Source organism: Macaca mulatta, chromosome 1, assembly GCF_049350105.2.
Source record: "Macaca mulatta isolate MMU2019108-1 chromosome 1, T2T-MMU8v2.0, whole genome shotgun sequence".
NCBI lineage: Eukaryota > Metazoa > Chordata > Mammalia > Primates > Cercopithecidae > Macaca > Macaca mulatta.
The window spans coordinates 110,109,124-110,246,803 of record NC_133406.1 but is presented as its reverse complement, the minus strand read 5'-3'; the positions used below and the strand labels follow the sequence as shown (position 1 = coordinate 110,246,803).

Below are 137,680 nucleotides of genomic sequence, written 5' to 3'. Positions count from 1 at the left end.
CATGTTGGCCAGGTTGGTTTGAACTGCTGACCTCAGGTGATCCACCCACCTTGGCCTCCCAAAGTGCTGGGATTACAGGCGTGAGCCACCGCACCTGACCTCCTTCTCTCTTTCACTTTCTGTCTGGGAGAAGAGGGATGCTAAATGTTTGAGATCCCCTGGGATTCTTGGGGGAGTCCCCTAAAGAGGTAGGGTGGCATTGGGCTGGGGGTTCCTCTCTGAACCCCTCACCCTCACCCAGAAGGCAGACATTTGAAACTGTGTCTCATGCAAAGAGCAGATGACTTTTGCACTTTCTAACTGAATGACCTTGGACAAATCACATAATTTCTCTAAGTGAGCCTGAGTTTAACTATTTGGTAAAGCAGGTTAATACCCACCTATCTCTATAAGTTTGTTCTGATAATCAAATAAGACGGTGTATGGGGAAGTCTTTGTATAAAGCTTTTTTTGAGGACCGTCACAATGAAAGCTATTAAGCTGAAGGAAACCTCCTCTCGTGAATCACTCTTGGTGAGTTTTAGGAATTACGGGGAATAGAGATGGTTAAGAATTCTGGGGAAGAGTGTGGTGTTGATTTTCCTAAAACAGGAGATGGTAGGCTCCAGCATTCACAGCCTAGAGGATCTGATGTCAGTGCTTACCAGATTCTAAGCAGATACCCAATATTCGAGGCACTTAGAGAAATAAGGCGCTCCCTAGAGAAACTTAGGCCCGCCCTCCCTTCCTCTCTTTCCCTGGTGACTGCATTTGGTTACTGGGATGTTTGTGGGGCCATTGGCTGTACCTTTTATTGGGTCTCTGGACCCAGGACATATGAGCTATGTGGTACTACAGCCAGTGGATACAAAGTCAGCTGAGCAGTCATCCCCAGAGATGGCCACGAGCAAGCCTAGGGGAGGCTCTGTGTGCTGCCCAGAGGGAATTCTGTCCTTGGTCCTGACAATTAAAAGTTTTAATTAAAGACTTGAATGAAAACATGGAAGCCATGTTTATCAGATCTACAGACTATGCAAGAACTGAGAGTTATATTTTAACAAAATAGAAAAAAAAAAAAAACAGACTGGGCACGGTGGCTCACTCCTATAATCCCAGCACTTTGGGAGGCCGAGGTGGGCAGATCACCTGAGGTCGGGAGTTCAAAACCAACCTGACCTACAAGGAGAAACCCCATCTCTACTAAAAATATAAAATTAGCCGGGCATGGTGGCGCATGCCTGTAATCCCAGCTACTCGGGAGACTGAGGCAAGAGAATCACTTGAACCAGGGAGGCGGAGGTTGTGGTGAGCTGAGATTGCACCATTGCACTCCAGCCTGGGCAACAAGAGTGAAACCCCATCCAAAAAAAAAAAAAAAAAAAAAAAAGACATTTAATAGGGATAAGTGTAAAATTCTGCTTTTGGTTTCAAAAAATCAACAGCATAAGAAGAGAAGAATAAAGACCAGTTGAAGAGTAGGGCACGTCTAGCGAAGAAGAAAGAGCTGGGGGTTTTAGAAGACTACAAGCTTGTTAGGAAGAAACCAATACTAAGTGGCTGTCTAAAAAAGTGAAAAGGATATAAGTGACTATAGATGTGAGGTGTCCAGATGAGCAGTGGCAACATTCCCATCGTCCTCCACATCTGGAGTGTTGTACTGGACACTATATTTCAAGAGGAACCTTGATGGATTGGAGTTAATCCCAGAAGAAGATGACCAGATGGTAAGGGATCTTGGAATAATGTTTTTGTATTCTTAATTTTTAAATTTTTTAAATTTTATTTATTTATTTTGGAGACAGTCTCACTCCATCATCCAGGCTGGAGTGTAGTGGTGTGATCTCGGCTCACTGCAACCTCTGCCTCCCTGGTTCAAGCGATTCTCAGTCTCCCGAGTAGCTGGCACTACAGGCTTGTGCCACCATGCCCAGCTAATTTTTTTTTTTTTTTTTTTTTTTAGTAGAGATCGGGTTTTCACCATGTTAGCCAGGCTGATCTCAAACTCCTGGCCTCAAGTGATTCACCTGCCTCAGCCTCCCAAAGTGCTGGGATTACAGGCGTGAGCCACCGCGCCCGTCCTGGAATAATGTTTGATGAAGACTTTCTGAATGAACTTGTGTCTAAGCTCTGAAACCAAAAATAATGGCCTCTGAGTAGCACACACACAGCCCAAAGGAAATTGCCAGCCTCCATCCTGAAGGCCTTCTCCCCACCCAAGTCTGCATTAGAGAAGGCAGGTGGAATGTGAGGAGGCCGTGACCAGCAGCACTGGAGTATGGAATGACCAGCTCGGGATGGCAGGCTGTGGCTTTCCCTCCTCTGCTCAGAGGGCAAGGATGATGCCTACCAAGGAGAGTGCGTGCAGCCTCCCCAAGGAAGGACTCCTCAAGGCAGGGCCTGCTGAAGGACACACTGGCATCCCGCTCCAGGCCAGCTGTCTTTCAGGGTGGAGGACTTGCTCATCCACTCTCTTGGCCTCACCAAACAAGAGACACAGAGCCTGGAGAGAGATGAATGGGGAAAGGAGAGGGGCACAGGAGGAGACAGGTGAGGTTCTGTGGGCCAAGAGGACCCCAAAAAGGAGCCCCCATGGTGCAGCCGGTTCGGGTGTCACCACACCCAAGGGAGGCTCACATCTGAGGGAGGTTGACTGTAACACTAGGTAAGTGGCACCTACCCTGTGTCTTCCTCTCCTACAGAGGGGAAATAAGCCTCAGAGGGGGCTACAGGGGTGGGGGTGGGCGCAAAGAGCAGAGCATTCCTCTCCCCAGTGCCGGTCTTTGGACCTGGGGTCAAGCCTTGGCTAGCAAGTAATGAAGAGTGTTTTAATGGGATAGGTAATTGAAGTTTAAAACTGGGTCAATTGAACTATGTAGGACTTGTATAGCCCAAAGTGCCCAGAAAGCTCTGGAATCTGCCAAAAAGTCATTACAGGACAGGAGGGGGAGATACAACAAAACACTGCAGGCAGTGGTCAGACAGATCTAAAACTCTTTCATTTTTGTCACCTCCCCTACCCCAACCTTCTTTGCCTCACAATGCATGGGCTAGGGCAGGGGCCAGGAAGTCGCTCTTGCCCTCATCCCTAATTTAGCCCCTCCTCTGCTCTCCCTTCTTCTCCCTTTCCCTCCATTTCCCAGCTAGACAGGTCCCACTGGATGTGTGTGGCAAGGATAAGGTCAGCAATGAGTCTTAGAAAAGAGATGGGGAAAGGGAAACAAACAGGATGGAGACCAGGTGGCAGGGGATCAACTTTGAGAAGCTCTGTACCAAGGCACCTGAGAAGCAGGGAAAGGGAACGGCCTCTTCTGGGCAGCCCGGCTGGGACCTGGGAGCTCTGCACCCAGGCTGGCCTCTGCCTTTCTGTCCTGCTTTTCCCCAGCCACAGAAGGGAGGCTTGGACACCAGGAGGTGGGAATGTTCCTTCTCACTCCATTTTCTCCTTTCCCTACGGGAGGGATGATGGGACTGGCTTTCCTGCCCTCTCTTTCCCTTCATGTCCACAGCAGGAAAGGTGGCCTTCCCATTCTCTGTCGTGGGGGTAGAAACTAAGGAGCAGCCCAGTGGAGTGAAAAAAACATTGAACGAGGAGTCCTGTGTTACTATGGGATATCTGAACTAATCAAGTCACCCCTCTGGGTCTTGGTTTTCTTACTGATTTATTTCTTTTAATTTTACTTCCTTTTATTTTTTGAGACAGGATCTCACTGTGTCACCCAGGCTAGAGTGCAGTAATGCAATCACGGCTCACTGCAGCCTTAACCTCCCAGGCTCAAGCGATCCTCCTATTTCAACCTCCCAAGTAGCTGGGACTACAGGTACGTGCCACCACACCCAGCTAGTCTTTTGTTTTTTATTTTTGTAGAGAAGAGGTCTCACTATGTTGCCCTGGCTGGTCTCAAACTCCTGAACTCCAGCAATCCTCCCACCTGGGCCTCCCAAAGTGCTAGGATTACAGGTATGAGCCACCGAGCCCAGCTTTTTTTCTTTTTGAGACAGGGCCTCACTCGGTCCCTCAGGCTGGAGTGTAGTGGTGCTGTCAAGGCTCACTGCAGCCTTGACCTCCCGGGCCCAAGTGATCCTTCCACCTCAGCCTCCCGAGTAGCTGGGACCACAGGTGCATGCCACTATACCCAGCTAATTTTGTTTATTTTTTGTAGAGATGGGGTTTCCCTATGTTGCCCAGGCTGGTCTTGAACTTCTGGGCTGAAGTGATCCACCCACCTCGGCCTCCCAAAGTGTTAGGATTACAGGTGTGAGCCACCTCACCCGGCCAAACAATATTTATTAAGCACCTGTTGAATACCAGGTAGGCACGGTAGGCACCTAATAAATGTTGCAAAGGAATCAATGATGAGCGATATGGAGCCCTTCCCCAAGGAGCCTATGGGTGTGTTAGAGGACAGGCCTGGGAGCCAGGGAGTGTGTTCCTTGTAGACAAGCAAGCATGAGCAAGGGAACCCAGAGGAGGGGGCAGGCATGGTGAAGGGAGGAACATGGGCCTTTGTCCTCTAGGCAGCAAGGAGCCATGAAGGGTTTTAACCTCAACCAAAGGGTAGCCTGGTCATATTTGCATCTTAGAAAGATCATCTTGGGCCGGGCGCGGTGGCTCACGCCTGTAATCCCAGCACTTTGGGAGGCCGAGGCGGGCGGATCACAAGGTCAGGAGATCGAGACCACGGTGAAACCCCGTCTCTACTAAAAATACAAAAAAAAATTAGCCGGGCGCGGTTGTGGGCGCCTGTAGTCCCAGCTACTCGGGAGGCTGAGGCAGGAGAATGGCGTGAACCCGGGAGGCGGAGCTTGCAGTGAGCCGAGATCGCGCCACTGCACTCCAGCCTGGGCTGGGCGACAGAGCGAGACTCCGTCTCAAAAAAAAAAAAAAAAAAAAAAAAGAAAGATCATCTTGGAGGGTTGGGGTAGGGTGTCGAGTTAGAAGGCAGTTGCCACCAGCAAGGTTGGATGAGACCTGAGCCTAGGGGTAGAGAGGAGGAAAGAGACATGAGAATTTCTAGGCTGTGTGTGTTCCAGGATGAGTTAGATGTGGGGATGGAGGGAGGGGACAGGGAAGACTCCCAGGTATGTGGTTAAGCCCTGGGGAAGGGGAGATATAGTGGCATGGGGGAGATACAGCAGCTTCCAGATGTGCAGCTCTAGGGTTGAGGGCTGGGATAGAGATTTAGAAGGGTGATGCCTGGTTAGGGTGGATAAAGGGCCACTATAAGCATGGATGAGGTCGCAGAGGGTAAGGGTAAGGGTACAAAACAACAAGCTGTTCCCATCTAACCCTAACTCTCTGGGTCTGTGGGGTTTTTTGTTTGTTTTGTTTTTGTTTTTGTTTTTGAGATGGAGTCTCACTCTGTCACCCAGGCTGGAGTGCAGTGGCGCAATCTTGGCTCACTGCAACCTCCGCCTCCTGGGTTCAAACAATTCTCCTGCCTCAGCCTCCCAACTAGCTGGGATTACAGGTGCGTACCACCATGCCTGGCTAATTTTTGTATTTTTAGTAGAAACGGGGTTTCACCATGTTGATCAGACTGGTCTCGAAGTCCTGACCTCAGGTGATCTGCCTGCCTTGACCTCCCAAAAGTGCTGGGATTACAGGTATGAGCCACCACTCCCAACCTGGGTCTGTGGTTTTGATGAGCAACTTCAGAGAGGCAACCTGCCCACTTCCTCACTCAGCGCAGGTCTCTGTTCGGCAGAAGGTAGTGGGGTCTGCTGGGGCATGGCCACCAGGGGCCATTATTGCCTCAAGAAAAGCTACATTCCCTGGGAAACAATTTTTGAAAACCTTAAGATTTGCATAGTGAGACAGGTAATACCATCATCATTATCATCCAGTTTTCTACCTGAGGAAACAACTCAGAGAGATTGAGTAACCTATCCAGAATCACACAGCCAGAACTTGAACTTCACTTCTGACTCAGCCTGTACCTCCCCCTTTCTGGGAAAGAAGGCGATGTTGGGGGATCAGAGGATGAATCAGAGAGGAACTAGTAGGGAGCCTTCAGTATCTTTGCCATCCCTCATGCTCCTCCTACCATCTCACTCAGGGCCAGCTTAGCCCCGCTGGAGCCAGGAAATGACCAGCTCTGGATTCAAAACCCTCTCCCTAGGTTAAAATCTAGTCTTCCTATTCCATCACCACCCACCTACCTAGTTTTTGGGAGAAGGAAATAGAGAACTAAAGGCCAGGTGGGGCTGGGTTGGAGCTGAGATTAGGGGACTAGGGTTAGGCTGGGCTGGGCCGGGCCACCAGGAGAGGCTGAAGCTGAGGTCTATGTTTGACAGTACCTCAGTGCCCTCCCACACTAAGCTCCCATTAGGGATAGGGAGCTGACTGAATGTCCACCCTTATGCTAGCTTGATCACATCTCCAGGGCTGAGTGTGGCTCTGAACACCCCGCTGAAGGAGGGCACAGATACCACAGTGTGCCGACGAGTGAAAGATGCATTATCCAGAAGCAGTGCGGCAAAGCTATTAAGAGTACAGGCGCTCACCAGGAGCGGTGGCTCACGCCTGTAATCCCAGCATTTTGGAAGGCCGAGGTGGGCAGATTACCTGAAGTGATACCAGTCTGGCCTATATAGCGAAACCCCGTCTCTACTAAAAATACAAAAAATTAGCCGGGTGTAGTGGTGGGCGCCTGTAATCCCAGCACTTTGGGAGGCCGAGGCAGGAGAATCGCTTGAACCTGGGAGGCAGAGGTTGCAGTGAGCCGAGATCGAGCTGTTGCATGCTAGTCTGGGCAACAAGAACAAAACTCTGCCTTAAAAAAAAATAGAAGTGAGCACAGGTGCTGGAGGCAAACCTGAGTTTGAGTTCTGGTGAGGCACATAATCTTTCTGAGTCTCGGCTTCCTTATCTATAAAATGGGACAATAATACCCACCTCATCTGAGCAGAGAGCAATCACCTCTGTAAAGGACTGTGTCTATCTTATTCAAATTCCCCATGCCTGATCCTCCACAGGTACTCCATGTATGCTTGTGAAATGAATAAATGAATGAATAAAGGGGTGTCTGGGTTGTTACCAACTGTGCTGCTGTGAACGCTCCTGCCCATGCTCCTGGGCACATGCACATGCCCATTTCTCAGGTGCGACCTGGGAGGGAATTGCTGGTCATAGGGAAAGCACATCTTCAGCTTCACCTGATAATGCCACATTGATTTGTGTTTGTTTGTTTGAGATGGAGTCTCGCTCTGTCACCCAGGCTGGAGGGCTGTGGTGCAATCTTGGCTACTGTAACCTCCGCCTCCTGGGTTCAGGTGATTCTCCTGCCTCAGCCTCCTGAGCAGCTGGGACTACAGGCCCACACCACCACACACGGCTAATATTTTGCATTTTTTTTTTTTTTTTTTTGAGACAGTCTGGCTCTGTCGCCCAGGCTGGAGTGCAGTGGTGCAATCTCGGCTCACTGCAAGCTCTGCCTCCCAGGTTCACGCCATTCTCCTGCCTCAGCCTCCCAAGTAGCTGGGACTACAGGTGCCCACCACCACGCCTGGCTAATTTTTTGTATTTTTTTTAGTAGAGACGGGGTTTCACTGTGTTGGCCAGGATGGTCTCGATCTCCTCACCTCGTGATCCACCCGCCTCAGCCTCCCAAAGTGCTGGGATTACAGGCATGAGCCACTGTGCCTGGCCAATTTTTTTTTATTTTTAATAGAGATGGAGTTTCACCATGTTGGCCAGGCTGGTCTCAAACTCCTGGCCTCAAGTGATCCACATGCCTTGGTCTCCCAGAGTGCTGGGGTTACAGACATGAGCCACTGCACCTGGCCGTCACATTGTTGTATTTATTTATTTATTTATTTGAAGACAGAGTTTCGTTCTGTCATCCAGGCTGGAGTGCAGTGGCTCGATCTTGGCTCACTGCAACTTCCACCTCCCGGGTTCAAGCAATTCTCCTGCCTCAGCCTCCCAAGTAGCTGGGATTACAGGCGCTTACCATGACGCCCAGCTAATTTTCTTGTATTTTTAGTAGAGATGGGGTTTCACCATGTTGGCCAGGCTGCTTTTGAAATCCTGACCTCAAGTGATCCACCCGCCTCGGCCTCCCAAAGTGCTAGGATTACAGGTGTGAGTCACCACGCCCAGCCCACATTGCTTTAAAAAGTGCTCATACCAGTGGCCGGGCACGGTATATTTTACTGCAGTATATTTTTGCAGTATATTTTTGCAGTATTTTACTACAGTATATATTTGCAGTATATTTTACTGCAAGCTGCAGTAAAATATGCACAGTGGATGCCACTTATTTAAACTTCTAAAACCCTGCCAAACCAAACAATATGTTATTTATAGATACTTACATATGTAGTCTATATATATATATATATTTTAGACACGGTCTTGCTTTGTCTCTCAGGCTGTAATGCAGTGGCAAGATCACAGCAGCCTTGCCTTCCTGGGCTCAAATGATCCTCCCACCTCAGCACCTGCCGAGTAGCAGGGACTACAGGGGCACACCACCACACCCAGCTAATTTTTGTATTTTTTTAGAGATGGGGTCTCACTATATTGCCCAGGTTTGTCTAGAACTCCTGGGGTCAAATAACCTGCCCACCTTGGTCTCCCAAAGTGCTGGGATTACAGGCGTGAGCCAGCACACCTGGCGGCAAAATATTTTTTAAAATTATTTTTTATTTTTAAAATTATTTCTAATTTTTTTTTTTTTGAGATGGAGTCTCATTCTGTTGCCCAGGCTGGAGTACAATGGCACGATCTTGGCTCACTACAACCTCCACCACCTGGGTTCCAGTGATTCTCCTGCCTCAGCCTTCTAAGTAGCTGACAATACAGGCCCCTGCCACCATGCCCAGCTAATTTTTGTATTTTTTAGTAGAGACAGGGTTTCACCATATTGGCTAGGCTGATCTCGAACTCCTGACCTCAGGTGATCCACCCGCCTCGGCCTCTCAAAGTGCTGGAATTACAGGCGTGAGCCATCATGCCTGGCCTTAAAATGTTTTTTGTTTCTTTGTTCTTGAGATGGAGTTTCACTCTTGTTGCCCAGACTGGAATGCAATGGCGCAATCTTGGCTCACTGCAACCTCCACCTCCCAGGTTCAAGTGATTCTCCTACCTCAGCCTCCCAAGTAGCTGGGATTACAGGCGTGTACCACCATGCCCAACTAATTTTTGTATTTTTAGTAGAGACGGGGTTTCACCATGTTGGTCAGGCTGGTCTTAAACTCCGGACCTCAGGTGATCCGCCTGCCTCAGCCTCCCAAAGTGCTGGGATTGCAGGCATGAGACACCACACCCAGCTTAAAATGTTTTTAAAAATAGGGATAGGTCTTGCCACTATGTTACCCAGGCTGGTCTCAAATTCCTGGACTCAAGTGATCTTCTCTCCTCAGTCTCCTACAGTGCTGGGATTACAGGTATGAGCCACCATGCCCAACATGCAAAAATATTTTCAAAAGGCAAAATAACAATAAAGAGAATGGAGAGGACAGTGGCTCTGACTTGGGAGGAAGAAAGAGATGCCAGCAGGGGCCAGGTGTGGTGGCTCACACCTGTAATCCCATCACTTTGGGAGGCCAAAGCGATCAGATCACTTGAGGTCAGGAGTTCAAGACCAGCCTGGCCAACATGGTGAAACCCCATTTCTACAAAAAATACAAAAATTAGCTGGGCGTGATGGCAGGCGCCTTTGCCTGTAGTTCCAGTTACTTGGGAGGCTGAGGCAGGAGAATCATGTGAACCCAGGAGGCAGATGTTGCAGTAAGCCGAGATCGTGCCACTGCACTCCAGTCTGGACCACAGAACGAGACTCCATCACAATAATAATAATAATAATGATAATAATAATAATAATAATGATAATGATGATGATGATGATAATAATAATAATAATAATAATAATAATAATAATAATGAAAAGAGAGAGAGAAGCCAGCAGGGAATTGATGCTTGGGAGCTGTGGGGGCTTGAGAGGCACACCACCATCTGGAATGTGATTATTGATCGAGTACATGAACTATTTCAAAATAAATAAAACCTAGAGTGGGGCCATCTTAAGTGTCTAAAAGGCTCTTGGGTAAAAGAGTTCAGACTTTTCTTATATGGTTCCAGGAGGCAGAACCAGGTCTGAAGGGTGGAAGCTACAGGCACCAATCTCAGCCCAAAGGAGCCAGTCACAATACTTGTCTCTGTTCTGGAACAAACTGCCACCAGAGGGAGTGAGTACCCTGTTCCTGGGTGTTCAAGCACAGACCAGATAACCACTCTTGGGGGATTCATTTTGAGATCTGTTCTGGAGGCCTGCTGGCTTCTTGAATCCCAGGAATTCTAACAAGCCGGGAATGAACAACAGTCCATCTTGATCTCCGGGCTCCCCTTCTGTCCTCTCTGGAGAGCTGCAGTTCCTGCCCTTAACTATTTCCAGAGGCCTGGAAATGAATTCCAAGAACCTCCCTGGATTGTGGGATCTAACAGAATGGTGTGGAATCACAGAGAGGAAGAGGCAGTGGGCTCTAGACCACCAACCCCTCGCCTGGCCAAGTGGGAGAGGGGTCTCAGGGCCCAGACTCAACCTGGAGGCTCAGCCACCAGCAGAAGCAACTTCTGTGCAGCATCTCTTCTCGGCAGTGTTCTGAAGTCCTGCCCCAGCCGGGTGGCATCAAGGCTAGGCTCCCGCTAGACCCCTTGGCTAGGCATGGTGTCTTGAGAAGCCACTAGGTGGAGCCAAGACACTGAGGCTCTCCTCCCATCCCTTTTCTGAGATTGGGGGTCAAGCTGGCTTGCTGCAGGGAGTCCAGGGTCTAGAGGGATCCACTAGGAGAGAATGTGAGCAGAAGACGTTCGGGTGAGTCAACTCTGAGGTGAGTGGATGAACAGTAGGAGAGGGAGTGAATTGGGAAGGGATGTGTTACTCTGCCCAGGACAGCTGGGGGGAGGGGGAGGTATATTTATCTCCTGAGCTGGTGGCATTAAAAATAACCAGGGGCCTGGGTAACCCAAGCTCCTCAGCCTCTTATGCTGGGTGGGGGCCATCAATGGGGACTGGAAAGGCAGAGTGAGAAGGAGGCAGAAGATGGGGCAGGAAAGGTCTTGCATGCTGCCCTGCCCCCCAGCCGGGGCTATTGCATGCCAGGGACTGGGCTGGCTGGAGGGGGGAGCACAGAGAGAGGGAGTGGGGGAGAGGGGAGCCAGGCAGGAACAATGCTGGCTCCCAGCCAGCTGCTGAGAGTTGAGTGGGAGACTAAAGAGAGAGGAGGGAAGGGGAGAGAAGGAGGTGTAGAGAAGAGAGAAAAGAAAGCTGAGAGAGGTGGAGAAAGTTTTCCCACTTATGCACCCGCAGCACTCCCCACCCCAGTCCCTGAGCCCCTTGAGAAAAGAAGCCTATCTTCTGGGTTTCATCCCCTTGAGAAGTTAAAGTGACAGCAGGAGGCACTTAAGTTAGCCTCCAGGAAGGACTTCCCTGGAGGAATATGGGCAAACCCTGGGGAGAAGTGAACCAAAGAAGGTTGTGGGAGGGTGGACTCTCTCTTTCTGAGACTCAGCTGGGGTATGGAACGTGTTCTGGCCCTGAGACCGGGTGCTCGACGGGATGACCTCACCTTTCTGCCTCTGTGTTTCCACAGCTCCTTGGTTGGTTTCTGCGTCAGGGGCTGTGATGACAGAAGGACAATTGCAGGAAAGCTTCGATGAAAGATTGAGCCTTTATTTGCAGCTGTGAGGATGGGTACTGGGGCTGAGACCCAGGCAGCCTTCAGGCAGCAGAGGTTGGTGATGGCCGAAGTGGGTTCTTCTGGACACCCGTCCCACAGTGCTTGCTCTGGAGGTCCCGTTCTGGCTCCAGAACTTGCGGGGAGGTGCGGGAGTGGATGCGCTTGGCAGACAGTAGGAGCTCGGAAAATACTCCTCAATGGATGGAAGGCTGAATGAAAGCTCTGGAGTGGGAGAGTGCGTAGGTCCCACTCACTAGTGTCTGACATGTAGCTGATGCTCAGCAAATGTTTGTCAAGGGACTACATGCTGCCAGCCTGCCCAAGGCCAGGCTAACAGGCCTGGGTCCTTCTTTGTACGCACCCCAAGTGAATATGAAAACAGTTGTGACACCTGTGCCTGTGTCTTGGGTCTCCTTCTACTCAGGCACGTCCTGGGATGGGCTGGGATGGATTTAGGGGCTGGTTGGGCGGCTGAGGAATCTTCTGGGTCCCCCCTTCCGGCTGCAACCTGCATCAGGCAAGGTGTCTCCTCCTCCCCATGCAGCTCTCGCTGAGACCTGGGTGCCCTGCTCTCAGGCTCCTCCTGAAACCTTAGTTCATAACCCCTCACCTGAGCCTAGAGGGCCCCACACCTGTTCTGGCCTCATCATCTGCAACAGGGAAGGACAGGAGAGAGGCCTAGCGCGGGGGCAGGGGCTTGCCCACTCCAGGATGAGAGGCGGGAATGTAGGCTGTAGGAAAGACTGACATTTCTTTCCACACTGAAGAACCCAGGCCCCTCGCTGGAGAGGAAGAGGGTGCGGAGGGGTCTAGCTGACACCAGTTGGGACCAAGCTGGTTTGTACTGAACCCAAGCAGCCCCTCTTCTGTGACGAATGATTTCCCTGACACCTGGGTGACCCCCAAGCTGGCCGTGCACCTTTGTGGCCCTCCAGTTCGTTTCCTCTAACACAGAGGAGAGGCAGGATCCCTGAGGTCCCTTCCTTCTGGGACTCTGCTCTCTGGTTCTAGAATTCCCAGCTTCTAAGGTTCCACCTTGGGGCGGCGGAAGGGAGGACTCCTTGCTGAGGACCGTGCAGCTGTCAGGTTTGAGTCACCAGCTTGAGTCCCTGCCTGGCCTGACACACCCGCTCACCTCAAGCAGCGGGGGTGGGAGCTGAGGCTCAAGTCTAGACTCCTCCAGACGCCCCCAGATCTGCCCTGACGGCTTCCAGAATTGCCCTCCTCTCCGCCTCTGCCATTGGGTCTCCCCACCACCCCCTGCGAGCGGCTGGATGCATGAGGAAGCTGGAGAGGCTGACCAGCGCTGCAGTGGGCCAGGACAGGAACAAGGAGCAGCCCGCTGTTTCTGGGGTGCAGGGCAGGGACAGAGGGCAGCAGACACGTGATGAGGGAGGAGAAGAACAGAGGAGATGACCTTTTAAAATCCCTTCCCGTTGGAGGAGCGGGGGCTGCATCTCTAAAGGATGAAAAAGGAACCAAATGTCATGGGAAATGAATGATGGGCCAAGAGGAGACCTGGTGCTGGGGTTAAGTGGGGTCAACCCTGTCTCACCCGATGCCAGTGACCCTGCCGTTGAGAGCGATTGATGAGAGCAGCTGCAGGGAGCCTGTGGGGAGTGGGAGGGGGCTCAGGAAGGGGAAGTAGAGGGAAAGGAGCAGCCTGGCTTCTGGGACACCCAAGGAAAAAGCAGGGAGGGACCCTGACTCCTACAAGGGTGTTCTGAGGAGCTCTTCTGTTTGAGTGTAAATGGGGATGGGCAAGGCGCTCTAGAGAGCCAAGTGTCATGGGAAGAGAAGGAAGTTACACAGGAGAGGAGGGGAGGGCGCTCCTAGGTCCCATCCTTCCATAAAGAGCCATGGGTCTGACCCTGATGCAGGGGAAACCAAGTGCAGGCAGCAAGGATGTGTCCGCGGGGCTGCAGGAAAGTGGCACTGGCCCCTGGGAAAGATGGCGGGAAGGGGCCGCCTGCAGCTGGGGTGGGCCTGCAATGGGGAGATCTGGCCCTGGCTGGGGGCGGGGGTGCTGTCTTCCTGCCAGGTTTCTGCCGCTGCCTGGGAAAAGCCCAGCCCAGAGATTCTTATCCAGGGCAGGAACAGAACTGGTTTCTCGACTGGCAGCGCCAAGGGGGACAGGGCAGGAGGAAGCCAAAAGGTCGGGAGGGCAGTGCCAGGCCCAAAGGAGAGAGGTGGGATGCCCTGGCCAGGGGACCTCTTATGGTCACTAGAACAACAGCTTCGACCCCCTCTGCTGGGGCCCCATCGACCTGGCCCATCCAACTTATTTGCCTGTGACTGATTCACTTTCTACAAAGACTCAGGGAGCCCCTCCCAGGCCCCCCACAGCCCCTCAGCCCTGTCCCCCTTTTTCCTCAGGTGCGACTGGCCCAGCCTGGAGAAACACCTGGTTGGACTCAGCTCCTCCCCTCCCCACCTCCCACCACACTTGAAGGCTCGGGAGGTCACTGGGGGAGGGGCAGGGGAGCCTCAGCGGTGGGGAGCTCTGAAGACTGTCCTCAGAGCCTGCTGCCTTTCATCCCCCGCCACAAAGGGGCCAGCGGCCACATGCCCATCCATCTTGCGCCTGTGGCTGTCCTTAAGCAGCTTTTTGTTGGGACTTGGGGTCAGAGGTCCTGGCCAGTATGCCCTGTCTCCTGGGACCACCGCCCCTGGGGCCCTTTCTTCCCCCTCCTCCCCTCCTCCCGAGTGTCTCAGGATCTCCCCACTTTCTCCTGTGTCACCTCTCCAGTCTCCTCCCTTTCCTCTCCTCCCACCCAGTCTCTCTCTCTTTTTTTTTTTTTTTGCCTCTCTCTTCTCTTATTTTCTCTCTGTGTGTCTCACTCTGTCTGTGTCTCTCATTCTGCCTCTCTTTGTCTCTGTCAGGGCTTCCATCTCTGGTTCTGCGTCCCTCCTTTGGGGACCCCTGTAACTCGGCCCTTCCTGCCACACGTAGGCATGAAGCTGTCCTCTGGTGCTGGGGTCTCAGAGGCCCCACTGGGCCCTGGGCTCCTTCTGGGCTTTGTCCTCTCTGGTCTCAGCTGTGCCCTGAGCATCACTGGGTTTTGACATCACTGGGCCTTTCTCTCAGCTCCATACTCCCGTCTCTTGTGGGGGAAGAAGAGGGATCGGCCCTGCCTCAGTTTCCCTAAGATGTAGGTGCAGACTCTCCCAGTGCCTGTCAGGATCTGCCATGTATGTCAGCCTCCCAACCCCAAGGGGGAGTCATTCTCTTCCTGTACCCTGCTCCCCTCCCCGCTTGCCTTGCCCTTCCACCCTCTCTGGGGCCCCTTGCTCCAGCTGTGGCAGGACTGGAACCATGTTTTGGCCTCTCCTGTGGTTGGGCTCTGAGAAGCTTGGACTTCAGAGGAAAGAAGCCTCTCTGCCCACAAAGCTCTCACAGAATTTGGGGGCACAGGCAGGAGGTGAGAGCCGCTGTGCCTTTTCTCCCAAACGCATTGCTGAGTAACAAAGGCCCAGGTAACGACTGAGGAGCCCAAGAGGGCCTGGGGTGGGAGGGGAAGCTGGAGGGACTTTCTCATGGATGGGGCCAGGCTGGGCCAGCAGGGTGAGGCAGCCCCTCCCTGATCCAATCTCCCAGTCCATAACTGTAACTGTAACTTGTAACTTCCCTGTCATCTCAGGCTGGCAGGCAGGAAAGTAACTGGAGAAGCAGAGCCAGGAAAGGGAGCAGTGCCCGCTCTGCACTCAGGGAGTCTCCTCATCTCAGGGATGAGACACAGCCTCTGCCTTCAGGGAGCCCCCAGTCTGAGGAATGAGCCCCAGCTCCTGCTCTCAGGGATCTCCTGGGAAAAAGAAAGAGGGCCCCTCTCTCTGCCTTTCTCAATAACTTTGTTCTAGAAAGAGACAAACTAGGGAGAGAAATAAGAGCACGTGCTCCAGACAAACAGAAAGACAGAGCTTCAGCCACCAGAGCCTAAGGACGTGGGGAGTAGGGAGCCAAGCTGAGGTGGGAAGGGGTAGGGGGAGCTGGGTGACCTGGATGTTGATGAGATGGGGCAAAGAATCTGGAAGGAGGTGAGATGGGAGGCGGTGATGCAGAAAGGAGGAGAGGAAACAAACAAACAGGCCGGGGCCCGGTGGCCGACGCCTGGAATCCCAGCACTTTGGGAGGCTGAGGTGGGCAGATCACTTGAGGCCAGGAATTTACCAGCCTGGCCAACATGGCAAAACCCCGGTCTCTACTAAAAATACAAAAATTAACTGGGCGTGGTGGTGCACGCTTATATTCCCAGCTACTCAGGAGGCTGAGGCAGGAGAATCGCTTGAACCCGGGAGGCGGAGGTTGCAGTGAGCCCAGATAGCGCCCCTGCACTCCAATCTGGGCAACAGAGGGAGATGCTATCTAGCTATCTAACTTTTTCTTTTTTGAAATGGAGTCTTGCTCTGTCTCCCAGCTGCAGTGCAGTGGCGCGATCTTGGCTCACGGCAACCTCCACCTCCACCTCCCAGTTTCAAGCAATTCTGCTACCTCAGCCTCCTGAGTAGCTAGGATTATAGGCGTGCGCCACCACGCCCAGCTTATTTTTTATTTTTTTATTTTTTTGAGATGGAGTCCCACTTTGTTGCCCAGGCTGGAGTGCAATGGTGCGATCTTGGCTCACCACAACCTCCGCCTCCCAGGTTCAAGCAACTCTCCTGCTTCAGCCTCCCAAGTAGCTGGGACTACAGGCACGTGCCAACATGCCCACCTAATCTTTATATTTTTAGTAGAGGCAGGGTTTCACTGTTAGCCAGGCTGGTCTCGAACTCCTGACCTCGTGATGCTCCCGCCTTGGCCTCCCAAAGTGCTGGGGTTCCAGGCGTGAGCCACCGCGCCTGGCATTTTTTTGTATTTTTAGTAGAGACAGGGTTTTCCCATGTTGGCCAGGCTGGTCTCGAACTCCTGGCCTCAGGTGATCCGCCCACCTCATCCTCCCAAAGTGCTGAGATTACAGGTGTGAGCCACCATACCCAGCCCACTTTTTTTTTTTAGATGGAGTCTCTCTCTGTCTGCCAGGCTGGAGTGCAATGGTGTGATCTCGGCTCACTGAAACCTCCACCTCCCGGGTTCAAACGATTCTCCTGCCTCAGACTCCGAGTAGCTGGGATTACAGGAGTGTGCCACCACACCCGGCTAATTTTTTTTTTTTTTTTCTTTTGAGACGGTGTCTCGCTCTGTCCACCCAGGCTAGAGTGCAATGGCACGATCTTGGCTCATTGCAACCTCTGCCTCCCAGGTAAAGTGAGTCTCCTGCCTCAGCCTCCAGAGTATCTGGGACTACAGGCACCCGCCATCACACCCAGCCCATTTTTTGTATTTTTAGTAGAGATGGGGCTTTACCATGCTAACCAGGATGGTCTCGATCTCTGGACCTCGTGATCCACCCGCCTTGGCCTCACAAGGTGCTGGGATTACGGGCGTGAGCGACCGCACCCGGTCCTTTTTTCATATTTTTAGTAGAGAGGATTTCACCATGTTGTCCAGGCTGGTCTCGAACTCCTGACCTCAAGTGATCCTCCCGTCTTGGCCTCCCAAAGTGCCAGGATTACAGTTGTGAGTGCCCAGCCCGGGAGAGTCTATCTAAAAACAAACACACACAAACAAACAAACAAAAAGCAGGCATCCAGAAAGACTCTCAGCAGCCAGCCCAGCGGGCTTCATTTTTTCATTTCTGAAAACAGCACCGCCAGCCACTCAGCGACCAAAACCAGAAGCCGCAGAACCATTCTTCGTACCTCTCTTTCTTTCTCTCATCCTCTCACCTCCCGGCTACACATCACTGTGCCCTGCACCGGACTCTTTCCACCTTCTGCCTGTACACTTCACCAGCCTCCTGCTGGCTCTTCCTTCACCCATTTCTCTGGTCCCTCTCCACCTCGATGCCAGAGGGAACTCCTAAAAACACACATGCAATGCTACCCCCTTCAAAAATCCTTTGATGGCTTCTCATTGCTCTTAGAATAAATAAGTACTTGGCGTGGCCTTCAGGTTCTGCTGGCCACCCCTCCAGCCTCCCTGCACTCCAGTCAAGCCTCCGATGCTTGGCTGCCTCCAGGCTTTTAGCCTGTGGTTTCTGCTCCCCAGAGCACCTTCCCCTCTACTTTTACTCCTCTACACACCTCCTCTCTTGCCGCCTCTGCCCATACCCGGTCTACCTGAGGTCTGCTTTATTATTCTCTCCCTCGTCCCGCTTTTTCTTATAGCCCTTACCACAATATGCAATTATGTATTTATTGGTACACTTATTTTTAAATTATCTTTCCCGACTAAAGCTCTGTTTTCCCCTACATGCCCCATGAGGGTGGAGAGCTTGTCTGTTTGATTCGTTTCCATGTTCCTAGTACCTAGCAGGGTGCCCAGCTCCTAGGAGGCTCTCAGGAAACAATATTAGATGAGTACATGAAAAAACCCCTCACCTCCCCCATCCCACGGTCAGAGTGGGGACTCACTTCCCCAAGGGCTCTGGACACTGTCTCCCTACTCCCTGACCTGGCCGTCTGCCCTCAGCGGTAGTGTGTGGCTTCTCATGGGGCGGGAGTGGGAGGCCCTGGCCCCAGGGCACCCTGGTACTGCAGGGAGAGGAGGCTCCTAGGCTATGAAGCGTGACCACTGACTGTTAGCACTGATGGAGAGAGAGGCTGCTTAGGGCTACACAAGGAGCTAAGCGTTGGAGAAGCGCTGGGTGCCAATGGGCAGAGGACGACAAACCATGCAGTGGGTCCTTCTCAGAGGAGCAGATGTGGCAAGGGGAGGGGCCATGGCTTAAAGAGCCTCCAGTACTGCTTTGGATTTTATTCTGGGCAAAAGAAAGGGCTGCAGTTAAGGTGAGTTTTTATTTGGTTGTTTTTTAAACAGGGCACTGACATAATGAAAGTTTTGTTGTAGAAGAATCCCCTGGCAGCCGGGCGCGGTGGCTCACGCCTGTAATCCCAGCACTTTGGGAGGCCGAGGCGGGCGGATCACAAGGTCAGGAGATCGAGACCACGGTGAAACCCCGTCTCTACTAAAAATACAAAAAATTAGCCGGGTGCGGTTGTGGGCGCCTGTAGTCCCAGCTACTCGGGAGGCTGAGGCAGGAGAATGGCGTGAACCCGGGAGGCGGAGCTTGCAGTGAGCCGAGATCGCGCCACTGCACTCCAGCCTGGGCTGGCCGACAGAGCGAGACTCCGTCTCAAAAAAAAAAAAAAAAAAAAAAAAAAAAAAAAAAAAAAAAAAAAAGAAGAATCCCCTGGCAGAACTGTAGAGGGTGGGTGACAGACAGGACCATCGCCCTCTGAGGGCTTCCTGTGGCTAAGTGCTATGTGCTGAATGTGACTTATTTTACTTAACTCTTGTAACAACCCAGTGAGGTATTACTTAGAATTGCTATGATATGGATTAGAAACCTGAGACTCATGGTGACCCTCTTCACTGGAAAACTGTCCCTTCCCATTCCTTAGGATTGAGGGATTGTCACAGTGCCCCACCTGTCCCAACAGCACCTAGTCCAAAGGATGGTCATGTGACCAAAGCAGAACAGAGTTGAGTCTTGGAATGTAGAAGATAGGGACCTGGGTCTCTCTCTCTCTTTTTTTTTTTTTTTTTGGATCTCAAACTGTAACTATGTAAGCTTAGGGCATCTGAAGGCAATTTCCCATGACTCGGAGAAAACCATGTGACAGGATTGAATGTGACTGATACACAAAAGAAACAGATGAGGTCGGGCGCGGTGGCTCACGCGTGTAATCCCAGCACTTTGGGAGGCCGAGGCGGGTGGATCACCTGAGGTCAAGAGTTCAAGACCAGCCTGACCAACATGGTGAAACCTTGTCTCTACTAAAAATACAAAAATTAGTTGGATGTGGTGGTTCGTGCCTGTAATCCCAGCCACTTGGGAGGCTGAGGCAGAAGAATCACTTGAACCTGGGAGGCAGAGGTTGCAGTGAGCCAAGATTGCACCATTGCACTCCAGCCTGGGTGACAGAGTGAGACTCCATTTCAAAAAAAAAAAAAGGCCGGGTGCAGTGGCTCACACCTGTAATCCCAGCACTTTGGGAGACCGAGGCAGGTGGAGCACGAGGTCAGGAAATCGAGACCATCCTGGCTAACAAAGTGAAACCCCGTCTCTACTAAAAATACAAAAAGTAGCTGGGTGTGGTGGCGGGCACCTGTAGTCTCAGCTACTCAGGAGGCTGAGTCAGGAGAATGGCGTGAACCTGGGACGCGGAGCTTGCAGTGAGCCGAGATTCCACCACTGCACTCCAGCCTGGGCAACAGAGAGAGACTCCGTCTCAAAAAAAAAAAAAAAAAAAAAGAGAGAGAGAGAGAGAGAAACAGATGAGCAGGATGTATGGACAGGGAGAGGTTGATGACCATCATTGAAACTATGGATCCAACCATACCTGAAGCCAGACCCAGCTGGAGCTTCCTAGTACATAAGCCATTAAATTACATTATTTTGTGTTTTAAAAACACAGAACAACTGGCTGAGTACGGTGGCTTGCAATCCAACCATTTTGAGAGGTTGAGGCAGGAGGATCGCTTGAGCCCAGGAGTTTGAGATCTGGTGTAGACCTGAGTGTGGAGGCTCAGGGAGAGGCTTGGAGGAGGATCCAAGGGACCTGGAAGATTTAGAAGCCAGAGGCAGAAGGGCATGTGGGAGATTGAGGCAGGGAGGAAGGATGGTAGCAGAGATGGCTTGTCTCGGACACAAAGGGCTGACAGGCAGGATGAGACCTCTCACCCAGAGGCCCAGGCAGCTGCAAGGCCAGCTTGTGGGTGTTGATGAGCTCATCTGGAACCATGTGGGAGGCCAAGGCCAGGCCTGGGGTCATCTATGGGCTGAAATTGGAGAGGCAAGCAACAGTTGGAGGAGGCGGCGGAAACTGTCACCATAATGGAAAACATGGGACAAGGCGGGAGTCAGCTCCTCAGAGCCCAGTGCCCCAGCTGAGAGGTCAGGAGGAGGAGACCCTGGTGACCTTGGAGGCCAGAGCAGGACACCAACGAGGGACCTTGGAGGAGGGAATGCAGAGGTGAGGCTGGTGGATTCAGCAGCAAATGAAGGGGTGGTGGTTAGCAGGGTGACCAGAAGGACTGTTCCCTCCTGTCGTGTAACTCAGTTCCATGCTGTAGAAACACAAGTCTTTCCCACACTACATTTCAGAGGCAAGGTTGAACTCAGGTGACTTATCTACCCCCTGCCCAATGAGCCAGAGACAAGTTTTATTTTTTTAAAACATTTTAATAAAATTAACAAATAAATATTCTAAACTGTATAGGCTACGGGGACAAAGGGTAGAAGCCAGAGGGCCAGTCTTTCCTGCTCAGGCCCTCAGGTCTCCTTTAGAGAGACCCTGCTCTGGCCTGGTTTGGGGCTAGGACTGCTGACTTGGGGAGGCAGGGAGTGAACCCGGAATGGGTGATCTGGGCTCTTGCAAGCCATTCCTCTTTGTTGGTGTATATGGGAGGAGAGAAGAGGTCAAAGAAAGCAAGACCTTGCAAGAGGCATCCCAGTGACCCCTAGAAGTGACTGGGGTAAGGGGAGCACTATCCTAGAAGAAGGGAGTGGGAGGGAGGGGGCAGTGAAGCAGGGCGGTGAGCCTGGCCAGTGGTGGGCTCTGGCCGCCATTCTACCCGTGGTCACTCACTCTCGGACGTAGACCCTGGTGCACACAACATCATCTGCCGTCATGGTCTGGAAGGACAGAAGTAGTTGTTAGCCTGAGAGGCCCCTGGGGTCCTGTGGCTTTGGAGGGGAGGGTTGAATGGAGGTACTCTGCTTGGCCTCCAGGTCCAAACCTGCTTCTTGGCTCAAGACCAATAGATAGGAGCTGGTCCCAGAATACCCAGGTATCACTGGAGGGAGGACGGCAATAGAGCCCCCAGGGCCTGTCCTCCTCCTCAAGCCAGGAAGATCTCCCTGGAGAACTGCTGGGACGCCCCAGTACATGCCCTTTGCTTTGCATAAAAGGAACAACAACCATTTCTAATTCACACAGGGCACTGTATGGCATAGGGACACTTTAGTTCTGTCCAAGCAGTCCCATCAGGAGGGTGTGGAGTCAAGCCATGGTTGTTCTTGAGTCTCCCGCACCCTGGGGTCTCCCAGAGAATCTCGGAATTTATCTAGGGCTGGGTTTGCTATTAGTGGGGAGGAGCCAGGACTTACCAGGATCAGCTCCCCATCATTGGTCAGTTCTCTGGTCCACGAGGTCTTGGGGCCCTCTCCCTTCAGGAGCTTCTGCTCACAGACCATTTTATTCTCGCTCTCCCATTTCACCAGGCTCTGCAAGAGACAGGTGGCCAAGTAAGCTGGGCCCATAGCAGGCACAATGCAGTGACAGGGATAAGGGAGAGAGAGCCCCTTTCTAGCCCCCACCACTACTTAAGGATTTTCCCTAGTGGGAACAGAGAGAAGCTAGGAGTTAACTGCTAGCCTGGAAAATGGTAGGTTGAGAGGCAGGGCAATGATGCCATGACCCTGGAGCCCCTCTTGGCACTCACCTTACAGGGCCTCCCATCCACAGTCTGCTCCTCAAACTCCTCCCCAACCTTGAAGTTAATCTCTGTGGTGCGCACGGTGGTGGAGGTTTTGATGTAGAAAGTGTCTCCCTCCTGTTTGATCTCCACTGCTGGCTTGGACGCTGCAGCCACAGCAATCTTCCTCAGCATCACATTCACCCCTGTGGGGAGAGTGGAGAGGCTCACCTTTTGGGGGGCTTTGGGCACCTCTCTCACACCCTCCCCATGAGACAGTTGGAGCAGACTGATTTGTGACTTGCTTGGGGTGGGTGTGTTGGGGGGTGCATCTGCCTGGTGCCTGGGTGTCTAGGAAAGTGCCTTGAAGGAGATGGCAGGCAGTGCAGCCCTGAAAGATGAGGGGGTTTAGGGAGGAGAGGGAGAGAGGCAGTGGCCTGCCCCTGGGGGTCCTGTTCCCAGCTGTGGCCCCACCTTATTGAGTTAGCAGGCCTGGATTTGGCTCCCCATGTCTCAGCTCTTCAGTCCTGGAATGTCCAGGGGCAGCTTCTCCCCAGCCCCCTGCCCAAGAAACATCCTGCTACCGGCTCTGGTTGTCTCTGTTTACTTCACTTTTGGCCTTTTGTCTACCCTGTTGACGGCTCATCGGAGTCACTGGGTCTGTACCCCTGGCCAAGCACAGGCCAGGCCCCATCACTCATGTCCTGGGAAGTAGGAGCCATTTCCCTCTCTGCCCTATCTACCCACCCTATCTAGTGCTAGATAGGTCTTCATTTGCCCAATTTCTGTCCCATTCAAAAATGAGGAGCGGAGATTCCCAGCAACGAAAGAGGGCGGGGCAGCCACTTCCCTCTACAGAATGGTCAGCAGCCGGGGAAGACAGAGGCTTTGGAGTAAGGTCATTAGGCTGTGATTTCCTCCTGGCTCAGCCCCCTTACAGGCTGGGTGACCCTGAGCAAATGGCTTAACCACCCTGAGCCTTAGATTCCTCAATTGTAAAATGAAAATAACAGCTTCTTAAAAAGCCAATCAAGGTTGGGTACAGTGGCTCACACCTATAATCCCAGCAGTTTTCGAGGCCAAGGCAGGTGGATTGTTTGAGCGTTGTAGTGAACCGAGATCATGCCACTGCACTCCAGCCTGGGAGACAGAGTAAGACTCTGCCTCAAAAACAAAACAAAACAAAAAATGTCCAGGAGCAGTGGCTCACGCCTGTAACCCCAACACTTTGGGAGGCCGAGGTGGGTGGATCATCTGAGATTGGGAGTTTGAGACCAGCCTAACCAATGTGGAGAAACCCCATCTCTACTAAAAACACAAAATTAGCTGGGCATGGAGGCACATGCCTGTAATCCCAGCTACTCATGAGGCTGAGGCAAGAGAATCACTTGAATCTAGAGGCAGAGGTTGTGGTGAGTCAAGATCGTGCCATTGCACTCCAGCCTGGGCAAAAAGAGCAAAACTCTGTCTCAAAAAAAAAAAAAAAAAAGCCAATCGGAATGGTATGTGTTTAGGACTCAGCACACACAGTGCCAGGCATATGCTTAAGTTTTCAGGAAACAGTAGCTATTATTGTTGGTATTATTTTTACTGATAAAAGGAAGGCAAAGGGTCAGGTGCCATGGCTCATGCCTGTTATCCCAGCACTTTGGGAGGCCAAGGCAGGAGGATTGCTTAAGCCTAGAAGTTTGAGACCAGACTGAGCAACATAGTGAGATCCCACCAGTAAAAAAAAAAAAAAAAAAAAAAAAAGGAAAACAAAAAGCTGGGGTTCAGACAAAGCTCCCTTCATTAGGCACCGTGCTCATCTGCCCTTCTGGAAGACTCCCATATCCCTGTCCCCTCAAGGGAACCCCCTCTGCCGTGAGAAGAAGGGATAGAAAAGGAGCCTGCCCTCCCCGCTCTGTGTGATGTGTCCCCTACTTCAGGACCCCCCACTCCCCTCACAGGGTCTGGCTATCTCATTCAGCCTCTGTGAATTCAGACTCTCTGTGCACCTCCATATCCCAGCCCAGATTGGACCCCTTCTCTCTGCTCCCCAGTTGTTAACCAAAGTGGGGGAGATAGGAGACAGCACCCCTCTGAAAGGAAGATGTGCAGAGCAGGGGGCCTCTCTGGATGGGCTCCAGGTCTAAGCTCCACACACCCACCTCACCTGGCCTGATCTGCCGCCCTGTCCTGGAGTACAGCCAGGGATGCACTAGGTGGGGGTGAAAGGGCCCTCCGCCAGGCAGCAGGATTTCCCTGCCCCTGATCCGGCCAACTCCCTGGCCCTCCTCCAGACCTGGGTTCCTAGAGAAACAAATCCTCTTTCCCCTCAGCGCCAAAGCATAGCTACCCTACTCCAAACAGAAGAGAGAGGGAGAGAGGAAGTCTTGTCCCTGGGGAGCCCAGGACCCCATGGTTGGCTGCTGAACTCTTGGGTCTAGGGAGACATGACTGAGGTCCCCAAGTCTTATTGAGATGGACCCTTGACTAGAGCTAAGAGGGCTGTGCCAGGACCGAAGTTCCTGCAGAAGTAAGGCTGAGTTCAGAGGAGACATCCCTTCAGCAAGCCCCTGGTGCCTGTGGAGCTGGGGGCCCAGCTCAGCCGGCCTTGACTGGCTCAGGACTGTGTTTGTCTAATGGATCTGTTTTTAATCTCCCCCCTGCAGGGCCTGAGGAGGGCACGTGGCTCAGAGAGACCCTGCAGAGAGGACAAACAGACTGAAGACAGACAGCAGGATTGGGGCCTTGAATCTTACTCTTCAGCTGGGACCTGGGGGTGCGCCAGGCCACCACCTCATCCACTGGGGACAGGAGCCAGAATCCAGAGAAGATGAGGAGGGAGTGGCATGTAGGCTTTCCAAAGAGAAAACTTCTATCTTTTCGTCTTTAAGTTCAGCAAGGACAGAGCGAGAAAGACTGATATGACTCCAAGAAGTATTGTGGTTAGATCGCAGGAAGAACCAACAGCAAGGAATGATGGAGATTCCTGCTCTCTCTGCAACATTCCAGACCCTTCTTAGATCCAGTCTCACTCCTATAGTCCAGGGTGCCCTCCCTCCCTACCCCCTTGCCCAGCCCAGCCCAACTACCCTCTCTCTGTTCAGTGCAGGAATTGAAGGCAGCAGGCCTGTCCTTACGCTCCCAGTGACTGGGGTCCTTAACTATCGTCCATCTCTCCCCCAGAGCCCCAGATGTCTAGCCCAGTTGGCCCAGAGAGCACACAGAAAGTGGGCTGGGAAAGTGGGAAGGGCAGTCTGGATTGACTTTGTTTTCCCCACCTTTGACCAACACACCCAGTTGGGCTGCAGCTGATCTATGGTGTGTGGAGGGAGGTGGGAACCTAGATTTTTGGAAATGTGGGATTGGGGTTTCACACGAAACCATTTGTTGAAATCCAAGAAAGTGATAATTATCCCTAGCGATTTTAGAACTCTGGAGCTGCTCGTTGTAGTAAAATACTTGTCTCACAGATGGGGGGTAGGGAGAGTAGAGTGGAAAGTGCACACGGGAAGGAAAGGGGAGCTCAGGGGGCGCTGGGGCGGCAGATCACCTGGTAGGCAGAGCTGGGCGCCTAGGGGTAATGAGCCTGCTCCGGGGATTGGGTTACCGAGGGGGGCACCGGGAAGGAGATTGGAATGTGTCCGAGCGGCTGGGCAGGTTAGGGAACCGGGCTCCCAGTCTGGATGCAGGGTTCGTGGCTCCACCAGCCTGCAGCTTCTGAACTGCGGACAGCCAGGTGCCTCGGCTCACCGAGTCCGGCCGCTGAGGCCAGCCTCCCCTTCCCCCAGAGGCCAACCTCGCGCTTCTGGTTTCTACGTGATTCACAGGCTGTGAGTCACCGCAGTGCTGGCACCGGTGGGCCCCCGCAGGAGAAAGCGGGATTTAGGCGTCGTGCCCAGCGCCACGGGACCCGGACGCCTGGCACATTTTTCAGTGATGCAGGCGCCCAGTGTCTCACGCCCTGTGGTCCCGCTTTCTTTTTCATCCCCACCTTCGAGGACTCCAGAGCCCCCCTTGCCCCACCTGGGCCCTCGAACATTTCCTTACCCAGCACTTTGAGCAAATCCTCGAAGTTTTCCGATCGGATGATTTTCCAATTGCCAGAGAAGTTGGGCATGGTGGCGGCGCGGGTGGTGGTCCCCTTAGACCCCTAGGCTGGAGCACTGGACACTGTCTTTTAGTCAAAAGAGACGTCGCCGTCGCCGAGTCGTGAGGTTCAGGAACCAAGATACGACCAGGGACAACCCCAAAGCTGGCCTGGGCTCCCGCGCGGACAGCTTTTATACCCTGTGCGGAACCTCCCCTGCCCAGGATTGAAGTGGCCCCGCCTTCCGCTCCGCCCCCTCCCCCACTTGGGGGGGCCCTGCCACCAACCTCTGGATCTAGCCGGTGTGTGGGTCCAGGCTTCTCTGGGGACCGAGATAGCCTTCTCCTGCTCTAGGGAGTGGATGGGGAAGCGGATGCAAAGCCTGCACTTGAATTGCGCTGTCCGCCTAGGCGCGGGGAGCCAGCTGCGGGCGCAGATGCTCAGGGCTCGTGTATGGCTGTCCCCCACCAGAGTTCCTCACGTCTCGCCTGTTCGCCACCCATCCCCAACCTGACTCGGTGCATTCAACTCCTTGGCGCTGGACACCTGGCGACCCCACCCGCGGGCGGATCCCAGATCTTGAGCCGTAGCTGACCGGGGGAAATAGGCAACTGAGCCCTGGCTCCACTGAAGCCTGAACTGGATCCAGTGGGACCACTTCGAACTCAGAGAGGGGCAGGGGAGCTCCGGGGTTCTGCGGGATTAGGGATCTAAGTGAGGCAACGGCGCCCCCTGCTGGAACAACTCGGAGAGGCTGGGCGGGGGTGGCACGTCCCCCCACCCCTCTATCCTGCTTCGGGCTCACGTAGTGCCTGGGGACTCTGGAAGTAGTCGCCAGGCGACTCGCTCCCCTTAATGGGCTGGGCGGACACTGAAGGGTTAAGCAGGAGCCCAGGGCGCGAGGCTGGGAGGGCAGAGGTCACAGCCAATCACTTGACGCGAGGTCTTTATTAAAGCGCTTTCTCTGTCGCTTCACTCCCCAGACCCCGAGGGGGTCTCCGTAGGCGGAAGGGAGGGAGGCGGGGACAGAAGCGCGGAGCCCTGGCGAGCTGCGCCGCCACCAAGATAGAAGGGAGGATGGGTGCCCGGGGAGAAGGCGGAGCAGGGTCTCAGGTGTCACCATCCTGAGCTGTAAAACGGGCGGAAGGAGCTACCTCCCCTCCCTTGGCGAGCGGCTTTGAAACGGGAGATCAAAGAGGGTGGGAGGAGGGCAAGGCTTCCTGCAGAGACCCGAGTGGGAGTGGGCGAGACCCCAGTGGAGATGGCAGGGAGACGGAGAAACAGAAACTGAGGTCAGGCAGGGAGCCTCGGAGACAGGCCTGGGACCTGAGGCCGGAAACCGCAGAGGAGCGGAGCCTGGCGGGATGCAGTGATTGGAGCCAAAGGAACCGTCCCGGCGTGTCCAACGCGGGGGGCCCTTCGGACCGGTGGCCCTGGGCGAACCGACGCTGCATCCCATCCCCCACCCTCCCCGGACTCTCCCTCCCAGCTCCTTCTGAGGCGGGAAGAAAAACCCCACATCTGGTCCCAGCCCTGGGTCCCTGCCCCGGCCCCTCCTCGCCAGCGTGGCCAAGGGTGGAGCAGGCAGTCTCTCTCAGATCTCTGAGCCCTTATGCTTAGAACCTAGGAGGGATCTAGGGAGTTCTGGGCTTTGGTGGGAGCTGGGGAGGAGTCCGGAGGAAGATGACCAAAGGAGAGGGGCCAGAGTGACCTCAGCATTGAGAACTGAAGGCTGGAGAATGTACTGGGGGGTCGGGCCTCCGGGTTGCAGAGAGGGAAATCTGCAGAAATGGGTGGGTGAGAAAATAAAGCAGCTGGGCTGACTGGGCAGCAGGAGGGATGGAGATTCCACTGCAGAAAGGACTTCTCTGTGGGGCCCCGCCTGCAGTAGCCAACAGAGATTTGAAGAAGGGAGCTGAATACTTCAGCCTGGGTTTAGGGGTCCAGGTTTGTGTGGGAGAGCTTATTTGGGGGTGTTTGGGGGGCCTGCGCTTCTGGAAGGAAGAGGGCAGCAGGTCAAGGAGCTCTCTGAGGAAGGACAGACAAAAGCAGAGGTGGTGGAAGGAAGTGGGGTTGGGGGGGTCCCTGGGAAGTGCTTAGGGCCTGGGGTTGCAGGCACAGCCTGAGCTCCTCCCCCATCCTCCCTGCTCAGCAATGCTGTAGGTAAAGGAGGGGGATTAGGCTCTGACAGTGAAATCCGGCTCCTGGCCAAAGGGATGAGGAGAGGCTAGAGGAGGGAACGTGGTGGAAACCAGACTCCTGCTGCTCCTCCTTCCCTTCACTGCCCCCTGCCTCCCCCACCCAGGTCATTATGTCCATCTCCACACCACCAGCCCTCTGCAGCCCCCAGCCAGAAGTGCCCAGCCTCCTGCTCAATAGGCATCCCTCCTCCCGCATGACAAAAGGACCAGTGCACTGTCCCCCACAGCCTTGTTGGTGACTAAGGATGTTAAAACCTCGCCCAAAAGATGGTCACCAGGATTCAGGAACAGAGTTCATAGGAGGGGATGATTGGCCCCTCGATGCTAGAGCAGGGGAGCACAGACTGAATGGCTTGGCCGAGGCTGCTGGGGAGGCTAGAGCCAGGGAGTGGGGCTCCCTGGGGTGGGGGCAGGGAGACCTGGGCCCACTCTCCTCTCCTTACTTTCCCACTTCCCCCACCAGCCCACCGGCCATGATTTCCAAAGAGACAGAAGTAAGACAAAGGGAAGTCGGGCTGGGAGAGGAATTCTTTCCAGATGTTAGCATTTGCGGTTTGGCAGCTCTGGGCCTGAGCTCCAGCTCCAGCCCTAGCATCCCAACCCTGGCTGAGGGAGGTGGGTAGGGGGTCTAAGCAGGGTGCTGAATAGCTGAGGCTGAGGTCTCACCCTCTAGCAGCCCTGTTACCCCAGGGAGCAGCAGGCACGGAGGGTGCTTAGGAAAGATGCTGGGGAAGGGAACTCGGGGAGGCTGAGGGGTGGGAGATGAGAGAGTGGAGGGGCTTGGGGGAGGGGACTAACTGAGGAGGATGGAGATGCCTAGAGGCAAGGAGCAGGGGCTAGGACCCTGGAAGCAAGCAATGGGGAGGAGCTGCAGCCCTCATCAGCCACTCAGTCACAAACAACTGGCTTTAATTTCCCGCTGGGATCAATAAGGAGAAGGAATTTCCCAGTGCCTCTGGCCTTTTAATTATGACCAAATCTGCTACAGATCTGCCCAGGGTGACCCTTTGCAGGAGCTTTAGTCATAACCCTCTTGGGCCCCCCCAGGAATTTGGAGACTCAGTGAGGGGAGGGTGCAAAGTTGATGAGAAAAGCTGGGGGCGGGGGCAGAGGTGGGATAGGTAGGGGTGGAGTGAGGAGGAAACAAGCTTAGAGACTTAGGAGAGCAACATTCTGGGGCTTTGTTCCATGGTGGTGTGGCTAAAAGGAAGGTGGCTGGTCTTACACCTGAAAGAATAGAGATGGACAGGAGAGGGCTCCTGGATGGTGAAGAGTGTGAGTGGGTGTAGATGTGTGTATAACTCAGGGGTCTAGGACTTGGGGAAAGGAGACCCCCCTCCCCTCTCCATTACTTCCTTGAGGCTAGCAGGGAGAAGGAGTGACCACCCAGCCCAGCCGCCGGAGAGGGAAGGGTTGACTGGGGATGGGAAGTGTGGGAGAGTGATTAAGCCCCCACCCTCACCCCCAACCGGGGCCATGAAGATTCTCTAGCCAAATTCAGCATTTGGAGAAGAACCTCACCCTGGGCAGTGTTATTTCATCTGCTGGGTCAGAGAGTTTGTTGGCTGGAACGCATGTAGAAATTAAACCCAGGTGGGGCTAGACACCTGGGTCTCTGCTACTCAGCGTAGGGGCAGCAATGAATTCAGGACTTCTACAGAATGCAGGGAAGTCTGAGAGCAGGAGAGAGGGGCCGGGAGCAGCTGGGGCAAGAGAGTTCTGTCTCCTGGCCACCCTGAGCCCTCAGGATTCCACTTAGCACAGAGCACAGACTTAGGCAGGCTGCCTCCCAGTCTGGCCTGATCCTTGGTACAGAGCAGAGTGCTGCTTTCTGATCTCTCTGGGTTCAGGAGCTCAGCCCTTTTCAAGTCTGAGAAGGCCAGGCTCTGATTTGCCCCAAATGAAATTGTCCTCGCAGCAGGATACATAGGAGTTAGGCCTGAAAAAAGTTTCCAGCAAACTGAAGTGCAAGCAGGGAGAAGGGTCAGAAATCTAGAAAGGAGGCAACTCATTTCCCAGAAACATTTGGATGCAGGAGAGAAATCATGAAAACTAGGGATGGTTAGGGTAGAGAATCCTGAGTGACCTGGGGAAAGGGGTAACTGGACCCAAAGGCAGGGGATGACAGTAACCTCCAGGGCCAGCCCTGAGGCCTGGCAAAGAGAGGCAGATGTGGCCAGGTAGGGTCAGGACCATAGACTGGGAGGAGGGGGCTGACCAGGATTACAGTCTGATAAGGAGAGGGTCTGCGCAGCACCAGGTGGCCAGGTGGTGCCTCTGACTTTGACAAGAGGCATTGTGGGCAGACCAGGGAGGATCTGCACAGCGCCCAGGCGGTGCCTCTGTTGTTCTTGGCTCTGCCACCTCATTCCCAGCTCTAGCTGCCAACGCTCTTCTCAGGGCTGGGCTGGGCTGCTGAGCCGCGGGAAGGGAGAGGGAGGAGGTGGGGATGCACTGGTTGAGGGCTTGTCCAGACTGGGTTTCAGTTCCCTGGATGGAGAAGTCAGTCCGCGCAGTGACTTGACCTGCAGTTAAACTCCTCTTGGCTTTTAAGATCCAGTTTCTAGGGCTGGACCCCTCCACCACTCCCACCCTTCACCCTGCACTGGCCTCTTAACCCCTGGCAGCCCAGGGCAGGAGGCCAAAGGTGTAGCCATGGCAAGTTTGGCAAGCTGAACACATGGGTTCGCGTGGCACCTAGAAGTGGCCAGCCCTAGACAAGGTGCACAACCAGCTTGCAGCCTTCGACCTTGCCAGGGCGCTAGACCTGGGGAACACAGGCCACGTCTCAGATGCCTCCTCTCCTACCCTCTGAGGATGGGAAATAGAAGATCCAGGGTCTGGGCACCTTCACCCTGCCCCCACCCCCTGGCACTGAGATGATCTGGAGTTTCTGGAGGAAGAAGGAAAAGGTTGGGTGGGGAGTGTGCTGCAAGCAGGGTGGGCACTGGGCCAGATAACTGGATTCTGGGATTCAAGAGGAAAGAGGCAAGAGGAGAGGAGAAAGGCAAGGTCCCAGAGAAGAGAAGACTGAGAGGGGTGCAGGTCTGGGTTTTGAGGTTCTGTGTGGGGACAGAAAGAGGATATTGGACTCACTGTCCCTAGGAGGCAGGGTAGGAGGAGCTAATGGCTCAGTTTTAGGAAGGTGGTCAGCCAGCTTGTGCAGAACTCCTCTCCAAGGCTCCTTGGGGCTCCCATTTCCCTCCTCTCAAGTCCCCAAATGCAGCTCTTGTCTCCAGACAGTGGGACCCAGCAGCCATCCCCCAGCCTACTTCCCAGGGACCTGTGGAAACCAGCTTTCCTAGGGGTTCCAGGGAGGAGGCTGGGGTCCCAGAAGCTGGGAAATAAGGACCAGCTTCCCCAACCTCTGGGCCCTTCCTGCTGCAGACCAGACCCAGGACTGGCAGCCAGGCAGGCCCTTTCCTTAGGGCCAGTGAGTCAGACTCCCGGGAGATAGTCAGAGGTGTTGGGAGATTTGAGCAGAATAAAGGAGGGCCCCAGGAGCCCAGACTCCTGGTCTCCGCCCCCACCCTCCCATCTTGAACTGGCAGGGAATTAAGAAGGGATACAAGAGTTCAGAGTCTGGCCTCTTAGCCAGGCTAGGGCCTTGTCCTTCCAATGACCCCCCACCCCCACCCCTCCTTATAACAGGGCTGAGAGATGGGCGGGCGGGGGAGACCCCAGACTGACCTAGCCCTAATGGTTTTCTCTGGGCAGCATGAACAAAATGGGAAAAAGATGTGTGAGGTGGGAAGCTCTGATTTCCTTTCCCCTGCAGGCGCCAGCTCTGGAAAATGTTAGCTGTCAAAGAAAGAGAGACTGAACAGTCTCCCACCTCCCCCTGCCCAGTACTCCTACCCCATCCCATCCGCCAGGGTCCTGCCTGGATTCCCAAAGGGCACTGAGCTAAGGCCTGTGAATGTCAGAGTTAGCCAGGCTGAGGATGCAAACCCCCCTCAGGAAGCCCCCAACCTCTCCCTGCCTGTGATTCCTCTAACAACCTGGAGCTAGGCATCCAAGTGGGTGCTTTGGAACTTGAGGATCCGCAGGGACACGTCCCTGGGGGATCAAAGGAGCCAGCAGCTCCTGAATTTCACAGCTGCCAAACTCCTGCCACAGTCTCAGCCTCCTAAATCCCAGAGCTCAGGGACTGTCAGTGCCAGGTTTCCAGGTTTCCAGATGATCTGGGTATTTGTTTGTTTGTTTATTTTTTTGAAACAATCTCACTCTGTTGCCCAGGTTGGAATGCAGTGGCACAATCGTAGCTCACTGCAGCCTCGAACTCCTAGGCTCAAGGGATCCTCCCACCTTAGCCTCCTGAGTAGTTGGGACTACAGGCATGCACCACCACGTCCAGCTAACTTAACAATTTTGGTTTTTTGTAGAGATGGGGGTCTCGCTATGTTGCCCAGGCTGGTCTCAAACTCCTGGCCTCAAGCAATCCTCCCACTTCGGCCTCTCAAACCGTTGAGATTACAGGCAGACATGAGCCACTGCACCTGGCCTGATCTGGCTATTTGGTGGATCAGTCTTCCCACTGAGCCCACAGTAACTAACCTAGAGAGGGAGCCCGCCAGATCCAGGACACTCACGGGGTGCACCTTTCTCGTTACTTGAGGGCACTTATGGTCTCTGTGGGCCAAATCTCCTCATAAGCTCTCTGATCCTCAGGTGCTGGTCTCCCAGGAGTCCCAGGGAATTTATTCCAAAGCTGGGAAGGGGCAGTCCCTTCGGTAGAAGGGGGGGGGCAGGGGGGAGAGAGAGAGAGAGAGAGAGAGCATGCTTGTGCACATGTGGCTGAGGAAGCCACCAGAATACTCTGCCCTTACCCCAGTCCTGGCCCCTTCATTCTCACCTGAACTCCACCCTCCTACATTCAGGAAACCTCCCCAAGAACTACCCATTCTGCCAGTCCAACTGGGAGAGCCAGCCACAGCCTTGGGTCTAGAACTGCAGGCTGGATTGTCTGCCTCTGCCTCCCTATCGGCCCCGGTGTGGGCTCCCTCTCCCTCCCCAGCTCCCAGGGCAGGGACAATCAGTTGCCTTCTTCCTCCTTCAGTTATGGTTTGGATCCCTTTCATGAAATCTTTCCAAAGAAGCGACCAAGCAAGATTCCACCGGCTGCAAGGGAGTAAAGGACCTGACTTTTAAGGAAGCTGCCTCTGGCCTCGGGGAACCAGATGATTGATGATTTACATTTCTGGTGCTGCTATGTGCTCTGGCAGGCGGGGTCAGGGTCACAGACTCGGGCCTGGGAAATGAGTGGCACTTACTCTGGGCCCAGCACTGTGCAAGAGTTTCCATGTGGTGTCCTGGGTGTGTCTGATTCCAAAGTTTTGCTTTTAAACACTTCAGAATGGATTTTGGTTGAGCCTGGAAGAGGATTAAGGTGTGCTTGTCTTTCCATGCCAAATTCTTAAAAACACCTTCTCTCTCCACACTTCCCCACCTCTCCAAATCCTATGCATTATATGTACCCTTTGAAAGAAAGCATAGAGGCTGCGCAAGGTGGCTCACGCCTGTAACCCCAGCACTCTGGGAGGCCGAAGGGGGTGGATCATCTGAGGTCGGGAGTTCGAGACCAGCCTGAGCAACATGGAGAAACCCCGTCTCTACTAAAAAATACAAAATTAGTTGGGCATGGTGGCACTTGCCTATAATCCCAGCTACTTGGGAGGCGGAGGCAAAAGAATTGTTTGAACCCAGGAGGTGGAGGTTGCAGTGAGCCCAGATTGCGCCACTGTACTCCAGCCTAGGTGACAGAGTAAGACTCTATCTCAAAATAAATAAATAAGTACCTAAAATAAAATAAAATAAAAATTAAAAGGAGAGGCCGGCTAGGTGCGTTGACTCACGCCTGTAATCCCAGCACTTTTTGAAGCTGAGGTGGGTGAATCACTAGGTCAGGAGTTCAAGACCCGGCTGGCCAACATGGTGAAACCCCGTCTCTACTAAAAATACAAAAATTAGCTGAGTGTGGTGGTGCGTGCCTGTAATTCCAGCGACTCGGGAGGCTGAGGCAGGGGAATCGCTTGAATCTGGGAGGCAGAGGTTGCAGTGAGCCAAGATTGCACCACTGCACTCCAGCCTGGGCAACAAGAGTGAAACTCTGTCTCAAAAAAAAAAAAAAAAAAAAAAAGCCGTTGTGCGGTAGCTCCCGCCTGTAATCCCAGCACTTTGGGAAGCTGGGGCAGCCCGGCAGATCACCTGAGGTCGGGAGTCTGAGATCAGCCTGGCCAACATAGTGAAACCCTGTCTCTACTAAAAATGCAAAAATTAGCTGGGCGTGGTAGCGGATGCGTGTAATCTCAGCTATTTGGGAGGCTGAAAGCAGAAGAATCACTTGAACCTGGGAGGCTGAGGTTGCAGTGAGCAGAGATCATGCCACTGCACTCTAGCCTGGGTGACAGAGCAAGACTCTGTATCAGAAATAAATAAATAAATAAATAAATAAGAGAGTGACACAGCCCTGGTTGAGGCAATTATCTCTGGCTGGGGGAGCTCAGAACTCTTTAGTCTTCTCAATTCTTCCTATACCTCGGTTGTCCTCTTAGAAATCCCTCCCCAAAATTCCATTTTTTGTTTTTTTTTTTGAGATGGAGTCTGACTCTGTTGCCTAGACTGGAGTGCAGTGGTGTGATCTTGGCTCACTGCAACCTCCGCCTCCTGTGGTCAAGCGAATCTCCTGCCTCAACTTCCCAAGTAGCTGAGATCACAGGAGTGTGCCACCATGACTGGCTAATTTTTGTATTTTTTTTTTTTTTTTTTGAGACGGAGTCTCGCTCTGTCACCCAGGCTGGAGTGCAGTGGCCGGATCTCAGCTCACTGCTAGCTCCGCCTCCCGGGTTCACGTCATTCTCCAGCCTCAGCCTCCCGAGTAGCTGGGACTACAGGCACCCGCCACCTCGCCCGGCTGGTGTTTTGTGTTTTTTAGTAGAGATGGGGTTTCACCGTGTTAGCCAGGATGGTCTCGATCTCCTGACCTCGTGATCCGCCCGTCTCGGCCTCCCAAAGTGCTGGGATTACAGGCTTGAGCCACCGCGCCCGGCCTTAATTTTTGTATTTTTAATAGAGACAGGGTTTTGACCTGTTGGCCAGGCTGGTCTCAAACTCCCAACCTCAGGCGATCCACCCGCCTCGGCCTCCCAAAGTTATTGGATTACAGGCAGGAGCCACCAGGCCCGGCCACCTCCCCCAGATTATTTTTTATTTTTTATTTTTTTTGAGATGGAGTCTCACTCCCGTCGCCCAGACTGGAGTACAGTGGCGCGATCTCAGCTCACTGCAACCTCCGCCTCCCAGGTTCAAGCGATTCTCCTGCCTCAGCCTCCCGAGTAGCTGGGATTACAGGCACGCACCACCACACCCAGCTAATTTTTATTTTTATTTATTTATTTGTATTTATTTATTTATATTATTTATTTTTTGAGACGGAGTCTCACTCTGTCGGCCAGGCTGGAGTGCAGTGGCGTGATCTCTGCTCACTGCAAGCTCCACTGCCTCCCGAGTTCACGCCATTCTCCTGCCTCAGCCTCCCAAGAAGCTGGGACTACAGGTGCCCGCCACCATGCCCGGCTAATATTTTTGTATTTTTAGTAGAGATGGGGTTTCACTGTGTTAGCTAGGATGATCTCGATCTCCTGACCTTGTGATCTGCCTGCCTCGGCCTCCCAAAGTACTGGGATTACAGGCGTGAGCCACTGTGCCCGGCCTCCCCCAAATTCTTTAAGGGTCATGGCCATGTGCTCATTGTGTCTTCTCCTTTGCTGCATCTGCGCAGCTCAGGTCACTGCGTGTCTACCTCAGCTCCCAATCTTTCTCTGCTTCTAATCCTGCAGCCACCAATGGACCTTCAATGCTTACTCAATATGGATGTCAACTACTTTGTCTCCATCCTGTTTGACGCTGGCCTCTGGACCCACACCCCGTCCTTCCATTATAGCCTACATAGCCCAACCATATAAACTCTCCCTTTCTACATCTGGGCTGCCAAGTGATGCTTTAAAAAAAATCACGATCAACTTGCAGTGCCCCTGCAAATTCAGTTTCTGACAAATCAGGAATTCAATATTGTTCGGCAGCCTTTCCTTAAGTTCTTGGTCAGCTCACTCTCCTGTTCTTGAAGCCCTCTCCAAGCTGTCTTTATTCTTCTCAGTTCATGACCCATTGGCTTTCTCCTCACTCAGCAGACCACTCTGCCTCCAACTGAATGAGGTCAAGGTCACTAGGTGATAATCACTTTATTCCACCACCACCCAGAAATATATTTATCTGCCCTTACCCTTTCCTCTTTCCTTTCTTTCCTAGAAGATAAGGTGTCCTTACTGCTGGCCAAGGCTAAGCCTGGGATTCCTCCTGTCTACCCTTTCAGGATCTACTGTAGTATTCATTCACCTGCCCCTTGCCCAGCCACATTATGATCCACTGGCTCCATCCCTAAGTATCTTCAGGCCTCTGCTCCTATAGCGACCCTCACCTGCTTCCTTCCAGAACCAAGAAAGGGCAGTCCACACCCACTTCTCTCCTTCCCCACTTCCAGTTTATCCTCCAACCCACTGCAATTGACCTTTTGCTACCTTCCCAACTCCCACCCCAGACATTGTACAGAGGAGGGGCTACAACAGACCCCTTTGTTTGTTCTTACCTTACCTTACTGACTTCTCCATGAAGTCTGATCTCCTTCTTCCTGGAAAGTCTCCTTGGTTGTCCTCTTACCTGTCTGCTAGCTCTCTCTTAGGCCTCTCTACCTCCAGAAGCTTGTAAGTCCAGGTGTTCCCCAAAACTCTGATTTTGACCTTCTGCCCTTTTTTTTTTTTTTTTTTTTTTTTTTGAGGCGGACGGAGTCTCGCTCTGTCACCCACGCTGGAGTTCAATGGTGCCATCTCAGTTCACTGCAACATCTGCCCCCCGGGTTCAAGTGATCCTTCTGCCTCAGCCTCCTGAATAGCTGGTATTACAGGTGTGCACCACCATGCCCAGCTTATTTGTGTTTTTAGTGGAGACCATGTTAGCCAGGCTGGTCTCGAACTCTTGACTTCAAGTGATCTGCTTGCCTCAGCCTCCCAAAGTGCTGGGATTACAGGTGTAAGCTACTGCACCGGGCCAACCTTCTGGCCTTCTTTATATACCTTTCCTGGAAGTCTTCATCCCAATCCAAGTCTTCCATCCCCCTGCTACCCTGTTGTCTTTGAGCCTTAGTTTCTAGCCCCAGATCTCTTTGCTATGCTAAGCTCCAGTCTAGTTATCCAGCTGCTGACTGGATATCTTCAGACAGCTTAAAGTCAACCTAGTAGAATACCCAACACATCTTCAAAATCTGCAGTTCTCTCCAGCATATTCTCTATGTTGGTGAATGGCACCACTACTGTCTACTCACCCTCATTCAGAACTATCAAGTCAACTTTTTTTTTTTTTTTTTTTTTTTGAGACGGAGTTGTGCTCTTGTTGCCCAGGCTGGAGTGCAATGATGTGATCTCCACTCACTGCATCCTCCACCTCCCGGATTCAAGTGATTATCCTGCCTCAGCCTCCTGGGTAGCTGAGATTACAGGCATGCGCCACCATGCCCAGCTAATTTTGTATTTTTAGTAGACATGGGGTTTCTCCATGTTGGTCAGGCTGGTCTTGAACTTCCAACCTCAGGTGATCCACCCGCCTTGGTCTCCCAAAGTGCTGGGAGACCATGAGCCACCGTGCTCGGCTCAAGTCAACCTTTTATCTCTTGCCTTGATCTCTGTCTTATTTTTTATTTTTATTTTTTTTTGAGACGGAGTCTCGCTCTGTCACCCAGGCTGGAGTGCAGTGGCGGGATCTTGGCTCACTGGAAGCTCCACCTCCCGGGTTCCCGCCATTCTCCTGCCTCAGTCTCCTGAGTAGCTGGGACTACAGGCGCCCGCCACCACACCTGGCTAATTTTTTGTAGTTTTTAGTAGAGCCGGGGATTCACCGTGTTAGCCAGGATGGTCCTGATCTCCTGACCTTGTGATCCACCCACCTCGGCCTCCGAAAGTGCTGGGATTACAGGTGTGAGCCATCGTGCCCGGCCGATCTCTGTCTTATTGATTCTACCTCCTCAGTGATGCTCAGATGCATCCTCCCGCTTTATTGATTGAGGCCTCCATCATTGCTCATACAAATTATCCCAACAGAATTCATCTCCCGGGCCTTCCTCAATCCAGCTTCCATTTGGTTGCCAGCATCATCTTCCAAAAAAAACCACACAGATCTGATCAGATCACTGCCCTGCTTGAAATCCTTCAAAGACTTGGGATGGCACTTGCCACACTGCACTGAAAATAGTTTACTGGTTTCTCTTCTTCAGGTTGCTGTAAGCAACTCAGGGGCAAAGACAATGCCCATTTCCCTAGTGCCTAGCACAATGCCTAACACATAGCAGGTGCTTAATAAATATTTCAGTGGCAAGATTCCAAGTCTTGTGTTAACAGAAGAGCAGGGCAGTGGTTAAAAGCAGAGACTTCAGATTGGCAGACCTGGGAAGTCTGAGTGCCAGCATTGCCAACCTCCAGCTATTTGGCCTGGGAAAGATTTCTTATCTTTTGTCAACCTGTTTCCTCAAAGGTTAAATTACAATACCACCTACTTTACGGAGACTGAGATAATGCATCTTTTTATTTATTATTTTTTTTGAGACATTCTTGCTCTGTCGCCCAGGCTGGAGTACAGTGGCGTGATCTCGGCTCACTAAGCCTTCACCTCCCGGGTTCAAGTGATTCTCGTGTCTCAGCCTCTCAAGTAGCTGGGTTACAGCATGCATCACCACACCTGACTAATTTTTTTGTATTTTTAGTAGAGATCGGTTTCTCCATGTTGGCCAGGCTGGTCTTGAACTCCTGGTCTCAACCATCCACCTGTCTTGGCCTCTCAAAGTGCTGGGATTACATGTGTGAGCCACCGCACTGGACCGAGATATTGTATCTAAAGGGGTTGGCACAGTGGCTGGCACAGAGAAGCACTCAATAAATGGTTGCCATTATTATTATTATTGATGATAGCAACCATCAGTTAAATAACAAGGTTAGAAAAAAATCCCAGGATTTTGGCACTAGAACAATTAAGACTCCAAAAATCAAAGTGACTTACTCATGTCACAAATTTAGTAAGTGGCAAAATCAAGTTTGGAACCCATTATCAATGCAAAGTAACTTCTTTAAGCTGTCAGCTCTTTGGTGAAAGTGCTTTGTGATCTACATTACACCCAGACTGTGGATTCAGGATATTCATAGAGGTACCTGGCACATTGCATTCTTAGGTGTTTGTCTCTCTAAACTTGAACTTGGGCTAATGTGCCTTGGGGCAAGTTCATAATTACAGTACTATTGATCTTTCCTATTGTTGTTCACTGTAATTATCTATTAAACTAGTAATCAAATGATTCCTCCTTGGAGCCTTCCCTAGATAACTTTTTCTTTTTTTTGAGATGGAGGTTGCCCAGGGAAGAGTGCAGTGGCACGATCTCGGCTCACTGCAACCTTCGCCTCCTGAGTTCAGGCAATTCTCCTGCCTCAGCCTCCCGAGTAGCTGGGATTACAGGCGGGTGCCACCATGCCTGGCTAATTTTTGTATTTTTTAGTAGAGACGGGGTTTCACCACGCTGGCCAGGCTGGTCTTGAACTCCTGACCTTGTGATCCGCCGGCCTCAGCCTCCCAAAGTGCTAGGATTACAGGCGTGAGCCACCGCACCTGGCCTTTTTTTTTTTTTTTTTTTTTGAGACGGAGTCTCACTCTGTTGCCCAGGCTGGAGTGCAGTGGCTCAATCTTGGGTCACCGAAAGGCAATTCTCCTGCCTCAGCCTCCTGAGTAGCTGGGACTACAGGCGCCTGCCACCACGCCTGGCTAATTTTTTGTTTTTCTAGTAAAGACCGTGTTTCACTATGTTGGCCAGGCTGGTCTCAAACTTGAGACCTTGAGATCCACCTGCCTTGGCCTCCCAAAGTACTGGGACTACAGGCGTGAGCCACTGTGCCTGGCCGGTCACTGGTTCTTAAGGGTAGAGAGATGAGTAGTGCTAATGCCTAAAATCTCAAAATAATGCTCCCTTCCCCGTTTGAGAACTGCTTTGTTAAGTGAAGTTTTAGACAATCACAAGTATGTTCAGCAGGATATGTTCTTACACTCTTGTCTTTTCCTATTCTTACTTGTAGCAGAGGGTCTTTTAGTATTAGAAAACTTCATTATGCCATGAAAATAATATTACTAGCAAAAGCTTACATGCTGTCATGCATTTGCTCCACGCTGAAAGACCTTAGATTTGTTTTAATTACTTTTTTTTGAGATGGAGTCCTCACTCTGTCACCCAGGCTGCAGTGGAGTGGAGTTCAGTGGCATGATCTTGGCTCACAGCAACCTCTGCCTCCTGGGTTCAAGCTATCCTCCTGCCTCAGCATCCCGAGTAGCTGGGAATACAGGCATGCGCCCCATGTGCCGGGGATTTTTTTGTAGTTTTGTATTTTTAGTAGAGATGGGGTTTCATGTTGTCCAGTCTGGTCTCAATCTCCTGATCTCAAGTGATCTGCCTGTTTTGGTCTCTCAGCATTGGGATTAGGGGTGTGAGCCACTGCATCCAACAAGACCTTAGATTTAAGGTAAAACAGGCCTTGCTGACTGGGGTTCAGGCAGCAATCTACAATAGGGTTTGTCCACTATCAACTGAAGTCAGGACAGAGACAGAACAGAAAGGGGATTGAGGTACAGGGGATTCCAGGCACCCTTGCTAGGTAAGCTGGGCTCTGACAAGGAAGTGTGGTGAGGGTAGACAGTTAAGGAGTTGCCTGCAAGGTCTTCTGGTCTCCCGGGTTTCTCTTGGTGAGCAAAAGTAAGAATGAGTTCTTTTCTTTTTTTTTTTTTTTTGAGATGGAGTCTCGCTCTGTCGCCCAGGCTGGAGTGCAGTGGCACAATCTCAGCTCACTGCAAGCTCCGCCTCTCAGGGTTGACGCCATTCTCCTGCCTTAGCCTCCCGAGTAGCTGGGAGTACAGGTGCCCACCACCACGCCTGGCTAATTTTTTGTATTTTTTTAGTAGAGACGGGGTTTCACCATGTTAGCCAGGATGGTCTTGATCTCCTGACGTCATGATCTGCCTGCCTCAGCTTCCCAAAGTGCTGGGATTACAGGCGTGAGCCACCGCGCCTGGCAGAATGAGCTCTTTTCAACATTAGACTGAGATCAGGTACTTTTGTTTTGAGGCTGTAGCAGTCATGTGCCTTTTTAGACATGGGGTGTTGGGGTAGGTGGATCATAAAAGCCAGTTGCTACTTCACCAAGACACATATAAAGCCAGGTTTTTTTTTTGTGTTTTTTTTTTGGTAGAGATGGGTCTCACTATGTTGCCCAGGCTGGTCTCAAACTCCTGGGCTCAAGCCGTCCCCCTGCCTCAGCCTCCCCAAAGTGCTGGGATTACAGGTGTGAGCCACCACACCCAGCCTGACAAAGCTAGTTTTGTTTCAGCTAAGAAGTACCCTAATGAGAATATCATAGTTATCTTCATTTACTGATTACAATGTAGTTAAGAATCGCTTCCATGTGTGTATTCCTACCAGTTTCTGTTGTGGCCTCCTTGCACTATTCTCACTTCTTGCTGTGCAAGGGTACCTGGCACCCCTTTGTGAAGTCATGGACATTAAATATGTTGGGCCCCACAGGAACCAATTTGCTCAGAGCATAATGGCTGTCTGTGCAACAGACCCCACAGTGCAGGCCACAACAAAACCATGTCTGGGTCTGGTCTGGTTGCAGGAAATTCCCTTCTATAGGCAGCTGTGACTGTGACTCTGGCCCCTGGAACCAGACCAGCCACTCAAGAATGCAAAAGTCCTGGTGCAGACATGGAGTCTGCATTCTCTCAAGAAAGTACAGATAATGATCCTGGACACAAGGTCAGACTGGCGACTCTTTTCCAATATGAGATGTGTACCACCAAGAGCTGGCAGCAGGACCAGGCTGTCATCACCAAGCACCCTTTCTCCCCTGCTCTGCCCCTCCTTCATGCCCACTCTCTCTACCTCACTCTCCTGGTCACATACCCTGTGTGTGTGGGACCAGGAGTTGCATGGCTTGGGGTGTCATTCTAGGTGTGCTTGTTAATTTTTTTTTTTTTTTTTTGAGACAGAGTCTCGCTCTGTGGCCCAGGCTGGAGTGCAGTGGCCAGATCTCAGCTCACTGCAAGCTCCGCCTCCCGAGTTCATGCCATTCCCTTGCCTCAGCCTCCCGAGTAGCTGGGACTACAGGCGCCCGCCACCTCGCCCGGCTAGTTTTTTGTATTTTTTAGTAGAGACGGGGTTTCGCCATGTTAGCCAGGATGGTCTCGATCTCCTGACCTCGTGATCCACCCGTTTCGGCCTCCCAAAGTGCTGGGATTACAGGCGTGAGCCACCGCGCCCGGCCCCTAATTTTTTAAAAAATTGAGATGGGGTCTATTTTGCCTAGACTGGATTTAAATTCCTGGGCTCAAGAAATCCTCATGCCTCAGCCTGCAGGGGAGCTGGGATTACAGGTGTGAGCTGCCATGCCCAGCTCTGATGTGTGGTAGGGATGAGGACAAGGCACCGTATGTGTCACGTGTTACGCACAAAGGCTTGGTCAGTTCTTCTCAATGACTTCCAGGAAGGGCCCCAGTTAGTGTCATCCAGTGACCCTGGAAATCCCCTAAGAAAACTACAGCCCCACGATACTTTGTGATAGAGATATTTAACATAAAGAAGAAACCATACATAACTGCTTTTCCATTATAAAAGTTTATCAAGGGAATAATTTGAGTTTTTAGAGGCTTGGTTTAGCAAGGTAAAAAAGACAACCAAATTATTAAAACACTTTATAAATTATTTTAAAACCTACCAATTGGGGCCTAAATGAAATAAACCCCCATTACCTTAGGAAAGAGACAGCTTTCCTAAATCACAAAAGTTGATTTCCAAGCTACACTCTTACTTTTAATGCCGTGGAACCCTAAGGAGAACTAAAGCTCACCAGCAATGGCTGCTCTGGAAGTCAAGGTGGGAAGAACAGGCAATATCCTGACACAGGCTAGATACAGACTCTGAGCCAAAAGCAGAGTCTGTGACATGGAAAGGGACCACACATTTTTTTTTTGAGATGGAGTCTTGCTCTGTGGACCAGGCTGGAGTGCAGCGGCACAATCTCAGCTCACTGCAAGCTCCGCCTCCTGGGTTCACGCCATTTTCCTGCCCCAGCCTCCCGAGTAGCTGCAACTACAGGAGCCTGCCACCACGCCTGGCTAATTTTTTGTATTTTTAGTAGAGACGGGGTTTCACTGTGTTAGCGAGGATGGTCTCGATCTCCTGACCTCGTGATCTGCCCACCTCGGCCTCCCAAAGTGCTGGGATTACAGGTGTGAGCCACCGTGCCCAGCAGGGACCACACAATTTATTAGCCAACCAGGACACTTTTTTGTTTTTCTTCGAGAAAGTCTCACTCTTGTCACCCAGGCTGGAGTGCAGTGACGCGATCTCGGCTCGCTGCAATCTCCGCCTCCTGGGCTCAAGCAATTCTGCCTCAGCCTCCTGAGTAGCTAGGATTACAGGCGCCTGCCACCACGCCCCACTAATTTTTTGTATTTTTAGTAGAGAACGGGATTTTGCCATGTTGGCCAGGCTGGGCTTGAACTCCTGACCTCAGGTGATCCGCCTGCCTTGGCCTCCCTAAGTGTTGGGATTACAGGCGTGAGCCACCACGCCTGGCCCCAACCAGAACACTTCTGAGTGTGGAAGAGGATGCTATTAATTACTCAAACCAAAAGGCATAAAAGGAGACATATGTCCACCCAAGTGATAAGGCAGTATGGGAAACTACATTTCCCAGTATGCCCTGCCCCTTGAAAGTTAAAAATCTTAACTGGCACAGAGCACGCTGGGACACCTGTGGTTAGCACCATTTAAGAAGTAAACGGTATAGGGCTGGGTTCTGACGTGAAGGCCTCCCCATTCCATGGGACACTTAACCAGACATAGGACACAACACCTAAGGTGAAATTTCAATGGGTATTAAGTCTGGGGTAGAGTTTTTCTCTCCCCACAAATCTAGCTTCCAAAGATGTGGAGCTGGTGGAGCTGTCCATTGGTCCGCTGCCCTGTTTCTCCTGGGCGCTGCCTCTGCCTCCCCATATCACCAGCATCCCCACTGTCACTAGTCTTTAGGGGGATTCTGGGCTAGGTGCTCTTCCCACTCGACTTCAACCAACTTGTACAGCTCCATGGTGGCCTGGGCATCTTCCACAGAGGAATGTCCGCTCTTCCCAACCTGAGCAAGCAAGGAAGACAAGAGCATGAAGCAACAAGAAACCGTTTCTTCCTTTCCAGTAGACTCTGCACTCCTCTTTCCCCTGCCTCCGCTACACAGTTTCTTCTGCAGTCAGCAGGCTACAAAGACAGAACTCTGGTGGGGCCCTACTCCTTATGTAATTTCAGGGGTTCAACTCCTAGGAAGTCTTTGCCACTGTCTACTTCAGTCCTTTCTGTGGCAGCATGTATAAACCATATTAGGTTCTGTAGAGCCAGAACATACCAGGTCAAAGACAGGTCTTCTGAGTCTTCCACTTTCCCTAGTTCCTTAACTGCTCTATATGTGATCTATGTCCACACCTTCCTGCCAGATGGGCCACCTTTTGCTAAATGATAGCATGTAAAATATGAGCGGTCCTTGCATCCACTACATGGTCTCTTAGACCACCACTGCTACCTGCTTTCTTCCTTACTTAGGGTTTTATATCTACTTATGACTTTTTCCCTTTTCCAAAGCACACTTAGAAACATTCTATGAGGTAGACAACAGGAATTATTATCCTGTGTACAGATGGAGAGACACTACTGGGCCCTTCATCCAAAGCTCTTCCCATCATAGCAGCCCATCTGGAGCTCTACAACTACAGGACTTCTGGGATCAGAGTCTGGCTAGGGGCATCAACGAGAGCCATGTCCAAGATGGGGGAGGGGGATGTGGGGAGATGCTACCTGGATATCCCGGTTTAGCAGCTTCTTGGTGAGATGCTTCAGAGACATGGTGGCGTTCTCCGGGCAGTCAGCCTTCCGGTTGAGGGGGGGGATATGGGAGGTGTCACGGGTGAGGGACTTGGGGTGAAAGTACTGAAGGGCTTTGAAGTCGTTGTGGATGGCATGTCCCACCACTATCTTCCCTGTGAGTATCTTCAAGATCTGGAACAAGTGTGGAAGAGAGTGGTGAGAAGCAAGACTGCGGTGGAACCCCTGCATTGTGAAAGCCCAACATGACCATCAAACCCTTCTGGATTCTTTCACCAACTGCCCACCTCTCCATCCTCGAAATGCTTCCTCCCACAAGTTTTCTTTCTTCTGCAATCCACTTCCTCTTCCGCAGGTGATTTCCATGGTGTACCCTGTTTGGACTCATACTGCCAGTGGCTCTTTACCTTCTTATTGATCTCCACCCCATGACATTAATTTGCCTTCAGTCCTAAGTGACACTCATGTTTAAGATGTCCATGTATTTAGTTCGGTTCTGGCTTGCTACATGAAGTCCTTTAACTATTACCATTATGCTGGCCTTAGACACATGGCTGGGACCATGGCTCCAGGGAGGCTAACAAAAGCCCAAAATTACATGCAATTAGATGTGTACGGGTACTAGTGGAAGAGAATCTGTGGCTTTCATCAAATTCTCAGAGTCTACAAACCATAAAAAATTAAGAATCACGTATAAACTAAAGTTGCAGAAGGAACCTTATTCACACTACTTTTGGAACCAAGTAAAATAACTTCTTAATATTTCAGGAAACTTTTTTTTTTGAGACAGAGTCTTGCTCTGTTGCCCACGCTGGAGTGTACTGGTGCGACCTTGGCTCACTACAACCTCCGCCTCCCAGGTAGCTGAGACTACTGGCATCCATCATCACGCCCGGCTAATTTTTGTATTTTTAGTAGAGACAGAGTTTCACCATATGGGCCAGGCTGGTCTCGAACTCCTGACCTCAGGTGATCTGCCCGCCTGGGCCTCCCAAAGTGCTGGGATTACAGGTGTGAGCCACCACACCTGGTCTTCAGGAAACTACACGTCACCACACCTAGCCATTTTAGGCTCTTAAAGCAGGAGGACATGCTACCAATGAGGACAACCAAAGAACATGCCACAGGCTCTGAAGATCATTCTCAAAATGAGGTTCCAAACAGGTTTTCAACAAAAGTGACAGTCCTGCATAGCCTCCCAAAGGGACCCCCTTTGAAGGGGCTAGGCTCATCTGGACATACCTTAGTCTCATAAACCCAGCTTGGCACTGGGGAAGTGCTTTATGACGAAAACCAGACGTAGTCCCGTGAACTAGATATTTAGTTACTCCTGACTTCACCTACTTACTGTCCACCACCACCTTCATTTCTTATTAACCTCGACATATAGCCCTCATCAAAGCTGGGCAGATTTGCTGTCTCAGACCGGTCCCATCTTCCGCCTCTCCTGTGCCTTTGCTTGGCTGTGCCCCTTTGTGCCCAGGATGTTCAACTCTTCTTTCTGTCTTTTCTAAAATAGTCAGTCACCTCACCTCTAATGAACCTTCTCCAACTGACCGCACATAAGGCATTATGGGAACAGCGTGTCCAGAGAAGGCAGAGTGTGGCCCTGAAACTGCAAAGACGTGGACCAAGGGCGCCCTCTGGTGGCCCCCTGAGACCAGCAGGTGCCCCTCTTGCTCTCCCTTCATTTCCTCCTTTCACCCCTCCTAGCTCACTCTCCTTTCCTGTTCATGCCTTGCGCTCCCAATAACCAGCACAGGGCTAGAAGTTAGATGACAACCCAAAGTGCTGGCCCTCTGCTGTTTATGCCCTTCACTGGTTACCTGTTCCAGTTGGACAAATATACCCCAGCTCCTCCTGTCAACTTTCTGCCCTCTCTTACCACCACCACTTTCCGCACTTGCCCCACGTTACTTTTTGCTTGGGAAGAGCTCTCCACCTTTCCTGTCTAAAGCTTAGCGTCCAATTCACAAGGTTTTTCCAAATCAAGCCCTTTCTCCTGACACTGATGTCTGTAGCTCTGTCCAGTTACATTACTTACTGTTATTTCTCTATGCAGATTCCTAGTTCCCCAGACCCAATTTGGAACCTAAAATTGTTTGTTTGTCTGTCTGAGACAGGGTCTCACTCTGTCGCTCAGGCTGGAGTGCAGTGGCAGTGGTGTGATCTAAGCTCACTGCAGCCTCGACCACCTGAGTAGCTGGCACTACAGGCATGCACCATCACACTTAGCTAACTTTTTTGTAGACGAGTCTCGTTTTGTTACCCAGACAGATCTTGAGTTTCTGGGCTTGAGCGACTCTCCTGCCTCAGCCTCTCAAAGTGCTGGGATTATAGGCAAGTGCCACCGCGCCTGGCTAAAATAGGTCTTGACCAATGAAGTTTGTGACACCAGCTAATTGTACCTTCCTGACTTTCACGGCTCCTTCCACCGACAGGGGGCCTTCTTCAATAACTGATAGATTCTCCTCCCTCCCTCCACAAACCTCTGGTGTCTTCCCATAGTGATATCCTTTGCTGAATAATGATTTACACCTCTCTCCATCCACCTCCCTGCCACCATCAAGCCCCATACTTCTTACCTGGCCTCGAGCAATCTTGAAGGGTGTGGCATTCACCATGTGCTGCTTTCGGATACCACTCCATCTGGTTCGGTAGTCCACAATGTGGCAGGGGGGAAGAATGTACTCATCATAAAGCACATCTCCGTTGTAGTTGACAATGCTACATCGAGCTAAGGAACTAACATGCCCCTTTGGTCCTGTGCCCACCATCTCACAGTCAATTGCCACCATCTTCTGTGGCAACTTCTGGGATATTCTGGAGCATTTATTCTCTGAATGAGCTTGGGTGGAGTTCTGTGGGGCATTCTTCTGAGGATGGTTCTTCTTAGAGGATTTCTTCTGGGAGCCCTTCTTCTGAGAGCGGGTTGGGTGGCTATTGATCTTTGGAAGGGCACTCTGGAATTCCCCCAGCAGATCTACTTTAGCAGCAACAGAATCAGCCTTTTTTGAAGGGGCAGGGGTCAGCCAAGACACTGCAGCTTTCTTGTCCAGGGGCTGTCCTGACCCATTGCTGCAGGCAGCTGTCTTCTTCTTTTTTGGGAAGGAAGGGGTCTTCCAAGTGCCATCCACCATAGGAGTTTCCCCTTTCTTTGGAGGTTCAGAGTGCAACTTAGGTGCCTTGCTAGGGGGTTGGTTCTTTTTACTCAGAAAGCCTCTCCGTTCTAAGAGCCTCCGCTTCTTGACAAAATTTCGGTGCTTGGCATTTCCTTCTAATGCCTTTTTGGGAGGAGGTTCCCCAAAATCCAGATTGAGCAGTAAAGTAGACATAGGGACAATGGGAGGTGGAAGAGCAGTTGGGAAGAGTGGCTTATGGATGAAAAGAGGATGTTGGACTCATTCTCTGCTGAATCCTACTGTCCAACATGTGGAGGTCTGTAGTACACCCTGGGGAAGAAAGTGATCCTGGTGATTGAGCTCCTAGGCCTGGGAGAAAAATGAGGCAAGATCGATCTCCGTAGGACTTATGGAAGGAAAGACATCAGAGCAATCTCTCAGACAGAGGAGAAATGAAAACATAACATGAAATGATGGAGGAAGCAACAGTGTTAGCCAGCAAGCCTGGATTCTAGTGAAGCCCAATTCACCAGCCGTTTGGTCTTAGTAAGGTCATTACCGCGCTCTAGGTTTGAATCTCATTTGTAAAATGAAGGGACTGGAGGGGCCCATAGAGCTCGAACCCTCTATGAGTCTAAGAGGCCAGAACACGTGAGCTCTATACTCCGCCTAGGAAGGGAACATCTAGGTACGCTCGAAAACAGTGAGAAGTATGGCGTAGATAACCTCTGGGCTACCCAGGCATCCGCAGCGTGGCCCACGAATAGAGACACAAATCCAGGCATCCCTTTCCCTTGGCTCCAGGCCGGAATTGGGGACAATCTCCACATGCATCTCACCCAAGTCCTCCCAAGCAAGGACCTTGACACCACCTACCAGCGGGGGGGTGGGATCGAGGCTCGAGGCAGCCCACCTGGATAAGCATACTTCGGTCCCCGCGGTACAGATCGCCCTCTCACACTCACGAACCTACCTCCCAGATGGGTTTAGCTAAGGCCGGAAGCGTCCAGAGCCGGATGCGGAAATCGGTGCGCGCCGACGAAGCCCGGGAAGGCAGGCGCGCGGGTTAGAACGCGCCAGAGGTCGGCGCGCGCGCACCCGCACCGCCCCGACCTCAGGTAGCGAGGCCAGTGATTCGGAGTGTGTGAGGACCGGCAGTGGCGGCGGAGGAGGGGGCGGTGTGGGTGGGGGCGGGGGCGGGATGCGCTCCCCGGCCCCTCTAGCCCCGTGGTGGTACAACGCGAAGGTGTGGGAAGGCCGCGACAAACCGGAACTACAGCCAGCCGGACACCTCCGGCTTCACTTCCGGCAGAGGAGAGGCGTGTACGGGAAGGGGCGGGAACTGGAACTTGGCCCATCTCGTTGTGAGCTGAGCTCCGCGGCACGCTTTTGTGGCGTCATTGCACTGTTACCCCGCCCTACGTGTCTCCGACGCTGACACCTTCGCACTGTGAAACGTCGCAACCTGTGACCTCTTGGGGGCGCCTCAAATCTTCAACTGCAGCATGGGATCCCGGAAAGGCAGCGTCGGAGACTGGACCCAAAACTCTTCCTGTTCTGCCTGCAGAGCTGAGCCCCGTCCGGGTCCTGGACCCGCGCGGTAGTGACCCTGGATCCCTGTTCACTGCGTTCTCGCTTCCCGCGCTGCCTTCTGGACCGCGGGATGCCGGGTATCTCCGCCCGAGGCCTCTCTCATGAGGGGAGGAGGCAGCTAGCTGTTAACCTTACCCGTGTCCTGGCGCTCTACCGTTCCATCCTGGATGCCTACATCATCGTGAGGCCACAGGGGCGTGGGTGGGGTGTCTCTGGTCGTGTGGTTGGCTAGGTGTCCACGTCAGGGAGAGAATCTGGAGAATTAGCCTCTGATCTCTTTCCTTCTATGAGTTTCAGTCTTTTGTCTGTACAAGGAGGGGTTCAGCTGGCATAAATAATATTTCTTTTTTTTTTTTTTTTTTGAGACGGAGCCTCGTTCTGTCCCCCAGGCTAGAGTGCAGTGGCGTGATCTCGGCTCACTGCATAAATAATATTTCTAATACCTACCTAGATTATTTTTGTAATCTTCCCAGATCCAAGGTAATAAAATGCGTGGACATTGGAACCATGCTGCAACTATGTTGAACTCTTCTTGGAGCATGTGAGGTGTTCCAAGAACACACATGTTATTCATCCAGGCTTTGAATAAATTCGTGGTTTTGTGGTATAGTAGACAGGCCTGGCTCTGGAATCAAAAAGGCTTGGTCTGGAATCCTGCCTCCCCTATGATGTTAACTTTAGGCCTCCCTAACCCCCAACTTGTCCTAGCCCAGGTTTCCTCAGCTATACAGTGGATCCCAGTCTGAAGGATCATTGTGAAGAATAAATGAGAGAATGTGTAAATGGTACCACCATCCACTGAATTGTTTAGACCGCAAACCCAGAGGCCATCCTTGATTCAGCGCTGTCCTTCATTGATCCACAATCCAGTCCTTCAACAAGTCCTCTTGGCTCTGTTTTCAGAATAGATCCCAAATTCATCCATTTGTCCCCACCTCCATTGCTGCCACCCTAAGCCAAGCCACCATCACCTCTGTTCTGAACTACTTCCTAACCGATCTCGCTGTGTGCTTACCTCTGCCCTGCCATAACCAATTCTTCACTGAGCAGCTAGATCGATAGCATTCAAACGTAAATCTGATCACGACAATCCCTTGCTTCCTAGATACTTTTATGCAATCCTGATTCCTTGCTATTACCAATAAAGCCCATGATCTGACTCCTACTGTCTCTTCAACTCTATCCCATTTTATTCTCTCACACATTTCACTGTGCTATACCTCTGCTGGCCTGATTTCTGCTCTGCCAATATGGCAGGCATCTGGACCTTTGCACTCACTGATCTTCCTCCACAGAAAGGCAATCGCAGAATCGTTAAGAGCAAGGACTCTAGAGTAAAATTGGTTTCAAATCCCAGCTCAGGCTGGGTGTGATGGCTCATGCCTATAATCCTAGCACTCTGGGAGGCCGAGGCGGGTGGATTGCTTGAGCTCGGAGTTCGAGACCAGCCTGGGCAACACGGTGAAACCCCGTCTCTACTAAAATCCAAGAAAAAAAAAAAAGAAAAAGCTGGGCTTGGCAGCACACACCTGTAGTCCCAGCTACTCAGGAGGCTGAGGCAGGAGAATTGCTAGAACCAGGGAGGTGGAGGTTGCAGTGAGCTGAGATTGCACCACTGCACTTCCGCCTGGGTGGCAGAGTGAGACTCCATCTCTAAAAATAAATAAATAAATAATCCCAGCTCAGCTATTTGCTAGCTTTTGGACGTGGGCAAGTTACTTAAGTGCTGTGCCTGTTTCTACATCTGTAAAATGGGGGATACAAAATAATACCTACCTCAAAGTGTTGTTTAAAGGATCAAATGCGTTAATACCCGTCAAATGTTTACAACGGTGTCTGCCAGAGAAGGTGTTAAATAAGTGTTTGCTATTACCTGTATTTTTCTTTACGTGCCTAGCACCTATTCATCCTTCCAGTCTCAGCTCAAATGTCAACTCGTCAGACAAGTCTTCCCTCATCATCCTATCTAAAGTAGTCCTTGCCCAAACTCTCCATTACATTACTGTTTCATTAGTGTTTTGTCTATGTGACATATGACAAACAAATAAAACTTTGTCTGAAGTTTTGTTTGTTTGTTTTGGTTTGGTTTTTTTGAGGCGGAGTCTTGCTCTGTTGACCAGGCTGGAGTGCAGTGGCATGATCTAGGCTTACTCCACCCTCTGCCTCCCAGGTTCCAGTGATTCTCCTGCCTCAGCCTACTGGGCAGCTGGGATTATAGGCGCACGCCAACATGCCGGCAAATTTTTGTAATTTTAGTAGAGATGGGGTTTCACCATATTGACCAGGCTGGTCTCGAACTCCTGATCTCAGGTGATCTGCCTGCCTTGGTCTCCCAAAGTGCTGGGATTACAGGCGTGAGCCACCATGCCCGGCCGAAGTGATTTTTTTAATGTAAACTCTGCAGGAGCCAGAATCTTGTCTCAGGTTCACTGTTGTATTCCCTGAGCCTACAATAGAGCTTGATGTATAACCAAAACACAGCCCCAGAATTTGTGGTGGACAAATGAATGAATAAAAAGACACCAGTGTCTGGCATGTATAATGGCAGGTTACTAAGTGGTAATGTACTGATACTGTGTGTCAGTCACTGTGGTAAGTGTTAGGGATGCAGATGGAAAGATCCCATCCCATCCCTCCTCTTAAGAAATTCAGTTTAATAGAGAAAACAGACATAAATAAGTGCAGAAATTGCTAAAAGAAGTGTGTCCAGAATGCAATCTGGACTCCAAGGAAACAGAGTTAAGCCACCAGAGTTGGGGAGGCTGGAGCAGACTTCAGAGAAGAACTGACTTGGCTGAGTAGGAGGTACCTGCCGGTCACAGTGGCCCTATGTGGCAGCAGTGCTGGGAAGAGGCAGGCAGTGAGGTGTGGAGTTGAGAGTGAGGTGGGAAAGAATGGAAGTGGTAGTAGTTTGCTAATTGCTTCTCCCCTTCTTCTGTAGGAATTTTTCACAGACAACCTATGGGACACACTCCCTTGCTCATGGCAGGAAGCACTGGATGGACTGAACCCACCACAGCTGGCCACAATGCTGCTGGGGATGCCTGGGGAAGGGGAGGTCATCAGGTATGGGCTAGAAGGGCCCTGTGCTGGGGAACTCAAGGCTTTGAGCCCTGCAGTGAGCGTATTGCTCAGAGAGTCTCATAAGGTCTTCCCCAGCCTTGGGTTGTAAACTGGTGCACTCAGATGCGATGGGACTATTCACTGGAGGCCTGGGCTGGACTATCTCAGGTACAGGTCAGTGTGGCCACTCACCCTGCTGGCCCTGAAGTCCACAGCCTGTGCCCTGGCCTTTACCCGGACGCCTGGCTTTCAGACCCCCTCAGAGTTCCTGGAGAACCCCAGCCAGAGCTCCCGACTAACAGCTCCATTCCGGAAACATGTCAGGCCCAAGAAGCAGCATGAGATCCGGAGGCTGGGAGAGGTGAGGAGATGGCTGGAGCATGGGTGGTGTCTGGGAACCCAGGGACTCCTTAAGCGTGGCTTACAAAGATATGTGCCCTTTACTTCACATGCAAGGCCAGAGGCCCTAGACATTCCTTTACCTCAACAGATATAACTATTATCATATTTTGATGCTGGGGTTCTTTTTCATCCTTTTGTGGGGTTAGTTGGTAGCTAGGTCTGAATCACAGTCTCATTCCTGTTCTCAAATCTCCATAATCCGCTCATGGCTTAACGCAGGGTTCTTGTTCTGTGGGGGAGATTGAATCACTGACCTGTAAGGCAAGGAGAGTGGGCCTGAACCTGGATCAGGTCCACTCTCCTTGCTTCCACCCTCACCCCTATATCTTTCTTTCCAAATCTGTCATCACATCCGGGGTACCCTGTGTCCATCTTTCTTTGTCATCTCTTTCTCCTCCACTCTCACTATGGGTGTTTGCCCCAGGAGTCAAGAACCAGTGGCCAGGAGACCTTTGTTCCCTCCTCTTTCAGTTGGTGAAGAAGCTGAGTGATTTCACAGGCTGCACCCAGGTTGTAGACGTGGGCTCAGGCCAGGTGAGCCAGAGTCTTGCTGTACTGTTTTTTTGAGTCATGGGGAGATAGAACACCTGGAAGGCAGGTTATTGGGCCACAGGCCCAGCGAGGCAGGTGTCAAGAAGCGGTGGAACCAAGCAGGGTAGATTTTTTTTCTCTTTGCATAATTTGTTTTAAGCCAGTCAGATTTAAATGGGGGAGTTATATACCAACTTAAGCCACACTGATGTTAGTAAGTTCTGTAGGGTAAAATTTAAGCCTTCTGTCGGGCCTGGGACCCAGGTGTCCAGGTTACCCCTGGGGAGGGTGACAATGGATACGGCACTGAACAGGGCTGTTTCCGTCTTCCTCCTCATGACTCCAGGGCCATCTCTCCCGCTTCATGGCTCTTGGCCTGGGGTTGATGGTGAAGAGCATCGAAGGGGATCAGAGACTGGTGGAGAGAGCCCAGCGGCTGGACCAGGAGCTTCTGCAAGCTCTGGAGAAAGAGGAGAAGAGGAACCCGCAGGTAGGCCACCCCTTCCTGCCACCTGGACTGTGGGAGGAGGGGCTGCTTGGCTGGAATTGAGCACAGAGGCTGGATTCCATCTTTCAAATTTCTCAGCTTGAAGTGGTGTGGTCCCTAATTTCTATTACTTCTTTCCCAAGGTCCCCCCTTCCCCAGTGCCTCCCTTTATCTCAAAGTTATTTTCTGTTTACAAAGTGCTTTCCACACCAATGTATACTTCTCACAACCTGTGAAGTGGCCACTCAGGTTTTAGACTCATTACAAATCAGAAAACTGGGTCTCAGAGATGAAAAGATGTACATGGTGAATGATAGGTCCAGGATTTATCCCATCTCCTGACTTGTGGTCCAGCCCTCTCCCGCACCCAGCTTATCTCCCACGTTCCTCCTTGGGGAATAACATGGAGGACAGATCCCTTCCTGTGGCCTGAGGTGGCCTAGGGACAGCAAACAGACTTCCCATCTGCCTTTGTCCTTTCCTGCCTCCACAGGTGGTCCAAACCAGCCCTCGTCACTCCCCACACCATGTGGTTAGGTGGGTAGACCCCACAGCCCTGTGTGAGGAGCTTCTGCTTCCACTGGAGAACCCGTGTCAGGGCAGGGCCCGCTTGCTGCTCACAGGCCTCCACGCCTGTGGGGATCTGAGTGTTGCCTTGCTGAGGCACTTCTCCTGCTGTCCTGAGGTGGTGGCCCTGGCCTCAGTGGGCTGCTGCTACATGAAGCTGAGTGACCCTGGCGGCTACCCACTGAGTCAGTGGGTGGCTGGGCTGCCTGGCTATGAACTGCCCTACAGGCTTCGGGAGGGGGCCTGCCATGCCCTGGAGGAATATGCTGAGCGGCTACAGAAAGCTGGCCCTGGCCTCCGAACTCACTGCTACCGTGCAGCACTGGAGACAGTCATCCGACGGGCCCGGCCCGAGCTCCGTCGGCCAGGCGTGCAGGGTATCCCCAGGGTCCACGAGCTCAAGATTGAAGAGTGAGGTTGGGGTACGGGGGTGGGGGGCAGTGGAGGGGAGATTTCTAACTGGAGATCTTCCGCCCTCACTTTCAGCATAGCCTAAAGAAAATCTAAGTATACCCAGAGGAGTGATTTGGAGTTCTCTGACCAGGGTACCTTCTCAAAATTTCTTTAAGAGAGTTGTCCCTCTTTTATCAGGAGACTAACAAAGAAATACGAAGTTTTGGCCGGGTGTGGTGGCTCATGCCTGTAATCCCAGCACTTTGGGAGGCTGACGTGGCCAGATCACCTGAGGTCAGGAGTTTGAGACCAGCCTGGCCAACATGGCGAAACCCTGTGTCTACTAAAAATACAAAAATTAGCCAGGCGTGGAGGCATGCGCCTGTAATCCCAGCTACTGGGGAGGCTGAGGCAGAATAGTTTGAACCCAGGAGGTAGAGGTTGCAGTGAACCGAGATTGTGCCACTGCACTCTAGCCTGGGCGACAGAGCAAGACTGTCTCAAAAAAAAAAAAAAAAAAAAAAGGGTTTTTAAATGCTAAAAATATGGCTAGTTGGACAGAACTGGCTGAAAATGTTTAAATCAATTTACTATTGGACAGACAGCTCACAGCCAGAGAAACATTCAAAAATACACAGCCAGGTGTGGTGGCTCATGCCTGTAATCCCAGATCTTTGCGATGCCAAGGCAGGAGGATTGCTTGAGGTTGGGAGTTAGAGGCCAGCTTGGGCTACGTAGAGAGATACCTCTGTACAAAAAAACATAGGCAGGCATGGTAGCTCATACCTGTAGACCTAGCTACTTGGGAGGCTGATGTGGGAGGATTGAGGTGTTTGAGACTACAGTGAGCTATGATTGCACTGCTGCTCTCCAGCCTGGGTGACAGCAAGACCCTGTCTTAAAAAATACATATTTGGGAGGCTGAGGCGGGCGGATCACAAGGTCAGGAGATCGAGACCATCCTGGCTAACACGGTGAAACCCCATCTCTACTAAAAAATACAAAAAATTAGCCGGGCGTGGTGGCGGGTGCCTATAGTCCCAGCTACTGTGGAGGCTGAGGCAGGAGAAGGGCGTGAACATGGACGGCGGAGCTTGCAGTGAGCAGAGATCATGCTACTGCACTCCAGCCTGGGTGACACTGAGACTCCGTCTCAAAAAAAAAAAAAATACATATATATATATATATATATATATATATATATATATATTCGTGAAAACGCATATTAGGGTAGAAAATAAAGCAAAGTTGGAATTAGGAACAAAGTTTAAGTGCGAGGTGACAGTTCTTAAAACCAAACTGAGTGCTGAATGTGACTGATCCCACAGATATGTGCAGCGGGGGCTACAGCGAGTGGGGCTGGACCCCCAGCTGCCACTGAATCTGGCTGCCCTTCAGGCCCACCAGGCCCAGGAGAACCGTGTGGTGGCCTTCTTCAGCCTGGCTCTACTGCTTGCCCCACTGGTGGAGACGCTTATTCTACTGGACCGGCTGCTGTACCTTCAGGAGCAGGGTGAGGGTGGCCTACAGCAGGGACCCAAGGACTATGGTGACTGGGGTTCTGGGACTCCTTCTCCAAGTCCCAGCTCCAATGTCTCCTGGGCCCAGCTAATCACTGTTGTGATCCTTGGACCCCACCTTTGAGTCACTAGTGGGTTGGGAGTAGGGGATTTGTTAAAAAATTAAGAATCCAGGCGGGGTGCAGTAGCTCATGCCTATAATCCCAGCACTTTGGGAGGCCAAGGTGGGTAGATCAATTGAGGTCAGGAGTTCAAGACCAGCCATGGTGAAACCCCATCTCTACTAAAAATACAAAAAGTAGCCGGGTATGGTGGTACACACCTGTACTCTCAGCTGTTCGGGTGGCTGAGGCAAAAAAAATTGCTTGAAGCCAGGAGACAGAGGTTGCAGTGAGCCAATATTGCACCGCTGTATTCCAGCCTGGGTGACAGAGACTCCATCTCGAAAAAAAAAAAATTAAGATTCCTACCAAATCAGCCTCTGGTGAACCTCCCTAAGGTGCATGTTAAGCAAGCTTCCCAGGCATCGAGAACCTACAATGCAAGAGGACTGCCTCCCAAGTCAGTGCCTTGGGAACCTGTGTTCCTTATGGAGAATGGGGTCTCCTTAGCCCGGCTGGATCCTCCCCCATGGGGAAAAGGGACTGTGCCTGTAGGCCTGGGCAGAAGAGGCTGAGTGAGTTTGGTTCATTCTTCCCCTTATGATTAAGCCCTTTCTTCCAGGTTTCCATGCTGAGCTCCTGCCCATCTTCAGTCCTGAACTCTCTCCCAGAAACCTGGTTCTGGTGGCCACCAAGATGCCCCTGGGTCAGGCTCTTTCTATTCTGGAGACTGAAGACAGCTGATGCAGCCTGAGGACACATCTCAGACCCCATCATCTGAAAGTGCCCAGATAGCACAGTGGCAGAGTACACCTCATACAGAGAAGCAGCATCCTGCATCCTCCTGAGTCGTGGTTCCTTCAGTTTCATCCCCTTTCTCTCCCTCCATGGATTATGTAATACAGTGTAAAGTTTTAATTTATTAAAAATTAGAAATCTTTGTTTCCTTCCCATTTCTGTAGGTAGATAAAAGGAGACGCGCACCCTCCCTGTGGCACTGCTGCAAGGGTGCTACAGTTAGGACTCACACGCCACTCCCCACTGGCCTCCCTAGCAGGTGGTGTAGGTGACAGCTTCTGTTACTCACAGATCTCCATGGAGGGGACTTCTTTACCCCACTTTGGCCTCCAACTCAGAATCTGCAGGCCCTGCCCCTTGGGAGGGCTGCCTTAAGGCCAGCTAACTTCCATCCAGGTTCTGTCATAAACTCAGGGAAGAAGCTCCTTTCCTTCAGTCCCTGAGAGTGTGCTGGGATTAGGGGTGCCATTCTATCTCACAGCAGCTGTACACGGGACTCATAAACTGCTCTTTATTGGCATCTGAAAAAGAGATGCCTCAGCCTTCAAGGCTGGGACAGAAGTTGGGGAGGAGCTGCTGTCCCTGGGCTCAATACCAATAGACCTTCTTGTATTTCCGAGTCTCCTTGATCCCCATGGCCTCCATCACCTCCTCCTGTAGTGTCTTTAGACGGGGCACGTAGGTTCTTTCTAAAGCATCTTCCACTGATGTGTCTTTGGGGCCATCTGTTAAGCAAAGGAGATGGGTGGGAGGGCTTGCCAACTTTCATTAACATCCCCTACTCTCACTCCTAGCACCCACCCCTTACCTTCCTGCCCCTCACTTACCAATCCATGTTTCAGGGACGATGCCATCAGCTCTGGGAAATTCGGGTTTAGGGATAATTCTCCCCGATCGTGTGGAGACTCGTACCCGCTCTCCTGCTTCAGTAAATCTCCACTCAATCTCAGTGGGTTTCCTGGTGGATAGAAGAGGTGAGCCTGGCCTATGAGCCAGTTTCCTGCCACCCTCCAACCCAAAAGCAGAGTCAAGGGTTCAAAACACCAGGGTTACCACCGCGTTTCTCCACCTCTGTGTTGAGGTTACCCGCAGGGAATCATGTCCATGAGATGGTCCCTCTCAATCTCCAGAGCATCCAACCCATCATTCCCATTGGACAGCACTTTGTGGACCCAGAGGGTGAGAAACCCTCTGCCCAGAGCCCTGTCGCTTGCCTGTCCATAGGATCCACAAGTTTGACCTGGCGGTGGAGCAAGGGGGCTTCACTAGGGATCATGGTTCCTCGGTAATCCACGGTCTTGCCAATGTAGCGGTAATACTGTCCAAGAGAGGGGAGTGTCAGAAAACAAGGGGTGTGAAAGGGGTTTGCCCTTGCTACTCAGCACGTTCAGCCCAAGTTGAAAAGTAGAAGGTTCAGTAATGCCGCCATCCCCTCAGCCAGTCTCCTGCCACCCTGCGCTGCTTGGAATGGAGAGGGACGGAGGAGACGGGCTTCCCAAGCTTCCCCATCCTCTCTCTCCACTTACTGTGTTCAGCCCTCCCACGACCACGCAGTTTTGCTGCCGGATAACTTGAACCACTTTGCCCTGCTTTCCGGCATCCTTGCCTTCTAGGATCTCCACCTGTGGGAAGATACGAAGGTTAGGGAGGGGGATCCTTGCCCAGGAGATTCCCCATCACTCTATGCCCTGTATGAGGCTCTCACCGTGTCCCCACAGAACAGATACCAGTCTTCATCAGAGATGGGTTCCACAACCACTGGGCGCCGCCTGCTCCATGGGGCGTTCTTCCTCTTGTCTGCCAAGGAGCCTGAGGGGCTCATCCCATAGCAGTAATTGGGGGGCAGAGTGACCTTGGATGCCAAGGCCAGTAGGGCAGAAAGACGCATGCCTGGAGGCTGTACGAAATCCCTTTGCCAGCAAAATGCTCAGAAATCTTCCTTGTCAGCTCTGGGTAGATGGATAGAAACGGGAGCAAAGAGGCAAGGGAAGGAACATTTTTTAAAGCACTTACTCTGTTGCTCAATGGACCTCATCACATTGAATCTTCACAAGAGGTTATCATCTTTATAGATGAGGAAATAGAAAGGTCAAGTAACTTATTTATGATTACAAAGTTACTACATTGGAGAATCAGCATTCAAACCCACATATATCTGACTTCAAAGTCCAAAAAATTCATTAAGGACAAGGGCCATGTTATCTAAAGTTCATGAATCCAGAGCCTGACACCTAGTAGGTGCTTAAGAAATACTTATTAAATCAATGTATGAACAGCAGGATAGGAAGAAAACAGAGGATGGAATGCTGGCATATGGCCAAAAGGTAGGCAGTTGTAAGTCAGTGAAATGAACAAATAGGTAGCAGAAATAAAAACTGGGGTTAAAATGTCCCTATCCCACTTACAATTCCTGTCCTAAGACAGGAAATAACCACTCCTCCCTAAGATAGCTCCTTTTCTAAAGGAAAAAGACCCAAGGCCAGACTCTAGAATTACTGAGTCCTAAATTTCCCAACTAAGTATGTGCTCTAAACCACTCAATTCTCAATTAATGAGGTAGTGAATGAACTGAAGACATAAATGGTAAGCGCTTCAGTTTACTGAATACTTGCAACTTCCCAGGTGCAATGCTAGGTGCTTTCCTGTATCTCATTTAAGCCTAAGGACAACCAAATGAAGAAGTCACCATTAACCTCATTTTATAGATAAAAATGAACCTTATCTATAAGGTTCTTCAAAGACAAATAGAGATACTACAATGGCATAAAGAGCCCTGGACAGGGAAGTCAGATCACCTGGGTTCTACTCCCTGCTCTACCATCATCTTACTGTATGACACTAGGCAACTTTACTTATTTATTTTTTGAGACGGAGTCTTGTTCTGTCACCCAGGCTGGAGTGCAGTGGCATGATCTCAGCTCACCACAACCTCTGCCCCTCGGGTTCAAGTGATTCTCCTGCCTCAGCCTCCTTAATAGCTAGGATTACAGGTATGTGCCACCACGACCCGCTAATTTTTTAAAAAATATTTTTAGTAGAGACAGGGTTTTACCATGTTGGCCAGGCTGGTCTTGAACTCCTGAAATCAGGTGATCCATCTACCTTGGCCTCCCAGAGTGCTGGGATTACAGGCATGAGCCACCACGCCCAGCCGGCAATTTAACTTTTGAACTTCAGTTTCATCATCCACAAAATTTACAGGATTGTGGGTGTCATTTAGATTATTTTAAGTATTTTAACAAAGCAAGGTGCAAAGTAATGTGAGTAGTAGTATCCCTTTGGGGTATATGAATATATATTCCAGCACAGTTACATTTATGGAAAGGAAACAAGAAACCAAAGTACTTGTTTTAGGGGAGAGGAACTGTTTGGGAGGACTGTTAATTCCATTTTGCTTCTTCCCATAATAACGTTTGCATTTTCTAACCATGTGCACTTAAAAATATGTATTAACGGGTTATCTGAACAGTGAGATACTGGGTCATTTTTCTTCTTTATACTTCTCAGTATAAAGCCCTGATGTTATTTTCGGAAAAACAAACAAAAACAAACAAAAAAAAAACCTGTTATTTTCAATTAATGCTGATTGGCCTAGTGTTCCTGAGTATTCAACAAATGCTTAGAGAGGACTACTATATGACAAACCTAATACTGGGAATTTCATTGCTGGCATTTGGTCTTCACATTGCCCAGTGAGGGAGGTGAGGTTGCCAGATGCATCATAAAGTCCCTTTTATAGACAAGGAAATCAAGGCCTGAAAGCCGGAATGACTACCCTGGTTCATAAAGTTTGACAGGAGCAGGGCCAATCTTAAGACCCAAGCCTCCCGCGTGATTGCTGCAAGGAGTCCCTTCACCTCAGTCATTCCAGGTCTGAACCACCCCAGCCCAGAGCAGCTTGCATGCCCCCGATATCATTCCCTTCTTTCCCTCCACAATCCGGAGATGCTGCTGGTGAGCGTCCCGCAGTGGGGCTTTCCCTGCATGTTCTGGAGGCGCCGTGCAATATAGCGGGGTCGAAGGTCTGCCCTCTCAGGTCACGGTTCCAAAGGCTTCCCCCACCAGCCTCATCCCAGACAACGTCAAGGCCTAGCTATCTTCAGCACCCACCCGCTCCAAACTTTCGGTGCAAAGAAACCCTGGGGAGGCGACTGAGCCATGGGCAGGGAAAAGGTTAGGATCTTCCCGCACCTGCCTCTCGGATGAGCACCTCTGCGGCGGGCGGCCCTCACCTCCACTTTCCGCGGCACTTCGGCTGCTCAGCACATGGGCCCTCAGCGTCCCCTCCCCCGCCACGCCCGTCGACTTTGTGGGAGATGTAGTCCAAGTGTAAAACAGCAGCTCAACCACGAATCTGATCTCTCAGCATGCTGGGAGTTGCAGTCCGCCGCTAGAAAGCTGGAAACAGGAAGTTTGGCGGGGTAGGAAATCAAGGAAACCAAAACACACCCTGAAGCATGTTGGGAATCGAAAGGCAAGCTGGTTAGGGCGGCCCGCCTGGCACATTCCCGCGCATGCTCTGCGTGGAGGCCGCTGGGAATTGTAGTTTCTAGAGAAGGCGGCTCCATTTTCTAGGTGGTTCTGGCTTCCTGTTCAAGGCGAAGGGCCGCCCTTACCAGACAGGGCTACAGCCAATGCTGTCCCTGACCTTCTCTGCTGGAGTGGGGGAAGAGCAGATTCAAAAACTGCCTGTAGCCTTTCTGGAGGAAGGGATGAAACGTGGGCCCTTCCAATGCTAGTAGCCGATCTAGTTACAAAATGTCAGATCTGGAAGGAAACAGAAATGATCTAAGCCAGTCATTCCACTTAACTCGGGGAGTACTATCGGGATTTCACCCTACCAACCCCCTCCCCCTACCACCCCATCACCAGCTAAGGGTGGCAGGTAGCACTAGCAAGGAGAAAGGGTTATACTATTATTTGACTTGACCTTTGGGGTCAAAGTTGTTTATACAATCAGCCTCCAAACTCCCACTTCATCTTGGGCTGTGGCGGATACTGGCATCCTCCCACACCCCACTTCTTATGCAAACCCTTTTTAAAAAAATAAAAATAAAAATAAACTCTTCCAGGTGCGTTAAACAGTGGCTGGGCAGGAAAGGTAGAATGAATGGTGTGGTTTATTCTAGGGCTCTGCCCACAAGAAGTTTGGATTTCCAAATGCCTAAGAATGGAGGAGGCTGACACCCTCTACCTCAATCTGAGATGATCTGGAAATCATTTGCATTCCCTTACCCCACTTTCTGTCTTCAGTTAACCAATATGCCCCAAAGAATCAGTCAGAATCCAATATAGTAATCAACGGGTTTTATTTTCCTAGAACTCAAATCATCTACAGTTCTCAGAGCTAAACTTCCAAAGCTACAGTCAGCAATTTTTCATCAGAGCCCAAGGGAGAGGGGCCAGGGTAAAAGAGACGAGACTGTAGAGAGGCATAGAGAGACCAGTAGGAAGAGGGCGGGAGAGGGCACTTATATCTCTCTGTCCTCTCAGTGGGTTACAAATCAGATCTGGTGACAACACTGAGGGGGCCAGGTCAGGGTATGTGGATGAGAAATGACACTGGAAGGAACACCAAAGCCCCAGCTACAAAAAGAAAGTCATCAAGCCCCAAATAGAAGGGGAGCCTCCCAGTGCACCTCAGAAATGGGGGCAACGATGGGGAAGGAAGGAGCAGAATGGGGAGCACACAAAGGGTTAGGGGTCTTTAAAATTTTTTTTTGTAATTTTCTTTTATTAAAAACATTTCCTAAAAAATGTGTCTTTTCTTTTATGTCTGGGTGATATATATGACTATAAGCTGGCCTTGAGCACTGTGCGGAGAGGGAAAAGGACAGCTAGGGGTCTTCCCAAGCATCCCATTTCTGGCTTCAGAGATCTAAAGGGGAACAGATGCTCAATACTCACACCCAAATGGGTAAAGTCAACCCTTCAGGTCTCAGGTCCTTGGCCCAAACAACTAGGAAGCCCCAAAGTCTTTTGATGATTAACTACAACTCCCAAAACTCTTGGGTCGGCAAAAGGAAAAATGGGTGTTGTTAATCATCAAGGATTTATGGAAAGGAGCCCCTCCCCTACAAGCTGTTCCACTTTCCCTGAATCTAGGCAGCTGGGATAATAGGTGTAGCAGGGGACAGGAGCTCAGGAGGAGGCTGCCCTCCTGTGCTGTCCCTATGCCCCATTTGAGAATTGCCCCTCCCAGGCCCCACAAGCCCACCCTGCTGTTTATGCTCCATCTTTTCCATTCCTACCCCTGATCCAAACCCAGAGTTCCAGAATGCCTAGGAGAGTGGGAGAAGGGTGTCAGGAGGTGGGAACAGTTGTCCCAGGCCCCAGCAGAAGCCTGGAAAATAGCTTCAAGCGGAAGGAACACAATGGCCTCATCTCATTCCAGGGAGAAGACATGGCTCTGACTCAGATCATAGGAGAATGGGGACCTAGAGGTGAGGGCCAGGTGGTCCGCCCCATCCAGGTCAATCTCCATGGGCTGGGCTTGGAGTGGGAAAAGTGAGTGGAAGAGGAGAGCAGGTTGGGGTGGGAAAGGGGTTCCCAGTTTGCAGGCCATGGCCAGTTTCCCCAGTAGCACCCAGACAGCAGCAGGAACAGGGTGGGGGCTCCTCTTCAAACATTGGTGGCTACAGGCTGTGAGGGAGGGTTGGAGGGGAGAAGGGTTAATGGTGTGGCCTTGGCCTGGCCTTGCCCCAGCCAGTGCCAGTCTCCTAGGAGAGCCCACCCCGCCTCCCCAGAGGCTGGCCACTGCAGGCCCTTTTCATCCTCCTCTCCGGGAGTGACCAGCCCCCACTAGTCCAGCTGCCAAGGGGTCAGGGGGCTCACTCACCTCTCATGATCTCTGATGCCTGGGGCCTCAGCATCTTCCTTGGCGGCCTCTTCCTCTTCCTCCTCCTCTTCTTCTTCCTCTTGGGGAAGCCCCCGGCCAGAGCCAGGCTCAGAGGGGGTGCTATTCTTTTCCACCTCCATAAGAAGGGGCCTCTCGCCCTCCAAGGTGGCTGCCTCCTTCTCCTCTCCTTCAGGGTTTTCTGCCTCCTTGGGACGTTTAGGAGAGTCCTAGGCAGGATCGACAGAGGAAGCGGGCTGAGGCTGGAGAGGGAGGCCACCAGCCACCCACTCCTCTCCTCCGGGCCTCCTTCCCAGGCTGACACCCAGTCCTTCCCCAGCCCTACTAGCTGAAATGACTTCTGTGTCCCATCTGATCAGCTGGGGACTCCCCAAGCTAGAGGCTGGATCTACCTCTCAGACTGGGCAACTCTGAGGCAAAGCCCTGCTCTTGTGGGATACCCCATGGGGAATGCTGAGGGGGGCCCAGGCCCTAGGCAGGCAGCAGTTACCTCCAGCAAGTCCCCTGCTCTCCTCTTCAGCGCTCCCTTCTCGTTCTTCTCCTTGGCTGGCTCATCAATGACCAGCTTCCCTTCCTCGTCGCTGCTGCCCTCTGCATTCCCCTTCTTATCACCGTCACCCTCTGTGGCTTCGGGCTCGGGTTCAGGCTCTTCCACACAGCTCTTTTTCTGGGAGGACTGCAGCAGAGACAGCACAGGCTGAGTGGCACCAGTCGCTGCCATGCTGGGCCCCCTCCCCAGACCCTCCCTCAGCCACTCACTCCTTCCTTTTCCCGCCTCTCCCCCACCCCCACCCAGGTGCCCAGTCTCACGAGTGATTTGAGACCCACCTCTGTCGGATTAGCCCCGGGGTAAACCCACTGGCCGGGCAGGCAGGGCTCTGTGCAGGAGGGGGGAGGGCTGGAGCAGGAGGCAAAACCTCGGGTCAACTTCTCCCAAAGGGAGCTAGGACCCTTTCCCCGCCAACCCCCGCCCCCCACCCTCCCGCCTCGTCCTGCCCGGCTCACAAGCACCTCCTCCTGGAAGCCTTCGTGGAAAGAGTTAAGGCCGTGTCCTATACTCACACTGGGCCCAACAAAGGCCTGTCCCCACTTACCGCCTCCATCCTGTTCTTGCCCCCCAGACTGCTGCCTCACAGTTGTCCCGAACCACAACTACACCACACAGCCCAACCCTATCTCCTCTTGCAGGAAGCCCCCTTCCCACCACCCCGATGAGCTCCTACCCTGAAAGCCCTGGAGTTTCTGAAGACTAAGCATCATCTGTGGGCCAGGGGCTGCCAGAGCCCATGGCCACATCTGCTTTCCAGGGGGTCTTTGGGGCAGGCGGTGGCTCACCTGATAGCCAGAAGCCTTGACGGTAGGGTTGTTCTCGATCTCCCACAGCCCCTCGCTGAACCCTTTCCTCTTGTTGGGCTTGCCAAACTTCTCCTTGGATTCCTCGTAAGGGAAGAGGTCTTTGGGGCCCAGGAATGCCCTGGTGAGAGATGGGAGACTGTGCTCTCAAGCCCCTCACTGCCCCTGAGCTGCACAGCCCGACATGAAAGGGGTACCAACACCACCTCTCCTTCCCCAAAGTAGTCCGCCCGGGGCTCTCCCGACCGATACCCCTTTGGCCTCCACTCACGTCTCGTGGGTCCCGAAAAAAAAGACTTGGTATTTGTTGGCTGTTGATTTCATGGCAGCCTCGGGCATCTCGTCAATCTGGGGTGAGATGAGGGGGTGAGGTCAGCTAGAGTCTTGAGGTTTTGAGTCTGAGGCAGGGGTGCTGACCTCCAAGGCACATTTATATAAAATCAGACTGAGAGGGACCCAGGATAGTCAGCCAGATGGCTTTTGGACCATTTCTAGCAGACACTTTATTCAAATGTCAGACATGAACGCCCAACAGAAACCCAGGAATCCCTCCCTCTCCTTCACCAGCCAGACAGCACCCATTTTGCCTCCCAACGTGTCTCGCCACAAAGCTCCCTGACTTTGCCATCACCTTGGTCCAACTACTGTCATCTCTTGCCTGGACGAAAACCACTGCCTCTAACTCTTCTCACAATCTCCATTTTCCACAATCTATTCTCCACAATGCAGCCAGAGTGGGCCTTTGGGAATGTTGGTCCAAGGATTTTGTCACCTTGCTTCAAAACCCTTCAATACCTTTTAAGGACTCTAGGGCCCACTTGTTCACCCCTTCTGCACAATGGCAAGATCTGAATCCCAACTCTGCCCCCACTTGTATGACTTTGGGCAACTTACCGCTCTCTGCCTCAGTTTCCTCATCTGTAAAAGGGAGACAGTCATAGTACTAAAGCTATAGGGCTGTGAGGATGAAATGACCATAACTTGGCACACGGTACATCCTACATGTCATCAGCCTCTCCCAGTACACTGTCCTTTCTGCTCTGACCATGGTTCTTGCAGCCTCTTAATACTCACTCACTCCTGATCATCCTTCCAGCCTCAGCTCCGCCATTACTTCCTCCAGAAAGCTTCCCTATCACTCCTGGCCTGGCTGACTCGCTAGGTAAAATTCTTTCCTGAGACCTCCCCTTTACAGTGCTTTCCCAGTTCTAATTTTACACTGATTCATATTATTATTTAACATCTGTGTGCACTACCTGGACTAGACCAGCCCCAGGGTCAGAGACCAGCTCTGCTTTTATCTGCAGCACGGTGCTTAGCATACAGTAGGTATACAATTATTTACTGAATGAATTTATCAAACAGATAAAAAAAGCAAGCTGCTCTCGCCGAAGTGGAGGGGTGAGGTTAAAGGGCTGCCTATCCAACACCTGCCGAAAGGCTTCTAGGGAACTCTGAAAGGCACACAGTCAAACTCTCATTTTACAGATGAGGAAACTGAGCCCAGAAAACAAGTGATTTGCCCAAAATAACACAGCAAGTTGTTGAGGACCAGGTTTCGGACTTAGATCACCTGACTAAATCCCCTGCCCCAGGTGTGGTGAGGAGTGCTGTGGTGAAGGTGAGAGGTGCAGAAGTCTGAGGTCAGGGAATCCAGAGGCAGTGGCCTCACCAGCCTCTCCCAGATCAGGCCTGGAAGCTCAGGCCAAGCTGAGCCGGGGGTGGGTAGGGGGAAGGTGGGGCGGGTGGGGACTACAACTCCCAGCAGCACTTGCAGCAGCCCCAGCAGCCAGGCTTCCCGCCGGACAGAAGCCAGGTGGCCATGATGACTGGGGCCCCAGGCGCAAACAGGAGGGACAGAAAGGCCAAGGCAGTGATTAACACACAGAGACAGGGACAGAGGGCCCAACTGGGGGCCTGGGGAGACAGGGTGGATGGGAATGCGCTGAGACACACCCAGGAGAGGGGGTGGGGGCCTGGGCATGAATCTGAGGGGCATCTTGCCCCAGACTTGGAATCTTCAGACTTTTGGGCACCTCCCCGCTTGCCCCGTGGCCTCTGGGGACAGAGGTCCAGCCCTTCCCCCCAGGAAGGCCCAGCACAAACTGGGCCCTTCCCACAACCAGGAGACACCGGGTGTGAGAGCAGGGGGTGGAAAGGCACGCAGCTCCCCCCACAAACACGATCCCCATCACCATGACAACCCAACCCCGCCCCTGGGGCCACTCAGCAACCAGGAATGTGACTGCCCCTCCCCCTCCGGGCCTTCTCTCCGGATTGGGGAGGAGGGGACACTAACACACACCCCACCCCCAAGCCTGCAGTCTGGCACCTGGGTCCCCGGCTGTGCTGGAAACCACAGCTAGGGCTGGATTACCGCTGCAGGGGGTGCGGAGAGGAGGCAGGCGTCCTTCTCAGGAAGCCAGACCTGGAGCAGGGGCAGAGGAGCCAGTCCTCAGCCAGGACACCTGGGTCCTGTTACCAGCTAGCTCCCACCCTCTTCTTAACAGGGGGAAGCAAAAAACAAAACGAGCGCCCCCAGGGCTTAGAGATCCCACGAGGCAGGCATAGGACAATAATAGCAAACGCCTTCCCTAGGCCTTTCCTCTGTGGATCTGTGTGCACCCAGAACCAGGGGTGGGGGTGGGGACTGAAGGGTCTAAGACTGGGAGTGCAGCAGGGGACTTAGAGCTCTGCATTTTCAGCGCCCACACCTGAGCCAGGGCATTAAGATGCCCACAGTAAATGTGTGATGGAAGAGGAGAAACTGAGGCTTCGCAAGAGGGGGTGGGTGGGTGAAGGGTCAGAAATAAGGAGAAATGAGGTTCTTTGCAGACGCACAGACTGCAAAGCGGCTACCTGGCCATGGTCTCGTGCCACCCCAGCTTCCCATGGAAAGCAAACTCAGAGGCAGATAGCTGAATGGTGTGGCAGGGGACCCAGGAGGCCACCAGCTGCCTAGCCCCAGCGGTGGGGGAGAAACAAAAGAACCAAAGGGATTAAAAATAGCATAAGGCACACCAGATATGCCAGCCCTGCTGACTTCTAGCTACATAAAGGATGGGTCTAGAGGGAAGAAAGAGGAAGACGGGCCGAGCAGATAGGCACCTCCCCGCAAAGCATCATCCCACCTGGCTCCCTCACCTAGAGTGTAGGCACTTGTGAGGGAAGGGCCAGGGGAGGTGTGCTCTTTTCACTTAATGGAATTCCTAACCCTTCAACCAAAAGGGGAGAAATCCCTTCTACAGTGGCACCTCTATTCCTCAAGCTACAAAGGAAATGTCCTTTCTTACATTTGGAAGTGGAGGGCGGTTCTTCCTAGATGTAGAGGATATGAGGTCTTGGGGGAGCCCCGTACCCCAATACAGACATCTCTCTTCCAGGCGGTGCCTTTATATCCAGGCTGTGACTCAGAACAAGTGAGTCAAGGCTAACTGCGTCAGGGTGGCGCCAAATAGTGCTGGGGACCCCACTGTACCCCCTCCACTAGCCAGTAATAGGGGAACTCGGCTACCTCTTAACCATTCCAGATGCAGGCAAGTTACTTCTTCTTAGGCCTTGCATTTGCCCGTTTCCATCAGACAGGTTTGAGCACATGAAATACCAGCCTCCCAAGCCACAGACACTCTCTGAGGTCCAAAGAGGAATCTTAAGTTTTCAGGTAGAGTGGGGAAAGAGAACTGAACACCTCTCCCCCCCGCCTCAAACTAAAAACAGACTCAACACTTAGGAAGGCAGCAGGGAGGGCTAAGCACACACTGCCTGCCAACCAGGGTTCTGACCACCACACCCAGGGCTGAGGCCCAACCTGACCCAGGAACCGGAAAATCTGGGGCAGGAGACAGTTGGGGCCAGGAAAGTGTGGCAAGCCCAAGAGGCAGAAAAGAGAAGGTACAGGGGGAAGGGGCACAGGGAGGAAAGACGGGTGAGGTCCTGGCTGCCCAGGTTTTCTGGGACTGTGAAACAGGAATCAGCCAAAGGAAAAAGGGACCAGGGGGGAAAATCTCTGAAGTATTGGAGGTTAATTGTTAAGTACTTGGAGATCCCCCAGGAAGTTAAGCAGGCGGAAGAGGGAAAGGAGAAGGTTAAGATGGAGTCACACCATCCTTCCAGGCAGGTCCTGCCTATCACATGGCCCCTCTGGCTGGGCTCTCTCTCAAGCACTGGGCCCTTCTAGTTTCACCCAGAATCACCCATCCTCCTCAGCGGCGGGGATTGAAGAAGGAAAATCCACTCACGGGCCTTCTTTATGGCTGAAGATTTGGGCTTCCTATGAGATGGGGGAGTCAGTGAGGTTCCCTCTTACTTCTCATCCATCTCAGGAAGGGCCCCTCAGGCTCTGCCTCTCTAGGGACTAAGACACAGTCCAAGGAATGGTGAGGAGACTTGAGGTCTGTTCTTTTGGAGTACAAGGGGACTGTGTCTGGGAGTAACAGCCTTGGGTGTAGCCCTCCGTGCAAGTATCACAATCAAGAGCCGGAGACAGGCAAAGTGTGGGGTCCTACCGCTTTGAGATCCAGTCTGATCTCCCTACCCCAGTTCTAACTTTATCTAAAAGGTCCAGGTCTGAACAGAGGAAGAAATGCTGCCTCCCCTGTCCCTCCCTTCTGTCCTGGAGGCCCAAAGTGGAGAGGAAATGGATGGGATCCCTAGTCTCAAGGACTGCCCTTACTCCAAAGGCCACCAGAAACTTGAGGTCTTCCTCACAGGGGCCAGTGTGGGTCCTTCTGTGTCCCTACCCCTTTTCTCTCTTACCGGATGCAGAAGGGGTTCCCTGCAACCCACATTCCAGCTAACACCCCCTCCCCAGGGCTTATCCAGCCTCTGGACTTTGTCCCACCCTCAGGAGGTAGGAACAGTAGAGACCTGGGTTCAGTTCTTGTCCTGCCCACCAGGGCCTTGGCATCTGGGCCAAGAAGCCAGTGGGGTCAAAGGGTGCAGGGTAAAGTACACAAGAGTTCGCACACGGAGAGTCCCACTTCTCTTTGTATTTCTCCCATTAGCAGAAGCTGGTCCTCATTTGATCCATCTGAAAGTTTCAGGGAACCAGGAGCTGAAGGCATGTGGGATTAGGCACACTCCTAAGGAGTGGGTACACAGCGAGGAAGGGTCTCTGAGTTTTCTGAGTGGCCCCAAAGTTGGCCTGATACCCTGAATGAGCCTGGGCCAGACAGACACAGACTTACACTGAGAAGAGCACCCCAAAGCCATGCAGTCCTTCTGCCCTTGGATTTCACTCTACAGCAGTCCTGCACTCTAGGATACTGAGTCATGCCCTCTCCCAAAACCAAAGGCCCCTCTACACCAACTTTAAGTGCCAAATGCACTGCCCCCACCCCCACCCCCCTTCCTTTCCTCCAGCAACTGGCAACCTCCCATCCTCCTTACTTAACCTGTCTCAGTCCTTAGGGGAAACATGATGAGCACACCAGGCTCGGCTGCAGGGCCCCACCCTCCCACCTGGCCAGGTGATGGGGTTGTGGGGGAGCTCATACTGGCGGGCTGAATCAACCACATGGCAGAGACTGCGCCGTTCTGGCGGAAGATCTTCACATCTGAGCCAGGGAAGGAACTTGGGCTCCCCCACCCATACTAAGAGGGAGTCTGGGCTGGATTTCCTAATACCACAAGGGAACCTGTCACCTCAATCCTAAATTTGAGTTAGCAGCATATGGAGGAATATTTCTGTGGAGCTGAGGGCTGATGGGTTCTGACGGATAATTTCCAAGCCAGGTAGATCCCCTTACGCCGCCCCCAACGAGCCTTCGACCTTCCCAACTTTAGACCTCTTACAGATGCCCCAAACCAAAGTTTCCTAGAAGCGAACTCCGCCTTCATCTAGCTCTCTCCGGGTTGGGATCCTTCTTAACCATTTATCCAGGAAGAGAAGAGTTTGAACTGGGGGCGACAATCAACGAACAAACTGGGGGTCTCTAAGGGGGTCTTAAGAGGGGTGGCGGCGGCGCCTGGGGTAGGGGGAAGGAATAACACGACTGGCCCAAAGCCAGACTTCGCGCTCGAAACCTCTGGGAGTATGGGGGCTGGGGGCGGAACTGAGCACGCGGAGCCGGGGGCCGGGAAGTGACCGGCGCCCTCGGATCCCCACGCCGTGCACACGCCACTACGCGCGGACACCGTGCCCACCAGGTGTCTACCCCCACCCCCGCCCGCCTCCACCATTATATAACCGGCGGGTGGGCTTGGAAGCTACAGGGAAAGAGTCGGAGACCCACAACCCCCCTGCCCCCACCTCTGCCCGCGCCGCGCGGAGCGTTCGTGCCCTTCCCGGTGTTATGCAACCCAAACCCGCAGGGGGTTGGGGGCGGCGGGCCGCGCTGCTCACCCGGGCCGGCCAGTGTGGGTAGCCCTTCATCTTGGCAAACACCAGGTCCCCGCATTTGTACTCCTTCTGCCGGTTGGATCGCGACATGGCGGGGCTCCGGGCGCCCCGGGCTCCGCGCCGGGCCGGGAAGCGCGAGCCCAAGTTTGCGCGTGCGGCGGTGGCGGCGCCGCTCCGCTCCGGCCCTCGCGCGGCCCCCGCCTCGATGGTGGCCCCCGGCCCGAGCTCCGGCGCTGCCACGGCGTCTCCGCCCGCGCGCCACACGGACGGGGCGGGCGTGGATCAGGTCAAAGCTCCGGCGCGGTGGGTGCGCGCTCGTGCAGTTGTTTGTGTTTGAAATTCAATTGCTCCCTCCTCTGCGCGAGGCCTCTTCCTCCACCCCCCGCCCGGTCCCCACTCCTCCTCCTCCTCCTCCCTCCTCCCGGGCCCACTCCTCCTCCTCCCCCCGCCCCCCCGCCTCGCGCTCCCTCCCGCGGCGGTTTGATGCGTGCAGCTTCTTGACGCCCAGGGCCTGCCACGGCCCAACGCCCAACCTGGAGCCGCCTGACGGCGCGTGGCGGCACAGGCGTAAGGAGCCGATCGCCGAGCTCGCCGAGCAGGCTTTGTGTCCCCGCTGTCGGTGGGTGCCCGCCCGCCCGGGAGGAGCTGGCGCCCGGCTGGACGGAGCGGCCCCCGCCCTTCCCCTGCCTCCGCGGAGTGCTCACCACCGCGGCCCCAGCGCAGTTAAGTGTGGACGTCTATACGCGGTTTCCGCCTGCCCTCTGCTCCATCTCAATCCACGAATATTTACTGGGCACCCGCGGTTCTTGGCAGTGTGCTAGGCGCCCAGGGCGAGAGGAGTGGGCACCGTGCCGCTCCGCGCACTGGGGTCCTCCCTGGACCTCGCCGTGCTTACCGTATGTGGGGTGGCCCTGGAAACGTCGGGGATTTGAGCCCTACGTCCGCCTTTGCTAAGGAGGAAACGCTTGAATTTGGTAGCCAGGAGATGGCCAAGGAGTTGAGGCACAAATTGGCCACCTTCCGGGTGCATTCAATCTCGTTTCTCTACGCTACTGTCTTGCCCAGGAGACTTGGACTCAATGGCTAGTTAACCCCGCAAAGATGAACTCAGTTCTAGTGGGTTACAGTAGAATGCCAATAAACCCAACCCTTTCAGTAAACTGTGAAGACTGAGGGGCCAGGTGCTACCTCTTTTAGAAGGTGGGGAGGGGAGTCTGAGAAGGCTTCACAAAGGTGGTGACTGAACTGGGCATTAAAGAATGAGTAGAATTTTGCCAAATTCTGAGACTACATTTTGGCCTAGGTTACAAGCTAAGAAGTGATAGAACCAAAACTTGAACTCAGATCTCTTCTATTACGCTAAATAAGACTTTATTGTAATTACGTCTTTGATTTGCTGTCCCTGTATTTGCCCACATTCCAGACACCTATGTTCCCTTAGAAATAAGATATTTGGATCTTCTGTTACAGCATTTACATGTTCTTAAAATTTAGCAACAAAATATGCTAGGTTTGAATAGGTAAAATATGCATTTTTTCTTCTCACGTTTCCTGATCCTATTTCAAAGCATATGCAAAGTCTCCCTGCAAAGAAGTCCAGGATGTAGCCAAAAGTTCCAAATCCACATCCTACCCTACTGTTCATCAGTCCTGAGAACTTGGACAACCTCCTGGACTCTGAGCCTCAGTTTCCTCTGCTGTAAGATGGGATAACATGACTGCCCTGGTAACTAACATCAGAGGCATAGAATGGCTGCTTGTCATTAGGGGATGCCTGCAGTTGTTCCCAGAGTCCTGCATGACACTTGGCTGTCCTTATGTCCATGGCAATATGTTTCATGACTTTTGCCTTTATAACAGTGTGGCCTCTCAACCATAGTTCCCCTTGTGATAAGAGGCACACCAGGCTGCTGGCACAGGAGGGGCATTCTGGAAGGTCCTATTGCAAGAAAACAGCCAAGCAGGCCCTCAGCCACAAGCTTGTCGATTTGTTTCCATAGCAAATTCAAACTTGTTGCAACAGAGCAACTAGGTTCTAGTTGGTGTTTGCTCTACAATGCATTCCATTTTGAAATGCAGTCAGTGTAATAGTCCAGATTCTATCAGGCTAATCTTTTTGTTAGGAGAGAATCTTGTCACAAGTTCTTGAAGGTGTTTCAAGATTAAGTCCAGCATCAGGACAGGTTTCCTTTAACTGTCTAAGTGATTATTTTATTCTATCTATCTATATATCTATCTATCTAGGACAGAATCTCGCTCCGTTGCCCAGGCTGGAGTGCAGTGGCGCGATCTCGGCTCACTGTAACCTCCGCCTCCCGGGGTTCAAGCAATTCTCCTGCCTCAGCCTCCTGAGTAGCTGGGATTACAGGTGTGGGCCACCATGCCCAGCTAATTTTTGTCGTTTTAGTGGACACCGGGTTTCACCATGTTAGTCAGCCTGGTTTCGAACTCCTGACCTCGTGATCTGCCCACCTGGGCCTCCCAGAATGCTGGGATTACAGGCGTGAGCCACCACGCCCGGCCTAGGTCATTATTATAAATATGCAGTTTCAATGCAACAAACATGGTTTGTTTGTTTGTTTAATTGTTGTTGTTTTGTGTTGTTGAGACGGAGTCTCGTTCTGTTGCCCGAGCTGGAGTGCAATGGTGCAATCTTGGCTCACTGCAACCTCTGCCTCCCAGGTTCAAGCAATTTTCCTGCCTCAGCCTCCTGAGTAGCTGGGATTACAGGCACGCGTCACCACGCCAGGCTAATTTTTGTATTTTTAGTAGAGATGGGGTTTCACCATGTTAGTCAGGCTGGTCTCAAACTCCTGACCTTTTGATCCACCAGCCTTGGCCTCCCAAAGTGCTAGGATTACAGGCGTGAGCAATTGTTGCGCCCAGCCAACAAACATGCTTTTAAACTATTTTCCAATTTGGTACACTCAATTTAGTAAAAAGCAAGAGCTCTTCCAATTTCTCCACTTTGTTGCATTATAATAGCCAGTTTGGAAGTGGAAATAGGCTTCTAAATTCTTGTTGCAGCAAAATCTCTTGGGCCTCTCATTCAGTCCACCATGCAGATGCTGGTTGCAATAATACAACCAGGGTTCCCTTTGTTGCAGTAATCTCCCAGGCCTTGGTTGCAATTTAATATCCAAGTTCTCCTTACAGTAACATCATCAGCCAACTCGCAGCTGCCCCTAACAACTAAGCCAAGAGCTTCAGAGGGTCAGTTACACAGGAGGGCATAAGCCTGCTTCCCCTGGGATTCACATCTAACCTAGTGCTTTGCAGACGTTAACGTGCAATCAAATCACCTGGAAATCTCTTTTTAAAAGAGTAGATTCTATGCCGGGCATGGTGGCTCACGCCTGTAATCCCAGCACTTTGGGAGGCCAAGGCAGGTAGATCACCTGAGGTCAGGAGTTCAAGATCAGCCTGGCCAACATGGTAAAACCCCGTCTCTACTAAAAATACAAAATAAAAATTAGCTGGGTGTGGTGGCAGGAGCCTGTAATCCCAGCTACTTGGGAGGCTGAGGCAGGAGAATCACTTGAACCTGGGAGGCAGAGGTTGCAGTGAGCTGAGATGGCACCATTGCACTCCAGCCTGGGCAACAAGAGTGAACCTCCGTCTCAAAAACAAAACAAAAAGTAGATTCTAATTCAGGAGGTTCGGAGTGTGTGCATTTCTAACGCGCTCCAAGGTGCTGTTGCTGCTGCTTAGAACCATCATTTGAGTAGTAAGGGTCTAAAACAACACAACTCACAAGCCCTCAACCCACCAGCCCACGTTGGAACTAGTTTACAAATGTCTCAGTGAAATGATTCCGTTGATGCTGGTGCGCACTTCTACATTTATGTGGGGAAAGAGGTCAGGACAGAAGTTGAGGGACTTGGGGCCCCAAAGCAGATAAGGTTGTGGGGTGCAGATCTGGCTCTAGGATCCTGAAGCGAGTCTCTGGAGGAGGTCAGGCAAAATGGTGGCAAACTTATTTCTGTACGGATCAGGAAGTTGCTGACAGGAGCAGAGAGGTGGAGTTTACTGTATTGGGGGAAGGGGTGGTCTAGTGGAAAGAAGCTGGTTTGTCATGTCAAGGGACTTGGTTTGAATCCTGCTGGCCGTTTACTCGCTTTAGGGCTTTGGGTAAATTACTTAACTAGAATTTCTAAACAAAATTTTCTTCCACTGTGAAAAATGAGAGTACAAAACCTCACCTGCTCATTCATAGGTTCAAAGGAAATGTCCACTTCCTTCCCTTTAACTCCCAACGGAGTCGAGGGGTTTGGCCCTCAACACTGTATGACCTGCTCATATCACGACTTCTTGGCCCAAGTTACACCCTCTGTAAAATGAAGAAGAGAAGAATGGTTAGATTAGACCAGTGGCTTTGAAAACTGTGCCTCCATTGCCTACTTCCACCCACGCCACCCAAAATAACAGAGCAGCCCTGCCTTTGTGCATTCTATGTGGAGTCAGAGTGGTTGAGAGTATGGGCTGTAGAGATAACAGCCTGAGTACTGCCACCACCACAGACACTTTGTGTGTAACTTTAGGAAAGACACTTTTAACTACCCTGAGCCTCAGTTTCATTTCCAGAAAATGGGTTGTAATTAGGATTGAGTGAATGAATACACTGAAGTTCTTTAGGCCAGGGCGAGGTGGCTCACGCGTGTAATCCCAGCACTTTGAGAGGCCAAGGTGGGTGGATCACTTGAGGTCAGGAGTTTGAGACCAGCCTGGCCAACATGGGGAAACCCCATCTCTACTAAAAAATACAAAAATTAGCTAGGTGTGGTGGCAGGCCACCTGTAATCCCAGCTACTCAGAAGGCTGAGGTGGGAGAATCGCTTGAACCCAGGAGGCGGAGATTGCAGTGAGCTGAGATCATGCCACTGCACTCCAGCCTGGATGACAGAGTGAGACTAGGTCTCAACACATAAATAAATAAATAAATAAATAAATAAATAAAGTTACTTGCACAGAGCCTGGGACGTAATGAGTGCTTAATAAAATTGGTTATCACTGTATTTATTGTTATATTAGATTTTGTGTAATATTTGGTTTGAAAAAAATGGATTCCTTCGCAGTAAGCTTCTGAGGTACTGGCATTATGCCCTGACAAAGCTGGCAGTACCACAGTGGGTGAGGGTGTTTAGGATGGAGTTGGGAGTCAGCTTACTTGGGTTTGAATCCCAGCTATACCACTTGCCAGCTGTGTGACCTACAGCAAGTTACTCAACCGTTCTGTTTCTCAGTTTTCTCATCTGTAAAGGGGGATGTTGCTAAACCAGTTAATATATATGATATATGTAAAATGCCTAGAGCAGTGCCTGGCCCATGGCAGGTACTATTACCATGTGTTAGCTATTAGCTGTTAGTATTATAGTATTAGCTATTTTTCTTTAAAATGCCTATGTTTTCTAACTCCTCTATATATAGATACAACATAATTAAAAGTTATTTTTTTAAAAAGATGGTCCTTTTTTTTTTTTTTTTTTTTTTTTGCCTGTTGCCCAGGCTAGAGTGCAGTGGCGCAATCTCATCTCATTGCAACCTCCACCTCCCGTGTTTAAGCAATTCTCCCGCCTCAGCCTCCTGAGTAGCTAGGATTACAGTTGTGCGCCACCACGCCCAGCTAATTTTTGTATTTTTAGTAGAGACAGAGTTTTGCCATGTTGGCCAGGCTGGTCTTGAACTCTTGATCTCAGGTGATCCACCTCCCTCAGCCTCCCAAAGTGCTGGGATTACAGGCGTGAGCCACTGTGCCCAGCCGGATTCTGTTTTTTTTTTTTTTTTAATTATTATTATTATACTTTAAGTTCTAGGATACATGTGCATAACGTGCAGGTTTGTTACATATGTATACTTGTGCCATGTTGCTGTGCTGCAGCCATCAACTCGTCAGCACCCATCAACTCGTCATTTACATCAGGTATAACTCCCAATGCAATCCCTCCCCCCTCCCCCCTCCCCATGATAGGCCCCGGTGTGTGATGTTCCCCTGGATTCTGTTTTTTAGAAAAGGGAAAATTGGAAGAGTTATTCTCTAAGTCACTACTGGCCAACACGTGTGGCCATTTACATTTAAATTAAAGGCCGGGCAAAGTGCTGTAATCCCAGCATTTTGGGAAGCTAAGGCGGGTGGATCACTTGAGGCCAGGAGTTCAAGACCAGCCTGGCCAACATGGTGAAACCCCATGTCTACTAAAAATACAAAAATTAGCTGGGTGTGGTTGAGCACAACTATAGTCCCAGCTACTTGGGAGGCTGAGGCATGAGAATCACTTGAGCCCGACAGGCAGAGGTTGCCACGAGCCAAGATCGTGACACTGCACTCCAGCCTGGGAGCAAGACTCTGTCTCAAAAAAGAAAAAAAAAAAAAAGTTAAATTTAATTTGACTAAAATTAAGTCCAGTTAAATATTCAGTTCCTTAGTTGTACTGGCCACATTGCAAGTGTTCAGTGGCCTCATATGGCTAGTATGGTGTATATACAGAACATTTCCATCACTGCAGTAAGTTCTATTGGACACCTTTGTTCCAGGGCAGTGGCTGTCGACTGGAGCTGCACATTGGAGTCACTTGAAGAATGAAAAGATATGGCTGGGCGCGGTGGCTCACACCTGTAATCCCAGCACTTTGGGAGGCTGAGGCGGGTGGATCACCTGAGGTCAGGAGTTCGAGACCAGCCTGACCAACGTGGTGAAACCCTATCTCTACTAAAAATACAAAAATTAGCTGGGTGTGGTGGTGTGCACCTGTAGTCCTAGCTAGTCAGAAGGCTGAGGCAGGAGAATCACTTGAATCCAGGAAGCAGAGGTTGCAGTGAGCCGAGATCGCGCCACTGCACTCCAGCTTGGGCGACAGAGCGAGACTCCGTCTCAAAAAAAACCAACCAAACAAAAAAAAACCCAGAGAAATAAATAAATAAAAATAAATAAGTTTAAATAATTAGCTGGGCGTGGTGGTGGGTGCCTGTAATCCCAGCTACTCAGGAGGCTGAGGCAGGAGAATCACTTGAACCCAGGAAGCAGAGGTTGCAGTGAGCCGAGATCACACCACTGCACTCCAGCCTGGGCGACAGAGCGAGACTCCATCTCAAAAAAAAAAAAAAAAAAGTGCCTGAGTCAGACACCCCAGAGTTAGATTTAATTGCTATAAGAGGATTTGGCCAGGAGAAAGACATGAGCAGAGGTGAATTTCTAGAAGTTTTATCTGGCAGCAGTGCAGAGGTGGAAGGGCCTGAAGTTGCTAAGCCAGGAGAGGGAGGACAGCAGCAGTCCTGGCTGAGTGACATGTGTACCTGCATGGGGAAGGGACTGTGGAGGCTCCTGGGGAGTTGTATTCCTGGGTTCTTTTTTCAGCTCTTTTCAAGAATTGTGGTGACAATGAATGGCTCCTTGGCCGTCAAAGGAGAGATCTTCACCCTTAGTAGGGCAGGAAGCGGTCGAAGCACCTGAAGATCTTCATGAGTTCCAGGCCACCATCTTTAAAATCTGGTTTAATGTTTTGTGTAGGTAATACATGCCAATGATGCAAACTTTAGGAGGTAAAGGGAGTGATTTACTGAAAAGTCATCTCCATGTTACCCCTCTCCCTTATAACCCAGTTTTCTCCTTAGAGGCAGAAATATTACTAATTTTGTGTGTATTCTTCCAGTAATATTATTTCTAATTTTCAAGCAAATGCAGAGATATCTATTTCCTTTACACAAATTGTGACACACCATATACACTTTGCTCTTTTTTACTCAGCAATATATTTTGAGACTCCATATTAGTACATAAAGATCCACCCCATACTCCATTCTTTTTTTGTTTTATTTTTTGAGAAGGAGTCTTGCTCTGTCACCCAGGCTGGAGTGCAGTGGCACGGTCTCCGCTCACTGCAACCTCCACCTCCCAGGTTCAAGTGATTCTCCTGTCTCAGCCTCCCGAGTAGCTGGGATTACAGGTGCATGCCACCATGCCCGGCTAATTTTTGTATTTTTAGTAGACACGGGGTTTCACCATGTTGGTCAGGCTGGTCTGAAACTCCTGACCTTGTGATCTGCCCACCTCAGTGTCCCAAAGTGTTGGGATTACAGGCGTGAGCCACCACACCCCACTGTGCTCTGCCACCCCATTCTTTTTTTTTTTTTTTTTTTTGAGATGGAGTCTCGCTCTGTCACCCAGGCTGGAGTGCTCCACCTTCCGGGTTTACGCCATTCTCCTGCCTCAGCCTCCCGAGTAGCTGGGACTATAGGCGCCCACCACCACGCCCGGCTAGTTTTTTGTATTTTTTTAGTAGAGACGGGGTTTCACCATGTTAGGATGGTCTCGATCTCCTGACCTCATGATCCACCCATCTCGGCCTCCCAAAGTGCTGCGATTACAGGCTTGAGCCACCACGCCAGGCCCACCCCATTCATTTTAATGGTAATAGTTTACAATGTTTCTGTATCATAAATTGTTATTTTACTTGCATCCCAGGACTGGAACTATTACACATTATTTAACCAGTCCCCTGTTGATGGGCATTTAGGTTGTTTCTTTTGATAACACAGACAATGCAGTAGTAAATAATACTGCATACATTTCATCTTATTCAGGAGTGAGGATCTCTCACCATTTTTCTTTCCACTTTGCAAAGTGAAAAAGATAGAAGGCCATTCATAGCAATATTGTTTGCAGGAGTTTGCTGACAAGCAGTACTGGAAGTAACTTTGCTGCCTACAGACAGGGGTGCCATATGTTAGATGAGAAGCCCACCATTCTGTACAGCCACAGCCCCCAGGTATGTCTGCATTCCCGTGGTCCCTGGAGATTAAAGTAACGTGATGTGCGGCCGGAGTCAGGCCAACAGATTTGCCATGGCTCTGAGCAGGCCTGGTCATACTCTTCAGCCCTTTCCCACAAGGGTGTTGCTGGTGAGACACTGGGGACAGAGGCCTGGGGAGGAGAGGACTCAGGAAGGCATGTGAGTGAGGAGGGGCCAAGTCCTCTTTTCTGGACTAATAAGATTGAGCCCTCTCTCTCAGGGTAGAGGTAGCCTCCCCACATGCTGGGCAGTAGCTCTGGCCAGGCTGGTGGAGGCTGATTGTGGTTCTGTAGAGGACAGATGGGAGGGTGGGGGCTGAAAGGCCATTTCTGCCACCACGTTGCCTATGGGCTCAGGGCTTCACTCATTCACCCGGTCATTCATTTATTCTCTCTTACATATAAGCCTTGGGCATTGTTAGGTGTGTGCCAGGCCCTGGATGAGTGTTGGGGGATGGGAGTAGTTCTAAAGATGACAATGACAGGTGGCTGGCCAGGACTGAGAAAGAGGCTCATCCATGAGTCCTTTGCTCTTCAGCCCTGGGGCCTGTCAGTCACCCTGACACACCCTGATCCTGCTCTGACTTTATCGTTCCTGTTTGTGAGCTTTTATTTTTCTCCAAATTTTATCCTTCCCTGACCTCTCCTTGCTTGTTTCCCCCCAGCCTTTTTTTTTTCCCCCGGTATCTTTAAAATTCAAAGTATACATGGAAACCAAAATAAGATTATATCAAGAGGCCAGGCGCAGTGGCGCACGCCTATAATCCCAGCACTTTGAGTGGCTGAGGCAGGCAGATCGCTTGAGCTCAGGAGTTCAAGACTTGGGCTACATGGCAAAAATGTTTCTACAAAAAAATACAGGCAGGGCGCAGTGGCTCATGCCTGTAATCCCAGCACACTGAGAAGCAGAGGTAGGGGGATCAGCTGAGGTCGGGTTTGAGACCAGCCTGGCCAACATGGTGAAACCCTGTCTCTACTAAAAATACAAAAATTAACCGGGCGTGGTGGAACATGCCTGTAATCCCAGCTACTTGAGGGGCTGAGGCAGGAGAATCACTTGAACCCAGGAGGTGGAGGTTGCAGTGAGCTGAGATTGTGCCACTGTACTCCAGACTGGGCAACAGAGTGAGACTCTGTCTCCAAAAAATAAAAAATAATAAAAAGCCCGGACGCGGTGGCTCACACCTGTAATCCCAGCACTTTGGGAGGCCGAGGTGGGTGGATATCGAGGTCAAGAGATCAAGACTATCCTGGCCAACATGGTGAAACCCTGGCTCTACTAATAATACAAAAATTAGCTGAGTGTGGTGGCACGTGCCTATAGTCCCAGCTACTCGGGAGGCTGAGGCAGGAGAAATGCTTGAACCCAGGAGGCGGAGGTTGCAGTGAGACGAAATTGCACCACTGCACTCCAGCCTGGCGACAGAGTCTCTGTCTCAAAAAAAAAAAAAAAAAAAAAAAAAAAAAAAAAAAAATTATTAAAAAAAAATACAAAATACAAAAATTAGCCAGGCTTGGTGGCAATGGGTCTGTAAGGTCCCAGCTACTCCTGAGGCTGAGGTGGGAGGATTGCTTGAGGTGGGAGGATTGCTTGAGCTGGGGAGGTCGAGGCTGCAGTGAGCCCAGATAGCACCACTGCACTCTCACCTGGATGTCACAGTGAGATCCTGAATTAAGGGAAAAAAAAAAATATATATATATATCTATATATCTATATATCTATATATATATATCTATATATCTCAAGACACTAAAAAAACTCTTACAAATCAATAAAGAAAAGGACAAACAATAGGAAAACAAACAATTACATGAACAACAGTTTCATATAAGGAAAAAGAAAACAGGCCGAGCATGGTGGCTCATGCCTGTAATCCTGTAATCCCAGCATTTTGAGAGGCTGAGGCAGGAGGATTGCTTGACCTCAGGAGCTCAAGATGAGCCTCGTCAAGAAGCTGGTAGCCTCTTTAGTGAGACCTTGTCTATACTAAAAATAAAAAAATTTAGCTGGGCAGAGTAGCCTGTTTGTTTTATCTCTATTATTTTTATTGGAGGCTTTCCTCAATATATAACCCTTGATTCCTGCTCATGTATAACAGAAGTGGGCTAGAAAAGCCACTTTGTACCTCTGAGTACCTGGTTGGGGCTTGTCATACTAAAAACTTTACATCATGACCAGGCGCGGTGGCTCACGCCTGTAATCCCAGCACTTTGGGAGGCTGAGGTGGTCGGCTCACCTGAGGTCGGGAGTTCGAGAGCAGCCTGACCAACATGGAGAAACCCCGTCTCTACTAAAAATACAAAAAATTGGCCGGGCGTGGTGGCTCATGTCTGTAATCCTGGCAGTTTGGGAGGCCAAGGCGGGAGGATCACGAGGTCAGGAAATTTGAGACCATCCTGGCTAACATGGTGAAACCCCGTCTCTACTAAAAATACAAAAAATTGGCCGGGCGTGGTGGCTCATGTCTGTAATCCTGGCAGTTTGGGAGGCCAAGGCGGGAGGATCACGAGGTCAGGAAATTTGAGACCATCCTGGCTAACATGGTGAAACCCCGTCTCTACTAAAAATACAAAAAATTAGCTGAGTGTGGTGGCGGGTGCCTGTAGTTCCAGCTACTCAGGAGGCTGAGGCAGGAGAATGGTGAACCTGGGAGGCGGAGCTTGCAGTGAGCTGAGATCACGCCACTGCACTCCAGCCTGGGCGACAGAGCAAGACTCTGTCTCAAAAAAAAAAAAAAAAAGAAAAACCAAAAATTAGCCGGGGATGGTGGCACATACCTGTAATCCCAGCTACTCGGGAGGCTGAGGCAGGAGAATCAATTGAACCTGGGAGGCGGAGGTTGTGGTGAGCCAAGACCGCGCCATTGCACTCCGGCCTGGGCAACGAGTGAAACTCTGTCTCAAAAAAAATAAAAGAAAAACCTTTCTATCAGGGTGATCTGGTTGGGAGTTTGTAGGGGGACTCCCTGGTATCAGACTCTAAACATTGATTCTCAGCATTTCCCAAGGCCACCTTGGTTCTCAGCTCTCTTGGATGTGCCCAATTACCTCTGGTGCATCTCTTTTCCACCTTCCAAAATGTTGTTACTGTGTTGTCTTCTCTTCTGAACTCTCCATCTTTGTGGGTTTAAGTTTTTCAAAATGATCTTTAATGCCTTTTCAAAAAAATCTTTACTGATGTTTCAGTAGGGTTTTAGGAGGGAAACATATATATTTATTCATTTCATTCTCTTTTACTGGAAAACTTTTATTATGATTACTTTCGAAAGGGTCATAGATGTATCAGTTACAAATTTCTATTCTTTTTTTTTTTTTCTTTTTGAGACGGAGGCTTGCTCTGTTGTCCAGGCTGGAGTGCAGTGGCGTGATCTTGGCTGACTGCGGCCTCCGCCTCCCAGGTTCAAGCAATTTTCCTGCCTTAGCCTCCCAAGTAGCTGGGACTACAGGCGCACGCTGCCACGCCCAGCTAACTTTTTTGTATTTTTAGTAGAGACGGGGTTTCACCGTGTTGCCCAGGCTGGTCTCGAACTCCTGAGCTCAGGCAATCCGCCCGCCTCGGCCTCCCAAAGTGTTAGGGTTACAGGCATGAGCTACCGCGCCCGGCCTAAATTTCTATCCTTTAAAATTTTTATTGAGACAGGGTCATGCTCTGTCACCCAGGCTGGAGTGCAGTGGTGTGATCTTGGCTCACTGCAAACTGCAGTCTCAACCTCCCAGGCTCAAGCGATCCTCCTGTTTCAGCCCTCCCCAACCAGGTGAGACTACAGGTGTGTACCACCAAGCCCATGCCCGGCTTTTTTTTTCCTTTTTTTTTTTTTTTTTTTTTGTAGAGACAAGGTTTTACCACGCCTGGTCTCTAACTCTTAGACTCAAAGGATTCTCCCACCTTGGCCTCCTAAAGTGCTGGGATTACAGGCGTGAACCACTGTGTGCAGTTAAAACTTTCTTTTTTGTTTTGTTTTGTTTTGTTTTGTTTTGTTTTTGGCTGGAATGCAGTGGCATGATCTTGGCTCACTGAAACCTCCACCTCCTGGGTTCAAGCGATTCTCCTGCCTCAGCCTCCTGAGTAGCTGGGATTACAGGTGCCTGCCACCATACCCGGCTAACTTTTTATATTTTTAGTAGAGACGGGGTTTCTCCATGTTGGGCAGGCTGGTCTGAACTCTTGACCTCAGGTGATCTGCCCACCTTGGCCTCCCAAAGTGCTGGGATTTACAGGCATGAGACACCGCACCTGGCCTTGCCCAGTTACAAATTTCTAAAGGTATAAAATGGTACATAATGAGAAATAAATCCCCTTTCCTTCACTATCATGAGGTTTCTATTATCAATTTCTTGCTTGAAAACAACTTTTTGAGGATTTATACCCAATAAGGTGAATCATTAATTTTCACAGTAAGGAGACCCCGCTTAGAAAACATTTGTTAAACACAGCCTGGCCAACATGGTGAAACCCCATCTCTACTAAAAAATACAAAAATTAGCTGGGCATGGTGGTGCACACCTGTAATCCCAGCTACTCGGGAGGCTGAGGCACAAGAATCGCTTGAAGCTGGGCGGCGGAGGTTGCGGTGAGCCGAGATTGCGCCACTGCACTCCAGCATGGGGGACAGTACAAGACTCTATCTCCAAAAAAAAAAAAAAAAGAAAACACTTGAGACAGATCCCTGTCCCTTAGGGGCTTCTCTGCAAGGTGGCAAGATGTGTTGACAACAAGGACAATCATTTCTCTTAGCTCTAAATCATTTCACTGTGTGTTAAATATCAGGCTTTTCTCACATAAAGGACAGGGCTCCGTAATACTTCATTCTTTTTTTTTTTTTTTTTTTTTTGAGACTGAATTTCGCTCTTGTTGTCCAGGCTGGAGTGCAATGGTGTGATCTCGGCTCACCACAATCTCCACCTCCCAAAGTGATTCTCCTGCCTCAGCCTCCTGAGTAGCTGGGATTACAGGCACCCACCACTGCACCCGGTTAATTTTTGTATTTTTAGTAGAGACAGGGCTTCTCCCTTGTTGGTCACTTTGGTCTCAAACTCCCAACCTCAGGAGATCTGCCCGCCTCGGCCTCCCAAAGTGCTGGGATACAGGCATGAGCTGCCATGCCCGACCTACTTTATCCATTTTTCTTTCTTTCTTTTTCTCTCTCTCTCTTTTTTTTTTTGAGACGGAACGGAGTCTTGCACTATTGCCTGGGCTGGAGTGCAGTGGTGCCATCTCGGCTCACTGCAACCTCCACCTCCCGGGTTCAAGTGATTCTCCTGCCTCAGCCTCCCGAGTAGCTGGGCTTACAGGCGCCTGCCACCGAACCTGGCTAATTTTTGTATTTTTAGTAGAGATGGGGTTTCACCATCTTGGCAAGGCTGGTCTCGAACTCCTGACCTCGTGATCCACCCGCCTTGGCCTCTCAAAGTGCTGGGATTACAAGCGTGAGCCACTACGCCCGGCCTACTTTATCCAGTTTTCAAAGGAGGAAAGTGAGACTCAGAGAAGAGAAGTGACGGCACAAAGTCACCAGAGTACGTTAGGGAACCTAGATTTAAAAGCAGGTTTTAGAAATCAGCATTGTGCAAGGCATACTAGCTGTGAGGTAGGACTTGGTCTAGTTTCTCAATGTGGTCCTCAGTGCCTGGTTTGCAACCAACTGAGGAGTTTCTTACAGATCCAGGCTTCCAGGCCCCACCCACATCTACTGAATAGGAATCTCTTAGGCTAGATTTCAGGAATTTATATTTTTCAGAAGCTTTCCTAGTGATGCTTATGCACATTAAAGTTTGAGCACAGGTGCATACACACACAAAAATGCTCTGGCATCCAGAGCAGGGAGGAGATAGCTCTAAGGGGCCTTCATGGAGAAGGCAGCATGGAGTTTGTCTCTGAAGGCTGGAGAGACTGGGGAGGAGGGGCCCCATATCTGGCTCCTCTGATAAGAGGATTCAAGCTTGGGCCTTTCACTATCTCTCTGCATTGTGGTCATCATTGTCCTTCCTCATCAATCTTTCCAATGTTCTCTTCAGCCTCCTCCCAAAACTTCAACAGCCTTTTCTCTGACTTTGCTTAATATAATTTTCTGCAATCTGGGAACAGGGAGATGGTGCCCACACAGAGATGGATTAGCATTTAAAGGACACACACATACAGGGCAGACAAGTAGAGGGCACTCAGTCACAGGCAGACAGGAAGGGGCAGAGATGAGTAAACAAGAAAAGGGTACAAAATGACAAGCGGACAGGGAAGGACAGGCGCACAGCAGATCATTACAAGCAGACATAAATGGGCTGGAAAAGGACACCTATAAACATGGATGGAAAGGAAGAGCACTTACAGAGACAGATGTAACAAGGTCACACCCAAAGCCATAAGAGACAAAACTCACAGACGTAAAGGAATGCAAAGGACCCCTGCAAATGGATAGATGGGAGGCACACCCAGGTAGGACGGACTCAAGTGATTCCTCAGAACGGTAGCCCTTTACCCTACTGAGCTGAGAAGGGATTAACTTCAAGTACCTGGCCGGGGCTGCCAGGGCCTTGCCCATCTTTGTCTCACTGGTTGCTGCAGAGGGAGGCCAGGCCCTAGGCTCCAGGGTAAGGTGTGCTCCTGGATGTGCACCCCAATCCTGGTGAGGGAGATCACCTCCTCCTTCTTACATCACATTTATTTCAAATCTTAGATACTTATTATTAGGCCTGCAGCCTCGCTTCTTTCTGGCTTGCAGCCCAATTTCGTACGGGTCCCTTGGGCCCTTGCTCTTTTTGGGATGTTTTATTCTAATTCCCAGCCCCAGCCGACGGGGAAGCTTCACCAGTTCATTTACAGATCACTTTCCCTTTAAGCAATTTTCCCTAATCCGCCAGCTTCCCAGACTCCCTTTCGTTCCCGACATCACTTGCAGTCTCTAAGAGCACCACATCTCCCAGAAATCTTAGTGGCCAAGGGGCTACCCTAGGGAACTTCAAGTACCGAAATGCTCTCTTATCCGTCTCGGTGACTGCCGTGGTGACCGGTGGGGCTTGTAGTCACCTCGGAATTGTTAGGGGACGAAAAAAACTACTCACCCCAAGTGTCCCTGCGTCAGAGGCGGGTTTCTCTTCTGTCTCTCTCTGCTCTCGCCTAAATCCTTCCTCGGACTTCAACTCCCGCCGTGTCTTGCGCTAAGATCCCTGCGACAAAGAATCGGGCTGTGTCCAAAGTGTTCTCTGGGAGTTGTAGTTCCTCTATTGGTGAGGCAAGGAGGAGGCGGAGTGACTCGGCGGCCATTAGCTGTGTGTAGTTGCCCGGGACTAGGAGCTTAAGTGAAGAGGGACGCCTTATTCGGTGGAAATCAGCCGTAGCCATGAGCTTCTGCCGCGGCTAGCCCTAGAGTACGGAGCAGGCGGACTTTTCGATTCCCCGCCCCGCCAGGTGGCGGGGCCTACTAGGCCTCCGGGCATCCCCGGTCTCAAGTAGGCCTCATCTGCCGGCAAGGGCGCCCCAAACGCGGGAGGCGCCATGTCGCTGGTTGCTTACGCCAGCAGCGATGAGAGCGAGCCGGATGAGGCTGAGCCCGAGCCGGAGGAAGAGGAGGCGGTGGCCCCTACATCTGGGCCCGCTTTAGGGGGCTTGTTCGCTTCTCTCCCTGCGCCCAAGGGCCCGGCCTTGCTGCCTCCGCCCCCTCAGATGCTGGCCCCAGCGTTTCCCCCGCCGCTGTTGCTTCCCCCACCCACCGCAGACCCCAGGCTTCAGCCTCCTCCCCCCTTGCCCTTCGGCCTGGGAGGCTTCCCCCCACCTCCAGGCGTGAGCCCGGCTGAAGCGGCGGGAGTTGGGGAGGGACTGGGATTGGGGTTGCCCTCGCCCCGAGGCCCTGGCCTCAGTCTGCCCCCTCCAATTGGCGGTGCCGGCCCCCCGCTGGGGCTTCCCAAGCCAAAGAAGAGGAAAGAGCCCGTGAAGATCGCGGCGCCGGAGTTGCATAAGGGAGATGTGAGTATCCGGGGAAGGCACCCCCAAACTGTCCATCGGGTTTGAGTCGGCGGTAGGAGGGACATGTGGAGATTTCGGAACTCCTTCCCACAAACACATCCGTGGATTCAAGGCCACTGGAATCCTCTTATAATGTGATTAATTGAGCTGAAGTTGGTCAACTTCGGGGAGTTTGGGTGTTTGCCCATGTGGGTTTCCTGAAGCTGGGCTTGCCTGCAGAAGGTCACATGTCATCATCACCTGGTACTGACAGGCCTAGGGACATTTGGATCCGCTCCCCCTCTGCATCTTCACCTCAGTCCGGCTTTTTCCCCTTTCCTCCTACTGAGAACAGGATGAAATCTGGCACCTGAGGAATGACAGGAGACAGGGCTCCTGAACCTTTGCCGAACATCTGGGACAAATCTTTTCCTTGCCTCTGAACTCAAAAACATCAGGCCTGGAGGAGAATGATAGTAATCTTGGATTCTATTTTTGAGGGGAGTTAGAGGAGAAATCGAATGTTTGTTGAGTGCAGATCGTTTGCCGTTCATTGGTCCTTTCTTTCAATTATTACAAAGCTCTGGGAGGTAACATACTATTGTTTTACATATGAGAAACAGGTGTCCAGCATGCACGATTTTACCTGGCAAAGGGCAGAGTGAAGATTAAGGTTCAGTCTCTCTGAACCTCAGATCTGTGCCTCATTTTCACCATTTAGCCATGGTCAAAGCTAGGTGAATTAGGATGCTTGGGTACTGTTTCTAGAAGAGGCAGCGAGTCTTACCTGTTTCTGTATGTGACAATGGAAAAATACAAGGCTTCTTCTGGAGTGAGGGCTTTGGAGATAAAGGAGAGATTAAGCCTGGGAGCAGGAACTGCTTAGAATTACTTACCAGAGAGAAATTTATTGCCTTTGCTTTTCTTCAGACTCCCAGCTCTGCCTAGGAGCCATTTTCATTCTTTGAACCTGCTGTTCCTTAAATTTCTTCCCTCAGATATCCTAATGTTCTCTCCCTCACCTCACTTGGCCTAAAAGGCCTGTTTTCTGTGAGGACTTCCCTAGCCTGTTATTTAAATTGCAGCCTCCTATAACCTCCTTCTCCCCATTGCTCTTTGTTTTATTTTTCTCCATTGCACTTAACATTATCTATCCTCCCACTAGTATATAAACTCCATGAAGACAGGGATTAACAAAAAAAGTTCACTGCTATAATCCTAGTACTTACAACAGTGCCTGGCACATACTGAATACTCCCATGGATGTTTTATGAGTGAAAGAACTCCAACATGGATTCTTCATGGAAGGAGGTTGCAGAGTTTCCCTCCCTATCTTGTTGGAAACTTTCTTCCTTTTTTTTTTTTTTTGAGACAGAGTCTCCTTCTGTCGCCCAGGCTGGAGTGCAGTGGCGCCATCTCGGCTCACTGCAAGCTCCGCCTCCCGGGTTCACTCCATTCTCCTGCCTCAGCCTCCCCAGTAGCTGGGACTACAAGCGCCTGCGGCCACACCCGGCTAATTTTTTTCTATTTTTATTAGAGACGGGGTTTCACTGTGTTAGCCAGGATGGTCTCGATCTCCCAACCTCGTGATCCACCCGCCTTGGCCTCCTAAAGTGCTGGGATTACAGGTGTGAGCCACCGCGCCTGGTCACTTTCTTCCATTTTATTTCCCGCTTCTTGCACACCTGAGAGTCTGTCATCCTAAGTCTAGGATCCAAAAAAAAGCCTTTTATTGCTCCATGGAAACTTACCTTGGCTTTGATTTAACCTGGAACATGGAAGGATCCCTGAATGAGACAAATAAAAACAGTCTACACGGACATGGAAAGGCTCATTTCTAGCGCTGTGAAGGCAGCGTTATAGAAAGTTGGGAGAGGATGTAGAATCTGCCATTTAGGTTGGCTGAGGTGGCAGAAAACTCTGAAGACTCCTAACACTCCCTCCTTTGTAAGCATTCACTAAATTTCTGAAGTGAACAGTGACATGGCTAATTAAAGTCCTAGCCCGTGCTGGTTGAGTTTCCCATTTTTGTTCTGTTCAAGTTGGTCTTTTTGTTCTTGGAACACGTAATTCCTGCAGAAAGGTAGCCTAAGAATGTTCAAGATGGTCAGGTGAGGGTAACCTTTGTCTTTATTTATCTTTTGAGATGTAGTTTCGCTCATTGCCCAGGCTGGAGTGCAATGGCACAATCTCGGCTCACCGCAACCTCCACCTCCAGGGTTCAAGCGATTCTCCTGCCTCAGCCTCCCGAGTAGAGTACCTGGGATTACAGGCGTGCGCCACCACGCCCAGCTAATTTTGTATTTTTGGTAGAGACTGGGGTTTCTCCTTGTTGGTCAGGCAGGTCTTGAACTCCTGACCTCAGGTGATCTGACCACCTTGGCCTCCCAAAGTGCTGGGATTACAGGCGTGAGCCACCGCGCCAGCCAACCATTGTCTTTAAAAGAGCTGTGCCCCTCCAGTTCTAAGCCCCTTCAGTTCTGAGCTCTATGTCTTAACACTTAGTAGGCTCTTAGTACACAGTTGAAAGAATGAATTAGGTTTCCTTAAGTAAATAATTTCCCTTTAGAGTTTGGTGGTGAAGTAGAAGTAATTAGAAGTAATTAACTCTCAGCTATTTCATTCAATTGATATTGAGCTCTTTCTTTGTACCTGGAGCTAAGAATGTACAGTAGTGAACATGATAGCCCCAGCCCAAAAGGAGCTTATGATCTACTGGAGAAAACAGAAGGAAATAGATTTTAGATAAAGGCAGAGAAGGACCGCGATAAGCTGGTGCCATTGGAGTACACCTAGTGGGCATTAGTCCAGTCTTGGGAGGTTGGGGAGCCCTCTAGGGGGAGATGTCTAAGCAGAGATAAGGCTGATGAAAGGGTAGTGTGGGAGCAGCACAGCAGAGGAAACAATGTATAAAAGCTTGGAGGACAAAGAGGGAGAACGCTTTCAGGGAACCTCAGGTGAGTTAAGCACAGTGGCTGGAGCATTTGAGAGGGTGGGGAGTGCTGAGAGAATGGGGCTAGAGAGAGAGAGGCTGAGGCCAGATAATGGGCCTTGGATGCCATGCTAGGGTCTTTCTACCTTATTTGGGGGTAGTGAAGACCCCTTAAAGGCAAGAAATCTCTGATCACAGAGTGGTGAGAAACTTGGAGGGAGCAAGACTGGCAGAATGTGAGAGGCTGGTGGCCTGGTTGATGAACTAGGGGGTGGAGAGAACTGGAGCATCGAGGTACATTTAGGAAGGGGAAGTGGTAAGACTGGAGGATTGATTAGATGTTACACTAAGGAGAGGATTCAAGGTTGACCCCCACTGCATTTTGTCTCAGGCAGCTGGGGGTTGGTGTTGCTATTTATTGAGGGAATACGAAGGCAGAGCAGATTGGGGATTAGATTTCATTTGCTGCAAGTGTTAGAAGCCAGCTCAAGCTAGTTTAAATGGTTTTTTTTTTTTTTCTTTTCTTATTTAAATAAATGGAGATGTTGTCTCACTATGTTGCCCAGGCTGGCTTGAACTCTTGAGCTCAAGCAGCCCTTCTGCCTTGGCTTCTCGAAGTGCTGGGATTACAGATGTGAGCCACCATGCCTGGCCTTAAATGGTAATGCATCATAAATATACTGTGGTACCTCAGAAGGAACCTGCATCAGGAACCTGAGATCTGTTGGGGATCTCTACACAGCTATTCTTTGCACATTTGATTCATTTTTAAAAAAAATTTATTTTATTTTTAAAGTTTAATATATTTATTTATTTATTTTGAGACCAGATTATGAGACTGGTTAATTTTTGTATTTTTAGTAGAGATGGAGTTTCACCATGTTGCCAAGGCTGGTCTCAAACTCCTGGGCTCAACTGATCTGCCTGCCTTGGCCTCCCAAAGTGCTGGGGTTACAGGCGTGAGCCAGTGCTCCTGGCCTTGATTCATTATTTCTCTGCGGATTAGCTTCTTAACCTTTGTTGTAGGTGAAAGATGGCCACCCACACCTTGGTTTTTATTTCTTTCCTTTTAGAGATCAGTCCAGATTGAACTACGATGGTAGTCTCAATTCTGGTTTTCCTGGAGTGAGAATTTGGTTGATTTGATTTGGGTCATATTACCCAATCATCTGTAGTCAGGGTAGTACCAAATTCTCCCTCCAGGTGTATTCCAAAATTAAATTCAGTCAGTTTTTGATTTTTGTGAGGAATTAGGAATGATCCATAGAATGGATAATCATCCCATCTTTTTCCCTTCTTGCTGTGACCAAGCTACACTGGTTGATTTCATAGGCTTAGGGGAGGCAGACTTCCCCTAGTGTATGAAAAACCAAAATCAGAAGAATAAGTCTGCTGGAAGAGTTTTCTATCATATAATGCGTATTCCAAAGCACACAGAAATTTTAGGGTTATCTGGATTAGTATTTATCACCACTTTCAGATTGTTTACCCAGATAGTAGAAAATTTGAAGCTCTGAGACATATTTCACTAATTTTTGTCACTTCTAGTAACCAAATACGAATTGCCTGCAGTGGATTTAGCTAAGTTTTAGCCCTAACTAAAGGGAAGGGAGAGTGTGCTTATATGTGTGGGACACCTGCTTAATGTCTGACACTTACCTTTAGCTTATAAAGAAGAAATCAGAAGTTTAGAGAACAGAGGTGATTTGCCTGAAAACACACAGTCTGTGGGTAGCTGCGATTGTATTTGAACCTGGATGAGATTTGTTGTGTTTATCGGGGTGTCTATTGAAAACATAGAAGGAAGAGCCTGGGGCAGCCAGAAAGCAGAAAGCAATACAAATGAGGAGTGCAAAAATGGGAGTGAAAACGGTATCCTAGCAGCAGGTACTTGAGACTTAAGAGTAAAAAAGGTTGATGAATCTAGCAAATGGGGATAATAGTAATGATTAGGGTTTGGAGCCTCTAGGTGTGGGGCTTAGGGGGCGTCTGTTCTTGGGTTATTTCCTCCTTGGCTTTTAGTCCTGGCAGCTAGTGATTGCTTTTTGGAGAGGGAGTGTCTCAGAGCCAGAGCCTGGGAAGATAAGAGAGAGGCTGCCATGGGGAATGAGACTCTGATAGATTAGCAGATCCCACAGGACCTAGCTTAATGGAAAATGTCTGTTTCCGTTCTTGCTCAGCAATCTCGGGGTATGTGCGTCTTGTCACTCTTGGCAGCTGGAACAGAGAGGACAGTGGTGGCCATTGAGGCTCAGGTTCTCGTGAGGCCAAGAAGAAATACAGTACTTTCTTATTAACAAACTCAACAGTTTGTTTCTCAAAACCAATGTGTGCCTGTTGTGGCCGAGCACACTCTCAGCCCTGGATGCTTCGGTGTTTCTAGCATTGCCCTTCTTCCTTGATCTAATGGCACAGACCCACTCAGATGGCCATTTGCTGGTCTTTAGCACTCTCTAGAAGTTGACTCCACAACCTCCATTTAATATACTCCTGAGGAAAACAGGTTGGCAGTTCCTCAAAAGGTGTGTTTTTTGTTTTTTTTTTTGAGACGGAGTCTCGCTCTGTCGCCCAGGCTGGAGTGCAGTGGCCAGATCTCAGCTCACTGCAAGCTCCGCCTCCCGGGTTTACGCCATTCTCTTGCCTCAGCCTCCCCAGTAGCTGGGACTACAGGCACCCGCCACCTTGCCCGGCTAGTTTTTGTATTTTTTTAGTAGAGACGGGGTTTCACCGTGTTAGCCAGGATGGTCTCGATCTCCTGACCTCGTGATCCGTCCGTCTCGGCCTCCCAAAGTGCTGGGATTACAGGCTTGAGCCACCGCGCCTGGCCCCCTCAAAAGGTTAAACAAACAGAATGATGATCCACCAATTTCACTCCTAGGTGATAAGAATCAAAAGTGGAGATTCAAACAGATACTTGTACGCCAGTGTTCATAGCAGCAATACTCCCAGTAGCCAAAGGTAGCAACAACCCAAGTGTTCATCAACAGTAGATAAAATGTGGTATGTGCACACGTTAGGATATTATTCAGCCTTAAAAAGGAATGAAATTCTGATATGTGCTACAACATGGATGGACCTTGAAGACGTTATGCTAAGTAAAGTAAGCCAGTCACAAAAGGACAAATATTGTATAGTTCCACTTATATGAGGTACCTAGAAAAGTCAAGTTCATAGAGACAGAAAGTGGAATAACAGTTACCAGGGGCTGGGGGGAGGTGAGGATAAAGAGTTACTGTTTTTTTTTTTTTTTTTGAGACGGCGTCTCGCTCTGTGGCCCAGGCTGGAGTGCAGTGGCCGCATCTCAGCTCACTGCAAGCTCCGCCTCCCGGGTTCACGCCATTCTCCTGCCTCAGCCTCCCAAGTAGCTGGGACTACAGGGGCCCGCCACCTCGCCCGGCTAGTTTTTTGTATTTTTTAGTAGAGACGGGGTTTCACCGTATTAGCCAGGATGGTCTCGAACTCCTGACCTCGTGATCCGCCAGTCTCGGCCTCCCAAAGTGCTGGGATTACAGGCTTGAGCCACCGCGCCCAGCCTTTTTTTTTTTTTTTTTTTAAATGAGACAGGGTCTCAGTCTGTTGCCCAGGCTGGAATGTAGTGGCTTGATTATGGCTCACTGCAGCCTCTACCTCCTGGGCTCAAGCAACCCTCCTGCCTCAGTCTCCCCAGTAGCTGGGACCACGGTAATGTGCTACTGTACCTGGCTATGTTTTTAAAAAACTTTTTTGCGGGGCATGGTGGCTCATGCCTGTAAACCCCGCACTTTGGGAGGCCGAGGCGGGTGGATCACGAGGTCAAGAGTTCAAGACTAGCTTGGCAAAGATGGTGAAACACTGTTTCTACTAAAAATATAAAAATTAGCTGGGCGTGGTGGCGCATGCCTGTAATCCCCGCTACTCGGGAAGTTGAGGCACAGAATTGCTTGAACCGGGGAGACAGAGGTTGCAGTGAGCCAAGATCGCGCCACTGCACTCTAGCCTGGGTGACAGAGTGAAACTCCATCTCAAAAAAAAAAAAAAAGCCAGGTGCGGTGGCTCACACCTGTAATCCCAGCACTTTGGGAGGCTGAGGCGGGTGGATCACAAAGTCAGGAGATCGAGACCATCCTGGCTAACACGGTGAAACCCCGTCTCTACTAAAAATACAAAAAATTAGCCGGGCGTGGTGGTGGATGCCTGTAGTCCCAGCTACTTGGGAGGCTGAGACAGGAGAATGGTGTGAACCCAGGAGGCGGAGCTTGCAGTGAGCTGAGATCGCGCCACTGCACTCCAGCCTGGGCCACAGAGCGAGACTCTGTCTCACAAAAAAAAAAAAAGAAAAAAATTTTTTTGTTTGTGGAGATGGGGGTCTTATGATGTTCTCCGGGCTGGCCTCAAACCCCTGGGGCTCAAGTGATCCTCCTGCCTCATTTTTCTTTCCTTTTTTTTTTTTTTTTTTGAGACAGGGTCCTGCTCTGTTGCCCAGCCTGGAGTGTAGTGGCACAATCTTAGCTTACTTCAGCCTTGACCTCCTTGGCTCAAGCAGTCCTCCCACCTCAGCCTTCTGAGTAGCTGGGAGTATAGGCCCATGGCTGATTTAAATTTTTTTTTTTTTTTTTTTTTTTTTGAGACATAGTTCCATCTGTCACCCAGGCTGGAATGCAGTGGCATGATCTTGGCTCACTGCAACCTCCACTTCCCGGGTTCAAGCGATTCTCCTGCCTCAGCCTCCTGAGTAGCTGGGACTACAGGCACCCGCCACCATCCCCGGCTAATTTTTGTATTTTTAGTAGAGATGGGGTTTCAACATATTGGCCAGGCTGGTCTCGAACTCCTGACCTTGTGATCTGCCCACCTCGGCCTCCCAAAGTGCTGGGATTACAGGCATGAGCCACCATGCACGGCTAATTTTTAAAATTTTTTGGTAGAGATGAGGTCTGTCTACAGTGCCCAGACTTGTCTCAAATTCCTGGGCTCAAGCAATCCTCCCATCTGGGCCTCTCCAAATGCTGGGATTATAGGGGCGTTATTGGTATCTAAATGTGGGGGATAAAGGAAAGGGTGGCAAAGGAAAGCACAACCATCTACCAAGTGCTTCCTGGCCATCCTCGCTTTGCCTCATTTTTGAAGTTGTTATTTTAGTGTTCTGTTTCAGGGAGTCTGTCGTTTATGGTGTGTCATGAGATTATTTATAATAGGGGTCAGTAGAAGTTTTATATAAGATGTTTGGGCTGGGTGCAGTGGTTCATGCCTGCAATCCCAACACTTTGGGAGGCCAAGGCAGGTAAATTGCTTGAGGACAGGAGTTTGAGACTAGCCTGGGCAACAGAGTGAGACCCCGCCTTTTATCTCTACAAAAAAATTAAAAAAATAAAATAGCTGAGCATGGTGGGCAAGTGTCTGTAGTCCCAGCTACTTGGGAGGCTGAGGCAGGAAGATTGCTTGAGACCAGGAGTTTGAGGTTACAGTGAGCTGTAATTGTGCCACTCTACTCCAGCCTGGGCACAGCAGAGCAAGACCATGTCTTAAGGGAAAAAGGTGTTCAAAGAGAAGAGTGATTGTGAGTAGCCATAGCAATCCTCTAAATCTAGAAATAGACTGTTGCGAAGTCTTTGTACAGGTTTTTTTTGTGTGTGCTTTTAAACTATAAACTCAGGTTGTCAGTATAATGGAAACGATCTGTGACATTTACAGAGAAATTGAATTTTCTTTCCACCGTGGATCTGGCCTTCAATTCTATTAGCTGTGGGGCATTTTGCCTGCTACAGTCTCAGAGTAGCCACTTTTTGTTTTTCAAAGGATCTGAAAAATAAGAATATGCTTGTATAGTTTTATAAATGTAATCATCTTAAATTTGGATGAAATTTGTTTATTTCAGATTGTTGCCATTGGACCTGTTGCCTAAGGATGTCAAAGTTAAAACGTATTTGGGGACTCCATGAAAACCTTGTATACCCCATAGTGAGGTGGTTCTGTGTGGTCTGCCAGAAAGGAGATAAGTCTTTATGGTCAAAAGACAAGAGAGATGGTCAGGAGTCTATAAGGGGCAGTGAGAGTTAGTTTAGAACAGAGAGAAAAGGTGGAAAATGCTTAGGTGCTAGGTGCTTAAGTCTTTTCTTGGGTGAGTTTGATATCTTGGCAAATCAGAGAAAATAATACTTTTTGAACTTTGTTTAGAATTTTAGTTTGTATCATTTTCACTGACAGTAGCTCCTGTGGTTGTGACATGGGTAAGTATTATTTGCACCTTAGGCTTGGGGAAGTTAAATAGCAGGATCCCTCAGCCAGTAAGGGGCAGAGCTGAGACTCAAACCAGTGCTTCTGATTTTGTGCCTCATGCTCTCCCAGCTGTGTCGTGTGGGATCTAGTGAGTGTGAATTTCAGACCTGGCAGCAGACAGCTCAGTGTGGTGTTCCCGCAAAAGCACGGGCACCAGAACTGGTTCTGATCCTGGTTCTGCCCCATCCTATTTTATCTCTCTGAGCCTTACTTTCTTTACCATAAGGTTGAGATGATAATAATGCCTACTTTGAAATGTTATAAGGATTGAATGAAAAATGAGTAAATTGCCTGATACATAGGAAGCACTTGGTAGATGGTTGTGCTTTCCTTTGCCACCCTTTCCTTTATCCCCCACATTTAGATACCAAGATGGATTTCCCTTATGGGTTTAAAATATATATATATATATTTGATAGCAGTTAGTAATTAAACTCATTGTGTACTGACTACTGGGAGGAAGCATTCAACTATAAGAAATACCCTTTGCTGGGCCGGGCCCCGTGGCTCACGCCTGTAATCCCAGCACTTTGGGAGGCCGAGGAGGGGGATCACCTGAGGTCATGAGTTCGAGACCAGCCTGACCAATATGGAGAAACCCTGTCTCTACTAAAAATACAAAATTAGCTGGGCGTGGTGGCACACGCCTGTAATCCCAGCTACTAGGGAGGCCGAGGCAGGAGAATCGCTTGAACCTGGGAGGCAGAGGTTGCAGTGAGCCGAGATCACGCCATTGCACTCCAGCCTGGGCAACAAGAGCAAAACTCTGTCTAAAGAAAATAAAAGAAATACCCTTTGCCGTCAGAGTGAAGGCAAGAATATATGTGAAAAATGTAATGTTTACAGAGCAGGCACAAATGAACCCGAATTAATATGATGCCACCCTAAACAAATGAGTGATGTAGGGACACCTAGTGAAAAGGAGCAAGGTGAGATTCATCAGAGAGACTGCTCAGGAGTTTTGAGTCAGGAAGTACAGAACGCAGATTGGTAACAGAATGAGAGGTGGCAGTGATATGGGAGGGGTGGGAGTGACAAGGGGAAGGACTTACGTGAAAGGAAGCACAAATACAAACAGGAGATTCTTTAAGGGGATGCAACATTTTTATTGTAAGTTGACAATTTATCATTGTACCTATAGGATACACGATGATGTTAAGAATTATGAATACTGTAGAATAATTAAACTAATATAGCTGTCACTTCAAATGCTTATTATTATTATTTTTTTTTTGTGGTGAGAACATTCGAAATTCACTCTCAGCAGTTTTGAAATGTATAATACACTATTATTAGCTATATTCACCATACTGTGCAATAGATCTCAAAAATACTCTCAGACTTCTTCTTCCTGTCTGAGATTTTGTACCCTTTGACCGTCATCTCCTCAGTGGTAACCACCATTGTGCTCTGCTTCTATGAAGTACATTCTTTTACCATTGTAATTTTGGCTCACTATAACTTCCACTTCCCAGGCTCAAGCGATCCTCTCACCTCAGCCTCCCTAGTAGCTAGGACCACAGGTGTGCATCACCATGCCCAGCTAATTTTTAATTTTAAAAATTTAAAAATTTGTATTATTATTATTATTATTGAGACCAAGTCTTGCTCTGTCACCCAGGGTGGAGTGCAGTGGCGCAAGCTTGGTGCTCACTGTAACCTTCGCTTCCTGGGTTCAAGCAATTCTCCTGCCTCAGTCACCCGAGTAACTGGGACTACAGGCAAAGGCGCCCGCCATCATGCCCAGCTAATTTTTGTATTTTTTGTAGAGCTGAGGTTTCACCATATTGGCCAGGCTGGTCTCAAACTCCTGACCTCAAGTGATCTGCCTTCATTGGCCTCCCAAAGTGCTGGGATTACAGGTGTAAGCCACTGGACTGGGCCTATTTTAAATTTTTATTTATTTTTATTTTGTAAAAAATTTCTGAGTGAGGTCCTTCTTTTATTTTCTATTTCATCTTAAAAAAAAAAAAAAATTAGAGGTGGGGGTCTCATTGTGTTGACCAGGCTGGTCTTAAACTCCTGGCCTCAAGTGATTCTCCCATTTTGGCCTCCCAAAGTGCTAGGATTACAGGTGTGAGCCACCATGCCTGATCTAATTTTTTTTTCTTTTTTTGTTTTTTGAGACAGTCTGCTCTGTCACCCAGGCTGGAGTCCAGTGGCACAATCTCAGCGCACTGCAACCTCCGCCTCCTGGGTTCAAGCAATTCTTGTACCTCAGCCTCCTGAGAAGCACGTGTCACCACGCCTGGCTAACTTTTGCATTTTTATTTATTTATATTTTTGAGACAGAGTTTCACTCTGTCGCCTGGGCTGGAGTACAGTGGCATGATCTCGGCTCACTGCAACCTCCGCCTCCCGGGTTCAAGCGATTCTCCTGCCTCAGCCTCCCGAGTAGCTGGGATTACAGGCATGTGCCACCACACCCAGCTAATCTTTTGTATTTTTAGTAGAGACGGGGTTTCACTGTGTTGTTTGGGCTGGTCTCAAACTCCTGGGCTCAAGCAATCCTCCCGCCTTGGCCTCCCAAAGTGCTGGGATTACAGGCGCGAGCCACCGTGCCACACTGTCATATGGTAAATTCTATTGTTAATTTTTTAAAATTTTTATTATTTTTATGTAGTATTTGAGACAAGTTCTCACTCTGTCGCCCAGGGTAGAATGCAGTGACATGATCACGGCTCGCTGCAGCCTTGACCTCCTAGGCTCAGGTGACCCACCTCAGCCTCCTGAGTAGCTGGGACTACAGGAGTGTACCACCACGCCTGACTAAATTTATATTCTTAGTTTTCTTAAGGCACCTCCATACAGTTTTCCTTAATGGTAGTACTAATTGAGGGGATGTTTGAACCATACTTCGTGCTCTTATCTTATACTGCCCTTTATTTTTATTTTATTTTGTTTTTTGAGGCAGTCTTGCTCTGTCACCCAGACTGGATTGCAAGATCTTGGCTCATTGTAACCTCTGCTTCCCTGGTTCAAGCATTTCTCCTGCCTCAGCCTCCCGAGTAGCTGGGATTACAGGCGCCCACCACCTAATTTTTGCCCAGCTAATTTTTGTATTTTTAGTAGAGACAGGGTTTCACCATGTTGGCCAGGGTGGTCTCAAACTTCTGACCTCAGGTGATCCACCTGTCTTGGCCTCTCAAGGTGCTGAGTTACAGGTGTGAGCCACTGTGCCCGGCCTTGTACTGCCTTTTATTACAGTGATTTGGGTACCTATTATTCTTACTGGATTGTAAATTCTTTGAGGGCAGGTACTTTTTTCATATCATGGCACACACAGGGAATCTTTGAAGCACACTGAGGGAAATGGTCCAGACTGAGACTAGTGGTCTAGGACTCTAGCTGGCCAAACCCTGCCTGGGACACTGGTTAGGAAATGCTGTGTACAGTACTTAGCACAGTGTCTTGAATATAATAGGTAATTATGATTGAAAGATCCTTGGAACAGGTAAATTCAAAAAGGAACTTGTGAGATATGAGAGCGAGTATAGAACAGCAGAGGATTTGAGTTCTCACAGAATCTTGGAGATGAATGGGATCTGAAATTCTTGCCTAATCACTTTTTTATTTACAGATATCCAAACCAAGGCCCTGGGAACAAATGGAAAGCTTTAAGTTTCATGGCTGGGGGAATAATTTTTTAAAATAAAAAGGTTAAAGCTTGCTATTCGTATGCCTTGGGGTTCTCCTTGACTTGAAGATGCCAAGGAACTGAGATTGAGCTAAAAGTTTAGCTATTTTTCAGCATGAGAGCTTGTCTTAGAAACAATCCTGATGAGTCAGAAGGGTAACACAGATGACCTTCTGTCTTGCCCCAGATCCTTACGATCATCATTTGCCTGCTTTCTTCCTGGGCATGAACAACTGTGTCAGACAATAGATCATACTTGGAGAGGGAATGGATTTCTCCAATGGCTTTGACCTTTAATGCCTCATAGAGGAGTAGTTAACACACCACTCAATCCCACTGGAGTTCCCCAGCTTTGTGGTTATGTAGTCTATATAAGTGGTTTTAAAAGTGAAGCTGAGATTGGGTGAAATTGTAGGCCAATTCCCATTCATCTTCTAGTGGACAGAATTATAGGAAGAAGAATGGATATAGCTTTTCCTTTCCACCAAGGACCAAATGGGAGGAGATAGTCTTAATTTAACAGGAAAGAAATTGATGCCAAAAAGGCTGTGCAACAGGTCTGCGAGGGCAGGGGAATTGAGTAATCAAGGGAGGCCAAGGCGTACCCCGATTTCGCTGAAGCTGTTTGAGATCAGGAAGGGAGCTGTGTTGTTTGACTGGGCCTGGGGTGAGTGTACCTCTGACAGAGGTGGGGCGCAGACAAGATGGCCTCTGTTGTCCAACCCTTCCTATGTGCTTTATTTAATGTGTTTCCTTTACTGTCCTGAAACAGTGAGGCCTTACTTCATTTCTTTTTCTCTTAGTCAGATTCTGAGGAAGATGAACCCACAAAGAAGAAAACTATCCTTCAGGTAAGCATTGTGACATAAACCATTTTTTTTTCTCTTCGTGTATTATTTTCTCAAAGACAGAACTTACAGTACCCAGCAGTTTTCAACTTAGGTTTAGAGCAAACACAGATATTTGAGGACTATTTAGGTTTGGCTTTGTTTTTCTTTATAACTTCAGACCTTGTGCATCTATACCCTGTCCACTCTGTTCCTGGCTTTAACATGCTGGTATTACCTTTCCTGGAAGACAGGCAGTGGTAGGGAGATGAATTGTAACTCAATTCAGTTCATTACATATAGTGTAAAAGGATTATTTAGGGAGGGTAGAATAAGTGGATTAGTCAAAATGATGTTAAAATTGTCTGTCTTCTCCCTATCTTATTTTTAACCTAGAAAATAAGCATTTAAATAGCACTTACTGTGTACTAGGCACTGTTCTAAGTGCTTTACTAGCATTTAATTGATTTCATCCTCATGATAGTGCCTAAGTCATAGTATTATCATCCGTGTTTTACATATGAGGAAACGAGGAATTTGCCTAAGATCAGACAACTAGTATGGGCAGAGCTGGGATTCAGACTCAGGCAATCTGACAATTTTTTTTTTTTTTTTTGAGACTGAGTTTCTCTCTTGTTGCCCAGGCTGGAGTGCAATGGCGTGATCTCGGCTCACCATATCCTCCTCCTCCCAGTTCAAGTGATTCTCCTGCCTCAGCCTCCTGAGTAGCTGGGTTTACAGGCATGCGCCACCACACCTGGCTAATTTTGCATTTTTAGTAGAGCCGGGGTTTCTCCATGTTGGTCAGGCTGGTCTCAAACTCCCGACCTCAGGTGATCTGCCCACCTCGGCCTCCCCAAAGCGTTGGGATTACAGGCGTGAGCCACCGCGCCTGACCAGTATTGAGTCCAGGCTCTTAACTGCTGCACTTAGCTCCTTGTAATTGAAACCAGAAGTCCTCAACAAGACAGTGCTAGTAGATGATTTCCCTGCTGTTTGCTTCTGTTTCCCCTCATCTCAGTACCATTATCCTGGCCCCCAGGAGTTTCTTCCCATTCCTTCCACACTTGGTGATTTATATATTCTAACCTGATGTTGATCGTATAAAGTGGCTGTCTTGCCTGGCACGGTGGCTCATACCTGTAATCCCAACACTGGGAGGTCCAGGCAGGCAGATCACCTGAGGTCAGGAGTTTGAGACCAGCCTGACCAACATGGTCTATACTAAAAATACAAAAATTAGCCAGGTGTGGTGGCGGGTGCTTGTTGTCCCAGCTACTTGGGAGGTTGAGGCAGGAGAATCGCTTGAACCCGGGAGATGGAAGTTGCAGTGAGCTGAGATTGTGCCACTGCACTTCAGCCTGGGCAACAGAGCAAGACTCTGTCAAAAATAAAAAAATAAATAAGTAAATAAATAATAAAATAAAATAAAATAAATAAAATAGTGGCTGTCTTGTGATTCAAGTATATAGTACGAAGCTGCCCCTTCTCCTGACTCGGTTAAATGTTGCTTCCACCTCTGAGCGGTCTTAGAAGGACGTAGTTGTGTGGAAGTTAGAAAGATAACTGGCGAGGCTGGTGTTTGCATTTATAGTGGATGAAAAAGGAGTCATGGACGACGCTAGCATGCTGAGACTGAGCAAAGGCAGTCCTGTTACCAGGATAGCTTCCTGGAGGAGGTGGACTGGCTCAGAAGGCGCCCCCACTGTAAGACTAAAGACTGTAAAGAACAGTCTTCCAGGTGGTAGGAAGAAATGAGTAGACAGGAATTGTGAGCTCTTTTTTTTTTTTTTTTTTTGAGACGGAGTCTCGCTCTGTCGCCCAGGCTGGAGTGCAGTGGCCGGATCTCAGCTCACTTCAAGCTCCGCCTCCCGGGTCCACGCCATTCTCCTGCCTCAGCCTCACGAGTAGCTGGGACTACAGGCGCCCGCCACCTCGCCCGGCTAAGTTTTTTTTGTATTTTTTAGTAGAGACGGGGTTTCACCGGGTTAGCCAGGATGGTCTCAATCTCCTGACCTCGTGATCCTCCCGTCTCGGCCTCCCAAAGTGCTGGGATTACAGGCTTGAGCCACCGCGCCCGGCAGAATTGTGAGCTCTTAAGGCAGAGTGGGGACCTAGGATTGCAAAGTGTTGTAGCCATGACCCCAGATATCTGATAAGTCAGACACTTCAAAGGTAGCCTGAGGGTGTGCTCCGCCCCATACCTCAGTCTGGTTTCTATGAACTGGAGCCCCTGGGCGCCGCCAGGCTGGACTAACCCAAATTTGTGAACACACACACAGCAAGAAGAGCCCACTCTCCAGATGAGCAGTTGTGTGTGGCTTGACTCAAATGTCTTATTCACTCTGGGCATTTCTTGGCTGAGAAGGCTGGAGTACGCAGGTACTCTAAGACAGTGACACAGTGACCGTATCCATTCTGTTTTTCCAATTGTCATTTCCCTCAGCTCTACAGTTAGGCCAAGCTGGCCTTTTAGCGTAGAGAAAGCAGAATCAGAGATTATTTTGGGTAATAGGAACTCTGAATGGGCTGGGCCAATTAGCTTACAGATCAAAAGTTAAATGCTTGACTCTGGCATTAACAAGCTAATATGCCACATCTATAGGGCCTTCCTTGGGTAGGGTAGGGGACTTTCTTCAGATTAAAAAAATGCAGCATATATATATACTCATTTCTGGCTGACAAAACTACCTCTGTATGTATGATGGCACTAAACATGCTAAAATTACATATTTTTGTAAAAAGCAGTAATGTCTTAGATTAGGGAAATTTGCAAGCTGAGTAAGTCTGAAAAGAACTGAAGATGATCTTACAAAAACCCTTTCAGTCAGCTAATGTAGGATTCTATGGTCGTAACTAAAAAATACCCTTAGGCCAGGCGCTGTGGCTCATGCCTGTAATCCCAGCACTTTGGAAGGCCGAGGGGATGGATCACAGGTCAGGTGTTCAAGACCAGCTTGGCCAAGATGGTAAAACCCCGTCTCTACTAAAAATACAAAAATTAGCCAGGCATGCATGGTGGTGGGCCCCTGTAATCCCAGCTACTCGGGAGGCTGAGGCAGAGAATTGCTTGAACCTGGAAGGTGGAGGTTGCAGTAAGCCGAGATCATGTCACTGCACACCAGCCTGGGTGACAGAGCAAGACTCCGACTAAAAAAAAAAAAAAAAAAAAAAATACCTTTAGCACTTAAGTCCTGAGGGAGCTGCTCCATCCACACTGAGGCTTCAGGTTCCTATCTAAGGGGGGAAAGAAAAGAGAAAGGAAATCCTGTTTCCTGTGCTCTGGGGATGGTGACAAGGAGAGCAATTTAAAGGGTTGGAAAAAGCTGTGTGAGGCACCTTGCAGTCTCTGGACTCACTGCTTCCTTGTTGAGCGTGCTGGGCCTCCAGTCTTTCCTAGGCACCATTAGCACTGCCGAGGGGTCTCGCTCAGGGTTAACTTTCTCCCTTGATTAGGCAAAGGGACTATTATTTATTTATTTATTTTATTTTTTGAGACGGAGTCTCACTCTGTCACCCAGGCTGGAGTACAGTGGTATGATATTGGCTCACTGCAACCTCCGCCTCCTGGGTTCAATGCAATTCTCCTGCCTCAGCCTCCCAAGTAGCTGGGATTACAGGGCCCAGCTGGGATTATAGGCACCCGCCACCACGCCCGGCTAATTTTTGTATTTTTAGTAGAGGCGGGCCTTCAGTATGTTGGCCAGGCTGGTCTGGAGCTCCTGACCTCGTGATCTGCCCACCTTAGCCTTCCAGAGTGCTGGGATGACAGGCGTGAGCCACTGCGTCTGGCCGGGAGGGAACTTCTGGCAGCAGTATGAATGTCTCTTTTGGACAGAACCTGGTTCCTGATTTTGGGTAGTGTTCCGAAGGAAGGCGAGGGCTCTTGTGTTAAGAGGTCCCTTCAGGACATGGAGAGAGATTGAGTGATGAGCTGGAGAGACCTGGGCTTTTTGGGAGGAAGGATGATGTGAGGTTAAGAGCATCATATTTGTTGAAGACACAGAGTTGAGGAAGGCTCGCTCTGTGGAAGAGGGCAGTGGAGCTGGGTTGGGATGGAAGAGAAGAAGAATGATACCTCACCTTGGGAGAAGCAGCCCGCAGAAAGGTCTGAGGTAGCAGGAGTCAAGCCCAGATTGGGTGGTCTGAGTGGATGGAAGTAAGGAGGAAACAAGGGCTGGTAAGACTTTAGGCTAGAGAACTTATCTGTAATTGTTGTTTTTGGTGTTGCTAGTACATAAAATCTCACTTGTCATCTTTCTTTCCTCCTACCCCAAACCTGGGCTCATCAGGGATCCGGCGAGGGGACTGGTTTGTCTGCCTTGCTTCCCCAACCTAAAAACCTGACTGTGAAAGAGACTAACAGGTTGCTCCTGCCCCATGCCTTCTCCCGCAAACCCTCGGATGGCTCCCCTGATACTAAGCCCTCCAGACTGGCTTCTAAGACCAAGACTTCCTCTCTTGCCCCTGTTGTGGGCACCACAACCACCACTCCGTCGCCCTCTGCTATCAAGGCTGCTGCCAAGAGTGCTGCCCTGCAGGTGACAAAGCAGATCACGCAGGAGGAAGACGACAGTGATGAGGAAGTAGCCCCCGAAAACTTTTTCTCCCTCCCTGAAAAGGCCGAGCCACCTGGAGTTGAGCCATACCCTTACCCCATCCCCACTGTCCCTGAAGAGCTGCCTCCAGGCACGGAACCAGAGCCGGCTTTCCAGGATGATGCAGCCAATGCCCCCCTTGAATTCAAGATGGCAGCAGGCTCAAGTGGGGCCCCTTGGATGCCTAAGCCTGGGGATGACTACAGCTACAATCAGTTTTCCACGTATGGCGATGCCAATGCTGCTGGTGCTTATTATCAGGTGGGTAGGAGGCACAGAGGGCAGGCGAGGGAATATTGGAACATGGTGGTCAAGGAGAGCTTTGAGCTAGTGATACAGCCTCTGTGGTGTCACTTTGGCTTAATTTATTAGGCCGCAGAACATACCTGTATTCTGAACCATATTAATCTAAATTGCCCAAGTCTTGAAGTCTGACAGGGTGAACCACATAAATGACACCTTTATTTTGAAAACAATCTATTTATTGTTTATTGATCCATAATATTTGTGCATATTTGTGATTGATATATATATATATATCTGTTTTTTTCTTCCTAACCTTTATTTTAGGTTCAGAAGGTACATATACAGGTTTGTTACATGGGTAAATTGCATGATACAGCGGTTTGGTGTACAGATTTTTTTTTTTTTTTTTGAGAGAGAATCTGTGTTGCCCAGGCTGGAGTGCAGTGGTGCAATCTTGGCTCAACTGCAACCTCTGCCTCCTGAGTTCAAGTGATTCTCCTGCCTCAGCCTCCCGAGTAGCTGGGACTACAGGTGTGTGCCACCACTACCATGCCCCGCTAATTTTTGTATTTGTATTTTATATTTTTTGAGATGGAGTCTTGTTCTGTTGCCCAGGCTGGAGTGCAGTGGCACGATCTTGACTCACTGCAACCTCTACCTCCCAGGTTCAAGCAACTCTCCCTCTTCAGCCTCCCTAATAGCTGGGACTACAGGCACATTCCACCATGCCTGCTAATTTAATTTTTGTATTTTTAGTAGAGACGGGTTTCACCATTTGACCAGGTTGGTCTCAAACTTCTGGCCTTAAGTGATCTGTCCATTTCAGCCTCCTAAAGTGATAGGATTATAGTGTGAGCCACCACACTTGGCTGTAATAGGTAGTTTTTGATCCTCACCCTCCACACTCAAGTAGGCCCTGGTGTCTATTGTTCCCTTCCTTGTGTCCATGTGTACTCAGTATTTAGTTCCCATTTATAAGTGAAAACGTGGTATTTGGTTTTCTGTTTCTGTGTTAATTTGCTTAATGGCTTCCAGCTCCATCCATGCTGCTGCAAAGGACATGATTTTGTTCTTTTTTTATGGCTGTGTAGTATTCCATGGTATATGTGTACCACATTTTCTTTTTTCAGTCCACTGTTGATGGGCATGTAGGTTGGTTCTGTGTCTTTGCTATTGCGAATAGTGCTGTGATGAAATGTGTGCATGTGTTTTTACAGTAGAATAATTTATATTCCTTTGGTTATATACCCAGTAATGGAGTTGCTGGGTTGAATGGTAGCTCTGTTTTAAGTTCTCTGAGAAATCTCCAAACTGCTTTCCATGGTGGCTGAACTAATTTACATTCCCATCCCCAGTGTATAAGTGTTCTCGTTTTCTCCACAACCTTGCCAGCATGTTATTTTTTTACTTTGCAATAATAGCCATTCTGACTGGTGTGAGATGGTATCTCATTGTAGTTTTGATTTGTATTTCCCTGATAATTAGTGATGTTGAGCATTTAAAGATATAGATATTGGCCATTTCTATTACTTGTTTTGAGAAGTGTCTATTCAGATCCTTTGCCCACTTTTTCATGAAATTATTATTATTTTAATTGTTAAGTTTGAGTTTCTTGTATATTCCACAATATAGTCCCTTGTCAGATGGATAGTTTGTAAATATTTTCTCCCGTTCTACATGTTGTCTCTTCATTCTGTTGTTTCCTTTGCTATGCAGAAGCTTTTTGGTTTAATATAGTGCCATTTGTCGAAGTTTGGTTGTGTGTATGTGTTTTTTTGTTTTGTTTTGTTTTTTCCCCCAAGATGGAATCTCGCTCTGTCGCCTAGGCTGGAGTGCAGTGGTGCAGTCTCGGCTCACTGCATCCTCTGCCTCCCAGGTTCAAGAGATTCTCTTGCCTCAGCCTTGAGTAGCTGGGATTACAGGTGCCTGCCACCACACCCGGCTAATTTTTGTATTTTTATTTATTTATTTATTTAGAGACGGAGTTTCGCTCTTGTTGCCCAGGCTGGAGTGCAATGGCGCGATCTCGGTTCACCACAACCTCCGCCTCCCACGTTCAAGTGATTATCCAGCCTCAGCCTCCCGAGTAGCTTGGATTACAGGCATGCGCCACCACACCTGGCTAATTTTTTGTATTTTTAGTAGAGGCGGGTTTCTCTATGTTGGTCAGGCTGGTCTCGAACTCCTGACCTTAGGTGATCCGCCCACTTCAGCCTCCCAAAGTACTGGGATTACAGGCGAGAGCCACTGCACCTGGGCATTGTTTTTATTTAATTAATTAATTAATTAATTAATTTTTTTCTTGAGACAGGGTCTTGCTCTGTCGCCCAGGCTGGAGTGCAGTGGTGCGATCCCAGCTCACTACAACCTCCGCCTCCTGTGTTCAAGCGATTCTCCTGCCTCAGTCTCCTGGGTAGCTGGGATTACAGGCATGTGCCACCACGCCCGGCTAATTTTTTTTGTATTTTTAGTAGAGACGGGGTTTCACCATGTTGGCCAGGCTGGACCTGAACTCCTGACCTCAAATGATCTGCCCACCTGGGCCTCCCAAAGTGCTGGGATTACAGATGTGAGCTCCCGCACCCTGCCTATTTTTAATTTTTAATTTTTTTACTTTTGAGATGGAGTCTTGCTCTGTCACCCAGGCTGGAGTGCAGTGGTATGATCCCGGCTCACTGCAACCTCCACCTCCCGGGTTCAAGCGATTCTCCTGCCTCAGGCCTCTTGAGTAACTGGGATTATACCCGCCTGCCCCACGCCTGGCTAATTTTTGTATTTTTAGTAGAGACTGGGTTTCACCATGTTGGTCAGGCTGGTCTGGAACTCCTGATCTCAGGTGATCTGCTCGCCTTGGACTCCCAAAGTGATGGGATTACAGGTGTGAGCCACCGTACCCCGCCGACTTTTGGTTTTATTGTCTGTGCTTTTGAGGTTTTAGCTGTAAAATTTTTGCCTAGACCAGTGTCCTGGAGCACTTCCCCTATGTTGAAAACAAAATCTGATTGTGGGAGCTGATGAGAGGTATGAAGGGAAGGCGGAAGAGGACTGGTATCTAATCTTGGAGTTACAAGATAGCTTCCTGAAATGTGGATAATGAGGATAAGGGAATCTATGGCATAGACTTCTAGATAGCAGTTAGTCTAAGAAGAGTTTCTAGAGGTGAGGAGTATTGAGAAAAACAGAAGGGACAGTTGGGGCCAAAGAAGAAAGAATGGAATCTGGAGGGTTGAGTGCAAAATAAGAATAAAGAGAATCCCCTCACCACCCCCCCACCCCCCAAAAAAAAGAAGAATAAAGAGAATCGTGAGCGTGATTTGAGGTTTGAATCTCAAGCTGAGTTTGGGCAAGTTACTTAACCGCCTCTCAGTCTCAGGTTCTTTAGGTTAAAATGGGATATCAGAGCAACTCAAAGCATTGCTAAAATAATTACATTAGTTTAGCATGGTGGTTCCTGGAAAATAGTCAATGTTCAATAAATGCTGATTGTAACTTTTTATTCATGTTGTATTCACCTGTTGTTTGGAAGAGATATTTAGATTTGATCCGTATGGCCTCAGAGAGTAAAAGTATAGAATGCCAGGTTGTAAGTAGGTTTAAGAGATAATTCCTAGCAGTCAGAGCTTCCCAAGATGTAGAGGGCTCCTAGGAGCAGGAGCTGGGGGACGTGGCACCAGTGGTGGAGTTGAACAGAGGCAGCTTGCTGGCCCCATAACTGGGCAGCTTCAGCAAGTTTAAAAACTGCTGGCCTGGGATAGTTGGAAGACTTAAGTCCCTTCAACCACTGTGATTCTCTGAATGGTCAGCATTATTGTTTTCAATCCGGGCATGAGTGAAGAGGGAGGGCTCTGTGGAGAACCTGTCTGACCAAATACTTTGAAAACAATTGTGTTTCCTAAATCTTTGCTATTAAGCCTTGTTGTTTCATATAGGCTGAGCAGAGATAGTATATCTGCCCTTAAGGTTGTTGTTAGAAGGATGGAGGAAGATAGGCTGGGCCCGGTGGGTCACGCCTGTAATCCCAGCACTTTGGGAGGCCAAGGTGGGTGGATCACCTGAGGTTAGGAGTTCGAGACCAGCCTGACCAATATGATGAAACTCCGTCTTTAGTAAAAATACAAAAATTAGCTGGGCGTGGTGGCAGGCGCCTATAATCCCAGCTACATGGGAGACTGAGACAGGAGAATCACTTGAACCCAGGAGGCGGAGGTTGCAGTGAGCCAAGGTGGCACCATTGCACTCCAGCCTAGGCAACAAGAGCGAAACTCCATCTCAAAAAACAAACAAAAAAAAAGAAGGATGGAGAAAGATAGTGTTTTTAACTCTTTAGCAGGAAAAAAAAGATGCTATTTAAATTGAATAACAAATTAGAATTCTATGTGCAGTTATAAACACCATTGAGATAATCTATGTAAACTAAAGCACTTTAAATACACTAGGGGACTCTGAAATTTAAATGTATCTTATTGTGAATACCATTTTAAAAAAATCCATACTCTAATTGCTCTGGATTTTTATATATTATTTTTATGTAGTGAATATTAAACCTATTTTCATTTAGCTCATCATAAAATGAATATTCTTAGAGGGGCATTTCTTGGCATTTAAGACGAAGTGGAAGAATTAGGAAAAAGTGTAGGCCCTTGGAGGAAACAGTTTATTGGCCCTGTGGCTGCCTGACTTGGCCAAGCAGGGGCCTTGCCCTTGCCTTCACCCTCCTCTTCTTTAGGATCTGCAACAACATCTGGGCCACTCACCTCTAAGGGGAATCATGAGATTCCTGAACTAAAAATCTGGTAAATAAACCTGCTTTGTTCCCAGCTTTGTAAGTTTCATTGTATCCTAATAGTGGTTATTTTAAATCAGATCTATAGCCTCCCCACCCCGTTTAGACTGTTTCCCTGTATCCACGGGACCAAACTAGAATGAGGAGCAGGAATGGCATGACATATGCCTTCTTGTCCCTGCTCACATCGTAGCTCATTGGGGTCTTATGAGCAGGAGGAGCAGGGCTGAGGGCATGGTAGAGGTAAGGGGTGAGAGTCGCTCTTAGGAAGTAGCTGAGGGAGTAAGGTATAGACTGAAGCAGGAGAGACAGTTTTTATTTCTTGTTACCCTTTCCTAAAAAATATCCATCTGTCTGGATAGTGTAGATGAGAAAAGCTGTAGGGACTGTTCTTGAGTTATAGGTAGGTCCTTGGGATCTATGCCTTTAACTGGTCTGTTTGAAGAAGCTGTAGTGTGGATATCTCACCACTGCCTCTTTGATGATGATTTTCCATTTCTGGACAGACCTTACCTTCCCCTCTCCAACTGTGCCCTCAGTTGGTGTGTTTTTCTTTCCTGTTTGGCTGCAGGATTATTACAGTGGTGGCTACTATCCTGCACAGGACCCGGCCCTGGTCCCACCCCAGGAAATTGCCCCAGATGCCTCCTTCATCGATGACGAAGCAGTAAGTTAACAAAGCACAAGTGACCATCTTTGACCCCTGGACACCATGTTTCAAATCTGAAGCCAAAGGAAATTAAAAAACACACACACACACACAAGACAAAACTGTATCAGGATTAGGTTGGCAACATGTAACGGAGAAACTCTAATTAGTAGTGGCTTATATAAAGCAAGTTAGTTTTTTTCTTCATGGAAGAAGGATACAGGGTGCTTTGGAAGCTCCACAGAGTCAGGGATCTAGTCTCTTTTTTTTGGGTAGAGACGGGGTCTTGCTTGTTGCCCAGGCTGCACTTGAACTCCTGGGCTCAAGCAATCCTTCTGCCTTGGTATCCCAAAGTGGTGGGATTACAGGTGTGATTTACCATGCCTGGCCTCAGTCTCTTTCTGATCATTGCTTTGCCATCCCTAGGCTGTGGCCTTTATTCTTATGGTCCATGATAGCAGTTAAAGCTACAGCCATCACACTGGCATTGAAGCTGCAGCGGGGTAGAGAAAGAAAGAGGAGGAACACTTCACCTCCCTTTCTAGGAGACTTCCTGAAAGTTCCTAAGAGCATGTCCATTTTGATCTCACTGACTAGAATCTGCTCAAGTGACCATAGCTAGTTGTTTGTTTTTTTTTGTTTTCTGTTTGTTTGTTTTGAGCAGAGTCTTGCTCTGTCGCCCAGGCTCGAGTACGGTGGCACGATCTCAGCTCACTGCAACCTCTGCCTCCCAGGCTCAAGCGATTCTTGTGCCTCAGCCTCCTGAGTAGGAGTAGCTGGGATTACAGGCATGTGGCACCATGCCCAACTAATTTTTGTATTTTTAGTAAAGATGGGGTTTCACCACATTGGCTCAGGCTAGTCTCAAACTCCTGGCCTCAAGTGATCAGCCCATCTTGGCCTTCCAAAGTGCTGGGATTACAGGCGTGAGCCATCGCATCTAGCCGGCCATATCTAGTTCTAAGGGGGTCTAGGAAATGTAGTGTTTTATTAGTTGTGTGGTAATATGCCTAGCAAAAATTTTGGATTCTTTCACACTAAAGAAGAGGAGAATGGATCTGGGGAGGCACCAAGAAGCTATGTTAAATAACCCTTGTGTTTCACATAATGGTCTCTCCCTGCTGCTAGCTTTCCCAAGCTTCAGCAAAAGGAAGGGTAAAAGCACAATGTCCTGTGACTTTCAGGCCGTTATTCGGGATATAAAGTACTGTTCTATCTTATCTGCAGGGAAGTCACAGCCTATTAGGAGGGATCTGCAGAAATAGGGGGTGCTACCTTTCCATGGAGGTTCTTATAAAAAATAATTCTTCTCTGCTTACCTTTTCCCAGAAAGGTGTCCATCCCTTTGCATACTTCTGCCTGTGCTTGATACTGTTCATCCACTTCCCTATGGATCTCCTTCTTGGCAGGTTTGATAGTTGGTTTCTTTGGGAACCAACTAAGCCTAGGAGACAGCTGAGAACCCACTTAGTGGCAAAAGTCAGTTTCTTATAGGTGGAGTGAGTATAGAAGGCCTCACTAATGTTGAGATCAGGACCTGGGTCTCACTGAAGCTTCTGAGTTTTAAAATTCTATTCTCCTTCACCCACATTCCCTTTGAGGCACACCTCTGGATGACTTGTGTGGTTTGCATTTTGTTTTTTTGGGAAGAGGAAAGAGTAGCAGTCTCCTAGAAAGTTTACTGGGCTTTCTTTTTTCTTTACCCTTAAAAACTTTTGAAGTTAAAGCTAAGCCTCTGTGTGTGTGTGTGAGACTCCTTTTCTATGCAGCCCCACATTCTTTGTCTCTGATGTCCAGTTTGGTGTGGGGTCTGTTGATTCGGTGATACCGAACAATTAGAAGGAACAGAGATGGACAAAGAACTGATTTTTAAAGGAGAAATCCTGGAGTTCTGTGTTTTTTTGGGACTTGGAATTTTATTTTTTTAGAGGCAAAGTCTTGCTGTGTTTCCCAGGGACCACAGGCACGCACCACCACACCCGGCTAATTTTTAAATTTTTTTATAGAGATGGGGCCTCACTTTATTGCCCAGGCTTGTCTCAAACTCCTGGGCTCAAGTGATCCTCCCACCCTTGCCTCCCAAAATGCTGGTATTATAGGTGTGAGTCACCCTGCCTGGCCTGCTCTGAATTCTTTTTTTTTTTTTTTTTTGAGTCTGAAAACTCTTTTGAGACAGAGTTTCACTCTTCTTGCCCAGGCCAGAGTGCAATGGTGCAATCTCGGCTCTCTGCAACCTCTGCCTCCCTGGTTCAAGCAATTCTCCTGACTCAGCCTCCCAAGTAGCTGGGATTACAAGTATGCACCACCACGCCTAGTTGATTTTATATTTTTAGTAGAGACGAGGTTTCTCCATGTTGGTCAGGCTGGTATTAAACTCCCGACCTCAGGTGATCTGCCTGCCTCGGCCTCCCAAACAAAGTGCTGGGATTACAGTTGTGAGCCACCGTTCCCGGCCTGCTCTGAATTCTTTTTTTTTTTTTTTTTTTTGAGACAGAGTCTCGCTCTGTCGCCCAGGCTGGAGTGCAGTGGCCGGATCTCAGCTCACTGCAAGCTCCGCCTCCCGGGTTTATGCCATTCTCCTGCCTCAGCCTCCCCAGTAGCTGGGACTACAGGCGCCCGCCACCTCGCCCGGCTAGTTTTTTTGTATTTTTTACTAGAGACGGGGTTTCACCTGGTTAGCCAGGATGTTCTTGATCTCCTGATCTTGTGATCCGCCCGTCTCGGCCTCCCAAAGTGCTGGAATTACAGGCTTGAACCACGGCGCCCGCCCTGAATTCTTAATTTGAAAATTGTATGCAGTCCTTTTAGGCAGATATTAAAAATAAAATTGATTCAGGGGTACATGTGCCAGTTTGTTACATGGATATATTGCATAGTGGTAGGCAGATACTGTTTGAGTACAAATTCATACCACTGGTTCTCTGTTGTCATTCATGTTTGGAGATACCTCTTAGCTTCCCTTTTCCTGGGTTCAAGAGACGTTCTGAGTACAAGTAGCCTTTCATCTGGCATCAAGGGAATTTGGTAGGTGGCAGGGTAAAAGGACGTAGAGAAGAACTGAGGGTGCCTTGGGATTGGTGAGTCACAAAATCATTCCATAAACTCTGGCTCTTTAGTGACATCTGCCGACCCCCTTGCCCAGATTCCTGACTCCTGCATTTTTTTCTTTTCTAGTTTAAGCGGCTGCAGGGCAAGAGAAACCGAGGGAGAGAAGAAATCAACTTTGTGGAGATTAAAGGTGATGACCAGCTCAGTGGGGCCCAGCAATGGATGACTAAGTCATTGACAGAAGAGAAAACCATGAAGTCATTCAGCAAAGTAAGTGGGAACGGTCTATTGAGTGGTCAACTTGGGAGGCTGCAAAGCAAAATCTTGTCTTACTCCCCGTCTAGACCCCACACCCCATTGTTATTGTCACAGCACCTTTAGTAAACACATTTTGCCTATGGTACTTGAGTATGCAGCAAACCTCACAGATACAGCAGCTCCTTCCCTCTAGAACTTTGCGGGAGTTTAACAGCTCTCCAGCTGGATGGGAGGTCTGGTTGCTGAGACTGAGTAGTTGGAGAGGACTCCAGCCTGTGGCTGTGGCTCCTTCCCAGGCTGCACAGAATCCACAGCTACTCTACTCTTTCCCTACAGTCAGATCCTTCTTTCCTTTTCTTGATTTAAAGTTTTTTGCTTTTTTTTGTTTTAATTTTTATTCTTTTAAAATACTGTCTTCTTCATTTCCTTCCCTCCCTTCTTCCTTTTCTCCTTTCTTCGTTCCAATTGTTTTCATTTTTTGGTGGTGGTTTTTTTTGGTTTTGTTTTGTTTTTCAGAGTCTCACTCTGTTGCCCAGTCTGGCATGCACTGGCTCAGTCACAGCTCATTGCAACCTCTGCCTCCCAGGCTCAAGTGATCCTCCCACCTCAGCCTCCTGTGTTGCTGGTACTGCAGATGCATGCCACCATACCCATCTAATTTTTGTATTTTTTTGTAGAGTTGGGGTTTCACCATATTGTCCAGGCTGGTATTGAACTCCTGGCCTCAAGTGATCCACCCACCTTGGCCTTGACCTCCCAAAGTGCTGGGATTACAGGCATGAGCCACTATACCCGGCCCCAGTTAGTTCATTGTTTCAAGCTGGGACCTGGCTCAGCACATCTTTGAGGTGTGAGCACAACAGAACCTCAGAAATCCTGGAGTCCCTAGATTCTGAGTGTGCAACTCTTCTGTGTTCTCTTCATTATTGATTGTAGCCAGCTGTAGTCTTTCCAGTGCCTTTATTCATCACATTTCCCGCACTATACTCCTGCCTTTTCTGTCCTAGTTGTCTTTAGTCAGTATGATGAACATTTCTTCACCTAGTAGCTGAGAACAGCAAATGTGGACATTTATGAGCCTGCCACAGGAGGGAAAATGTGGAAAAGCCCTGGACTTGAGCCCAGCACCAGCAAGGCCAAGGTCGAGGATTTTGTTCCCTTTTCCTCCCCTCATTTGCTTTGCTTTGTTCTATGGCCACAGATGGCCATACAAGCTCCAGCCGTTTGTTTTAACTGAATGCTGGCGGTCATACAGGACAGAGCAAAGGATTGTGGTTAGATCAGCATAGATCCATCACTGTTTACTGGAAAAACCACTTAGGAGAGCATGCTCTACCAACTGTGGGTCAAGAAGCATAGTCACATAGTAATAGCTACTGTTGTTAATGCTCACTGTGGGCCAGGAATGGAGCTGGATGTTTTATGTATGTCATCTTTAACTGTCACATTAAATGACATTAAATAGCAGCAAGCAATTAGTATTTGCTCTTTTCCTATCTCCAAGTTTTCTTGCCACCGTCTCATTATATTGAACTAGATTTTGTTAAAAGGAGAAAAAGATATGGTCCTTGTCCTTGAGGAGTTGACAGCATAGTTGGGAAGAAGAGATTTAAGGACACTTGAGTGTAAATGATTACAGTGCAAATTGATTACATAAGTGCTGAGGAGACTCTAGAGAGGAGTTTTGGGAGTTGGGTGGAGATGATTAGGAAGCTTCTAGTCTGAGACAACTCTGGCAGAGGACAGAAAAACCACAGAATGAAAGCCCAGACCAATATAGACTTTGACAGTAAATCATTTGCATCAAAGTTTGGTTACGGGTTCAGTGCAGTTACGGGCGGAGGCTGGAAGACTGGGGAGAGGTAGAGTGATTGTGAAATTTCTAATTCCAGGGAAACTGCTGGCACTTACTAGAATGGGGAAGGTGGGGGTTTTAGCCAGAGGTGATTGATGGGAGCGAGCTTGATAAGCAGTAGGTGGGAGACAGGCTAGACATCTGGCTTGACTGGGGAGAAGAGGACAGAGATGAAGAGGGTTTGAAGGGAGATGGGCACAGGGATTGTGGGAGGACCTGGCAGGGGGGCAGAAGGTCACCTGTGCCCTGGCCCACAAACTGTTTCAGACTGATTGCAGGCAGTAAAACTGGTCTCAGATGTCCATAGCAGACAGAGCCCCATGCTGGGTGCTAGGGGTAGGGTGGGATTACCAAAGACGCAGAAGACAGTCCTGACCTCAAAGTAGTTCCAGTCTAGTGGGGGATATTAGCAGGCTATTTCAGGCAAGTGTTCTGAGCTGGGTTTTTTGGTATAATGGCTTTAATAAAAATAAAGGCTTTGTAAGTATATAGAGGTAAAAACAGCTCCAACTTTTCTCCCCCAGGATCTGGGCTGCGGAATTGGCTTTTAGTCCCTAATACCACACCATCTGGGCACGTGAGGAACTTCTGCTTTCATCCTGTGGGTTAATGAGTATGTTTTCTTCTCTTGCAGAAGAAAGGTGAGCAGCCAACAGGCCAGCAGCGGCGGAAGCACCAGATCACATATCTTATTCATCAGGTGAGAGAGAGCTGAGGGCTCTGGCTCAGGCAGGATCTCTGTAAATCTGGTAGTTTGAAGGCTGAATTTGAGTTAGAAACCCAGATGCCAGGGACCATCTTTCAGCAGGCATCCTCTGCTGTTCTCAGAGTGGCCACTAGGAGGGGATACATCTTTCAGAATTATCCTGCTCTGCTTCAGTCTCAATGCAGATAAGATTCAGGTGCAGGTGCTTAGAATAAAACTCTCTTTTTTTTTTTTTTTTTGAGATGGTGTCTTGCTCTGTCGCCCAGGCTGAAGTACAGCGGCGTGGTCTCAGCTCACTTCAAGCTCCGCCTCCCGGGTTCACGCCATTCTCCTGCCTCAGCCTCCCGAGTAGCTGGGACTACAGGTGCCTGCCACCTCGCCCGGCTAGTTTTTTTTTTTTTGTATATTTTAGTAGAGACGGGGTTTCACCATGTTAGCCAGGATGGTCTTGATCTCCTGACCTTGTGATCCACCCGTCTCGGCCTCCCAAAGTGCTGGGATTACAGGCTTGAGCCACCGTGCCCGGCCACCTCCTAGTTTTTCATAGCTTCAGTCATTACTTTAAAATTGTTTGAATTTCTAAGGTATTACATGCTGTTTTCAACACAATTGCAAAACTGCATCTCCAGGCCAGGCAATTGTTTGTTGGTGTTCTGTTTTGACTGATCCAAGCCTTTGAGGCTGTCCTCTCCTACTCTGCCGGTTGGGTGTCTAAGGCAGCAGATTTTCTTCCTTTTAGATGCTAAATTCTAGTTTTCATTTGCCCATTTCCCACTTCAGCTTTTGAATTTTAATTCTACTAGAGGAAGCACCAGGATTCTTGAGTCTTTATTCTGCTTAAACCTTGATAACTCTCCAAAGAAATGATTTTTCTTTGCTTTCTTGGGGTCTTCCCCTTTTACTTCGATAAGTCTTTCAAGGAGTTTGCAGTTTCCCCATAATCATTTTGATAGGAGAAAGATTTTACATTGGGAAGCTCACAGAGGCAAGAGGACAGCGTTTCTCAGAATTCCGGTTTGACCCTCCCCTCCCCTTCTTCCTTGCCACAGGCCAAGGAGCGGGAGCTGGAACTGAAGAACACCTGGTCGGAGAACAAGCTCAGCCGCCGTCAGACCCAAGCCAAATATGGATTCTAGGGCTCTGGAACTGATGGCTCCCAGGATCTCCTGCCAGCCCAGCTGGCCTGGCCCCCAGCTTCACCTCTGGGACCCCAGCAGCTGCTCTAAGCCCAGGATCTCTTTCCCCAAGGACCCAGCCCTCGCCTCTGCGAGAATGAACATATTTGATAGATTTTTCTTAACAAGTTAGAAAATTCAGCTCCTGTCTGTCCTGGAGCTAGCAAAGACTTGTGTGATGCCTCTGAAGGGGCTCTGAGTTCTGGGATGGGAGTTTTGCTCCCTGTCAGGTGTGATGAAATGTTGAACCCTCCCCACCACCACTTTTTTTTTTTTTTTAAACCAGGGATGTCTGTTGAAATAAAACATTCAGTCTGACAAACATTGCCTGCCCTGTCTCTGGATTTGTGTTTACCTTGTATAAAGCACCTTCCAAATGATCTTGAGCTGCCTGATTGCTTTGCTATTTTTTCTCTGTATCCACCGTCTATCTGTGTTTGTGGCCATTGAAAACCCTAGAAATGGTATGCACAACTTTATATGAGGTGGGATGATTTTCAGAGAGACCTGTGGTCCCAAATATGTATTGCTTATCTCAGGTACCTCTGGAGACTGGGTGAAGTCAGGAGGTTTTTTCAGTAGCACAAAATAGTTGTCAGACATAAAAATCCTATCCAGCAAGAGGTAAAGTGGCAAAATCCCTGTCCCTAAAGATAATTCAGATTGACACTGGTAGTCCATTGGTCTGGATTGGTTTGGAAGCTTCACATTGAACTTGGGTGCCAGAGATACCCTTGGAGATGTCCAGAGCCCTAGCCTTTGTTGAAGAAAGGAGGTACAGGGTCTATAGACTCCAATTATCTGTAATGCACTGTGACGCTCAGAAGTGACAAGACAGATGGCATAATTCCAAAAACAATGTGCAACTCATACTGCAAACCACCACTGAAAAATATGGCTAAGGGTATCAGGATTCCAGTAGGGCTTAGCTGCTGTGGTTTCCTGCAGGAAAGTAGCGTTGAGGGAACTCCTGCAAGAGAGCCTTGGATGTCAGGTGGAGGAGCTGTTGACCAGAAATAGACGCTTGAGGGTACTGTTGCTGGAAAACACTGGGAAGAATTAGTGTTTGGCAGTCCTGGTGACAGAGAGGGGAGGCTAAGGCCATTGGGGCATTTGAGGTATGTGGTGGAGACCTGGGGATGGGAAGGAAGAGGCAGAAGTTAGAAACCTCACCAAGCTTCTGGTTTTGTGTTCTGGGGTAAGTTGAGGAGTCTGTTTCTCATTAAGCACAGAGAAGGTTTCATCACTTACAGGAAAACCACCCGCTTATCTGAAATCTGACCTACTTCGGGCTGGAGCCAGACAGGGCTCCTGCATCCCACAGGGACACTCAGGCTGTAGTTGTCCAGATCTGTGCAGCCAGTTAAGACTTCAGCAAGGAGCTTCAGCCCTACCATGCTCCCAGTGTTCACAGAGGCACTGGGGGTCAGGGCTGAGATCTGCCCCTCTGGGGTGTCACAGGTGGTGAGGTGTGCTCAGCAGGGCCTAAAACCTTAGGTTCCAATGAATCCAGTGCTTCCTTTCTTATATCCAGTATGCTACAGATGCAGCCCTAACCATATGAGTCGCCACACTCCTGGGATTCAGTAATTCAACTTTCTCATTTTAGGGGCTGTGTCATGATGTAGCTGGAAGTGCTCTGGGCTGGGAGGCAGAAGATGGTGAGAGGGAGACTCCCTGGTCTTCTGGAAATGGACAGAATTGGGCTAGATATCTATAAGGGTCCTCTTGCCTCCCACTTCCTTCAGTTCACTCAAGAGGCTTAAGCCACATTTTTTTTAAAGCCACTTTTTAGTCCTACCAAAGGTGGCATTTTATTTGGTGGTTGGAATTTCCTGGTCGCTGAGAAATAACTAACAATTAAAAATGGATAGACTTCATTTGGGAGGGCTTCCTGGAGGTGGTAGCCTCAAGTTCTGATGAACAGAAGACAGAGACAGAATGAGGGAGAAATAAGAGTGATAACTTGGTTAAAATTAGCATGGCAGCAACAGCCAAGGGGCAGAAGGAGAAAGGTGTGAAGGCCTTGGTCAGAAATGGATCCAGTTAGCCCTGGAAGATGTTGGTGGGGCGGGGGCAAAGCTGGATGTGCAGTGTCACATTGACCAGGACAGTAGAGCTGGAGAAGCTGAGGTCTGCAAGGATCAGACTTAGAACCCTCACAGAGATGATGTGGTTGTCGTAATGAGGGTGTTTTAGTGCCTCTGCAACACCACTGGCCCCTTCGGAGGGGCCCAGCCACATCTGCACTCTAGCTGGGGTGCTGAGCTCGCTGTCCAAGAAGCCCCAATGTAGGGAGGAGTGGTTAAAGTTCAGTGGGGCCTGGGGGAAGTGGCAAGGATGCTGGAAAACTCTGGGCTGCGTGCTCCCGTCTGCCCCTTTTTACCCCTTTCCCTCTAGGTTCAGCTTTCTTTTTCTTTTTTCTTTTTTTGAGGTGGAGTCTCTCTGTGTCGCCCAGGCTGGAGTGCAGTGGTGCAATCTCGGCTTACTGCAACCTCTGCCTTCCGGGTTCAAGTGATTCTCCTGAGTAGCTGGGATCACAGGCGCATGCCACCATGCTCGGCTAATTTTTTTGTATTTTTAGTAGAGACTGGGTTTCACCATATTGGCCAGGCTGGTCTCGAATTCCTGACCTCAGGTGATCCACCTGCCTCGGCCTCTCAAAAGTGTTGGGATTATACGCATGAGCCACCACGCCCAGCGCACCCGGCCTAAGTTTAGCTTTCTTTCAGGTGAGGACTCAGTGATGACCAGCCCCACCCCTCCCTGAGTGGGTTCATGGGATGTGATGTTAGCTCTTCAGTCCCCCTGAGAAACCCCTGAGCCAGTTACAGATCACCTTACTGAGACTGTGCTGCATTAGTGGAGGGAGCAGATAGGAAGAAAGGGGCAGCTCAGGGGAGGCTGGAGCAGGAAAGAGCCATCAGGGTAAGGCATGGAACTGAAGGGGCAGGGGCTGGAGGACAAAGCTGGACCCTGTAGTGGGAGCCGTGCTCTCTGTTCACAGCAAGGTCTTCCATGTGCTATGACAGGGTGAGAGGTTGCCCTTTCACAGATATAACAGTGGGCTCAGCCAGAGAGGCTCTACCTGGAGGAGGCAGGAGGAGGGATGGAATGACCATGGGAAGACTGTTGGTGAGAAATGCCCTCCCCCTCTTGGCATGTGGAGTCTCGCTCAGCATAATCGCCCCAGTTCACTTTTCCTGTACAAGTTACTCAACTTCTCCCTCCTGAGTTCTCACCGCAGCCCTAGGCCTCAGCTTGGAGGAGTAAAGTCAGCGGGATGGTGCAGGGGTGCCCCTCGTGAAGGGGAGGGAGGTTCCACCACCTTGGTCTTCAGGGCTGGGCCTCCAGCTGTGGCCCTCAGCACGACTGGGACCTTATCCTTTAGCCTAGGAGGGGCCCCGTGGTATTAAGAGGAACCCTGGGTTGGGATGACAAGATCTGGGCCCTGGGCCTTACTGCCTTTGGCTCCCTGTCACCTCCCCTCTCTAGACCTCAGTTTCCTCTTTAGTTGAGCCAAAAACTCTGTCATTAAGGGTCTCTGAAGTCCCTTCTAGACCCAGCAGTACTGCTTTTCAAAGCCCTTCGCTTGCATGGTCTCATGTGTGTGCAATGAGGCATTATCTCCAGCATAAAGAATGGAGGGAGCAGTGGCACAGAAAAAGGGTTCCCCTGCTGAAGGTTGCACAACTAGTTAGCACAGCGCCACAACAGACCCAGGGCTCTTGATGCCATAGGTTCATCTGAGCTCCACCACCCCTTTGGTGTGTCCACTGCGTGCTCTGTGGAGTCACAGAAGGAAGAAGAGGGTCCCTAGGTCCTGCTCTGCCCCTGGCTTTGCTCCTGCCCCTGTTCTGCCCCAGGCTTTCTCCTCTAGAAACACCAAGTGGGTCACTAGGCATTTCTGGCCCCGTCCCCACACCTGCCCATTCTGTTACACCCCAAAGTCTGGGGAAATGTATTTTCTGACTTTCTGATTTCTGTCTCTTGCTGTACAATAAATACGCCACTCTTTTCTGCTTCCTCCCCTGCCCCAAGGAATCAGCCACGAGGTAACTGACTCCATGCGTCTAATCTGAGACCTTTCTGGCACTTTCAGCCTCCTCTCTGATTTCAGCAAAGTCCTCTGCTCCTCCCTCCCGGCCCCTCTGCCTCTCTCCCCACCTCTCCTCTTGCTCAGGAGGGCATTTAGATCTGAGGTCTAAACAAAGGGAAGGGAAGTGGAACCCCAACTCTGTTGACTCAGCAACTATATTTCTCCTTAAGCCGATTAGCACTGGAGTGGAAAGGAGGGGAATTGGCCAATCACTGGAGCTGGCACCTGGGCCAGGCTGGGGGTGGTGCGGTGGTGGCAGTGCCCAGGCCTAGGGACTGTGGCTTAAGGAAATGGTCTGGAAGATTCCTGTGCCTCAGGTAGGTACAGGGGCCCTGACAGGTGCTGATTGCCTGGACTAGACTCTTATAGGAATGAATGTGAAAAGAACAGGCTGCACAGATGGGACCACAGGAGTCCCTAGGCCTGGGCAGCTCTGGAGGGGCCGTCTCTGCTCTGAGCCCTGAGGATGATCCAGGGGCAGACAATGCCCTGCCTTAGAAAGCCCCCTGTCTGGCTGGGCATGGTGGCTCATGCCTTTAATCCCAGCATTTTGGGAGGCTGTGACAGGAATATAGTTTGAGGCCAGGGGTTTGAGACCAGCTCTGGCAACATAGTGAGACCCTCTCTCTATAATTTTTATTTATTTATTTATATATTTATATATTTATTTATTTTTATTTTTCCCCCAAGACGGAGTCTTTCTCTGTCACCCAGGCTGGAGTGCAGTGGTGTGATCTTGGCTCACTGCAACCTCTGCCTCCCAGGTTCAAGCAATTCTCCTGCCTCAGCCTCCTGAGTAGCTGGGATGACAGGCATGTGCCATCACGCCTGACTGACTTTTGTATTTTTAGTAGAGATGGATGGGGTTTCACCAAATTAGCCAGGCTGGTCTCAAACTCCTAACCCTCAGGTGATCTGCCCACCTCGGCCTCCCAAAGTGCTGAGATTACAGGCGTGAGCCACCACGCCCAGCCGGGCTTGGTGGTGGGCACCTGTAGTCCCAGCAACTTGGGAGGCTAAGGCAGGAGGATCCCTTGAGCCCAGGAGTTCAAGGCTGCAGTGAGCTATGATCATGCCACTATACTCCAGCCTGGGCGACAGAGCAAGACCCTGTCTTAAAAAAAAAAAAAAAAAAAAAAAAAAAGGAAGTCCCCAGTCTGAGACAAAAGTAAGGCCCAGGGCATACGCCAGAGCCCCAGAGCTTTGCATGGGAACAGGAGGCTGGCTCTGAAGTGGTTCTGGGCAGAGAAGGGAGAAGCAAGAGGGATATGGGAGAGAATGGGGTCCTGATTGAGGCAAAGGGCCTAAGCCCAAGAGGCTAGGAAGATGAGAGGCCTGGAGCCAGTTCCAAGGGGGTTCCTGTCCTCTTAAGGGGCTCACACACACATCTTCCTCCTCTCCAGTTCTGTACTTGGCAGGGGTGTTGCAGAGGAGGTGAAGGGGCTGTCCTTCAACTGCTCAGCTCTCTGCCCCTCTTTCTTTATGCCTCAAGTGGTGCAGCCACCCCTATGTCCCTGCCTGCCTACTCAACCCATCCCAGCCAGAGAAGGAATACTTTGCAGAGGTCTTGTGTCCCTGGCCTTGGTGTCTGTCAATCCTCAAGCCCTTCCACCCTCACTGCAGTGGCAGTTCAACCCCTTGCCTTCCACAGTATGAGAGAGAGAGAGTCAGAGACAGAGACAGAAGGAGCCTGGAGGACTTGAATCCCTGTAGGGGAAGGCAGTTGGTGATGATTTATTAGCCAGACAAGAATCAACAAACAAGTTCTAACATCTGTTCTCACCAAACCATTCCTCAGACAACAGCAGCATTGGACCAGGGCCCAGACTCAAAGGCTCAGAGGGCCAAGGAAATTAGACTCCAGGAGGAGAAACCAGGACAGTGAGAGCCAGCAGGGCCCTCCTCGCACACTTCTTTGCTGTCTTAGATCATCAAGGACTGAGCCATTGGATTCTTGGGATCTCTTAGGAGGGAGCAGGCTCCACATTTTCTTCTCTGACCTCCAGGCTTCTTTGTTGGGGGTCAGGCCGGACCTGTCGGGGGACAGAGTTAAGCCAGGATCCACAGGAGGGGACCCAGCAAGCACCCAGGCCTCCATGCAGTAGAACTCTGGAAAGTGGCCAGACTTCCTGTTTGAGGAACTCTCTGATGTTTCCCATGGACTGGAGTTTGTGGATGTGTGGTAAGGAACAGAGTACTAAACGGGGAATCAGGAAGCCTGGGTTCTAGTCCTTGACTTTGGCCAAGTCACTGTGCCTCTCAGGCTATGTTTTCTTTTCTGCATAGTGAGGGAGTTGAATTTGATCAGTAAGGACAAATGTAATGCTGCTCATCCTCCCGCCCTTACCCATGGCAGACATCACTAATCAATCATGTGATTTTTTCTGCTGAGTTCAGATATAACCTTAACATCCTTTCCAATGCAGCACTCTAGGCAGCCACGACCAATGGATTGGAGTTGGCATGCAAGATGACACCTCTTTGCCATCCTTGCAATTGATGATAGCTGAGGTCCTTTCCAGCTTTGATCAACTATGGTTTATTCCATCCACATTTCCTGAGAAGGGTGCCAGGTGTGTGTGAGGGTCTCTGGACCTTATACTCCAAGTTATCCTCACCAAGCTCAGACTTACCGCCTACTGAGGAGGCCCAAGAGGGAGCCATGCCTGTCCTCTGTCCTGAAGCACCTGTCTAGAAAGATTGTGGGGGAGGGTGTGTCTCCAGGCGGGTGGGGGCTGGTGGGGCAGGGGAGGGCCTTGCCCAATCACAGAGTTCTCAGAATGCAGCTGGGAGCCACCTGTATTCTGCAGAGAGAAGGACAGTTCTAGGTCACACCCTCTACCCTCTGCCTCCTAGGTGAACCTGCAGTCTCAAGACATCTGATCTGAACAGACTTTGGCTTCCAGAGAGGGTGTATAAACTCCTGTCATTCATTAATTCAACAGACATCTCCTGAGCACCTGCTCTGTGCCAGGCACTGGGCTGGGTGCTTTGGAAACAGATGGGTAAGTCCCAGCCCTCCCTTCAGGGAGCTCACACTCTAAACTAGGGAAGGGACAGAGAGAAGGAGATGGGAAGAGATGGGTGTCTCATGTGATCAATGTCGTGGCAGGTGTGTGTAAGGCACAGGGGGTGGCCTCTGTGGCCTCTGAGAAGGGAAAGCTGGTCTTGAAGGATGATTAGAAAGTTGCCAGGCAGCGGGAGGATGAGCTTGCAGGAAGTCGCTATAGGCAGAGATACTGGTGGGTGCAAACCCCAGGAGGCTTGAAACCACTTGGTTTAGAGAAATATGAATCATTCTAGGAGAATGGGAGCGGCTGGTGGTAACGCTAAGGAGGTGAGACCCCCCTCACCCAAGTCTAGAGTGCATCACGGGCCAGGCAGCTGCTTCAGCAAGACCATTCTGGCTTTTTTGGTGCAGAGTGGATCAGAAGTGGCAAGTATGGTGGTTAGGAAACCAGTTAAGAAGCTCTTGGGAGCCAGGTGAGGTGGTTCGAGCCTGTAATCTCAGCTGAGGTGGGAGGATCACTTGCACCCAGGAGTTCAAGTTTGCAGTGAGCTATGATTGTGCCACTACACTCCAGCCTGGGTGACAAAGCCAGACCCCAATGATGGAGGCTGGAGCTGGGGAAAGGAAAAATATACTTAGGAAGAGATCCAGCATGAATGAGTGGCTTACCGGGGGAGTGAAGAAGGAGCAGTGCTGAGGGAGCCCTGGGATTCTGACTTGGCTAGCTGGGTGGCTAGAGACTTAGCAGTCAGGACAGGAAACATGGGACCGAGCTGTTTGGAGGGCAAGGGTGAGAGTGGTGTTGGCTGTGTTGAGTTTGAAGGGCTGAGGGATGCTGAGGGGAACTGACCAGAAGCTTGGAGAGAAGTTTGGATGGAGATATGGACGGGTGACGTCAGCTCTAGGACAGCAGGCGTTGGCAGGGGTGTGGGTGAGGACAAGCAGGCTCAGGCTGAGCGGGGAGCCTGGGGCACCAGCAGGGAGGGAGGGTGGGGAAGGGTCTGAGGAGAGAGGCTGGGGAAGGGCTTTGGGAGGGCCGCAGAGACCAAGGGAGAGGGTGGGATGGCTGCTGGGGCTAACCCATGGCATGAGGCACTGACTTGAAGGGTAGGCAAGCAGACTTAGGTCTGGGGAGAAGGAAGAGGGAGACAGGGAGTACACAGAAGGAGCTGGGAGAGGAGAGTCCCCCTCCTCTGAATAAGGGACCCCAAGTGCTCTTTTTCTCCAGGACAGCAGGGCCGTGAAGGCCAAGGGAGAGAGCCAGAGAGGCACGGGGCGGGGTCAGCCCCAGGTGTGTCCGAAGAGGGCCTGCAGGACAAGATGGACACAGATCAAAAAAGCCTCGATGGGGGAGGTGAAGGGGCACCCTGCCTGGGGGCCTTTGTTTTCTCTGTGAGGTAGGAGGGCATGGGGGTTTGACAAAGATGAGGTCTGAGTGACTCTGGGGAGAAGAGGGGGCAGTCTCTGGGCCTGGAGAAGGGAGGCTGGCACCTGGATCATTCTGTCCTTCCCACATCACCTCACACCTCTGCCCCTTACCCTGCCCCAGGCATCCACTCTGAACACCTTCACCTTCCCCCATCTACCTGCAGGGAGACCTTCTCGACCCCACCTTTCCCTGCACCTTTCCCAGTTTACCTGGCCTCCTGGGACAGGCCTGGACCAGCTCTTCCGTAGGACAGGGTGCCCAAGGGTGGCAGGTGGGCCCTCATCTTCCACCTCCACATAGATGTTGCTGGGGGCTTCCCCGGGGCTGCCCCGGCCCATGGCGTAGAAGGCTATGGGTTCATCAGGCTCGTTGTAGATAGGATTGGAGGGCTTGGGGGGTGGGGCCGGGAGGCGTCGTGAAACAGGGCTCGTGTAAACTTCTGGGGGCAGCTGAGGTTTGGCAGGGATGGGAGGCTTGGGCCTGAGTGGCTGGGAGGGCTGGGAGAGAAGGTGAGGCCAGGGAGGAGTGGGGTGAGGGAGGCAGGGTTAAAGCCCCATCATAAGTCCCAGCCTGAGCCTCTGCCCCTGCTAGGCCCCTCCTCCTCCCCGCTGCCTGCACCCCCTCGCAGGCCTGTCCTCCAGCTCCCTCAGCCCCTCCAACCCAATACCTCCTTCTCCCGGGCCGCTTCTTTCCGCATTGGGACTGTGGCTTGCCCCTGCTTGATGATTGGGCTGTATTCGGGGTTTGGGTCCTGGCTTTTGCTTCCAGAGTTTGATTCTTCGGTCCTCAGGGGAAGTCCTGCAGGCTCAGGAGTCTGCTGGGAAAGAAGGAGGTCTGAGGGACTTGGTGGAGCATTGGGGAGGGGGAGGTGATCAGGAGGACAAAATAATCCAGTCTAAGTGGAGGATGGGAGAAGGGGGAGGGGCACAGAAATTTGGCCTGGGCTGGGTTCCCTGGATGAGGAAGAGGGGGTGGCGACGGTGAGGAGACCCAGGGTCGGATGGAGGCGGTGGTAAGCTCTGGTCACAGGCCATATCTAGCATTAAAGTTTTTCTTTTTTGAGATAGAGTCTCGCTCTGTTGCCCAGGCTGAAGTGTAGTGGTGCAGTCTCAGCTCGCTGAAGCCTTGATCTCCTGGGCTCAAGCTATCCTCTTGCCTCAGCCTCCCAAGTAGCTGGGACTACAGGCATGCACCACCACCCTGGCTAACTGTGTTTTCATTTTCTGTAGAGATGGGGTCTCAGTCTATTGCCCAGGCTTGGTCTTGAACTCCTGGGCTCAAATGATCCTCCCACCTCAGCCTTCCTGAGTTTTAGGATTACAGGTGTGAGCCACCACACTTGGCTGCATTAAACTTAATTTCATCTGGATCACAGGGCAAGGCCAGATTCCATTTGTGCCTGTGGTTGTGAAGATGCAACATGGCTTTACACATCTTTAGCTGAAAAATTATTGGCATGGGGACCAATCTCCATGACAGCTGTGCTTGTGTTTATTTCTGTACCGCTGGTTAATTTATGGAGATATAAGCTGAAGGTTTTTTGTTTGTTTGTTTTTGTTTTTAAGACCAAGTCTCATTCTGTCATCCAGGCTGGAGTGCAGTGGCACAATCTCGGCTCACTGCAACCTCCGCCTCCTGGGTTCCAGAGATTCTCCTGCCTCAGCCTCCCAAGTAGCTGGGATTACAGCCACCCACCACCACACCCAGCTAATGTTTGTATTTTTCAGTAGAGATGGGGTTTTGTCATGTTGGCCAGACTGGTCTCGAACTCCTGACCTCAGGTGATCCTCCACCTTGGCCTCCCAAAGTGCTGGGATTACAGATGTGAGCCACTGCACCTGGCCATAAGCTAAAATTTTTAAGGGCAGAGACCACCTCAGGAGAGAGGAGCCCCATGTGGGATGGTTCCATCTCACAGACGGTGGGTTTTTAGTTCAGTATTAGCCCTTGGTCCATGAATGCTGTCCCCATGCCTGCTGCCAGTGTAGGCTAAGGTCACAGGGCTTTTCTTGTGCTCCTGCAATCCACCAAGTGCACGTCTCCATCGGGAGGTGTACTGCAGGTGTACTAGGGAATCCAAAGAATTCCTTTTCCTGCCCTAACCCCCTCCTCTCTCAGCATCTCCTTCCTGAATAAAAAGTAGCACCTCCACCCTGCTGCCGAAACAGCACCTTAGGAGTCAGCCTTGATGCCTCCACCTCCTCCCTCTCGACATGAAATAAAACACAAGTCCTGCTCCTTCTGCTGTCTAAATATTGTTCACATCTGTGTACTTTTCTGCATGCACACGGCCAGCACCCTAGTTGAGGCCTCCTGACTCCTCCCCCTGCATCATCTTGCCCTTCCAACCCACTCTCCAGTCTTCGAGCAGAGCAATCTTACAGAAACTCCCCTAGCAATCCTTGGGTGGTTACCCATTGCCCCAGCATAAGTCAGAATCCGAGAGCTTGAGTGACAAGACTCTGTGTGACCTCAGACTTCTACACTTCTGCCTTCAGCCTTCTCAGGTCAGGCTGGCTCCTCCTCACCCCCAGACTTCCCCATGCTCTATGAATCTCAGGTCTCTGCCTGTTCCTCACAAAAGAGGCAGTGACCACAGTCACTGTCCCCACTTGTTTTAACTGACCCAAATCAAGTTCTGTGAAACTCCTCATCTAGGTCACCAGTGACCTCCTCTCTGTCAAACCCAGTGTCAATTGCACCCTCTGCCCTCACCCGCCTTCACTCACTTTCTTCACTTGGCTTCCAGAGCATCACACTCTGGCTTTTCTCCTCTCTTTCTGAGTGCTCTGCTCAATTTTCTTTGTCAGTTCACCCTCATTTCTGCAACCTCTAAATGCTGGAGACTTGGGCTTCATTTCCTTCCTACCTACACTGACTTTTGAGTGAGATTTCACCCCTCCTAAAGGTTTTAGAGCCGGGCGCGGTGGCTCAAGCCTGTAATCCCAGCACTTTGGGAGGCCGAGGCGGGCGGATCACGAGGTCAGGAGATCGAGGCCATCCTGGCTAACACGGTGAAACCCCGTCTCTACTAAAAAATACAAAAAACTAGCCGGGTGAGGTGGCGGCGCCTGTAGTCCCAGCTACTCGGGAGGCTGAGGCAGGAGAATGGCGTAAACCCGGGAGGCGGAGCTTGCAGTGAGCTGAGATCCGGCCACCGCACTCCAGCCTGGGCGACAGAGCCAGACTCCGTCTCAAAAAAAAAAAAAAAAAAAAGTTTTAGAGTCCCTCTGAGTGCTGGTGACTCTCAATATTTGTCTGCAGCCCATCCCTTTGTCCCAGTCCCGACTCTGAATTCCAGCTGCCTACTTGACATCTCCATGCTGAGCTGCATGTGTAGAAAAACAGAACTCTTGACCCTGCCCCCCTGCCCAGACATGTTCCTCCTAGAACTTTCCTCGTCTCAGTCAATGACAAGTCCATCTTTTCACACTCCTCATCCAATCCTGCAAAAACCCAGCAGCTCCACCTTCTAAGGAGACCCAGCCTCCGCCCTCCTCACGCCTCCTGGAGGCAGCCACCTCTGCTACCCTGACCCACGCTGCCATCATTTCATGTGAAATATTGCCTCTCCCGAAACTTGCCAGGCCATGTCACCCCTCAGCTTGTAACTCTCCAGTGCCATCTCGTCTCGCTCAGAATAAAACTCCAAATGCATACAAGAGTCTACAGGGCCCCCCTCCCTCACCCCTCTGATCTCATCTCCTACTTCTCTATCCTTCAGTCACTGGATCCACCCATGCTAGCTTCCTCTCTGCTCCCATCATTCCTCAGACACAGCAAGTCTCCTCCTGCCTCAGGGCCTTTGCACCTGCTGTGCCCGCTGCCGAGAATGCTTTTCCTCCAGTTGTCTGCATGACTCTTCTATTTCATACAGGCCTCTGTTCAGATGTCCACTTACCAGAGTGACCTTCCCTGACACCCTGTGTAGAACAGCCCCAACCCTGTCACTCTTCAACAATATTTCACATGAAATGATGGCAGCCTGGGCCAGGGTAGCAGAGGTGGGTGCCTCCAGGAGGCATGAGGGCTGGAGGCTGGGTCTGCCTAGAAGGTGGAGCTGCTGGTGGAGCTGTTTGGTTTTCTTGTCAGTGTGTACTTATCATTACTAGACAGACTCTGTCTTCTTTGCTTGTTTTCTGTATTACTCACTTGTCTGCCTCCTCCTTCTAGAGTGGAAGCTCTTGAAGGCAGAGATATTCCAGTCCTTTAAGTTCACTGCTATTTTTCCAGTGCCCAGAAGGTTGCGTGGCACCCAGTGGTCCCTCAGCACTGCCTGAACTTGTGCACCACTGCCTGCTAGGCTAAACGGTACCCTGTATTTCCTTCTGAATCACATTCTCCACACTGGATTTCTATTACTTGTCCATTTTTACTGCTGGAAAGTAGGCTTTGTGAGTTTGAGACCCATCTGTCTGTCTTGTTCATGGGTCTATTCTCAGGGCCTGCCAGCAGTTGGTAGGCCCTAAGTACTCCGTAAATATCTCTTATATTAAAAACAAATGACTTCTAGGCTGGGCGCAGTGGCTCATGCCTGTAATCCCAGCTACTCAGGGGTCCCATTCAGGAGACCCCTGCATCCTCCCCTGGCCTCATCCTGGAAGGGCAGTCTGCAGGGGCTGCTACTGCAGCAACAGGGATGGGAAAGTAGTTGGACTTCCAGATTTCAGAAGTCAAAACTGAAAATACCAGATGGAAAATACCAGCATTCGAAGCCTTAGGGACAGAAGGATAATGGGGCCTGGAGAGGGGAAGCTGACTCAGGAGGCTGAGGCGGGAGAATCACTTGAACCCGGGAGGTGGAGTTTGCAGGGAGAAAAGATCGCGCCACTGCACTCTAGCCTGCGAGACAGATCGACACTCTGTCTAAAACAAAACAAAACAAAACAAAAAACCCCAAATGACTCTGTGTGCCCCTGGTCTCTCCTTGCCCCTCTGTCTCCGTGTGGCTGGGCTTGTCTCTTAAGGAGGGACCCCCCAGCACTCATATTTCTCGAAGGGCCTGCCACCCTCTCACGAAGATGAAGATGCCTGGATAAGGCAGGCATGCCCGGGTGGTGTTTTGGGATGAGAAAGTGCCTGGTGCCGCGTCCTGCGCCTGGGCTCTGAGTCGGGGGGCGGGGAGGGGGCGCTGGCCTGAGACCCTGGGCTCTCTGGTCAGGGCCCGGGGCGCGTACCTGGCGGGCGAGCGGCTCGGTGAGCGTCTCCCCGTAGGGGCTGAGCGGGTGCGCCGTGTAGTGCCGCAGCAGGTCCTGCAGCCGTTCGTGGGCGCTGTCCTCGCCCAGCACCACGTGGCGCCCGTCCCCGAGCTGGGCCAGCAGGAAGTGGCGGCAGCAAGTCCGGCTCCTGGAGGGCGCCGTTAGGGATCAGACTATCTCCCACTCCTCGGCCAGGGCCACCAGCGCGAGGCGTGACCCCCACTTTCAGCAGCCCGGGAACTGAGCCAAAAGCTCGGCTCCTCCTGGGATCAGACCCAAGCCCCGCCCCTCCCGAGCCCCGCCTTCGGTCGCCCGGCGCGGGGCCTCGCCCCTCACCTGTAAGTCAGCACGAAGGTTACCGCGCTCTCGCTGAACCGCACCAAGTAGCATCCCTGAGGCTTGGGCTCCAGCAGCCTCTCTGCCTCCCTGTGGGTGACGGAGAGAGGGGGCCGAAACCTGCTCTGACACTTCCAGCCTCGCCTCTGTCTCCCCAGCTCTCACGAGGAACCCTTACCCCCAAGCAAGCATGCTGGAGCGGCTAGAGAAAGGCTAGGGTTGAGATGGGGGGAGAGAGCATGTGGGAGCTGTTCTCCCGCTGCAGGGACTAGGGGTGGACAGGGGCCAGGGGTCCCATTCAGGAGACCCCCGCTTCCTCCCCTGGCCTCATCCTGGAAGGGCAGCCTGTAGGGGCTGCTACTGCAGCAACAGAGATGGGAAAGTAGTTGGACTTCCAGATTTCCGAAGTCAAAACTGAACTGAGGAGGTGAACAAAGAGATAGGGAGAAATGAGGCTGAGAAATGGAGGGAGGATCTGCAAGGGTGGAAGAAAAGAGGCCTGGGAGATAAAGATGGAGTAAGCCTGGAGGGAGAGAGAGGTGGAAAATACCAGCATTTGAGGCCTTAGGGACAGGAGGATAATGGGGCCTAGAGAGAGGAAGCTGAGGCACAGAGAGGCCTGGACTGGAGCCTCTCCAATGATCTCCCCTGGAGAGATGCCTCAGTGAAAGGCCTAGAAAACTCTGGGAGTGGGAGCCTGGAGTGGGCACCTCCATCTGCTCCAGACTGGTAGAAGTGGGAGCCTTCATCTATTCCTGGCAGGTGGCAGGACCCAGACCCAGGACTTGCCCTGCCCCTGTCTGGGCCAATTTCCTCCTCCATGACTCACCTCCGGGTGATGAAGCCATGGAACCAGGCAGGGGCTGCCCCATGCTGCAGGAGCCAGTGGGCCTGGGTCTTCTGGAACCAAGCCCGGGTCTCCGCCTGCAGGGACAGGCTTCCTTCTCCAGGCACCTCCTCTGCCCTCTCAGCATTCCCTGGGATGGAGGCAGCCTCCAGGGCCTGGGGAGATGCCTGGATCAGGGAAGAGTTCAAGGAGGGGGAAGCAGCATGATGGGTGGGCCTTCTCCTGACTTTGATCCACCTGCCACCTTTTTTCCTCATACCCAGCCTCTCCTGTCTATTTTAGGGTACAATTGCCCAGAAAGTCCTTCCTAAAGTCTAACTTAAATCCCTTCTTCAGCTCCAGCTGTTCTGGCTTCCAGAGACTCTCCTTCCTCTGCCCTCTGGGTCCTGAGGGCTTTTAATCCAGCAGCAGTGAGCTGTCACACTGTGCTCCAGGAGGGACGGGAAAGGCAGCACAGCCTTCCAGATGGATAGAGTCATTCCCTGGCCTGGAGGATGAAGGAACATGATGCCGGAAGTCACGCTAAAGGCCAGAATGAGGGAGGGCTTACTCCACAATATGAGGGACTGAGCTAGTTCACAGAGAAAATTCTTGAGTGGGCGGGAGGGAAGGGCTGAGACGTGGAATGCACCGGGTGAATGAAGGTCACTGACACAGAGGGCAGATGCCTGCTTCTGGGACTCAATGCGCTGCATCCTGGTCACCTGCGGACTCTGCCTGAGCTTCCGGAGGGCCTAGGAGCAGCACGGGAGTGAGTGGGCAACTCAGTGCATGAAGGAGGTACTCCCCATTTTCGTTCTCTCCCTCTGTGCCCCAGCCCGTTGGCAGACCCGGATCATTCCTGCCTTCTCTCGGGGTGGCCTTTGTCCATCTGCAAATCCTTCCCCATGGGAGGGTGGGAGAGATGAGGGAGCTGCACCCCGCTGCCGCCCCAGGTTTCTACCCACCGCAGTGTAGCCCAGGTTCCGGCAGCTCCTGTGGGTCATGTCCGTGATCTGGAAGGTGCTGAAGGTTGGGATGGGTGCTTTGTGACTCCCTGTGAGCACAAAGAGGGCTGTCGGGGTTTCTCAGAGTGGGACTGTGTCTATCTCTGCCTCCCACCCCTCCTCCCAGGTTCAGGGATCTGTAGGGCTGGGACAGTCTTAATGACAGGAAAAACACAGAAGGGCAGCAGGGGAGTTTCTCAGGCATGAGGATAAGTAGCCAAGGGGGCATGAGGGGGGCTAATGCTGCCAGAGGAGGTTGTCAGGGACACCAGGTGCCTAGAAGGAGAAGATGGGAGCCAGGCTGGCCTTCGGATGGCCAGGGAGGCAGATCACTTCAGGGCAGGCCCTTCTTCTGGTCCAGGATCTTCTGCCTCCTCCTCCCTTCATCCTCCTGCTCCCTCCTCTCTCCTCTCTGAGAAGCGCTCAAAAAACCCTGTCACCTTTATCCTCAGGGATGAGTGGGCACGGAGCCCCAGGCGGGGTTGTGGTCGCCCTGCCTCTCAGCCTTGCCAGCTCTGGCTTAGAGTGGGGCCCCTCATCCCTGAAGTGGGAGCTCAAGCCCAGGAGGGAGGGCAGGGGGATGGGGGTCTTGGTGCCCCCTCCCACCCATATCCTTCAACTTCACACTTACCTTGGGGACATATCTGGGCCAGGGGGAACTCCATGGGGGCAGCCTGACAAGGGATCCCAGAGCAGGGTGTGTGTATGTGCTCTGGAAAGGTGTGCACACTCAGCAACTCTTCATCTCTCCTTTCACCCTGGCCCCAGGGGCAGGAAATGTCGCCTTACCCACAGCCTTAGTTCTGGCAGAGGACCCACGTCATGGAAAGCCTTAAGACGATTGTCCCACCCCCGGAAGCCACGCAGCTGTAGATAGCGGTGGTATAGCGGTGGGGGGTATCTGTGTCACTCTGTGTTTAGGTGTTAGGAAGTCCTTACTGCTACCTGACCTTCATCCCTCCAGATTCTTTCTCTGCTCCCTCACCCCAAACTAGAACTTCCCTTTCTCTCTCTCTCATCTCTCTTGACTTCTATTTCTTTCTCTCTGGAAAATCTCCCACTCTGCCTCTTGGCCTATTCTGAGCAGTGGGAATGGGGATGTCAGCCTCAAGGATAAGCCACACAAGGTGCTTATGGGTCATGCTTTGAGGAGACATGAGGAAGGGAGGGGGCAGGGCTGCAACAGGAAGGATGTGGGTTAGACTTCTGGAAGGACTTTTTGAGGACATATGAAATCTATGAGTCGCCGGGCGCGGTGGCTCACGCCTGTAATCCTAGCACTTTGGGAGGCCGAGGCGGGCGGATCACAAGGTCAGGAGATCGAGACCACGGTGAAACCCCGTCTCTACTAAAAAAATACAAAAAAATTAGCCGGGCGTGGTAGTGGGCGCCTGTAGTCCCAGCTACTCAGGAGGCTGAGGCAGGAGAATGGCGTGAACCCGGGAGGCGGAGCTTGCAGTGAGCCGAGATCGCGCCACTGTACTCCAGCCCGGGGGACACAGCGAGACTCCGTCTCAAAAAAAAAAAAAAAAAAAAAAAAAGAAATCTATGAGTC

At 50.5% G+C, this 137,680-nt stretch overlaps 7 protein-coding genes across 62 annotated transcripts; 2 read left to right on the top strand and 5 right to left on the bottom strand.

Annotated features, from left to right (window-relative positions):
* Positions 1-21,123: 21,123 nt before the first annotated feature.
* CRABP2 (cellular retinoic acid binding protein 2) lies at positions 21,124-26,232 on the bottom strand. Its single transcript, NM_001266889.1, is given in 4 exon segments — positions 21,124-21,338; positions 21,813-21,929; positions 22,148-22,326; positions 26,156-26,232. Coding segments are annotated over 4 exon segments (417 nt in total). The 5' UTR covers positions 26,226-26,232; the 3' UTR covers positions 21,124-21,287.
* A 16,894-nt stretch (positions 26,233-43,126) lies between these two features.
* Positions 43,127-49,803, bottom strand: ISG20L2 (interferon stimulated exonuclease gene 20 like 2). Of its 3 annotated transcripts, none has more exons than XM_015110099.3 (4): positions 49,500-49,803; positions 47,990-48,856; positions 45,378-45,578; positions 43,127-44,667 (listed from the first exon to the last, which is right to left on the bottom strand). In XM_015110099.3, exons 2-4 carry the CDS (start codon positions 48,737-48,739, stop codon positions 44,554-44,556), a joined length of 1,065 nt encoding a protein of 354 aa, XP_014965585.1. In that variant the 5' UTR covers positions 48,740-48,856; positions 49,500-49,803; the 3' UTR covers positions 43,127-44,553.
* On the top strand, positions 49,700-58,123 carry METTL25B (methyltransferase like 25B). Of its 13 annotated transcripts, none has more exons than NM_001257481.1 (8): positions 49,700-50,300; positions 53,061-53,185; positions 53,351-53,543; positions 54,056-54,118; positions 54,462-54,605; positions 55,096-55,580; positions 56,891-57,075; positions 57,806-57,958. In NM_001257481.1, the coding sequence occupies exons 1-8, from the start codon at positions 50,190-50,192 to the stop codon at positions 57,925-57,927; spliced, it is 1,428 nt and encodes a 475-aa protein (NP_001244410.1). In that variant the 5' UTR covers positions 49,700-50,189; the 3' UTR covers positions 57,928-57,958. The 13 variants fall into 13 exon arrangements, with proteins under 13 accessions (NP_001244410.1, XP_077852516.1, XP_014965557.1 ...); XM_077996390.1 differs by having other exon boundaries at positions 50,015-50,196; positions 53,436-53,543; positions 56,961-57,075; positions 57,806-58,123; XM_015110071.3 differs by having other exon boundaries at positions 50,015-50,196; positions 53,436-53,543; positions 57,806-58,123.
* A 347-nt stretch (positions 58,124-58,470) lies between these two features.
* MRPL24 (mitochondrial ribosomal protein L24) lies at positions 58,471-62,260 on the bottom strand. 3 transcript variants are annotated; one of them, XM_077944897.1, is made up of 6 exons: positions 61,649-62,260; positions 59,687-60,874; positions 59,508-59,603; positions 59,196-59,299; positions 58,809-58,939; positions 58,471-58,706 (listed from the first exon to the last, which is right to left on the bottom strand). In XM_077944897.1, exons 2-6 carry the CDS (start codon positions 59,867-59,869, stop codon positions 58,570-58,572), a joined length of 651 nt encoding a protein of 216 aa, XP_077801023.1. In that variant the 5' UTR covers positions 59,870-60,874; positions 61,649-62,260; the 3' UTR covers positions 58,471-58,569. The 3 variants fall into 3 exon arrangements, with proteins under 3 accessions (XP_077801023.1, XP_014967794.1, XP_014967801.1); XM_015112308.3 differs by having other exon boundaries at positions 59,687-59,930; positions 62,173-62,260; XM_015112315.3 differs by having other exon boundaries at positions 59,687-59,930; positions 62,214-62,260.
* Positions 62,261-63,273: 1,013 nt separating this feature from the next.
* HDGF (heparin binding growth factor) lies at positions 63,274-89,203 on the bottom strand. Of its 8 annotated transcripts, XM_077944828.1 has the most exons (8): positions 88,372-89,203; positions 84,094-84,210; positions 76,733-76,860; positions 66,462-66,538; positions 66,173-66,311; positions 65,328-65,513; positions 64,820-65,046; positions 63,274-64,623 (listed from the first exon to the last, which is right to left on the bottom strand). In XM_077944828.1, exons 3-8 carry the CDS (start codon positions 76,742-76,744, stop codon positions 64,617-64,619), a joined length of 648 nt encoding a protein of 215 aa, XP_077800954.1. In that variant the 5' UTR covers positions 76,745-76,860; positions 84,094-84,210; positions 88,372-89,203; the 3' UTR covers positions 63,274-64,616. The 8 variants fall into 8 exon arrangements, with proteins under 8 accessions (XP_077800954.1, XP_028683387.1, XP_077800955.1 ...); XM_028827554.2 differs by lacking the exon at positions 84,094-84,210 and having other exon boundaries at positions 88,372-88,454; XM_077944829.1 differs by lacking the exons at positions 76,733-76,860; positions 84,094-84,210; positions 88,372-89,203 and adding exons at positions 71,057-71,219; positions 72,441-72,485.
* On the top strand, positions 88,515-120,542 carry PRCC (proline rich mitotic checkpoint control factor). Of its 4 annotated transcripts, NM_001260635.1 has the most exon segments (7): positions 88,515-89,272; positions 102,879-102,926; positions 107,195-107,761; positions 113,101-113,196; positions 116,353-116,496; positions 118,974-119,039; positions 120,095-120,498. In NM_001260635.1, coding segments are annotated over 7 exon segments (1,476 nt in total). In that variant the 5' UTR covers positions 88,515-88,804; the 3' UTR covers positions 120,182-120,498.
* Positions 120,543-126,023: 5,481 nt separating this feature from the next.
* On the bottom strand, positions 126,024-136,982 carry SH2D2A (SH2 domain containing 2A). Of its 30 annotated transcripts, none has more exons than XM_077942212.1 (10): positions 136,757-136,973; positions 136,087-136,175; positions 135,793-135,873; positions 135,122-135,306; positions 134,293-134,382; positions 133,936-134,104; positions 129,426-129,575; positions 128,968-129,255; positions 126,953-127,123; positions 126,024-126,352 (listed from the first exon to the last, which is right to left on the bottom strand). In XM_077942212.1, the coding sequence occupies exons 1-9, from the start codon at positions 136,788-136,790 to the stop codon at positions 126,956-126,958; spliced, it is 1,254 nt and encodes a 417-aa protein (XP_077798338.1). In that variant the 5' UTR covers positions 136,791-136,973; the 3' UTR covers positions 126,024-126,352; positions 126,953-126,955. The 30 variants fall into 30 exon arrangements, with proteins under 30 accessions (XP_077798338.1, XP_077798339.1, XP_077798341.1 ...); XM_077942213.1 differs by having other exon boundaries at positions 129,426-129,572; XM_077942215.1 differs by having other exon boundaries at positions 135,122-135,294.
* Positions 136,983-137,680: the final 698 nt, after the last annotated feature.

Excerpts from the sequence above, each read along its gene's own strand:
- ISG20L2 (XM_015110099.3), bottom strand. The coding sequence starts at position 48,739 with ATGTCTACTTTACTGCTCAATCTGGATTTTGGGGAACCTCCTCCCAAA. Across the intron at positions 45,579-47,989 it reads TCAAGATTGCTCGAGGCCAG|ATCTTGAAGATACTCACAGG; the intron begins GTAAGAAGTATG and ends CACTTGTTCCAG. Across the intron at positions 44,668-45,377 it reads TGCTAAACCGGGATATCCAG|GTTGGGAAGAGCGGACATTC; the intron begins GTAGCATCTCCC and ends TTGCTTGCTCAG.
- METTL25B (NM_001257481.1), top strand. The coding sequence starts at position 50,190 with ATGCCGGGTATCTCCGCCCGAGGCCTCTCTCATGAGGGGAGGAGGCAG. Across the intron at positions 55,581-56,890 it reads CACGAGCTCAAGATTGAAGA|ATATGTGCAGCGGGGGCTAC; the intron begins GTGAGGTTGGGG and ends CTGATCCCACAG. Across the intron at positions 57,076-57,805 it reads GCTGTACCTTCAGGAGCAGG|GTTTCCATGCTGAGCTCCTG; the intron begins GTGAGGGTGGCC and ends CCTTTCTTCCAG.
- MRPL24 (XM_077944897.1), bottom strand. The coding sequence starts at position 59,869 with ATGCGTCTTTCTGCCCTACTGGCCTTGGCATCCAAGGTCACTCTGCCC. Across the intron at positions 59,604-59,686 it reads ATCTGTTCTGTGGGGACACG|GTGGAGATCCTAGAAGGCAA; the intron begins GTGAGAGCCTCA and ends ATCTTCCCACAG. Across the intron at positions 58,940-59,195 it reads CTTGTGGATCCTATGGACAG|GAAACCCACTGAGATTGAGT; the intron begins GCAAGCGACAGG and ends TCTATCCACCAG.
- HDGF (XM_015112293.3), bottom strand. The coding sequence starts at position 72,620 with ATGTCGCGATCCAACCGGCAGAAGGAGTACAAATGCGGGGACCTGGTG. Across the intron at positions 66,312-66,461 it reads TTTTTCGGGACCCACGAGAC|GGCATTCCTGGGCCCCAAAG; the intron begins GTGAGTGGAGGC and ends ATCTCTCACCAG. Across the intron at positions 65,514-66,172 it reads TCAAGGCTTCTGGCTATCAG|TCCTCCCAGAAAAAGAGCTG; the intron begins GTGAGCCACCGC and ends TCTCTGCTGCAG.
- PRCC (XM_028846048.2), top strand. The coding sequence starts at position 88,805 with ATGTCGCTGGTTGCTTACGCCAGCAGCGATGAGAGCGAGCCGGATGAG. Across the intron at positions 102,927-107,194 it reads AGAAGAAAACTATCCTTCAG|GGATCCGGCGAGGGGACTGG; the intron begins GTAAGCATTGTG and ends TGGGCTCATCAG. Across the intron at positions 116,497-118,973 it reads CCATGAAGTCATTCAGCAAA|AAGAAAGGTGAGCAGCCAAC; the intron begins GTAAGTGGGAAC and ends CTTCTCTTGCAG.
- SH2D2A (XM_077942208.1), bottom strand. The coding sequence starts at position 136,790 with ATGGAGTTCCCCCTGGCCCAGATATGTCCCCAAG. Across the intron at positions 135,874-136,086 it reads GGAACCTGGGCTACACTGCG|GCCCTCCGGAAGCTCAGGCA; the intron begins GTGGGTAGAAAC and ends TGCTGCTCCTAG. Across the intron at positions 129,576-133,935 it reads CCGAGCCGCTCGCCCGCCAG|CAGACTCCTGAGCCTGCAGG; the intron begins GTACGCGCCCCG and ends CTTCTTTCCCAG.